This window comes from Homo sapiens, chromosome 7 (genome assembly GCF_000001405.40).
Source record: "Homo sapiens chromosome 7, GRCh38.p14 Primary Assembly".
Lineage (NCBI taxonomy): Eukaryota > Metazoa > Chordata > Mammalia > Primates > Hominidae > Homo > Homo sapiens.
The window spans coordinates 79,721,090-79,865,268 of record NC_000007.14 but is presented as its reverse complement, the minus strand read 5'-3'; the positions used below and the strand labels follow the sequence as shown (position 1 = coordinate 79,865,268).

Sequence of the window (144,179 nt, the reverse complement as noted above, 5' to 3'; positions counted from 1 at the left end):
AAAACAATGTTTAAGAAAGAGAAGTATGCCTTTCAGTAAGATATTGCTTAAATTTTATGTCTCACTGCCTTACTAAAGAAAATCAAATTTCTAAGCTAACGCTAAAAACACCTTATGTGGACACTATAGCCCTCCATGAATGTTTACCATTATCTTTTGTGATTTTCCCTCCAAGTGAGAGGTGAAGCCAGCTGGACTTTCTGGATTGAGTGGGGACTTGGAGAACTTTTCTGTCTAGCTAGAGGATTGTAAATGCACTGGTCAGCGCTCTGTGTCTAGCTAAAGGATTGTAAATGCCCCAATCAGCACTCTGTAAAAACGCACCAATCAGCACTCTGTGTCTAGCTAGAGGATTATAAATGCACCAAGCAGCACTCTGTAAAAACACACCAATCAGTACTCTGTGTCTAGCTAAAGGATTGTAAATGCACCAATCAGCACTCTGTAAAAACACACCAATCAGCACTCTGTGTCTAGCTAAAGGATTGTAAACACACCAATCAACACTCTGTAAAATGTGCCAATCAGCATTCTATAAAATGGACCAACCAGTGCTCTGTAAAATGGACCAATCAGCAGGATGTGGGTGGGGCCAAACAAGGGAATAAAAGCTGGCCACCCAAGTCAGCAGAGGAAACCTGCTTGGATCCCCTTGCACACTGTGGGAGCTTTGTTCTTTCGCGCTTCACAATAAATCTTGCTTCTGCTCACTCTTTGGGTCGTCACTACCTTTAAGAGCTGTAACACTCACTGCAAAGGTCTGCAGCTTCACTTGTGAAGTCAGCGAGACCACGAACCCACTGGAAGGAAAAAACTCCTGACACATCTGAACATCTGAAGGAACAAAGTCTGGACACACCATCTTCAAGAACTGTAACACTCACTGCGAGGGTCTGTGGCTTCATTCTTGAAGTCAGCTAGACCAATAACCCTTCGGAAGGAACCAATTCTGGACACACAAGCACCACTACTTTATTCTTAAAGTACTATCTTCTAGCCATAAATATATTCTTCCTTGTCACCAGCTGTCTTTGCCTGTATTGTTCCATATACTTGGAAACTCCTTTTTATCCACTGTGAAACTTTTTTTAATCTACTACAGCTTCTGATTTTTTTTAATCCATTAATATCCAGCTCAAAAAAAATTTTCTCCATGAAATATTTTTCATTCTCCCTTAGGATCATTGAATAGTTTTCAGGGTCCATAGACCTTAGTGAGCATTACTATTATAATATATTAGAGTCTACTTAGTGTTAAAGTTATGTGCATGTGTACATTATTTCACCTGCTACACTGTAAGCTTTTCGAAGGTTAGGAACTGTGTCTTTTTAACATTTAATCCATTATCAACAGTCTCTGGAAAGTAATAGATGCTCAATGAAAGTGAGTTAAATTTTTAAAAATTCATTCATTTAATCTTCTACCCTACGTACTAACATATACAATGTACATTGTCAAAAATTATTACAATTTTAAATAGATGGTTTCCATAATAATGTATATCTTTGATTTGTACAATGATATTATACATTACTATTTTTAACTTTCTTGTTTTATCTTGGACTATTTTGAAGAAAATAACTGGAAGTATTAAATGAAAAACTAAAACAAAACAAGCATAACTACTACAAATTCACTTATAGAGGAAATATGCTTAGAAAAAACCTACTCTTCATTTTAAAACTGTAACTATTTTAGTATGTATTTTTAAATGGTAAGGACTCTTAAAGCTGGGTAATTTTATTGCCTTTATCCATGCTTCAATAAACAATGATTCTGTTACTGACAAAGCTGGTCACCCAAAAGGTCGGATCTTTCTCTGTTTGGTGTCTTGAAGTCAATACTCAATCAAATGTGAGCCACAAGCAATGTAGGTTTTATTCAATGTCCACGGAATTGAGAAGTGGAAGCGTGGCTCACAAATCAACTTCTCATCTCAAGAGAGTTGGCAAGCCACAGATATAGGCTTATTTTATATATATATATATATATATGCATATATATATAAAATAGGGCATATTTAATGAAGGGGTTGGGCATTAAAGACAATGGGAGAAACATTCATATCTTTTCTGGGAATGTGTGGAGAACTTCCTAGATCTGTAGAGCACCCTCCTTTTTGTCCTTTTATGCTTTCTTCTGGTCGTTGTCATGGTAATTGTTAATTATCATGGTGCTGGTGGAAGTGTCATTTAGCATGGAAATTAGGTTATTATGAAGTTAGAGGTTCTTCAGAGGTCGTGAGCTGCCATCTGGGATCTCACCAGTCTCAGCCGGTCTGGTTAGGTGGAGAACTGATCATTGCAGGCATTCTGTTTCTTAAAGATTAAGCAAGGGTGGGGTAGAAATTCAACTATGTCATGTAGGCATTACACTGGGCATTATACTGGGTAACAATTCCTTAATGTTAAATAGTCAGTTGTTTTTCACATTTCAGGGATTGTTTCATAGTTTTTATTTTCTTACAGTTTGTTTGAATTAGAATCTATACATTGTGGTTAGTTGAGAGCTGTACCATCCTTCCATCTCTCTTTTTTTTTTTGTCTTTGCAATTTGTTTGTTGAGAACATCTGGTTTATTTGTCTTACAGATTTATTTTCAGTCTGAATTTTGCTGACTCAATATTTACTATCATTTAACATTTTCTTCTCTTTCCTGTGAGTTGATACATCTGGAGTATAGAGGTTTGATTAGCTGAGATCATGCCAGTGCACTCCAGCCTGGGCAACAAAGTGTGAGATTCTGTCTCAAAAAAAAAGTATACAAATAAACGTATTAATTTTTTTTCTACATTATTTTTTCTTACGCCTGTGTTACAATGTCCTACCTATTTGTAATTTAAATGTAAGAAACCAACCATATCTTTTGCCATATTATTATTTCATTATTCCAATATCATTTATTAAGAAGTCCATGTTTTCTTAGACTTAAGATGCTATCTTTATAACATTCTTTTTCCATATTCAACTTTTCTGTATCCAGAATAAAATCTAATTTTATTTTTATTGCTTTGCATTACATTTATACATTACTTTAGGAAGAAAATTTTAAGATGTTCTCCTATCCAAAAATGTCTTTTCATTTTTTCAATTACACTTTGATGTCTTTCAGTAATCTTTGTAAATTTTTCTCATAAGTTTTGGACTTTTTATTAAGCTTATGCTTAGATCTTATTATTGTTATTTTTGTTATTTTTTATCATAAATTGATTGTATTCTTTCATCACAATTTTTCTTGTTTTTATGTATACAAAAGCCACTAATTTTTTTGTATGTTGATTTATAACCTGCTGTTTTACTTTTGTTTGTGATAGTTTTCCATAAATTTTTTGTTTGTTTTCCAGTTATATATTCCCAATCATATTCTAAAAAACAGAACTAGCTTTACTTCTTTACTTTCAATTCTAACATAAAATTCATGCACTTTTCCAACCATAAAAAATGTATTAAATTACAGATAATGGTGAGATCCAGAAAAGTCAATGTTATTATATTAGTTATTTAAAGGTAGAACCATGAGTGGAAGTCAGGTCTCCTAAATGTCCAGCACTCTGTTAATTATTCAAATGTAGTCTCCAAGTAAATATTTGACTAATAAAGTTATGGAAATCAAGAAACATTTTTGTTTATGCACTTATAATATGTATAGTGTGTAACAAATTTTTATATTTTGAGGTGCAGTTGGCTATGGGGCGTGTCAATTTTACTAAGCTAAAACTATATTTTCCAGAATTTCCTTTGCTGTGTAGTCCTGGGTTTGTGTTGACCACAAGAGGAATTTGTGTGAGATTTGGGAGGCAGATGTGAGGCAAGAACCACTATGTTTTGTGGGTCGGTGTAGGGTGCCAGGCACAGTGCAGTGGCAGAGAGTATAGACAGTGTTGCTGATAAAATGGCACACCTTTTTGACATGTGTAGCACCATCAGTTTCCACCAGATGTGCTTTCAAGTTTTCTGAGGCCAGATGCTTACACAACTTGATGGCAAAGAACTTTCTTTTCTGGCAGAATATTCAAGCCATTGGGGTTGGAAACATGGGGGACAGACATGGATTCCATTTGTCATCATGTGTTTCTGTTTGTTCTCATTGTTCCAGTGTATATCTATTCTACTCTTCATATCTATCATACTTTCTTGACAGACCCATAGAGACTTCAGAGCAATACCAGACACAAAGGCAACAGACTTGTATAGACTTCACCAGCTTGCACAATTCAATAAAGCCTTACTTCTGTAATGAAGCTCTTCTTCTATATCACTCATAGTGATTCTGTCTCTCTGATTAGATACAGGAATATCAGACTCTACTAGATGAATATACTAACATGTAAATAGGTTAGTTAACTTGCAAAAGTTCTGCTTTAGTCCATTTTTTGTTGTTATAAAAGAATATCTGAGACTGGGTAATTTATTATTTTTAAAAAAGAAGAGGTTTATTTAGCTCATGGTTCAGTTCTGCAGACTCTGCAAACATGGCACCAGCACTGGCTCAGCTTCTAGTGAGGCCTATATGACAGATGTACCTGATAGTAATAACTTAAGCACACCCTGAGAATGACCCTGTGGTCTAAGAAGAATGTGTGTTCAGAGTTCCAAGCTAAGGAATCCAAGAGTGGCCAACTCAGAGATTTGCTCCTTACCTATGAAGGATATCCAAACCTGTGGCCCATCCCTTGCAAGGCAGGCTGTACAGGGGATCAAGGTCCTTTGTTTTGGGTTAAATGAAGGTTGCTAACAGAAGGTTGCTACATAGAGGTTGCTAAGTGAAAATGCTATATAACCTACATGCTTTTTGCAAATGGGAGCAGTTTTCCTGGCCAGATTGCCACTCCTGGACTGCCCTGTATGTAAGTCCCCAATAAACCCAGTGTCTCATTTGCTGGCTCCAGGTCTCTTCTTTGGCCTCTCAGACGTGGTGCCATGCTTACTGGAGTCAATAGTGTTCCAGCCTCAGATAGCTTTTCTTCATGGCAGAAGGCAAAGGGGGAGCAGGCGTGTCACATAGTGAGAGAGGGAGCAAGAGACAACCAGATCTCACATGAACTAATAGAGTGAGAACTCACTCATCAATGGGGAGGGCACCAAGACATTCATAAGAGATCCACTCCCAAGCCAAACACCTCCCACCAGGCTCCACCTTCAACATTAGGAATCATATTTCAACATGAGATTTGAAGGGGGACAAACATCCAAACTATATCAAGGCCAGACAGTTATGCAATGTTCTCACAAACAAGTCAAAAGTGATATGGGAAAAAGGAGACTCATTATTGAAATAAACAAAGCAAATAAAACTAATATAAAACAAACAAATCTCATATTTAAATGACCAAGATGATAGTTTGACTCAACTTAGCGTTTAAAAGATCATTTCCATTCGCTATTTCTAAATATTTAAAAATATACCTAATTTGTCCCAATATCTTCAGAACCCTCTTTCATGTACTTAGGATTTGAAGACTTCAGAGTAATCAAAGGTAACCTTGCTAAGGTAGCATTGGTTGAATAGATGTACGACTTCTATACACAATCACATCATTTTATAGAGGGGGAAATATAATATTTTTGCTTATATTGTTTGTTTTTGTCAATTTGTTTATTTTGTAAAATGCTGTCTTTACTCAGTTTTGAGACCCAGGCTAGAGGCTGGTCAGTTCCCTTTTTTTAAATTATACTTTAAGATCTGGGGTACATGTGCAGAATGTGCAGGTTTGTTACATAGGTATGCACATGCCATGGTGGTTTGCTGCACCCATCAACCCATCATCTACATTAGGTATTTCTCCTAATGCTCTCGCTCCCCTAGCCCCCCACCCCCGGAAAGGCACTAGTGTGTGATGTTCCCCTCCCTGTGTCCATGTGTTCTCATTGTTCAGCTCCCACTTATGAGCAAGAGCATGTGGTGTTTGGTTTTCTGTTCCTCTGTTAGTTTGCCAAGAATGATGGTTTCTAGTTTCATCCATGTCCCTGCAAAGGATATGAGCTCATCCTTTTTTATGGCTGCATAGTATACCATGGTTTATATGTGCCACATTTTCTTCATCCAGTCTATCATTGATGGGCATTTGGGTTGGTTCCAAGTCTTTGCTATTGTGAGTAGTGCTGCAATAAACATACGTGTGCATGAGTCTGTATAGCAGAATGAGTTATAATCCTTTGGGTATATACCCAGTAAGAGGATTGCTGGGTCAAATGGTATTTCTGGTTCTAGATCCTTGAGGAATTGCCACACTGTCTTCCACAATGGTTGAACTAATTTACACTCCCACCAACAATGTAAAAGCATACCTATTTCCCCAGGAGCTGGTTTTTTTGAAAAGATTAACAAAATAGATAGACTGCTAGCCAGACTAGTAAGGAAGAAAAGGGAGAAGAATCAAATAGGCACAATAAAAAATGATAAAGGGGATATCACCACTGATCCCACAGACCTACAAACTACCATCAGAGAATACTATGAACACCTCTATGCAAACAATCTAGAAAATCTAGAAGAAATGGATAAATTCCTGGACACATACACCCTCCCAAGACTAAACTAGGAAGAAGTCAAATCCCTGAATAGACCAATAACAAGTTCTGAAATTGAGGCAGTTCCCTTTCTTGAGTGGCTGATTAAGTCCACAGACCAGCTATTTCCCTTATAAGGCTCTCACCCTCAGGAATCACCATGCACCAGCCCTAATTGCTCCAGGGCCAGGTACCAGACAACAAGAGAAAGCCCCTATGCCCTGAAGCCAGAGAAATCATTTAAATTAGCCAATTCTGTAAGAGCTAGCAAAACCTAAACCTACCAACTTGCCACACTTTTACTGCTCCCTATATCTCTGGCTTGCTGTTACCCTGTCCCCAGATGCGACCCCCTGTGTGACCCTGTCTGGCAGCCTCTCTTTTGAAGCTTTAAATAACAGAGTGCTGCTCTTTATCTATCTGAGTGTCAATATGTTATGTCTTGACATCAAAAGAATGTTTAAATCTTATAAAACAAGAAAACAACCACATTTTCTGGAATCTAGGTGAATTGCACTTAGTATGTTATCATCATGCTTATTTTTTGTAGTGACTAGTGAAGTTATTTCTGTCCTCTGTTCCTGTAGAGGGGGTATATAATATGCCTATGGTCACACCATTAGTAAGTGGTCAGATTTAATCCCGATTTTATCTAACTATAAAGGCTGTGCTCATTAATTCAAGCTTAGACTTACATGAATTATATATTTTCTTTAACACTTACTATATTGACACACACAAAACTAATTGAATGAGTGATTAAAATATGTGAATTCATGAAAACATTTTAAAAATTTATGTATGACTACTGAATTAAACATCTCATTATTCATGAAGACATCACACACTCTCACAAGTAAACTAAAACATAACCTTTAGTCAAATATTTCTCAGAGAGATTGAGGTCAAAATATCATACATTAATATAACTTGTTCTTGGTAAGTAGGCATCTAAAATATTAAAAGTGTAAGTCCTAAGTATAAGAAATATTATTCTTACTTAAAATGACTATATCATTTAAATGACTTATGTCTATAAGTGTCCATTTTAGCAACTGTATTGGGGCTCAAATTAGAATAAAAAACTTTATAATTATACTCCTGGTAATCCTAAAGATTCCTGGACAATGTCCTATATGTTAAAATACCTTTTGTATCTATATATTACCTAGCAAAGAATTATGAGGAAGGGGAGAAAACAGAGCAAATATGTACAAACTTGTATTTATAGACTTTACAATCTGGTGAAATGGTGATTAATCAAATGAATATTGAATTATAAAATGACAAATTCATGAAAAACTAGGAAAAATGCCTCAAAAACATATGACAAGAGGATGTGATATTGATTTGAGGATCAGGGCAGATTTTTCTGAAGGAAGTGACATTTGGTAAAGGAGCCAAAGTATTAGAAGTACAGCCATGTGTTGTGTATGATGTTTTGGTCAATGGCAGACTGAACATATGAGAATGATCCATAGATTAGCAAACCATCTTTTTACTGCACCTTCTCTATGTTTAAATATTTTTAGATACACAACTACTTACCATTGTGTCACAATTATCTACAGCACTCAGTACAGTAAAATGCCTGTAACATGTTTGCAGCCTAGGAGCAATAGCTATACCTTATGGGCTAAGTGTATAGAAGGCTTTCCTATCTAGGTTTGCATAAGTACACTCTGTGATGTTCAGGCATCAATGAAATTGCCTAACAACACGTTTCTAAGAGTGTATCTCCATCATTAAATGACTTTTGATTGCAGTTAATTAGATGAAGATGGGATTAGAAAGTAAGAGTGAATGGGGGGAATGTTTTAGGCTGAGGGAAGATGACGTGGAAGGCTGTGTTTGGGGAGAGAGCATGGCACAATGCAGGGTGACGTGTCATGTGAAGTGAACAGAATTGCAGGGTGAAAATAACCCTCTAATGAATGGAGAGGGAAGGAGGCAACTATAAATTGGGAGAGCACTTAGAAGGCCACTGCATTTGCTCCTTCCAGAGAAGCCAGTCGCTTGAACAAGGATTGTTATGGTGAACCTGGAAAGGACTAAACGGGTTCAAGAAACATTAAAGATAACATTGACTCAAAAGACTAAAAATAGAACTACAATATGATGCAGCAATCTTACCACTGGCTGTTTATTCAGTAAAAGGAAATCAACATATTGAAGAGATATCTGCAGTCTCATCTTTATTGCAGCACTATTCTCAATAGCCAAGGTATGGAATCAAAGATATGTCCATCAGTGATGAATGGATAAAGAAAATGTGGTTTGTGGTTTGTATACACAATAGAATAGTATTCAGCTATAAAAAGAATGAAGTCCTGTCATTTGCAGCAACATAGATGGAACTGGAAGACTTTATGTTAAATGAAGAAAGCCAGGCACAGAAAAAAAGAAGTCAGATTCTCATTCATATGTGGGAGCTAAAACTATTGATCTTATGGAGGTAGTAAATAGAGTGCTGGTTATCCGAGGATGGGAAGTGTACGGGGAGGAGGGATAAAGAGGGATTCGTTAACCGGAACAAAAATCCAGTTAGATACAAAGACTAAGATCTACTATTCAGTAGCACAATAGAGCAACTGTGGTTAAAAATAATTTATTGTGTATTTCAAAATAACTGGAACAGTAGATCTGAAATATTCTCAAAGAAATAATAGATGTTAGATGTGATTGATATCTCCATTACTCAGATTTGATCATTACACACTATATGCTTGTATCAAAATATTACATGTACCCCATAAATATGTACAACTATTATGTATCCATAAAAATGAAAAAAGTTTTAAAAATTGACAGGACAAGAGAAATGGAGGATGAAGAGAGGATTGCTTCTTGGTGTCAGGACTTCATAACAAGAGGGATAGTGGGGCCAGTCAGTGAATACTTAAGTATGTTTTTCCTTAATAGTCAAATAAAATGTTTTTTATTATGTTGTGTCTCTGTTACCTAAAACTTTATTTTAAAGTCATAAATGAGTGTTGGTTTTATAATCTTTTAGGCATCTACTGAAATCCTCATTTTTTAACTTCTTGTTTTACTGAGGAAATCAATATTACCTTACATGTTAACTATTCTTACTGTGTTAGGAATTATAGTTAGTGCCCAAAATTAAAGGGAAAAGATATCCAGAAACTGCAACAAGCAATGGTTACGCAAATGGTTCATTTTTTTCAGTTGATAAGTCTTACATAATTTATTGCTGGTTTTGATTTGGGTGTTCAAAAGTAATGCCAGGGACCTAGGCTCTTTATATTTTTCAGTTGCACCATTCTTAGCATGCTCTAGTTAATTCTGAAAATTGTTCACTCATATTTACAATATGGTAGCCACATCATAAGCTCTTACTTTTGTTTATCCAGCAAGAATGGGATGAGGAAATTAAGGATGTTCAGCCAAGAGCTAAGAGCTGAGTCCTCTCAGAAACCCTCACAGTATATACTCTTTAGCAGAACTAGGTCGCACAGTCATCCCAACAGGAAAGAAAGCTGGAAGTATTGTTTTTGGAATAAATATTCACTTAACAAGAGAGAAAGATATGTTGCTATTGGCTATATCTAATAAACTTAAGTTTTTAAGATTAAAGCCATCTACTGTAATTTTTCAACTACTTTCATGGTATTTGACCAATATGGATTTTTCAGATCTTTAGTAAAATCCTCTAATTTATTTTTCAATCTATTTCATTTTGATTCCACAATTTGCTTCTCTATGTTTATATTTGTTTTTATTTTATTTGTTTCTAGGACTGATTTGTTTAACTTTTCTAATTTCTGATTGCATTACTTTTTGTTTTTCTTGATTTATTGGAATTTTGTCTAAGTCTTATTAGTCTGCTAGGGTTGCCATAACAAAGTACCGTAAGCTGACTCCCTTAAATAACAAAAATTTATTGTGTCATAGTTCTGGAGTCTGAAAGTTCAAGATTAAGGTCTTGATAGGGTTGGTGTTTTTTGAGGTCTGTGAGGAAAAATTTGTTCCATCCCTCTTTCCTAACTTCTAGTAGTTTGCTGGCAATCTTTGTCATTCCTTGGCATGTAGAAGCATTGCCCAATATCTTCTTCGTCTTCATCTTCACATAATTTTCCCCCTGCATGTTTGTCTGCAAATTCTCCCTTTTGATAAAGACTCCAATCAAATTTGATTAGGGCTCACCCTAATTTAATTGTAACTTGATTACCTCTGTAAAGACCCTGTCTTCAAGTGAGGTCACATTCTGAGGTAATAAGAGTTAGGACTTTAATGCATAAATTTTGGGAGGACACAGTTCAACCCATGGCAATGTCATCTTAGAAAATCTCCTGTGCATTTTGTTTTCAGTGCTATAGTAACTTTTAAAAAAGATTAATTGCCTTAAATTTATCTCTCTCCTATAAGAGAGAGACTATGAATCAAAAAGCTTATTTATAGTCAATGTGGTAGAGAGAATTGGGAAATGTCAACTAACTGATCACCCCAGACAGATAATTCCTTAAGTCCTCCATGGAAATTATGTCTGACTGCCTAAACTTCTCCAATAATAGGCATCTCTCTGAAACTTCTGGAACCCAGGAATAGCTTGTTGTCTCACTTTATTAGTAGAGATAATAAATTTCTGTCCCCACCACTGCATAAGTCAAAGAAGTTCTCTATTATCTCCCAAACTCTGTCTTATTCTGGGTTTCTCCCAATGCAGTCTTACAATAAAAGCATGTGTACAGACAGTTCAATAGAAAAGTGATCAAAAGTTACAAGGATGAAGAATATCAGCCTGAAAGAATAAGAGAAAGCAACTGAGCGGTAAGTCTATTAGGTATTCAGGCTGCTATGAGAAAAACCCACCATAGACTGGGTGGTTTAAGCAAAAAGCATTTATTTCTTATAGTTCTGGAGAGTGGGAAGTCCAAAATCAAGACACTGGCAGATTCAGTGTCTGGCAAGACCTAGCTTCTACTCTTCTTGCTGTGTCTTCGCATGGAGAAAGATGTTAAGGGAGTTCTCTGGGGCCTCTTTTATAGGTGCACTAATCCTGTTCAAGAGGGCTCTACCCTCATAACCTACTCACCGTCCAGAGGTCCTACTTCCAAATACCTTCACATTGGGATTAGATCTCTATATAAGAGCTTTGGAGGGGAACAAATATTCAGTCTATCACAGTTAGCACATTGGACACCACTAGGGGCAACTTGTGTTGATCCCACAGGATTTTCTAAAGGGTGCTATGAGATGTATTTCAAAGTTATCCATCCAGTAGCTCTCACTGCCCACTGATCAAAGATGGCCTCATGCATATTAACTTCACAGCACTTAAGGTTGCATATGCATGAATGGCAAATGGGTTTTCAAGGGCATTTTCTATGTCAAGGAGTCAGAGAAACTACTGTTCAGGAATAAAGATATGTTTTACAGGCCAAAAATGAGGCACTCTCAGGTTGCACCTGGTGAAGTTAGTCAAAGTCTGAATGGAAATTCGATTTATGTCTCAAGAGCAATAGGTGAATCTAGGAGCGTTTGTAGTGGCTCGCAAGCAGTGTCTGACCATCTGTCCTTCTCATATCACATTGGGTCAGCAAAATTCTTAGCATTCTCAACTTCTTCTTAGAACATTTTCTACGACTTCCAGAAAACTGGTGCTCTCTGAGGATATCACTACTCTTACAGATTATTTGAAGACTGGCTGTTTCTCCATAGTCAGTTTTCTCTTCATTTCATAGGGCTTATCCTAAACTATTACTCCCCCTTCATTTTGGAAAAGTAATTGTAAATGAGACTTTGCTGTCAGACTTTAATAATCTCCTAGACTTTAGCAATCTCCTATTCAATTATGACTCCCTGTTCCAACCTCCTAGTCACTCTTCCTTTCTCACAGAAGACTCTAACATCCAGTTCACAGATATCCTATCCATCTCAATTTCTGTGATAGTTTTCAACAAATTCACACATAACCTAGATGGCGCATTTGAGACTACAGGTTTCATTTTCATCTTTTAATGATCAATTAGGTATTCTTTTAGTATGCCTCTGCACAGATTTTGAGCATCAAAGTCAAGTTCTTGACTTAACCAAAAATAGGTCTGTCATACAAACAATGCCACAGTTAACTACAAACTTTTATTTTCTGAGTTTGCTTTTTGTTTAAGTCCCTCATGGAAACAACTTCAATCGTTTTATGATTTTCAATCATTTGACTTCACCATTTCTTGTTGAACAATTTCTTATGGTTTATGTATGCAACCAGCTGTATCTTTTTACCTCTTCACAATTTTATTTCATAGTTTATATTTACAGCCACTGACTTGTAACTCCTCTGATCTATTTTGTACCTTTCCTTTTTGTTGCATTACTTAGCAATTCCAGCAATCTTCCTTCAAGCTTTCTGTAACCATGTTGTCAAACACTGCTGGAGAAAATTATACAGTGGGATTATTTCATATTCACGATTATGACTATCAAATGAGGATTCTACTAACATTCACTAGTGTTAATATGCTTCTCTAGTAAACCTACTTTCCATAACCTGCAACATCTATTTCTCATCTTTTATTGTACTCTTCCACTTCTCTAAAAGCCACATCTTCATTTGATAATATTTCTTCACACTGTTTTGAAAAAGTAGAAATTCTCAGATTAGACATTCTCCTCTTCCCATAGGCAAGTTGTTAATACAATATCTGCTCTATTCTTCTTTTCTCATGTTGGCAGAAGATGTGATAATGTACATATTATTTTCCTTAATAAGAAAGCATAAATAATCAAGTGCATCTATGCTTTTAATACTTGTCCCAGTTTACAATTACATTTATTTCTTGATTTATTTTGTATCGATCTTTCCAGCTATAGATAGGAAACTCTGTAAGGGCAAAAATCTGTTTGCAGATTTTATTCCGTATTCACACATGTATAGCATAGCGCCTTCTATGTTATAGTCACTCTACTAAACAGTTGTTTAGTTAATGAGTATGTGAAAGAATGGAAGGAAAGATAGATGTATAAATGCATGAATTGAGTAACAAATGTGAATGAGCATGAAATCAAATACCCACATAGAAAAAAACTCAAAAAACAATGTGCTTTATTCAAAATAAAAATGAGGGCTGGGCACGGTGGCTCACGCCTGTAACCCCAGCACTTTGGGAGGCCGTGGCAGGCGGATCACAAGGTCAGGGAATCGAGACCATCCTCGCTAACACGGTGAAAACCTGTCTCCACTAAAAATACAAAAAAAAAAAAAAAAAAAAAAAAAAAAAAAAAAAATAGCCGGACATGGTAGCGGGTGCCTGTAGTCCCAGCTACTGGGGAGGCTGAAGCAGGAGAATGGCTTGAACACGGGAGGCGGAGCTTGCAGTGAGCCAATATCCCGCCACTGCACTCCAGCCTGGGCGACAGAGCGAGACTTCATCTCAAAAAAAAAAAAAAAAAAAAAAAAAAAAAAAAAAAAAATTAGGACAACTTGTTCCTCATTGCTGTTTGAGTTTTATTAATGTCTTGAATTAATTCACATGTACAATCCATTTGCCCTCAAAAAAGTATATCAGCCACTATTTTTCTTTCTATAGCCATCTTAAATTTTGGAAAATTGAATTTTACAATGGGAAATAGGTAATTAAAGGTAGAAATTGTATTAATTCAAGACATCAAATGTTTTGTTTCAAAAAATTAACATACCAATAAGAAACAACAGTGTTTGCTGGTATATTTTTATTTAAGTGAAATATTTGAAGCTACATCTAAAAGTTTTAGATATTTTCTTTATTGAAAGAAAGGTCATAGAAATGTTCTGATCAAATTGCTTTTCCATAGATTTGCTTACACTGCTGTTTATTGCTTTTTAAAGTGCACATGTACTTTTGTAATTTTGCAATAGAATTAGAAATGATAGTTTTAGAAATTTATTGTTAGAGAAAGATAATCAGTAATGGCTCAGATAATCATTAATGGCTCTCCAGTAGTATAATTTATACAGACAGATATATTTTAAACTACTATTATGTATCCATGAAATGAATGCCTCCAGTTATAAAAAGATGGAAAATTATACATTCCAATGATTTATGTATTTGTATTTGTATATATGATGATATATGTATTTATGTATACATATTTTAATGATTTTTGTATTTGGTATTTTTCAGCATTGTAATGATAAGTACCTTTAAACAAATATATTAATTTATCTTTATCTGATGAGATTATCATTAGACAGCAAGCCATCACAATTCCTGGAACACATATACTTACTGAATGAATTAAAGAGACATGATTTTCAGAGGAAGAAAAAGTGGAATTACTTGCTTTGTGATCAATACTATGCCAAAAATATAGTTTTTATGCTAATACTTGGGTAGATTAAGTACTCACAAAATATTCCATGATTATTGAACTGCAGAAGTAACTCAGCTTTACTAATCTTTGCCTTTTCTCACAACATGTCACATTGTGTAATTGTATAGTTTTATATTTTGTTATAAAATTAGGTAGAGTTAGTTCCTCATTTTTTCCTTTTCTGAAATCTCTTTAGCTATTCTTACAAATTAATTTTCCACAAGAGCGTTGGAATAAACAACTTGAGATGTAGTTTTAAACCATGTATATATATGCACACACACATATACATGTAAATCTTATTACATTTTTGAATAGAATTACATGGTTTTATAGTTTAATACAAAGATAATTGACCTCTATTTTTATATTGAGGCTTTCTATTTAAGAACATAATCTTTCAATTACTGTGTTTGATCTTCAGTAGACATTTAAAATTTCTTGATAGGATTGTGTTTTGTAGTTATTGCTATTTTCCAGTGCATTTCTAGTACATTATTGTTGATATCTATAGAAAAGACCAATTTTTAAATATTATTTTTCTCTTAACCTGTTTATTATATTTGTATAGTTGCCAAAACAATATTTCTTTGATTACAAAATATTTTCTAGAAATATTTTTACATCTGTTGCAATTTACAAGTCTTACAGTCTTTTCTCCTTAATTTTTTAAATATCACGTTGTTATTTTCCTTTTATTAGGTTCCAGAATTAGGCTGGATAAAAAGAAAGACAGTGTAGGGGAAGTTTTGAAAAACCTCAGTCTTTCTGATTTAGGAATTTGAACCACCTGCTTGTAATGGATTTATCGAATGAGCTAGATTCAGCAGAGTACAAGTCAGAAAGCAAGTTTCTACTTTCTATTTTCCATTCATTTTAAGGAATCAAAGTCTTGTAGGTTATAGTTTCTTTGTTTCTGTTTTTACTTTTGGTGATTGTTTTAGTTTTTATTACTAAAAAGAGTCAAGCCAATCTATTCTTTACAATATCTGTTTTCATATACCCCACAAAATAATGCAAATATCCCCCAAACACTGTCATTCCAGAATCACTCTACTCAATCGATTTTAAAAAGTTCATAAAACATCTTTTCAACCACAAATAAAACCAACTATTAAATATAAAGTAACTTTTAGTCTCTCTGAAGCATGCCAGATCAATGCTGATTTCATCTTAAATCAAGGTGCAACTAAAAATCAAAGGAGAAAAGGAATCATAACAATGTCAAAGAACAAAGACATTTGCTTATCCATGATATCTTATACTGTTAGCAAATAATTTTAAAAAATACTGTAGTAGAGCCACATATTTATTTTTGTATTCTGATCCTAAATCTTAGAGAATGGATCAATAGAACTTGCTGTAATAAAGTATACGTATTATAGAATTATTCTACCCTTCAGATAAACGTTTCAGCTATTATAAATTTATCTATCTTATTCTATATTTTAATAAAACAAGATAAACAAAACTCCTCATAATTTGCAAGAAATTGATATTTTTCTATAACAATTTTATTACAAAGTATTGTCATTGTTAAACCTACCACATAACTGTACATTTCATTATTTTTGTTGCATTATTTCTTTTACAATTTCTGAATATGGAAAAGGAAAATAATTGTTTAGAACTATGTTTGTTCAATGTGATAGACACTATTCCCATGTGGCCATTTAATTTAAATTAAAGTTAAATAAAATTTAAACCTAGTTATCTTATTTCAAGAGCTCAATAGCTACATGGGTCTAGTGTCTGCCATGTGGGACAGCATGGATATAAACATATCTATCATTGCAGAATGTTCAACGGACAGTGGTGGTTTCAAGTATGGCAAAACTAGCATATATTTGTAACTTGCAAAACCATGATATACTCTTAAAATTTTGTAATAGTTTATAACGAGTTTTGTAGTGACTAAATTAGTTGTTTGATATCATGAAGGAAGTAATAGCTACTTTTATTTTAGTCTCTTTTAGAAATTGCAACAGGATTTTCTTGAGTGGAGGCTGTGAAGAACTTCAACATAAGGAAAACATCAGGACTGGGGGGCAGTAGGGGGAGGAAAGAATATCAAAAACTTATAATATCAGAAACAAATTAGAAGCCACATAAAGATCTTTCACATGACATTGTTTCTTAAATTAGTTGGATTTCCTTTTGCTTATTTCTTCATTCATTTCTTCATTAATTCCACAACTATTTATTGAGCCTCTATTAAGTGTCATACATTATTGTAAATCTTGAGGAAACTAGACATAAATGTTATGGTCTGAATGTTTGTGTTCCCTCAAATTCCTGTTTAAATTCTAACACCCAAGGTGATGGTATTAGAGGGGAGCCCTTGGGAGGTAATTAGGTCAGGGAAGTAGAGCCCCTATGATTGGGATGAGTTAGTGCCCTTATAAAAGAGTTTCAAGAGCTGCTTTGCCCCTTCTGCCATGTGAGAACACAGTGAGAAGAGGACTGTATATGAACCAGGAAGTGAGCTCTCACCAGACACTGAATCTGTTGACACCTTGATCTGAGACTTACCTGACTCCAGAATTTTGAGAAATGACTTTCTGTTGTTATAAACCACCCAGTTTACGTCATTTTGTTATAGCATCCTGAACAATAAACATAGAGAAACAATATGTATAGCATATCAGATGGTAATGAATGCTAAAGCATGCCAAAAACAAAAAGCAAAATGAAACAACATAGAAAAAAAACCAAAAACACACTAAGGAAGAAGAACATACTTAGAATTGGGAGGAATTCCTATTTTATTGATCAGATTGATCAAAAAAGTCTGTTTCAGTAAGGTGATATTGAAACGGGAGAGTTCCCTGGTGCCCCCGCGCAGGGCATGCAACAGGAGTGTGGCTCTCTGTTCCTCTACCACCACTCAAACCCCTTATGGGAAAGAGAGCACGCAGATGGGCCTGCCCATGAGCCAGGGCGAGCCCTTCTGGGCTCTGGTTCTATGGCAGCATCTTGGGGTGGATGCCTGTGACTCCTGAAGCCCCAGTGTTACAGTGCTCTTTTAGCTCTGCTGTCCGCAGATGGCCTAAATGTTAACCAGCTCAGTGCCTTCTTGGTCCCTGGGTCCTTGTCTGGTGTCCAGGAAGAATCAGGTCACACATGGACATGAAGAGTGAATGTGGGGGTTTTACTGAGTGGTGAAGGTGGCTCTCAGTGGGATGGATGCAGAGCTGGAAGAGGGATGGAGGAGGAAGGTGATCTTCCCCTGGGGTCAGGCCACCCAGCAGCCCATCTCCTCTCCGATCATCCCAGCCTAACTCCTCTCTCCATTTGGATGCTCCTTCTCTTCTCTCCTTCTCAGCCACCCAATTCTGCCGTTTATCTATCTGCTCGTCTCCTGGAGCCTGGGGTTCGGGATTTAAATGGTTACAGGATAGGGGGTACTGGTGGGCCAAAAGGCAACAATTTGGGTACAAAAACAAAAATGCCTGTTCTCGCACAGGGTCATGGGTTTCCAGGTTTTAGGGTGTGGCCTTTGCTGGGGAACTGCCCTCTTCTACGCAGTATTTCCCTATCTGCTGTCCACATCAATATTTAAGTAGGGACACGAAGAAGAACTTACTATGTTCTTGGCATTGTATTGAACTCAAGACTGTTTTGTTTCGGGCATTATACTAGGCTTTGGAACTACAAAGACGAAAAGAGCTTTTGTCCTATTCTCAGCAAGGACTGAGTAAGAAGATAAGAGGAAGAATAACCCATTACATACAATGTGCTGTGTTCTATTAGAAGTATATGCATACGGTAATGTTTCCTCATTTACTAGTTAGTATTTTTCCCCCAAAAGAATGAGCCGAGATCACGCCACTGCACGCCAGCCCGGGCGACAGAGACTCCGTCTCAAAAAAAAAAAAAAAAAAAAAAAAAAAAAAGAATATTAAGCCTTATGAACTGTACTGAAAATAATAACTCTTTTTTTATTCAAAATTAGTTTTTTAACAGAAAAGAATTAATCTTAAGTGAAGAATTATAAAAAAATTAGCCAAAATTTGGAGCTTGCACTGAGCCGAGATCGCGCCACTGCACTCCAGCCTGGGCGACAGAGCGAGACTCTGTCTCAAAAAAAAAAAAAAAAAAAAAAGTCAAAATTAGTCCTATTCTGCACAGTATGAAAAACTTTTAATGACTTTTCATTTTTCAACATTATACGATCTTCCCTTTCAGATGGATGAGGTTACAGTTGATAAAGGTCATGAACATCAAATTTAAAATGAAAAATAAATGGACAAATAAAATTTGTGTGTCGTCTTTTTTTTGTCATGGATATCTTAATAAATAAATGTGATAAACATGGAGACTTTTAATAGTAAATCTTATCTTACTAACAATGCATTATTTTTATAACTTTTAGAAAAAAATTAATTACAATTTTTCTGATTTTTTTTTCAGGATTAAGTTTTTTTCACATTGATAAAAACCATGAAAAATATTTACATTTTCCCATCTTATAGCACAACATTTCAACGGAATATTTCTTGCCATAAATAATATCTTGCTGATTTGTAGAACTGAAACAACAGTTTATGTTCTTCAAGGTAAGGAAAAATAACATAGTAAATGATTGTTTAAAATTTCTAAATCCAGACATAAACATATGGCTTCATTATTAACATCCTATATAGTCCATTACTAAATTATTTCCATTATCAATTAGCACCCATTTATAAAGATGCATTCTTAATATTGTTTTGGTCAGCTGGAATACACAGACATAAGGCATCTAAAATCTATTTATGCTTTATAGAGAAGCCAGACATTAAAACGTCATGTACTACTTATTTGAAATTACTCTACCTTATCCAAATTATTTAGTTATTAGGTCTTCAAATTATTTAGTTATTAGGATCTTCAACCCAGGTAACAGGAATAATTCTGTGGTTTTATTTTTCTGTAAACAACTGAAAGAACAATTAGATCATATTCTAGTATGGTCTGAAATATCTTTAAGACTGATCATAAAAACTAATTTCTAAGGTGATTTCATCTCCTCATAGCATACATAGAGTTTACTTTGTACACATGTCTGAAGCCAACTACTGTACAAGATGAGGAATCTATTGTAATTTTTTTGCTTTATTTTCATCAGCCAGTGGACTTATTTGAAATTTTCATTTTAGTCAAATTATTTTTTGTGTTAGTTTTTCATGCAAACATGAAAATAGCAATGATTTTAAATTGTCAATATTTCCAGATTACTGGGAAAAATTATTTGAAACAAACTTATGGGTAATAAAGGCTAGTCAGAACCCTATACATAAAGTGTAGTTACCATACAGATTAATATATAGCAATAATGTATGCTTGATATTTCTGCTATTTTTTCTAATCATTTTTTGATAACTCCAAAAATAAAGTATAATATTAGGAAATTCATTTTTTTTGAGTTTGAGTTTTCTAAACTGAAAATCAACAATCTTGAAATCAAAACAGATGCAATTTTTCATGTACTTCATGATGGATGCATGGAAAGATTTACACGGGGAGGAATAAACACATCTATTAGTTATCTCCAATTAACCATGAAAGAAATAAAAGGCAGATAAGTGATTGATTACTAAAGAGCTCCAAGTAATTGGGTAATAAGGCAAAAGTAGTGTTATATGTTCCTACAGTGTAATCTAAGAACATGATTTTGTTTGTATAAATTAATTACAAAGTAGGTGAAATTAACTGACTTAGAGGTAAGGACAAAAATATAAGGAGTTTTGCAGATAGCAACCATTTGAAAATAAAACACTTCAATCACATTATAGGACACCATAAGAGAATGTCTCATTCTACAGTATATAGAGTCCATTCCTTGTTCTGAATGAGACTTATAAACAAAATGTATTTATTTAAAACTTATGTTTTAAGGAAAGCTTTCACTGCAGATTAATTTAGCCAACATTTCAGTTATCTGTAACATTATACAATTTTACTATTATTTCTATAATCCATTAGTTTAAAATGAATTCAATTTATGCTACAGTTGAGTGATTATATAATTTCTGAGGAAATTTTAATTATCATTATGACAGTTTTCTAGATTTGAAATAAAAAGATCTTACACACAAGTTGAAATAAAAAAATAGTTATAAAAACTCTACTTATTGGAAAAGCCAGAATCCCCAATGGAGACAAAATATATTTCTGTTCTAAATATTTTTACCTTCAGATCTCCTGATTCCTAAGTCCCATTTCGATGTTGGAGCAAGAAAGGGGACTTGATGTGTCATCTATCTTACATCTATCATTTTGAACCTTGCCTGCCACAGGGCCTTTGCACAGTGTTGTCTCAGCCTCTTGTACTTTCTCCCTGAATATTCGTGTTTTGCTCACTCATTTGATTTGAGTCCTTGTTAAAATGCTACCTTTTAAGAGAGGACTTTCTTGGCCACCTCTTCGTCTTGCTATTTTTCTTTTTTAAAAATTTAGAAAATATGTAGCATAAATGTAGTATATACATATAATACCTATGGTGTATATATGTGTGTATACATATTATATACTATGTATCTAGTATATATATATATTTATTTATTGAGACAGGATCTCACTCTGTCACCCAGGCGGGAATGCAATGGCATGATCACAGCTCAGTGCATCCCCTCGTCCTCCCCAGGTTCAGGTGATCCTTCCACTTCTGCCTCCTGAGTAGCTGGGGCTACAGGCATGCTGCACCACTCCCGGTTAATTTTTGTATTTTTTTGTAGAGATAGGGTTTCTTCATGTTGCCCAGACTGGTTTCGAACTCGTGGGCTCAAGTGATCCACCCACTTCAGCCCTCCAAAGTGCTGGGATTACAGGTGTGAGCCACTGTGCCTGGCCACTGCTTTGTTTTCCTTTAGAATTACACTTATCAACAACATAATGTTCCATATTTATTTTTGTAATATTCTGTCTCCCTATAACTTCGCCTCCATTAGCATGTGATAGCCACCTGAGTGGGGCATTTATTTTGTTTAAAGTACGTACCCAGTACATGGAAGAGGGTCAGGCAATATAGAAGATGCCTGTGAAATACCTAGGAATGCAGACACAGTCAGATGTTTTTCTATAGACACAACTGATTGAATTTCACTTCAAAACAAATAATAATCACAACCAAAAGCAACTGCCTAGTAAACCAAGTCTCTGTGGTTTCAGTAATCAAATATTGAATTTAGTTGCATTTTGCTTATGGTAAACAATTGATTTGGGATTGTCCACAATCTTAGATAATCATCATGTTATCTGATATCTAGATTATCAAAAAATGTCTTTTGTTTTCCCTTTCAATTTTTTTTAATCTAAGTGTCCAGATTTGTCCAGGCCTTTGAAGATAAACTTCAATATGTTGGTAATTTCTAAATTTGATTATAAGTTAGGATTTTTGTTTGCTAGAGAAATAATTCTTCCTTGCAAGTTAGGATTTGAGTTTAAAGAGTTGCTTCCTAGTGAGTTCTGCAAATATTCACCTACCAGAAAAAGAGTATGCTTTACAAGACAACTTTTGTAATGATGTACACTACATTTACTTTTTTGATAGGAAAGTGCTGCCTTTAGAGTTATGATGATGTCATATTCAAAACGTTGACACTCTCATAGCTGAGTGAAAAAGAAGATATTTAATTAAAATAACTGGACTAAAATCTCAGGTCTTCTATGTTGTAACTTCTGAGTCTCAGTGTCCACATTTATATGAAGTGAGTGAAAGAATACTAAGCACATTCCAGCCTGTGATGAGACAAGGAAAAAAGTCTATGAAAGTTTCTGAAAACATATTCTGCTGCAAAGAAACAGTGATACTTTTAAATTGCTTCTTTTTCTTATCTCCTCCCTTTCTTTAAAAGTGCAACAGAAAAGGAATTTTCTTGTTGTGGTCTTACTGTCTCCTAATTCAAAATCATTCTGGATTTCAAATGAATTAACGACAGGCAATAATTTTATAGTTGATTGCCTTTTAGATCTCTTAGCCTTAGAATAAAACTATTATATTAAATAAATTTACTTATCAAAAACATTTCTTTCCTAACATGAAAAAATATACTAGAAACTGTCACTATAAAACTACATACAAGGTATAGTACTAGTCCTTCAGAAATGATCCTAGTCCACAGAATATGGAAGAGGAGAAAGGAGAGGCCGAGGAGAGAAAATTGACACCAATATCAGATGAATTTTCTATAGATTAATAAGGTAGAGAATATGTAAATGACTTGACTTTTTACAAAGTGTCCTCTTGATTGTCTTTTAAAAAGACATTTTAAACTAACTGTGACTAGCGAGACACATAGCTAATTTTGGGGAAATATACAAACTTCTCCAACATAAGGTTATCATTTTGATATTTGTCAGTGCTAAATAAATAGTCATAAATGTGGAACTTATCTTCCCCTATCAAAATTCTAAGGATAAGTTTTCTCAGTTTTCAATTTAAAGATATGGTCATTGAGCCTTTTTTCTTAAAGGTTCTATTACTAGCCTACAAATTGTTATGAAAGAGAAAGTCAATTAAATATGTGAGCTCAAACATGTTATGTTTAAGGACTAGCCCATTTTTCCCCCCAAAACTGAATTAAGTTGAACATTATGGAGAATATGTTAATATTTATAATATCACATTGTAAAAGTAAGGGTACTTTTACAGGTAAGTAATTTCCCTAAGGTGGAAGAAATTCATTTTTAATGTCAATTTTAAGATAAATGATATATTTCCTTACTTTAGTTTTAGAACTTCTAACATAGCCGAGGAGAGGTATACCACAGCTGTTAAGAGCATTGATGTTGATGTTGTACTATTTCAAAACGACACTTGTGTTTAGCAGGTTACCTGCCTCTGAAGGTACAAGGAATCCTTTAAACTAAGAAAGGTCACATGGAGAATAGACTCCCTCTGATGAGTGCCTCAAACATCAAACCTGTTTATTTAAAGAGACCATGTAAAGTTACATACTCAAATCTGGGTTTTTTTCCTCTTGGAAATCTCCACTTTGTGGATAAAATACTGCTTATGGGTTTATGCAGCCAGACACCTAGTGCATAAAAGAAGGGAACTAGTGTCAGATCTTTTTATATTGGTTGTTTTTTTAATAATGACAATTTCTAGGGCCCCAATCACCAGGAAGAGGAGGATTCAGGATCTCTGAGACAGATTGAGAGAGGCCAAATTCAGAGTCCCCATTAGCTGATTTGCTGAAGGAGAATTTAAGATTTTGAGGCAGTGTTTCTTACACCTGACTACAGAGATAATTAAACAAAAGGCCAGTTTTATCTCCAGACAATTGCAGAGGCTTTGGTAGTGTTGGTTATTGGCTAGTTTCTCAGTCCCTATTATGAGAAGCACCCTGAGCCTTTAATTTAGAATGTCTTTATTTTACACATCTTGCCTACATTAGACCTCTGATCATCTTCACATTTATCATTATTACATGATTTTGGATCTCTTTTGTCTTTTCTCTAGGTATTACCTTACAACTGGACACTATTTATTGGGATTACCTAGGGTGTAAGAGGGTATTTGGATAATTCCTTCCATAAAATTTCAGGCCATGAATCTAAAATGATTCATTAGCTAACATTTTACTAACATCATTCTAAACATTTTTACATATAAAACATCTATATAATTCCAAGACATTAAAAGTCAATACAGTATTTATAAAGCAGTTATATGCATTCATGCGGGTGACTCTATCTTCTATCTAATATCTTTGATCTTATAAAGAAACCAAAATGTGATCATATATTGGATCTACCACTTACTGTTCTTCTTCGGATGAGTTTCTTAAACCTTTATACCTCAACTTCCTCTCTATAGAACATTACAGAGAATATGTTAATATTTATCATACCACATTGTAAAAGTAAGGGAACTTTTACATGTACCCATACTTTTAATGCCAACCTAAGAGATTTTTGTGTTAGGGCTAAATGAAAAACAATATAGAATACTTATCACAGATTCTGGTATTTGATATGTAGTCTATAAACCACTGTTAACAAAGAAAACAAATCCTCAAACTTTCTTTATGTGTATATATAAATATTCATATGTGTGTATATATGTATGTATAAATATGTGTGTGCATAAAACTTCAAAAATGCACTTGGTTTGTCTTACCTTCTGAGTTACTTTCATTGAATGTCTTTGTGTGGGTGTTTCTGTGGGTGAATTCTCTTATAGACTTGTTAAGTATACACATAGAAGAAACCAAACACATCACAGTGACTAAGAGACTTTCCTTTTGAGGACTGGCTCTAAGAAAATCACATGTATATGAGATCCACAAATTATATGCAATATATACACGTGTGTGTCATGCACATTTATGGTTTCTAGAAGTGATATAGAAGTTCTACAATAATAAAGCTCAGCAAAAATTCTTGTAGGAATTTAGAAATGAGATTTCACTTCAAATAAGTGTATCTAACTTATAGAGTGTGAAGTTGATTTTAGGTTGGTTTTTGGTGTAATATTCTTTCAGAAGTACCATCTCATAAAAAATTTCAGAGAACTTGGATGAAAATAATTATACAAAAATTCCCTATGAAATATTCATTTTTAATATGCATTCTGTGTGGATTCAATTTTTAAGAGTTTCTTTAAATATATTCAGCTTTCATATTGCTTTGCTTTATACTGTCAAAACAATAGCAACATTTGCTTTACTGTCAAAGAGATCAATTTCAACAATTCAGTATAAAACACAAATTATACCATTTGCTGACATTAAAAAAAGGATTCATTGAATTTTCCACTTTTTTAGCCAGTTATATAATTGACAATTGTACGTAATTTAAGTTTTTTAAGCACACACATACACAATAAAGAAAAATAACACATTTGCAGGTAAAATGAAATAAACATCAAGAAGAAAAATTACTTGCTGAGAAGTTAAGGTACACATGGGATGTTGCTATAAAACTTTTTTTTTTCATTTATCTATCAGATAAATGTTGGATATGATTCTGTAAGTCATCAATAAATGAACAATACAACTGTGTATTAAACTGGTGAGTCTGATATGATAATCTGTTCTGATCCTGGAATTATAATATCATTGGCATTAGTTGGAGTTAGGCAACATAGGAAAATTACAAGAGATGTTAATATCCTGATGTTGACACATTGCTGCTAAGTTGCCTCTTGAAACAACAAGAAGCAGACAAGGAAATTCACAAGGTAAAGTTACGTCAAGACTTGGTCACACGGTAAGTACCTGGTGGAGCTGGGATTCCTATCTGTGGCTGTATTGGTTAAGAGTTCTTTCAGGACAGGAGAAGGCCTGTCAGTGTGCACATTTAACCTGAAAACATGAATAAAGTTAAATTTCCCATATGAGTGGTTATTTTTATTGGACATTTAATAAGTAAGCTCTATAGATAAACTTCATAATGAAACATTTGACAATTTCAGATCTACAGAAAGGAATATAAATATAGTTACTGATCAAATAGTATGCAATCTGAAAATAAAACTGACGGTAAAACCTTTCAGCAACAAGTGTTTTGGAAACATTTTGACCCTTCCACATATTACCTTGATCCAAATATCTGTGGGGCAGCTGGTAAGGAGGCTGAGTTCATAAGATACTAGGCATTGACTTAGACATACTTCCAAGCAGTGACTTTGGTTTCTTCATTGCCATTTAAAAAAAGTTCAAAACCACAAGATATCATCTTCTACTTATTAGAATGTCTATTACCAAAAAGACAAAAGGTAACAAGAGTTGGGGAGGATGTAGAGAAAAAAGAACACTTGCACCCTATTGGTGGGTGTATAAATTAGTTCAGCTATTACGGAAAAGAGTATGAGGGCCCCTCAAAACAGAACTACCATATGATCTAGCAATCTCACTACTGGGAATATATCAAAGGAAATAAAATCAGTATGTCAAAGAGATATCTGCACTCCAATGTTTATTGAAGCATTATTTACAATAGACAAGATATGGAATTAATCTGTGTCCGTCAACAGATAAATGGATAAAGCTAATGGGGTATATATATACAATAGAATACTATTTGACCTTAAAAAAGAAAAAAATTTTAATGTGGGAATATCCTAACAAGAATTTTCATCAATTGTACACATGCTTAAGGACAAATTTTAAAAATTGAGTTTCTAGCTGTTCATAGTGACTGTATAAATACAAAATCAATTTTATATATTAACATATCCAGCAAACTTGCTGAATGAACTTACATGTTCTAGGAGATTTTTGTTAAGTTTTTTGGGATTTTTCTAGTTACACAATTATGTCATCTGCAAATGAGATAATTTTATTTCTTTCTAATCTAAATCAGAGTGTCTTTCTTTTTCCTTATTGCACAATGGATAGGTCTTCTGGAATGATGTTGAGTAAGAGTTGTAAGACAATAGCCAAGCCTTTTTTTAACACCACAATGTTGCGGGAAAGCATGTGGTGTCTTACAATTAAGTATGATGTTATCTTTATATTTGACACCCTTTATCAGTCAAAGGAGTGTTCTTCTATCCTTAGTTTTCTAATAGTTTTTTAAAATAAAAATCATAAATAAATGTTGATTTATCAATATTTTTGCGTTTGTTAAGATGGTAATGTGGTTTTTCTTTTTTAGTCTGATAATATTGTGAATTATATTGATTTATTATCAAATGTTAAACCACCCTTGCATTCCTGAGATAACCTTCACTTAGTTTTTATATGTTGTTGAATTTAGCTTGCTAATATTTAGCTGAGAATTTTTTTGCATATGATCATGAGAGATATGGTTCTATAGTTTTCGTTCCTTTTAATGTCTTTGATTATTCACAGTATTACCTGATTATTCCTTTCATATCTGTAAGTTCCATGGTGATATCCTTCTTTTATTCCCAACATTAGTAACCTATATGTTCTCTTTTTTATTCTAGATCAAAATGCCTAAAGTTCCTATCAATTTCATTGTATTTCTTAAAGAATCAATTTTGTTTCATTAATTTTCTCTATTGTTTTCTGTTTTCAATTTCATTTCTTTCTGTTCTTCTTTTAAACTTTTTCATACTGACTGAGGTATAAATGACAAATAAAAATTGTGTATATTCAAGGTGTACAATGTGATGTTTTCATATACGTATGCATTGTGAAATGATTGTCACTATTAACCTAATTAACACCTCCATCACCTTACATAGTTACCTTTTTAAACATTATTTTAATTGACAAATCATAATTGTATTGCATTATGTATTACATGTATAGAGTAGAAGCTGCTGCTCTAAAAAACTGACAATGAAAGAAGAGCTGAATCTAGAGCAAGCAGAAGAAAGCAATTATAAAAAGAACACAGTGCAATGTGATGTTTTGATACTTTGTTCTTTTTATAATTCCTTTCTTCTACTTGCTCTAGATTTAATTTTATTTTATTGGTACTTCTTTAAAGTAGCAGCTTAGATAACTGATTTAATACTTTTCTTCTTTACTACTATAAACATTTCATGTTTTTTGACGTTCTCTAAGCACTTCTGTAGCTATATACCGCTAAAGTATTATGTGGTATTTATTTTCATTTGGTTAAAGTATTATTTAATTTACCTTGAGTCATCTTCATTGACCAATGGGCTATTGAATGTGAGTTGTTGATTTTCCAAATATTTGGGGAGAATATTACAGATATCTTTCCATTGCAGATTTCTAATTTAATTTTGTTATGTTATAGATCATGAATATACTTTATATTATTTCTGTTCTCTTAAATTTGTTGAGGTTTATATTATGGCCCAGAATATGGACTGCCATGGTGAATGTTCCATATACACTTTGAAAAAAACGTGTATTCAGCTGTTGTTGGGTAGGATGTTATAAAAATGTCAATTACGTCAAGTTGGTTGATAATGTTTTCAGGTATTCTATATTTTCACTAGTTGTTATGTCAATTACTGCTTGAGGAATGTTGAAGGCTTCAACTGTATTTGGGGATTTAACTATTTCTGTTCTAAGAGTTTTCCCTTCTTGTATGTTGAAGCTCGATTGCTAGATGCACACGTTTGAGACTTATCTCTTGGAAAATTGAGCAATTTTATATTTAAGTAATGTTCCACTTTATTATAATATTCTTTGGTTTAGGTATATTTTGTCTAATAACAGTATTTTGGTTAGTGTGTGCTCCATGGTATAACTTTTGTGCATGGCATATATTTTTATGTCTTTTTATTATTAACCTGTGCCTTTATGTTTAAAATGAATTTCTTTCAGACAGCATATGACTGGGTTGTACCATTATTATTCAATCTTACAGTATCTGTCTCTCAACTGGTATATTTGGATTGTTCAAATTCAGTATGATTGGATTTAAATTTTATTTAATATGGTTGAATTAAAATCTCTTTACCTGTTTTCTATTTGTTCCACCTATTGTTTTATACTTTTTTCTGACTTCTCATGTTGAGCACTTTTATGATTTCATTTTATTTATATTGATTTATTATCTTTTTTAAAAATCAGAATCGGCATTGAAATAATATCCACACTTTACATGTATTGCAAGGAACTTTCAGCAGTCTCCTCCCAATTCCTCTTTTCCATTTTTTGTCCTATTGTTACATACATTTATTTCACATATGCACGATACTTTGATAGTTTTGTATTTTGAGTTATTTAAAGAAATTAAAATAATAAATCAATTTTATTATATTTTCATTTATTTCACTTCTGGGGCTCTTCAATTTTTTTACATAGATTGATGTTTCTCTCTGATATAAAATTATTTTGCCTAAAGAACTTTGTTTAATATTTTGTGTAGACTAGTTTTGCTGCCAATAAATGCCCTCGGATTTTGTTTATCTAAGATAGTCTTTATACTTCTTTCTTTTTTGAAGTATATTTCCCCGTTTATCTGGCTAAAACTAGGGGTTTACACAGCAGGGAGGAAATGTAATAATATGTAAGAAAACAAGAACTAGGGAGGAGCAAGGAAGCAATCGTGATGAATGAGGGGTGGCATCTGCTGTGGTGATCTGGTGAGTTTCAGTTCTTTGATACTTTTTTGAGAGGCCTGTAGGTCCTGTCCTGAGGAAGGAACTCTGATAAAACAAATATAAGTTTCAAGCTCTAAGACTGAAAGAGTCAATTTCTGTGTTTATCAAAAAGAATAGTCTATGGGACTACTGGGTTGGTTTCACTCTTAAATATTTTTTGATCTATAACAGCATAGCAGTTCCCACACACATACAGAGACATTTTTTGTTCAAGCCATAGTTTATTTAAGGAATTGGGCTAACCATCCTGTAGCATATTCCCACAATCTATATTTGGCAGATTGCATTTTATTGCTGTTATTCAATATGTTTCTCTTGTCTTTATATTTCTTGTAATTGAGTCTAAAACTTGCATAGTCACATTCAAATTTTAGCAAGAATGATTTGTAGGTGGCATGGTAGATTTCTTTAATATTGAATCAAGAGCCCATATAGTCTGGTTTTCCTAAGAGAGATCAGTGTTTTCAGTTGTCAGTCCATCTACCCATTATAAGGCTTAGTAGCAACATTTCATGTATTTTTAAAACATCTAGTATGAATTGTTCTCCAGATCCATTGTTAAATTAGGGCTTATAAAATAATGATTTTACATGCTGCTATAAAGACACATGCACACGTATGTTTATTGCAGCATTATTCACAATAGCAAAGACTTGGAACCAAGCCAAATGTCCAACAATGATAGACTGGATTAAGAAAATGTGGCGCATATACACCACGGAATACTATGCAGCCATAAAAAAGGATGAGTTCATGTCCTTTGTCATGGATGAACCTGGAAACCATCATTTTCAGCAAACTATCTCAAGGACAGAAAATCAAGCACCGCATGTTCTCACTCATAGATGGGAATTGAACAATGAGAACACATGGACACAGGAAGGGGAACATCACACACCAGAGCCTGTTGTGGGGTGGGGGGAGGGGGGAGTGATAGCATTAGGAGATATACCTAATGTTAAATGACGAGTTAATGGGTGCAGCACACCAACATAGCACATGTATACATATGTAACTACCCTGCACGTTGTGCACATGTACCCTAAAACTTAGAGTATAATAAAAAACTAAATAAATAAAAAATAAAATAAAATAATAATTTTATAGCTCTATGATTATTTTTGCTTTATGAGTTGAACTACTTCTATAGAAGAAATTACCCTTATCAAATACTTGGCTACCTTGAAACAGTTTTATAAGGTATTATAATTTCTTTTTTATTTTATTTGCCAATTTGCAGAATGAGTTATCACACCAGCACTCTACAATGGTAGGGTAATCATATAACTTAATCTCCAAACTGTGACACTTACGAGTAAAATGAAGTTATATTAATAATTATCCTAAGACAACAATTGTAACCTGGGATTATTCCAGAAAAAGTTATCTAAAGGTGATCTATGCGTATTTTTAAAAGCTGATTATGAACTTATGGATTTTTTTGTATTTTATGTTTCATTTCATTGCAATCATAATTCTCATTAATATCCTAATTGTTTTATATTTGGCTGTTGAGAGCTGCTTCAAGTTGGTTTCTATGTCCTTTTGAGATAATCTCAGTAGTCTTTGATACCTCATGCTCATTTTATATATTTCCTTCCTCCAGATCTGGAAACAGTTATTTCTCAAAGGAACCTGTTTATTTTAGTAAGGAATGGTATGCAGATACCAAAATATTGGTTTTAGAGCTGATTGCTTCTGTGTTACGTTGCTTTTAGACCTTTTCAATGAAGAGAACTAAGAAATGTGATTTTTTTAAAGAAAAATTAATCATGAGTATCTACTGATATTTCTAAATTAAAATAAAGATTACTGGGATTTAATCTTTTATATTTTATGTTTGTGTTTATTTTCTTTTACTCTTCAAATATTGATTACATGATTTTTAATGTTACCAGTATTTTCTACTTTAATATATATATTCACTCAAAACCAGTATTTTTACTAACAATGACTAATTCAATTTCAAATTTCTGTGATGCTAGTTTTATCCTTTAGGCATAAACCACTAACAAGTCCAGTTAAAATCCTGTATTTTAAAATCATTTTAAAAATTTTTGTTTAAATGGTATGCCACCAAATTGATGAATGATTTTGTTTTTAAAAAAATTGTTTTTATAGTTTATGTAAAAAAATCAAAACTATAAAACAAGGTAAAAAGATCTGTAGCTTCTTTGTTACTTAACTCTTCCTACTTTTGTCACTCTCCGAAAGATAGCATTAATGAAACCACATTAAAGTCTCTATATTGAAACTAGTTTGACTATATTTACTGATATATCATCATATTATATTTACTGACATATCGACATACTGAGGTAAGTCTTAATCAAGCCTCTATTATGAAATGGCTGTTTCGGTATCTCTGATTTTATTTTAATCATAAGGATCTTTTTTCCCACTGTCTCTGTTACATATTTATGTATCTTATGCTAGTTCACATAAACTGGTCATTTGCAGTGTCTGTTTTGGTATACTAACTGTACTGAAATCTCAATAGTTGTTCAGAGATCAGCCCTTACATTTAGATTGTTTCATCACATTTCTTGTTGCAACGACTGAATTAAGCAAGCGCATTTTTATTTATTTTGTTGTGTCCTACTCTGACTCTATTACTATTGTGCAGATTTGTAGAAGGCAGCAACTACTAGATATATGACTCTCCTGTGAGATTGGATGAATACTAGGGATGCTGGAAATGCCATTTTTAGAGATGTTTCATGAGAAGGGTCATATACTCTTAAACTAATGTCTCCCAAGAAACCCTTATCTTGAAAGGTTCTGCTGCATACTTCAAAACACCCATCCTTGTCTTCTATGTTTATGGCTACAAATGCCTTCAATGAAACTCCAGAAGTATAAGAAAGTGCCTGTCCCTATGGCATAGCTTAACTTAGCTGTTGAACCTTCATTTTGTAATGTAGTTATTCTAGTTAATTTTAGGTATTAACAGGGGAAATAATGTGACTTTAAAAGTGTTAATACAATACTCATTCATATAGAAACATACAATATCCTGGAAAAGATAGCAAATTTAAGTTCAATACTGCAGTGAAGAAAACTATTAAGCTTTATTTAAACCATAACCCATTAACACTCAGACTTACTTGACCACAGAATTGTTGCTTCCTACATAATGTATTAGAAAGCAGAAGAATTAGTGTTCTATAGAACACACCTGAATTTTGTAAACGCTGCGTTAAATAAAGTTTAACAAATGCATTTACTGTACAATATTTGAGAGTTTTTTATTTGCTACTGTGAATGATGAATACTCAAGGTGGAGGATAGTATATGGAATATTTCTCAAATTTATTTATGTCAGAACTACTTTACTGCATGACACGAACTGAGAATTATTGTTTAGGACCTATAAACTTCCTTATTTTTTACAATATATTTCTCCCTTTCTTACTCAGAGAAGGTCATATAATCTCTATGTCATAAAATGCTAAGAAATGCGATTTCATTACTACTCTTATTACTATTAGTATGTTTACCTTTAATTGATGCATTATATAATAAAGAATCCTGAATGTCATAAATCTAAAGCTCAATGAATTTCAACAAACTGAGCCCAATTGTGTAACCAACATCTAGCTCAAGAAACAGAATATTTTACCTACCTGTAAAGAAAAGGGGAACAAAAATTTCCCCAGACCTTCCAGGACCACCTTATTTTCTTTAAAAGAAAAGGAAGCAGTAAGGTCAGAAGAACAGTCTATAAAAATACTGTCCAAGTACACTAGATGAACTTACTATAGGATGCAGACGTTGTAGTATAGGTTTTGAACACCAGTTATACTGACACACAAACTGAAGATCTATCCCCCTCCTCACAGCTTTAGAGCTTAGCAATTGACCAATAAAAATGTAGAGGGAATTATTTAAGGCAAGTCTGTTTAACTTGTCTTTCAGCAAACATTGCATTGACTAAATCCTCTGTTCTTTGATCTTTTGAACATTGGTGGTAGAGTTAAACATTTAATAAAAAAGCGAATGAGTTTGTCCATAGAAGAGTTAATTGATAAGAGAAAGAGGAATACTGATTGACAGTTACAGACAATATTCATGGACAGTGGTGGAAGCCACAGGCTGGGACAGTTTTCTTTCTGGAATAAAATCTACATCACTGGAAGATGCTGCTACTTAGTTTCTTTTATTTTTTTTTAAGTTAATTTAGCTTAATTTTTAAAAATTGACAGGCCAGGCACTGTGGCTCACACCTGTAATCCCAGCACTTTGGGAGGCCCAGGCGGGCAGATCACCTGAGGTTAGGAGTTCGAGACCAGCCTGACCAACGTGGAGAAACACCCCCTCTCCACTAAAAATACAAAATTAGACGGGCATGGTGGTGCATGCCTGTAATCCCAGGTACTCGGGAGGCTGAGGCAGGAGAATTGCTTGAACCTGGGAGGCAGAGGTTGCAGTAAGCTGAGATCGCACCATTGCATTCCAGCCTGGGCAACAAGAGCAAAACTCCGTCTCAAAAAAAAAAAAAAAAAAGTTGACAGATGAAATTGTATATATTTATTGTGTACAACATGATGTTTTGTTTTATATATATATATCTGTGTGTGTATATACACACACACATACATATATACATATATTTTGGAATGGCTAAATCAAGCTAATTAACACATATATTATCTTAGTTGTTATTTTTGTGGTGAAAACTTGAGATCTACTCTTAGCATTTTTCAAAAATATAATATATTGCTATTAACTATAGTAACCAAGTTGTACAATAGATTTCTTGAACATATTCCTCTTATCTAATTGATATTTTATATCCTTTGACCAATGTCTCCCTAGCCACCTCCTGCCCCGACCATCACCCCAACCCCTGGTAACCACCGTGCTACTCTTTACTTTTATGAGATAAACTTTTTAAAATTCCACATGTGAGTGCGATCATGAGGTATTTGTCTTTCTGTGCCTATTTTACTTAATGTAATATCTGTTGCAAATAACAGGATTTTCTTCTTTTTTATGGCTAAGGAAAAACCAGATTTATATACCAGATTTTCTTTATCCATTCATGTTGATATACACTTAGGTTAATTCATTTTCTTGTCTATTGGGAATAATGCTTTAATAAACATGGGAGTGCAGATATCCCTTTAACATACTGATTTAATTTCGTTTGGATATATACCCAGCAGTGGGATTGCTGGATCATATGGTGGTTCTATTTTTGATTATTTTTAGGATCTCCATACTGTTTTCCATAGTGGCTATCCTAATTTGTATTTGCACCAACAGTGTGTAAGTGTTCCCTTTTCTGCACACCCTGGCCGACGCTTATCTTTTGACTTTCTGATTATAGCCTTACTGCTCCTCAGTTTCTTGTGTTATTTGTAATTGTCTTTTATGGCTGTCTGCTTGGCCATTTAATATTTATTTGGGAAAAGATACTATCTTAACTCACAGCTTCTAATAGATATAAATATGATGCTTATGGCCAGGCACGGTGGCTCATGCCTGTAATCCCAGCACTTTGGGAGGCCGAGGTGGGTGGATCACCCAAGGTCGGGTGTTCAAGACCAGCCTGACCAACAGGGAGAAACCCTGTCTCTACTAAAAATACAAAAAATTAGCCAGGTGTGGTGGCACATGCCTGTAGTCCCAGCTACTCGGGAGGCTGAGGCAGGAGAATAGCGTGAACCTGGGAGGTGGAGGTTACTGTGAGATGAGATCACGCCATTGCACCCCAGCCTGGGCCACAGAGTGAGACTCCATCTCAAAAACATAAATAAATAAAATAAAGATGCTTATGTTTCTACTGCTATACTTATGTTTCAAACTATTAATATATCATCCCTAATTTTCACCTTAACATTGTGAAGTAGCTATTATTAATCATATTTTACTAATAAGTAAAATTAACAGAGAGACTAAGTACTTGCCCTAGGTCACACCAATGTTAAGCAGAGAAAACAAGTTTTAACCTTAGACATCCAGCTCAAAAGCAAAGCGCTTCAGCATACATCCTATCATTTCCTTTAGGTTCTCTGTTCCTGAAAATAACCCTGGGAGATAGATAATGTGTTCTTTTCTCAGAGTGGCAATCACTGAGGGCTGGGGTATGAACCCAGATCAGAAAACTGTGGGTGCATTATTCTTTCCTCTAACCCAATAGAGTATATATATATACATTTTTTTTTTAAACTCAACTTTATAACACTTCTTTCTACTGAGAAGTTCAAAGACTTACTATATCAGAGAAAAGGAAATACACTACTGATTTTTAATAAGAAATGAAAATTTACAGTTTGAAACAGGGAAAGAACACTAACATGTTTCTGATTTTTAAGGTGCAATCCAAAAAATGGCTTCACATTCAAGGATACAGGAGAATTAGGCTGGATTTCCATCACTCATCTTTGTTTATATGACTGAGAACATTGGTATTTCTATGCTGCAGTTGGGTAATGTTTCTTTTTTATATATGAATATTTATTTAGGTTAATATCAAATATAAATACATTAAAATAAACTGATAGAAATCATTACATAACTTGCATCAGTGGGCATTAGGTATTCAAAGATAGATATATTTACAAACAATTGAAACACTTTTAGTGCAATGAGAGGGAGACATTATAAATTATACCACTTTGTGATGGATATGTTCCTTTGCTTGGCTACAGTAATCATTTCACAATGTATATGTAAATCAAAACATTACATTGTATACCTTAAATATACACAATGAAAATAAAATACATCACTTTTGGTTTGTTTTACACTTAATTTTCTCAGACTTCTCTGGAGAATTGGTCCTGTATTTACTTAATTGACTTTACACTTAATAAAATACAACAGAAAAGAAAAACCGTCAAAATGTTACTGATTTTAGACATGAGAAAGTAATGCATAATTGAAGTACATATACAAATAACAATTATCATCTTTCTATGAGGTTACTATTACAGTATGTATTGGTGGACATCTCTTTTTAATAAAACACAGCTTAATTAAAAATTCTACAGACAGAATTGTTAGTCAGTGGTGTTAAATGTTTCACAATTTTATCAACTTTACTCAGGTGTATTTACATTCAAGTAATTGTATAGAGCTAATGTGTGTGATTTGATTCATTGTGATAGATGGGTACAGTGCCAAACCACTGCTCAAATCAACACACAACATTTTTCTCACCTCTCAGGGTTTCTTTAAGCCTCTATGGAGCACATTCCTGCCTCTGCACCCTGCCCCAGATAGTCATTGATATCTTTTTGTTCTCTGTAGATTAGTTAGCATTTTCTAGATTTTAACATAATTAGAATCAACCAAACAATATAAACCCTTTTGCAAAAGGCTCCTCTTAGCACAATGGCTTAAAGAGTCACATATGTTATTGTGTGGATTCATTTTCATTGCTCAGCAGTGTTCAGTTGTAAAGATACCCATATTTTGTTTACCCATGCATTTGTTGATGAATATTTGGGTTATTTGAATTTTGGAGCTACTTTGAAAAAAAGCTTCTATGAATATATGCATATAAATCCTCTGTGTGGATATATATTATCAATTATCTCAGGTAAATACCTGTGGTGGAATAACTAGGTTACTTCTTGGATATATATTGAATTTTTAAAGAAATATCTGTAGAGTTTTCCAAAGTAATTGTAGCATTTCATGTTCCCACAGGCAGTGCATGACAGTTTCAGTTGCTCCACATCTGGACACTTAACATTTTCAGCCGTTACTCTTAGGTCTTCTGATGGGTACACAACAGTAACTTTTATTTCTTTTAATAGTACTTTCTCAGATAAATAACAATGTTGACATCTTTTCATGTGCTTATCTGCCACAAAAATGTTTTTTGTGAGGTATGTGTTGAAATATTTTGCTCAGTTTTTTTACTGGATTTAATTTGAAGGGCAAGACCACCCTGCATAATTCAGGACCAACAGTTCCCCTAAGGCTAAAATCCCCTATGGGAGCAAGTCAACCCTAGGGAAATGGCCAACCCTGGCTGTGCTCCACTACAGACACTGCCACACCAAACCCTCTGGTTCCAGGTTGTTCCTTGCCACCTTAACTCCCCCATTCCTGGGGGCCAGGAACGAGTCCAGGTGCACAGTAGCACTGTGTGAGGTTCCCAGGTATCTCCTGATGTTTCAGTTGTTTTTATATACTGGCTTTCTAACTATAACTGTTTGCATTTTAATGGTTTCTTTAAAGTTATGTCATGTATCCTTAACTTTTCACATTACTTAAGGTTAATATTGTACACATTAATGAAAAGACCTTATAACCATCTAAGTCCATTTACCTCTTGAGATCTGTTATGCTAGAATTTTCATATGTATTATATCAATATACATTATACACTCCAAAAGAAAGCATCATAGTCTTTGATTGAAACAGCCATGTATATTTTAATGAAATGAAGAATAAAAAATAGACTATCTCCAACTACGTATCATTTTGTATTCCCTTCTTGAATGTCTGTTTCCCTCTACTACCACTCACCTTCACCCGGAAGAATTTCCATTAGCATTTCTTGCAATATATGTCTTTTCAAGACAAATTCTCTTAGTTTTCTGTTATCTGAAAACATCTCCACTTTGCTTTTTTATTGAAGAATATTGTCACTGTACATGGAACTCTGGGTTGTTAGTTTTATTTCCATCATTACTTTAATGATGTCATTCCACTTCTTCTGATTCACAGTTTCTGATGGAAGACTACAATCATTTGGAACATTGTTTGACTGTATATAATGTGCCATTATTCTCTGGTTTCTTTCAATATTTTCTTCTTTTCTTTGGGTTTCTGTAATTTGTCTATGATGTGCCCAAGTAAGGTGTACTCATTGTATGTGTTGTTTTGGTTTTACTGAATATATCGCATTTTGAATCAATGTATTTCGCAAAATTTGAAAAGCATTTGAACACTAATTCTTAAAATATTTTTACTGCCGCATTCTCTCCTCTGCTTCTGGGACACTAATTACATGTATGTTTGACCATTTGATGTAATCTAACACTCTCTGAAGTTCTGTTTGCTTTTTCTTTAGTTTGTTTTTTCCTCTGCCTCTTAGGTTGTATAATTTCTATTATATGATTTTCAAGTTCATTTTTTTGTCAGCTCCTTTCTACTATTAATCTGATCAGTTTACATTTTATTTCAAATATTTTGTTTTTAATTTCTTTAATTTCTATTTTCTATTTAAGATTTTTAATTAGTATATCTAGCATTTTCTATTTTTCTGCTGAGATTTTCAATTTTTGTCCTTTCATTCCAAGTGTATTTTCCTTTACCTCATTATAAAAGCTGTTTTATAGTCTTGTCTGACATGATAAAAAACTCTCAACACATTAGGTATCAAAGGAATGTGCCTCAGCATAATAAAGACTATATGTGTCAAGACCACAGCTAACATATTAAATAGTAAACAACTAAAACATATCCTCTAAGACTAGGAATAAGACAAAGGTGCCCACTGTCACTGCTTTTATTCCTCACAGTCCTGAAAGTCGTAGTAAGAGCAATTAGACTACAAAAAGAAATTAAAGCCATTCTAATCAGAAAGGAAAACGTTAGATTGTCTTCTTTGCAGGGGACATGATCTTATATGTAAAAAATCCTATAGACTCCACCAAAACCTCTTAGAGCTAATAGATTCAGCAAAGTTGCAGCATTAAAATCATACAAAAATCAGTTGTGTTTCTATGCATTAATGATGAACTATCTGAAAAAGAAATTCAGGAAACAATTTCATTTAAAATGGCATACAAAGATGATACTGAGGAATAAATGTAACTAAAGAGGTGAAAGATGAGAAAAAGTTGAAAACACAAATAAATAGAAAAATATCTCATGTTCACATATTAGAAGAATTAATATTGTTTAAAATACCTATATTACTCAAAGTGACCTACAGATTCAATGTAATACAAATAAAAACTTCAATAAAGTTTTTCACACACACACACAAATACAATCCTAAAATTAATATGGAACAACAAAAGACCCCAAATAGCCAAAGCAATCTTGAGAAGAATCGAGCTGGAAACATCACACTTAATGATTTCAAACAATATGATAAAGTTATAGTAATCAAAATAGGATAAAACTGGTATAAACACAGATACATAGACCAACGAAATAGAATAGAAAACCCAGAAATAAACTCACACATCAACCAATCTTTGAAAAGGCTGCCAAACATACAAAATGGGGAAATTATAGTCTCTTATAAATAGTGTTGAGATAACTGGATATCCACATGTGAAAGACTGAAATGGAGTCCTTATCTTACACCATACATCAAAATTAATTCACAGTGGATTAAAGACTTTAATGTAAGATGGAAAATTTGAAACTCCAAGAAGAAAACATGGGAAAACTCCTTGACATTGGTCTTGGCAATGACTTTTTAAATATGACACCAAAAGCACAGGCAGCAAAAGCAAAAGTAAACAAATGGGATTACCTAAAACTAAAAATATTCTACACAGCAAAGGAAACAATGAACGAAATGAAAGGACAGCATATGGAATGGGACAGAAAAATTACAAATCAAATATCTGACAGAGGATTAATATCTAAAATATATAAAGAACTCTTTCAAGTCAATAGCAAAAAACTAAATAATCAAATTAAAGAATGGCAGGAGATCTAAACAGACATTTTTCAGAAGAGGGTATACAGATGGCGAACAGGTATACTAAAGCTGCTCAATATCACTAATCATCAAGGAAATGTATATCAAAACCACAATGAGATATCAGTCTACATCTGTTAGAATGGCTATTATCAAAAAGAAAAGAGAATACAAGTATTGGCAAGGGTGTGGAGAAAAGGAAACCCTTGTACACTTTTGGTGAAATATAAATTGGTATGACTATTATGGAAACAAATCTCAGAAAATTAAAAATAGAGCTGCCGTATGATTCAGCAACCCCACTACTGAGTAGTTATCCAAAGGATATAGAATCAACATGTCTAAAAGATATAGATATCTTTAGACTCCCAAGTCCATATGGAATTATTCACAATAGCCAAGATAGGAACTCAACCTAAGTGTTCCTTGTCGGGAGAATGAATAAAAAATTATGGAGTGTGTGTGTGTGTGTGTGTGTGTGTGTGTGTAAAATGAAATGCAACACATCCATAAAAAAGAAGAAAATCTTGATGTTTGCAACAACATGGATTAACTTGGGAGGCATTATGCTAAGTGAAATAAGCCAGATACAGAAAAACAAATACTCTATGACTTCACTTCTATGTGAAATCTAAAAATGTCAAACTCACAGAATCAAGGAGGAGAATAGTGGTTACCAGGGGCTGGAAGGTGGGGGAAATTGGAATATGTTGGTCAAGGGGTACAAGCTTTCAATTATAAGATGAATAAATTCTGGTGATCTAATGTTGAGCGTTATGACATTAATTAATACTGTACTGTATATTTGAAATTTTCTAAGAGTAGATCTTGCGTGCTCTCACCACACAAACACACACACACACACACACACACAGTGGTAACTATATAAGGTGATGAATGAATTAACTTGATTGTGGTAATCAGTTTAACAAAGTACGCATATTAAAATTTTTCACATTTTATACCTTAAGTATTTACAGTATTTATTGGTCAATTATACCTCAATAAATCTGGAAACAAGAGGTTTGTGTTTGACAACCTAACATCTGGATCATCTTGAGTCTAGCCTCTGCTTATTTTATTTTCCTTTAAGAAAGTCGTATATTCTTGGTTCTGTTTATGTGAGTAATTTTCCAATGTATCCGGAACATTGTTACAGTTATATTATTGAGGCTGTACATTTTGTTATATTCCTATAAAGGATGTTTAAATTCTTTTAGAAAACCAAAAACTACCTTGCTTATCCTCAAGCCTCAACATTTTTATTGTGTGTTTAAGGCAGCAACTCAACTCTCAGTTTTTTCCATGTAGCTTTAACTGATAGCTGCTTTGAGTTTTCCCCATGCTTGCATAATTCAGTGGTTAGCCATGGATTTGGACAGAGTTTATATACATAACTTGATGATTTCTTCCATGCTTTCTTTTCCCAGAATTCCCTCATTTTTAGAGCATGATTGGCCCAGGCTCTGTGTTCTGATTCTCTAGGTTAGAAAGAATGTGGGTTTCTACCAGAGTTTAAACTTCCCTGGGCCACAGTGGGACTGTGGTCGGTCTTCAAACTAAATTCATAAAAATGAGAAACACTCCTTGCTATAACCATCTTCAGAGTTTTAACCAACTCCCCCAACCCCACAAAAAATAGTACAGCTTTTTTAAACTTTCAAGTTTTTAAAAATTGTATCCAGATTTTATGGTTGTTTTGAGATGATTCAATTGTTAGGAGATTATTTTGCCATACTTGAAGAGAAACTCCTTAGGGTAGAACAGTGTAATCCTTCTCTCAGAAGACAGAAATATCTCTCCTGGATAGATTCCAAAACATATGTTACTGTGTAAAAAGATTATCTGAGAAATTAGACCCATATCAAACACAAGATTTCCAAAATTCGGCATCCAGAAATACAAAAAATTATGTCAATGAATGAAAAGAGCAGAGGTAGGTAAAATCTCAAAAAAATCCCAAGGAGGCATTGATTTTTTTTCCAATCGAATATACAGTTTTGAACTGGATTTTGTTTTGGTTTTTCCTGTCTTCCTTCCAGATGGCACAATATAAATTGTCTTAGAGATAAGCAAAGAGAGACAGACTGAACACATGGCTCTCAAGAATCAAATTTCACATCACTGATAACATGTACAAACAGAAATTCTCTTCAGTTAACATTGATGTTTATAAATTATTTTTTAAACATTAATTTGTTATTGTTAATACATGCACATCTAGTCCTAAAAATTAAGAACTGAATCAATAAAATATCTTCTTTCAATTACAAAATATTTTCTGTGCTTGTGAACAAATTATTTTATTCTTGCAAAAGAAAAAACTTCATAGGATATATGTTCAGAACTTTAACCCAGTCTTTATTTTCAGAATCAAGAATGGGTAAGTTACAGGGTAAACTCCTTAATGCTTTCTATTGACTAATTTATGTATCTTTTAGTCTATTATTTTTAAAACTAAGAGTATCAACATATTTATTAGCTTACATTTTTAACATTGAAGGTCTACTTGTTGGATAACACTGGCATCTGAGTGTTTCAGGCAATTAATTTTGAATTAGGACTGGTGAGAATGCTAATACTATGAAGCCGCATAGAATGGCTGATGACCAAGACATCCATAGTTAAGCAGCATGCATACTATACATTTGGTTTCCATGTGAAATATTGTAACTTTGAAAAGTTATCTTGTATTTCTGTTCTTTCATTTACTTAATTTACTAAAAATGATATATCTATTAATTAATATCAAGGTTAACTTTTTTGAAATTTAGTGCTTGAATGAAATTCTAACCACATAGTTGTGAGTCCTTTAGCTAATAAATACAAATTTCTAGTCAGTCTTTTATTTAACAGGAGATAAGCAGTTCAAATACTTCTGGTAATAAAATATACTTCAAAGACTGGCTTTCAAAATTATGGATATTATCTACAATATTTTGTCTACTTTGGAAAATTAAAGTGGTATTAAATTTTTTTATGTATAGTAAACGTATTGCTTAATCTTTGTTGATGAATCCTGAGCATCATGAGTATGATATACCAAAGCATAAAGTTACATTTTCCTATTCATGTTTGTATTGTGTAGTAAAGGAAGAAATATTGTTGTATATTGGACTCATAGTTCATTTCATTTCTGACAACAGTTTGAAAAGATGATGTTTTTTGGGAGATTACAATGAAGACATTTATACTGAAATCTTTTGAGCTAATTATTGCTTCAAACACTACCAATTGTTATTCTGTTTTTTCTCTTTATGTTAAGGTTCTAGATGTAATGTAATACTTTAGAAGAAAAATATTTAAAATGATTTGTGAAAAATAATTTTTCCATGACATTATATCCAAAATAATTTGTTTAAAATCTCTCTAATACCTGTAAATGTTTTTTACTTCTATAGAGGATTTTGATTTTCATCAGCAGTCATGACAGCATTAACAGCCAGACAAAGAGAAGGGGGCTTAGATATCGTGGGATAAACAGAACATTTATTTTAATTAAATGTCTAACATTTCAAGCTTATTAATCCAGAAATTTCAGGCAACGCTTCAACAGATTTATGTATCTCTTTATTAATTAAAATGTTTTCCTTGGCCAAGCACGATGGCTCACGCCTGTAATTCCAACACTTTGGGAGGCCAAGGTGGGCGGATCACCTGAGGTCAGGAGTTCAAGACCAGCCTGGCCAACATGGTGAAATCCTGTCTTAAAAATACAAGAATTAGCCAGGCGAGGTGGTGGGCCCCTGTAATCCCAGCTATTCGGGAGGCTGAGGGAAGAGAATCGCTTGAACCTGAGAAGTGGAGGTTGCAGTGAGTCGAGATCGCACCATTGCACTCCAGCCTGGGCAACAGAGAGAGACTCTTAGGCAAAAAACAAAAAAACAAAAAAAACAAAAAAAGTTTTCCTTATAAATTTTTTAATTTATTGTTTATATTTATAAACCTTCAGTTTAAAAGCTTATATTCTTATATATATATATCATTTGCATTGTAGCCTGTTGCGTGTGTTTTGCTGAACATATATGTTTTTCTTCCAACTTTTAGTTTAAAAAATAGTGTGTATTTTTTTTTTATGCTAGAACAGCATTCACTTGAATGGAGTTTTGCAGTCTAATATGCTTTTGAGGTTGCAGTGCTCAGTACTCCCTGCGCAAATCAGAAATGTGAGGAGCATGCTAGAGACAAGCGCCTGGCCAAAGGCCAGGACACTGCCTTTGTCAGCCAGCTCTGCAGAAGGCGGGGCAAGTACTCCTCTCTGAGGCTGGGAAAATGCTTGGAAACCGCCAGAACCAGCTGAATTGTAAAATATTTCAGACGTGTTCGAAGAAAACAATAAATCATCAACATAAACAAGACATCATTAGGGTGCTTGATGGGCATTTCTTGAATGAGAAGATTCTGAGCTATGATTACTGTGTGTTTACCTTTGCCCACAGGACATAAATGAATTCTGTAATTTGGTAAAAAAGAAGAACATTTCTTTACTGTCCGGCTGGTTTCCTGGGGAAAAAATAATAATATTTCAAAGGGGAAATACTTTGTTAAGCATATTCCTTTACAGCAACCTAGCATATTATTCAACACTTAAACTCACACATTGCATTTTATTCTAATACCTTGAGGCTAGTATTTGTGAAAAGGTATTAATAAAAACAGGCTTTCCCTTACATCCTTCTCAATAATAATCTGTCAGTTGGAGCACTTTCCCCATAAGCTTAGTATACTATAACAAAAAAAGTGTTTGGAGGCACATTAAAATTAAACACGCTAATTCAGTTTTCCTAATATATTCTGCTTTTGTTTCCTAGCAAATTAATGACGATCATGGTGTATATTAGAAATAGTAAGTAAATATTTTAAAAATATTTTTAGAATAAAATTACTAACCATATCACCAAAGAAAGAGATAGTTAAAAAGAAACATTGTACAAATTGTGCATTGACACAAAATAGACCGTATTAGCATCCCAGAGACAAGAAACAACTATGAGGAATTAAATTGAAAATCCATGTGAAGGGAATGTATGCATCTGGTTCTTCATGTCTTGCAACTTTTAAAATAGCACTTGAAAGCTAACCAGAAAAAAAGACTTTAAAGACATTATTTCCAAAATTATGCAGAGTTCACAATGAGTGGATCTTAGAGCTTCTGTCTGTGTACCAATTTTTCATGTTTCATACTCATATGGAAAAATACATCAGAAGTTAAGGAGTAATAACACAAATATATATTTGATAGGAAAATTATCATAATCTCAGTGTTCTGGTTTTTTTACATTCCACACTTCATAATGAGGAGAATTTGGGTTTTCTTTCTTTCCATTTTTGAGATTTACATATGAATTCTGTATAATAATTTGAAAAAAATGAAAGAAACTTTTGTGAAAAATATTAAAACTGGAAAAATATATAAAAAGAGTGCAGAGTTTTCCTTTAGTCTTTCTTAAAAACAGTTATTTAAATAAGATTGAAAACAAAAATACAATAATATGTATTGAAATACATTTGAAAAATTTTGAACTTGCATGGATTATTTACATTTATTTGTCGCATTTCTCTTGAAGAATAATATAAACTTGAAAAAAGTAAAACAAATTTTTCACTTTACTCATCTTTGGATCTTTAAATGCTTATCACATGATGGAGAAATCTTATTTAAAAAATAATGTTACTGGTATTAATTTCCATATGTTTTAAGTACTCTAATCAAAATAATATCTTATAGATTCATATAATACAGATGACATCATAAAAAAGATTTTCTTTGCACCTTTGCCACCACTTCATATCTAGCCCAATGTAAGAAACATAATCTAGTAATTATTTCTTTTTTTTTACATTATCTTCATACATATTCTCCATTTCTTGATTTACAGACTGTGTTACCTATTAACTGTCCACTGCGGAAGCTGCAAATTTTGATCACGCAGGGAGTTCTCCACTTCTCATCATTGTCTTCATCAAATATTTTTGATCATTATTTAAATTATTGCTTAGCTGTATATCTCTGTTTAATGTACTTATATATTTATTTTTTCAATTATAATCACCAAATTCCCTTCTATATCATATCTTACTCCTAATCTTTTTTTTTCTTTTCCTTATTATAATTTTTCTATCCTCAGCACATCAGTTTGACATGGACAAAATTAATAAAATTTACAATTGCTCCGTGATCATAAGTAAGTCTGCATTGCAAGATGAGCTAAAAGTGGAAAACCAATGAACCTTATTTTTATTGTTATTATTTTGCAGAGACATTAACTGCAAGTCCAAGTTGTATTTCACAATAATATTTTCTTTTTTAGTGTTTCAATACCATGACCTCTGAATCACTCAAAGTATAACACAGTACACATTAATACATAATTAAATATTATTTTTCATCAGTCTATCAGTTGGTTTAAAATTGTGCCCACATTTTAGTTTGCTTCATATTTGGAAAATAAAATATTTGTGTAGTTTTCAATTTTCCTGGAGTTTCTCATTTCTCCCTCTCCCACTTTTTAAAATGACAGAATAATGTACTTTTAATGTAGCAGTTATGTGATGAATCTTTTCTAAGTCCATGAATTCAAAAAAAGTCATTATTCTACCTTCACACTTAATTTAAGATTTGTCTAGAGACGGCATCCATTCAAAGTCATTTTCCCTAATAACTTTGGAACCACTGTTTGATACTTTTCTGACATCCAAAGCTATTAATGAAAAATCTGATGTTTATATGAATCTTACACAGTTGTAATTATCTGTTTTTGTCTCAAGAAGTTTGTATTTATTTTGTGATTTTTTTTAACTTACTGGTTTAAATCAACCAGAATTTCTTGGATTTTCTATGTAACAGAAATTAAATCAGTATAAATCACTGTTTAGGCTCACTCTGAGTTTCTTTGATTCCTCATGTTTTCTTTGATACTTCATGTTTTCTTTGATAATCATTTTATCTTGCACCCCGTACTTTCCTTCTGTGGTCATTTTCTTTCGCCTTCAAGTTCATATTTTGAAATTACTTCAATGATAGTCTAATGATGCTGAACTATCAGACATTTTATTGCTGTAAAATATTTTACTTCATTTTCCTTTTTATAAAGATAGTTTTGCTAGGATACATTTATTTCCTATATTTGGGTTTTTTTTATCATTTCTGAAAAATCTTTGGTTATTATCTCATTTTCTTCTCTTTATATTTTGAGATCAGGCCATTTTCTTTCAAAACCCATCCAAGGTATAACACTCCTAATTGCTATATTCTGTTGTCTCTGTCTTATTAAAGTATACTCACAATCATTCCTCTTTTCTAATGCCCAATCCACAGTTATTGGGTCAACCTTGTGCTTGGTTTTTTGGTTCTCTAACATTGTATAGAAGACAATGGGGAAAGCAATGTGGTCCAAACACACAACTCGCCGATGGTCTTGTATAATGAAAGGATTAAATTAGCCAGACATGGTGGCTCACGCCTGCAATCCCGGTACTTTGGGAGGCTAAAGGTTCATGGCTTGAGCTCAGAAGTTCAAGACCAGCCTGCGCAACATGACAAAACCCCATCTCTACAAAAAATACAAAAATTAGCCAGGCATGGTGGTGCACACCTGTAGCTCCAGCTACTTGGGATGCTGAGGTGTGAGGATGCCTTGAGCCAGGGAGGTTGATGTTGCAGTGAGCTCAGATCATGTAGCCTGGGTAATAGAATGAGACTCTAACTAAAAAAAGAGAAAAATAAAGAAGGGAAGAAAGGATTAAATTAGTAGAAGTTATGCTCTTAAAGCTCATATAATGGGAGGCAAGACTCCTTCTGGATTCCCTTTGTTATATCCAGGACATATCTATCCCTCTTTTGCAAAAACCTCTACTCCTCTACGTTTGGAACACTCCACCCCTTCTAATTTTTGCCAGTTACTATTGTACAATTTATATAATTTTAACCTTAATTTACTGAATATACTGATATCAAGTTCAAAGTTTTCCCGTTTGCTTCAACTCCTATTGTCAATGTAGCTGATTTCAAAATCCACATAGAAAACTAGCTTTGACTTCACCATCAACAGTGATCTTCAATTCTAGTCCATTTTCCTGATCCACTTTATAGTAAGGCCCTAAGAAGTTACCCTGAAATACTGTATCACTTATACTCTCTGACCACCATCTCCTGTTTCTTGCTTTCTTATTTAATTACTTATGCAATGAGTGGCTGTGAATCACATCAGGACCTCTAGTTTACTGACCTCTCTTTTTTCTCTTCCTCCCTTTTCCCTGTCCTTAGTTTATTCCCTGTTCACTTAGATTCCATGCTCTATCATTTCAATCATTCTCTTGGAAATCTCTTAAACCCCCTTATTATGATATGTTTTAAATGCACGTGTTCTGGAAAAATCTGAATAAAATCACCCATCTGCCTTCTGCATAGTCTCACACATATCACTATATGTGGCAGGAGAAGAGTCGCACGGGGCAGATGAACTGTATAGTCATTATTAACCCAAACTACTCCCTCAATGCCATGTTTCTCTATGACATTTTAAAATTTTCTTCACATTAATTTACTTTTCTTTATCTAAAGGACTTTTTCTGTTTCTAAAGGACTCTCCACATTAACTCATTCTCTAAAAATAATAAATATTTTGAAATGACATTAATTACATTGTAGAATTTAAAAATATCTTACAGTGCTGAGATTTCAGGCCAATTTTTGTTTAAAAGTTTGTAACAGAGGAAAGTACACTCTTAGAGCAAAAAATTTTGAAGATATTGGCCAAGATATTACACTCACATTTTGGTTCATCAGCTGTACTGGAGGGGATCAAAACTCAGGTTCTGCCCAATATGCAGAGTCTTAGACAGAACCTCCCTACATTAGTGGGAAGTAAGGGTTATAGCCTTAGTAAAAGATCAAACCAGATCTAAACATGCCTATTGTCCAAACCCTAGGAGACCATAGGAAAGTCTGCCTGGGACTGAGTAGTGCAGAAGAAGTAAAATAAAAGAGAAAAGAAATATGTTTCTGAGACATTATGACCATAGAACAATGATGCAATGAACTTTCACTCCAGCTATGTAATTTGGTCCATTCAAAGAACTTCAGTCAATGTGACTTCTCAATTCTGGCTCCTTCTGTGTTAAAGTTACTGCCCAAGTAATGTAGGCATGGGATTCCAGTAACTAAATTAGGATGCTGGACTCGCCATCCCTGGGAAACTTGAATATACATTTCCCTGATCGCTGCAGGCCAGATGGAGTAGCTAATGTCTCTTTGTTAGAGGCAGGCAGTCAAAAAGTTATATTTAATTTTGCTGGGAAATATATGGAATTAAAAAACAGTTAAATGTGGTTATATATTTAAAAAGACATCACATAGTCTGGCAGAAGAAATTTAAGTACTGCAACATCACAACCAGCATGCCAGAAATCCACAAAAGGTCTATGTCATGTGAGCTTGACCGTAGTTCTCTGAGGCGGACAGAAATCAAGGTTATGTGCTACTCTTATCTTTAAGTTTTTTCCCCTTCTAATCTTGTACACACACACACACACACACACACACACACACACACACACACAGTCTAAATCTGTAGGAAATAAGTCATATATATCTGAAACTATCTCACCAGAAAAGCTGGTAAGTTCAAGGTCAAGGTCTTCCCTTCTTTCAGGGCTATGTTTAGTCATGTCCAGGAAAGAACAAAGAGTTCATAGTTTTATTTTGTTTTGTTTTCAGAAATTTGTTTGAAAAAAAGAGTAGAAAGGCTAAATGTTATACTGCATGATAGTAGTACATGGAAGGAAGACTAAACCAAGGAGATGATGATGATGTTTACACTTTTTAAAATTCCTAGCAATTCCGTCTGTAACTAACTTTAAGTGAAATATAATTACATGTAAGGGAACAGTCATAAGGGTTTAAATCGATCTTTTGAAACAAACTGATCACCCAAATCAGACTGTAGTCTCTTCTCAATAGAGATTGATTACATTCTAGATTTGGGATTATTGACACAACCAGAATAATTATAAGAGCTATGTGTGATTGTGTTACATGATCAGGTAGAATTCTTTGACCTTGAAGATGTCACTCAAGGTCTTTGGAACCCAGTTTCCCCAAGTATAAAATGATTATTTTGTCAAAATGATTTATAAAATCCTTTCAAGCTCCAATATTTTAGGTTTTTTGAAACTCTGATTCAAAATGTATTTTATTATTAAAATCAAAAAGGAAAGAGCAAGTTGCAACATTATTGTGCAATTATATTTAGAATTAATTTTTATGCTTTTCATGATCTGCACCATAAACTTTAAACTCACTTGAAGTCCCCACATGCTGTAGTTCCAACTCATTTTTGCCTCCTCCAAGCCTCAGGTGGTTATATATTAGAGAATGGTCGCTCTTCATTCTGCAGATGTGGCGGTACCCTACACTGTTTCTTTCTTCAAATTTCTTATTTTCTTTCTCCTTCTTTTGAATGACTTTTATCCCATACTCACGTGAATGTTGAACATCTTTTCTTTAAAGTTTAGGTCAAATGTCAACTGCTTCATGAAACCTGCCCTGGAGACTCAGGCAGAAATGGTGTTTCTTTAATCAGTGCTGAGTGACTACTACCAATCTTCATTTAAAGTGTAACTCATCTTGTTGTCCTGCAGTATTTATATGTTACCCTCTCAACGAAAAAGGAAATTCTCTTAAGAACAATATCATGTGTTAGGCATGTGATATCCCCCCTAACGTCAGTCTTCTCACCCCCTAATGCCTAGGAACTAGAGGACATTCTCCTAGAATTTGACTGGTAGTGATCTTCAGGGAGATAAAGAAAGTTGAGAAAGCTCAATACAGTTTTACCTAATGTACACTTATGAGGTAAATTCCAGGACTAGTTATGGGATGATAGATTTAACTCAATCTTTTACTGGATTGCATGATCAACTCTCAACTGCTTCCAGGTGGTGCCTCACTGGATGACTCATAACTAGCCATTTTTCCAACCCAGAATTATGTCCATATTCCTTTGGGTATCTTCAGAAAGTCACATTTTCAGGTAAACTAATATGACATGCACTTAACCAACCTAAAATAGCTTTGGAAAGAAGAGCAAAGAGCATGCATAAAATAGAATTTGTAGTAAAGGAAATTCTGGCTTCATTAAAGACAAAAGGGAATTCTAAGACATGAATACTCCAAAGCAAGGGCTTTTTAAACTATAAGGGATACATAGTGATATTTTATTTTGTATACTTGCTATTGTCATCCCCTTACAATACAAAATTAACACTTAACACAGGAGTGCATCGAACATAGAAAGAATCAAAAGAGACATGTTAGGATTTATAGTTATTTTCAAAATAACTAAAAAGTTATAGATTGCTTTATAATATTTGGCTAGATAATTATTTGTAACGTAAAAAATTGCAATGCAGAATCCTTTTGTGGGAAAAAATATATCAATTTTTGTTATTTCCTCTTGATGTTAAAAACGAAGATGAATTTTATTTTTTATTCATAGGAGGTTTTCGTTTCAAGTACTAATTCTGTAATTTGCTTGTGACTAATATGAATTATTGAATCATGATCAACGATATATGTCAACTAACAATATGGAGCATTAGTTATAAAGCTAATTTCTACAAAACAGCTGCTTATGTAGATATATTTCTCTGTAGAGTTATTAAATATAGCATTTTTAAATATTGCAATATATCCAAACATCAATTTTATTACACAGCATTATTTTAAATGTAGGCAATGGAAGTTAATGCTACATATAATCATATAATTAGTGTCCTGCCCATTTAAATGTTTAGGTGTTTACATCAAGTGAAATATTTTCTTATATTTGTACCAAGTATATATTTCATTTATACCGAGTGAAATATCTCCTAGCAGAAGAGGCTGAAAGAAAAGGCAGGAAATTCTGGTTTAAAATGTGTGTAACCATCATCTGTAAAATTGTGTACAATTTTGCTGTATGCATAAATGCTATAAAGTAAAATAAATCTCCTATTTAATTTTAAGGACATCTATAAAGACTTATTTTTAGAAATCATTTGGCCCCAGTGGTGTGCAAGATCTCTTCTAGATGCCAGAATACAAGCTAATAAAAGACTTGATATCTAATTAGAAATGGGCTAGCAATTTAAGAAAACCAAAAATAACACAAAATAGTTTTTTAGACACTCTTAATAAAATTATTTTTGCTGCTATTATTATAATAGGTATAAAAAAGATGTTTTAAGAAGTTGGATCTTGAATTAGTCTTTCAGAATGGATTAGATTTGTGTAAACAAACAATAAGTAGAGGGCATTTTTAGCAAGTAAACCATGTTAGCCAGACACAGGAACTAAAATGTGCATAGTGATTCAGAGGATGGGGGGAAAAAAGTATAGTATAGGTGATTAGTGCTAACTAAATTTTGAGGGGAGAGTGTAATACTTTCAAATTTAATCAATGTTACCATCTAATAATATTGAAGTAAGTGTGTTTTTGAAGCCCTTATGAATAGAGCAGTAACATGGTCATGCTGAGTAGAGCTTCTCAGACTTTAATGTGCACACTCATCACTTGGGGATCCTGCTAAAATGCACATGCTGATTCAATTCTCCAGTGAAGCCTGAGATTACACCTTACGAAAATGAATTCCCAGATAATACTATTACTGCTAATTCCCAGACTATACTTTAAATAACAATGCCCAATAGACAGATTCAGCAGCAAAATCTAGAAATAAAGAAGCTAATTTGAAGACTAACGCAGGAATCCTGAGGCAAAGCAAGAAAGGTTATCGTCAGTGAAAAGGGAGATAAAGAATATTTGTCAGAAATGTTACAAGCAATTAATAAGTATGTTTTCTGGATTTGAGAGGATCATTGAAAAAAAAGATAGATCTATTTGTTTTTCTGTTTGCGAAGTTGATAGCACAATGTTAGTTTGGAAATCAATATAAATTCTGAGGTGTGATATGTCTTGGAGGGAACAACTGGTATTCTTTTAGACATTACACTTACATTTATGGTCAGGCATCCGGGTGGAAATGTCCACAGGCCTTGCAAAATGAGGATATGAAGCGCAGAGGAAATCTGAGCGATTAAGCCATGGAAACTGTTAAAATCATCTAGGAAAAGTAGGTAAAAAAGAAATAGAAGAGAAACTAAAGATAATGCCTATTTTTAAGAGGTAGAGAAAGGAAAAGGAACAATGAAAGAGATAAGGGGAAGGTGCAAACAGTAGTATGGACTAAGAATCAACAAATAAAGCAGATAAACTCGGAGAAGAAGAAGCAGTCTGAGATGTAAATAAAAAGTCATGGAGGTTAGGAATGTTGAACTTAAGAACCAGAATGTCATCAGTGAACTGAGATCCTCAGGGCAAATATATTTTAGTAAGGATGAGTTTTAGTAAGGATGAAACTGTGGGCAACCATGAAAGGGCAAAGTTTAATTGAATTTGACTGAGCTATGTTACATAAACATTTTCATTTGCCTACATTTTGTTACTGAGTATAATAGTCCTCTATTTAGTCTTTCTTGCATGACCTACCTGGAGTACTCTCTCCACCTCCTTATATGTAATAATTAAAATCTGCGATATTATCTGTCCCATAACTTGGAACTTGTACAATTCTAGCTCATGATTAGCACATAAAGCTGGTCAAGGGTGAAGTGCTCAACACTATTTCTTTCCTTCTTCTCTTGAGTCTCAGACTTTGGGAATTCCCTCAGAGTTTTACAGCCTTCATTCTCATATAAATTTGAAGTAGTGCCAGGAATAGCTTACATATGTTTTCTCTCATTCTGTGATGATGAACTCAGCTTTTCTTTAAAAATATTAACTTCATAAACGTAGGTACTATAAATCCATTCTCAACTTCAGTTTTTAAAACAATCTTTAGAATCTTTGTGCTTCTTCTCTAACATCTTATTTTACTTTTTACTTTCTTTCTTTTTTTTGGACAGAGTCTCACTGTCGCGCAGGCTGGAGTGTAATGGCGCAATCTCAGCTCACTGCAACCTCTGCCTCCCAAGTTCAAGTGATTCTCCTTCCTCAGGCTCCTTAGTAGCTGTGATTACAGGCATGTGCCACCACACCTGGCTAATTTTTGTATTTGTAGTAGAGACAGGGTTTCGCCATGTTGGTCAGGATGGTCTTGAACTCCTGACCTCAGGTGATAAACTTGCCTCGGCCTCCCAAAGTCCTGGGATTACAGCCGTGAGCCTCCGCATCTGGCCAACATCTTATTTTTCAACTATTCTTCATCATCATATTGATTTGAATGAGTTGTGTTTTTTATTATTCTGAACACTTATATTTTAATTTTGAAGACTAATGTAGGATTAAACCTAACACAGAACAGTGTCCAGGAAGTACAATAAGGCCTTATCCAGATAGATGTAAGGGAATTAAATCACAATTGTATACATTTTTCCTATCTCTATTGTTTTTTAGGGATTATCTGTGTAACCTAAAATTTATACTTTAAGATTTAAACTTTTTTTTGTTGTTTTATTTTTCCAATGATAAAATTCACCCAGTAATGTTGAAATACTCATGGACCAGAAACATTTATGACCAAAAACATGCACATTTCTTTCGGGAAATATTCACAGACTTGTGTAACATTCATCAATATAATATTGCCTTAAAAATTACCAATTCTGCATTACCTAATTAGATATTGATGATGAAGTGATTAGAGATGTTTGGTGATGTTACAATTGCCTTTCCTTCTGAGTCACATTGGTGGTGACTAGTGGGTTTAAACCAGGTTAGTGTCTTCTGAACTGAGATATGAGAATAAAGCAGAGCTGGCTCATGTTAATGGTGCACAAAATCAAATACTATCCCATAGGCAATATTCAGAAGTAAAGAGTCAAAAAGTAAAGAGCTTGTACAAATAAATTGTCAAGAAAACTACTTTCAACCAAAGCAATAACAAGTATGGCAGCTAAGCATTCACTTATCATCTCCAAACAGTAACTTCACTGGCCCCATTTTCATTTTTAACAACTCAATGCAAGAAAGAAATACAAAAAATTCCTATTCACAAAGCAATTCAATAATTAGAAATATAGTATAGTACAATTGCCTGATCTATGAATATGCTCTATGAATCAAGGGGATTGTGACTATCTAAATAAAGAAGTGTTATTGATAAGAAGAAGTATATTATCTCATGCGTCTTAATCCCTAGTAGGGGAGTTTAAATTGGTTTGATTTCCCCCTTTTTACAGTTTTTCAAAAATACACACTTTATTTTTTAAAGACCATTTTTAGGTTCATAACAAAACTTAGCATAAAGTAGAGTTCTCTCATACTTACTGCCCCCACATACTCACACTTTCCCCTCTACTGACATCCCACATCACAGCGGAACAATTACTACACTGGATGAAGCCACACTGATACAACATTATCACCCAAGGTCCAGAGTGTATATTAAGGTTCATTATTGGTGCTGTACATTACACGTGTTTGGACAAATGTATAATGACACTTATTCACCACTATAGTATCATACACAACATTCTTCATACCCTAAAACTCCTCTATGGTCCTCTTATTCATCCCTCTCTCTGACAACCCCTGAAAAACACAGATCTTTTTGCTGTCTCCATAGTTTTGCCTTTTCTAGAATGTCATATAGTTTGAATCATACAGTATGTAGCCTTTTCAGATTGTGACTGATGTTATATTATATGAAATCCATCTATATGCTATCTTCTATGTCTTCTACTATGATGTTAAATCTTTTTAGAATTTGCACACTGTAATCAGCACTGGGATTTTTAATACTTGTAGTAAATTATGACATTATAAGAGTCACTTGCTCTTCCTTCATGATTGCAGTGCCTTTTCAAACATGTTTTATTATTCTAAAATTCTGTAATGAACTATCAAATAAAATCCATAGATATCAATAACCAGAGTATCAAATATTTTTAACAGAAGTTAAGGCAAATGTAGCAGTAACTAAAAATTATTTCTCTGCAGTCTGAGATAAATTATTTAAATTACATTTTAATCATTTACAGAAAAGTTGGCATACTAGCTGGGTATCAACTAGGTAAAACGGAACCATGGAAAATGAATGCAGTATTATCAACAATTCATGGCAAATGACATCTCATTTCATGCTCCCAAGTTAGTCAACAGATTATTCATCATTCACTGATGTTCAAGACAGAATATCCTCATTTTAAACATAGAAACACTTCAAGATGTTGTTAGGTTTTAATACTTCCCTACAAGACAGATAACAGTTTATCTCTGAATCTTTCAGTATGCTTAGAGGAATTAACTCTGTCTGCAAAGTTAAAACAAGAGAGAGAGAATAAAATATAAATGAATGCAAATTCCAGAAGAGATAGGAGAGCAAAAGGGGGCATAATGTGTATAATGGTGAAAAAATGGAAGAAAAAGAAAGGAAAGTGTCAAAGGGGGTTTACTAAAGAAGGAAGTTACAGTATATTTTGAAAGATTAATTTCGATCACACTAATTCATTCATTATTCCTTTATTCATTCCTTCAGTGTATACCGATGCCTATCATGTGCCAGTCATTCCTCCAGGCACTAGAAGTAAAGAAGGAAACAAACACAAAACCCTTGCTCTTATCAAGCTTAAATTCTAATGGAGGGAGGCAAAATAACAAACATGGAATAGGTTGGTTTTTGAGAAGAACGAAATAGCAGGGTTAGAAGACAGAATGAGAGGTGCTACTGTTCTAGAAATCTTGGTCCAGAGTGCCTTCCCCGATGATGGTATTTGAACATACTCTTAGATTCAGACACTGAGGGTAAGAACTTTCCAGGGAAAGGGAATAATGGGGCAAGAAGGGGAGTGCCTAAAATATCCCACAGTTCCAGTGGTTTTGGAGAGAAAGAAAGGGTTAGAGAGTAGAAGGGAATGAGCCAAGATTCAGATCATATTGGTCCCATGATCCAACTGCTTCTCACTCTGAGTGAGATGAGAAGCCATTGGAGGGCATTGATCAGAAAGGCGATTTGATTTGACTTGCTAATAAAAACAATCATGCTTGTTACGTATAGCATACGTATATATATGTATGTTAACATATGTAAAATACAAAATATATATTTTATATATATATATATAGCAGCAGAGAATATATATAAAAGCAGAGACACAAATGTGGGACTTTTATAATACAGGGAAAAGACTATTGTATCATTCTTATGGAAGAACATTTAATATGTCTAACATATGGAAAAAAAGAGGTTAGAAATAAAGGCTGAATGGCTCAGAGAATAAAAACTGGCTGCATTATAGTACACAAAGTAGACTAAATCCAAAGTGGGAAATTTATACAGAGAAGCTGAACCTAGGGTTTCTAACTTGTTGGGCAAGAAAAAAAATTGAGATTTTATTTTTTAATATAAGAACTCTGATATGAACATTTGAAAATGATTCAATGTTAATGTTGAAAGATATGTAGTCATAACTGCTCACCAAGTAGAGAAAAATGCAAATTTCAGGTGCATAAAATGTTCCTTTAGAATGAATGTGGAAGAGAAAGTTATTAGGAGATATAGAACACCATTAATCACTTCTTGTCTTCTGAATCCTCCAAACTGTTTCAACCTCTGCCTACTACCCAGTCCCAAAGCTGCTTCCATATTTTCAGGTATATTTATATCAATGCTCCACTTCTCTGGTACCAATTAGTTTACAGTTCCACAGGCTGTACAGGAAGCATGGCTGGGGAACTTACAATTATGTTGGAAGGTCAAGGGGAAGCCAGGACATCCTACATGACTGCAGCAGGAGGTGGGGGGGGAGGGGGGAGGGAGAGAGAGAGAGAGAGAGAGAGAGAGAGAGAGAGAGAGAGAGGATGGGCAAGTAAAGGGGGAGGTGGTACACACTTTTAAACAACTAGATTTCATGAGGACTCACTCACTATTACAGAACAGCAAGTTCACTTGCATGATCCAATCACCTTCTAAAAGGACCCTCCTCCAACCAACATTGAGGATTACAATCCGACATGAAATTTGGTTGGGGACACAAAGCCAAACAATATCACCTGCCCAATAATACCTCTGTATATTGTATAAGATTCTAAATATATCAAAGATAGCAAACATATTTTTAGATTCCTTTTATGCCATCTAGACCAATTATACAGTGTTCAATATGAATCTAAACTCAATGACTCTTTGTATTAGTTTTACGTGGTTGCTACAACAAATTGTCATTAATTTGGTAGCATAAAATAACAATAATTTATTCTGGAGGCCAGGCGTCCAAAATCAGTGTCACTAGACTGAAATGAAGATATTGGCAGATTCCAGCTCCCTCTGGAGGTTCTAGGGAAGAATGTATTTCTCATCTTTTCCACATCTTTTGAACGTGGAAGAATGTATTTCTCATCTTTTCCACATCTTTTGAACGTGGCTGCATCATCCTAATTGCTGCTTCCATGGAGGCATTGTTTTCTCCTCTTATGTATAGTGAAATCTCCCCCTGCCTCTCTCTTATAAATATGCATTTGAGGATCACATTTAGGGCCCCTCCTGATAATCCGGGATAATCTCCTCATTTCAAGACCCTTAATTTAAATAATCACATCTGTAAAGTCTTTTTTTTTCTTTTTTCTTTTTTTTGCCATGTAAGTTAACGTATTTACAGGTTCATGGATTAGCACATGGGCATCCTTTAGAGGGTGCTGCACATAAAATGTTTTCAAAGTTACAAGACAATTACAACTGCACACTAGAAAATAGAGAAATAATCACTCATTTTTATAGCTCTAAATAGGAAGTAATTTTTTTCTACTCATTAATACGTGTCTAGAAGTATTTTTAAGGCCATACACATATTTCGATAAAAGAGAATACCACACAATCTGAAATAGAAAGCAGAAGTACTTTCTTAATAGCTACTGAGATTTGCGGTATGCTTTTATAGAAACTTGAAACAAAAATTTACTGGAATGTACAAAATATTTATTTTTGTAAACCTCCATATAATTTGAAATGCTGGTTAAAAGAATCAAAATTGTTCATTTTTTTCCTTTTTATAGGTCAAAAAATAAGCAACACATTTTTCTTGCATGTATTTTGGTAGAACACTGCTGTGACAGATAGAAAAAAGAAAAGAAAACAGAATAATTTATAGATTTTTAGTGGTTTACAACCTTTAGATTAGGGAATCTAACAAACACTGGTCTCTTCAATACCTGTATTTAGGATTTAGTTACCTTTTACATCTACTTAGTGTAGAAACTAAGGAATAAATGACGGCAAAAACATCTTTATAGACTAAGGAACTTTTTTCTTCCTTCCCTTTCTAGAAACACAGGTCATACACACATATGTGTTTCTAAATCTGATTGTTAAAAACACAAATTAGAATTAATGGTTTAGTTTACCCTGATAACTTATTTTTAAATTCCCTATGTAGTTTTTCACACATCAATTTCAGACAACTCTCTTAAGCTATTTCTGGCTTCTTTAAATTTCCTAATTCACAAGAAATAAACTTTTCTATTTGTTATTTCCTCTGCTTGAGAGGTCAGAATTTAATCTCTTTTACTATGAACAAAAATTAACTAAATGATGTGTGTCCAGATCTTTGCAATTTAAGTGACAGCTACTGGAATCAGCTGATGTACCACCTTCCTTTGGCAGTACTTTCCATATGGTCAACTTGGTGTAAGGAGGACTCTAGAACGGGTGCAGTGAACTATGATTCAGGGACCAAATCTGATCCCAGCTGTCTTTGTAGATTTTGATGTAACCCAGATATACTCAAACATTTACATATAGTCCATAATTCCCTCACCTCTACAGCGACACATTTAAGAAGATGCAACAGAGGCTATATGGCCCACAGAGTTTAAAATATTTACTTTCTCACTCTCCTTGGCCATATTTGCTGATATTTGCTTTAAAATAAGGAAAATAAAACATAGTCTGTTTATTAAATATACATCAGACAAAGAAATCTGGAACCAGTTGAAACCTAGAGTCAGATTTAAAAAGACATTACTAAAAGGCTAAGGAATAATTTAAAAAGACGGAAATAAAAATTGAATCAGATTTAAAAAGATATTACTAAAAGGCTATTGAGTTTAAAATAACAAGATTAAATAAAAATAATACAAAGTCCTGAATTCAGAGTCCCAAATTTAACTGCACAGAATAAACAAGATTTTGCTTGGCCCTCAACTTCATATGGTTAACCACAGATATAACATGAGACAGTATGATGTGGCTAGCAAAACATATAGGACAATTCTCTGAATTAATGGAAGTATGCTTCTAGAATAATACTACTATTAATAATAACTAACAATTAAGTATGTTCTATGTGGATACACTTTTTGAAGACTAGTTGTACATATGTATGCATATGTATGTGAATTAAATTAATCCCATGACAATTCATTTAGATAGATATAATATCTTATTTTATATATGAGAAAATTGGAGTGCACAGAGTTTCTTGCCTAAGATCACACAGCTAATAAGGTCTGGAGGCAGAATTCATACTTGGTTGTCTGTTACCAGAGCTCCTACTCTTAAGTCCCCTAGCCCAGAGAACAAATTACTTAGAAAGTTATAACAACTACATCCAAATGTTTGAAAGGGTTTCATGTGTAAGAAAACATAAATTTATTGGGAGTTATTTTAGAAGTCAGCATTAAAACAGTAACATCAACAATAGAGTTGATGTTTCTTCAAAATATAAAGAACACTTTTGTTTATAATTAGAATTATTATTATAACTGTAATAGGTTGCATCTCTTTTCTGAACTCATAACCAGCGAATTTCTTCAGGGGTTGTGGGTGATTTTTTTTTAGAAATGGTCTGGTGGAGATTTTTGTATGAAGTGAAAGTATTCTAGACGTGCTCTAAATATTTGATGATAGAGAAGAAGGAAACCAGAGAATCGTGGATATGCTGCGGCATCTTATTCTATCACTATTGCCATATAGGAAGATGACTTGCCTGAAGCAGGATAGAGTCCAGGATTAGCTTAAGAGTAGATTGTAAGAACACTTCACATTCACACGGAGTTTTAACTAGCACCCTAGAGCACAGTTAATGAATTACATTTTTGATCCCTCTGAAATTTTTTCAATTAGGCTTAAACATGAAAGCTATGGAAAGTTAAAACATTTTATTCTATAAAGTTCAAAGTGGCAAAGATGCATTGGAAATGCAAAGTTCCCCATGATATTTTATCAATGTTACTCAACTTTCTTTGGGGGATTAAAGAATAATTCTTATTCTGTGACTAATCTTGAGTCTCATTCTTCACAGATCTAGGCTTCTCCAGGTGTTACTCTGAAATACTTTCTGTGCTTCAGCACAGAAATAGATATTTTAAAATGACTTTCCAATGTTTGGCCATTCAGTTCACTAAGCAGAATCCAAAACCATGACATGAAATCAGGAAATTTCAAGGGAGATGATCATTATAAATTTAACTAAATAAAAGTATAATATTTTGTCTTAAAATTATTAACTTTGGATCCCCCCAAAAGTATAGTAGTCACAGAGATGTGTGTTTAAAATATAGCAACAAGAATGTGTATTAAATAATGTTTATACATAGACACACAAGCAATAGTTCATTATTAAAATCTTTATACAATCTCAGTTACTATTCACTTCTAAAAGAACACATTTCTGGTTTTAACCACCTACTTTGGTTTAAAAAATATTGTGTACTTAGTGACAATACCTCTCTAATTAATTTTAATTATTACATAAAGATCTATTTTAAGAGTCTTTGGTCTCTTGGAAAATTAGTCTACATTTCTGGCACCCTAATGACAATATAGGGTGCCAAATTCCTATTGTTGAAAAAAGCACTTTCCCAACAAGGCAAATTCCTTTACCAGTAATCTTTAAATTCCATGCATGCAAAGATATGCTTTTACAGAGAAACTTTTGATAATAAACAAGGAAGGTAGATTAAAATGCAAAATTCCAGCCCAGCTAGAAACAAAACAAGTAAATACTTGAATGAAAACATTATGAGAAAGAAGACTTCATTCATCTCATTCTCTGTTGTATTATTGGTGTCTCGGAGAGGACAAGACACATAATAGGCACCCAGGGACTGCTAAAGTGAACGAATAAGTGAGTGAACAAAGGTAATGGAATATTGGGGGAACCCGCCAATATTTCAACGTAGGTTCTTTCTATTTTCCCAAAGTGTCAGCCAGCTGAGAAATAAAGAGAAAGAGTACAAAGAGAGGAATTTTACAGCTGGGTCTCCGGGGGTGACATCACATATCGGTAGGACCATGATGCCCACCTGAGCCACAAAATCAGCAGGTTTTTATTAAGGACTTCAAAAGGGGAGGGGGTGTATGAACAGGGAGTAGGTCACAAAGATCACATGCTTCAAAGGGCAAAAGGGAGAACAAAGATCACATGCTTCTGAGGACACAGGGCAAGGACAAGAGCAAAGATCACAAGGCAAAGAGCAAAATTAGAATTACTGATGAGGGTCTATGTTCAGCTGTGCACGTATTGTCTCGATAAACATATTAAACAACAGAAAACAGGGTTTGAGAGCAGAGAACTGGTTCAAATTTACCAGGGTGGGATTTCTTCCCGACCCTAATAAGCCTGAGGGTACTGCAGGAGACCAGGGCGTATTTCAGTCCTTATCTCAACCGTATAAGACAGACACTCCCAGAGCCGCCATTTGTAGATCTCCCCCCAGGAATGCATTCCTTTCCCAGGGTCTTAATTATTAATATTCCTTGCTAGGAAAAGAATTCAGTGATATCTTCCCTATTTGCACATCTGTTTAAAGGCTCTCTGCAAGAAGAAAAATATGGGTCTATTCTGCCCGACCCCGCAGGCAGTCAGATCTTATGGTTGTCTTCCCTTGTTCCCTGAAAATCACTGTTATTTTGTTCTTTTCAAGGTGCACTGATTTCATATTGTTCAAACACACAAGTTTTACAATCAATTTGTACAATAGTGGTCCTGAGGTGACATACATTCTCAGCTTAGGAAGATAACAGGATTAAGAGATTAAAGTAAAGATAGGCAGAAGAAATTATAAGAGTATTATCTGGGAACTGATAAATGTCCACGAAATCTTCACAATTTATGTTCAGAGATTGCAGTAAAGACAGGTGTAAGAAATTATAAAAGTATTAATTTTGGGAACTGATAAATGTCCATGAAATCTTCACAATTTATGTTCCTCTGCAGTGGCTCCAGCCAGTCCCTCTGTTCCGGGTCCCTGACATCCCACAACAATGGAAAATAATTGCTATGGTGTGAATGAGTCTCCCAAAGCGTATGTGTTGGAAACTTAATCCCCAGTGTAGCAGTGTTGGGAGTTGGAGTCTAAGGAGAGGTGATTAGGCAAGGAGGGCTCTGCCCTTATTGGATTAATGTCATAATTTCAGGAGTTGGTTTGTTAATTGTGAGAGTGGGTTCTTTATAAAAGAGCAAGTTTGGCTTTCTCATACTCTCTCCCTTGCTTGCTCTTCTCCCTTCTGCCATGGATGACAGCAAGAAGGCTCTCACAAGATGCTAACACCTTGATCATGGGTATTCCAGCCTTCAGAACCACAAGCCAATAAATTTCTGTTCTTTATAAATTACCCAGTCTGTGATATTCTGTTATAGCAGCATAAAATGGACTGATACAGAAAGCTGGTACCAGTAATGTGGGGTGTTGCTGTAACAAATGTCTAAAAAGGTGGAAGTAGCTTAGGAACTGAGTAATGGCAAAGGCTGAAAGAGTTTGGAGAAGCAGACTAGAAAAACATCTATTGATGGGAATTCTGGAGAGGGCTCAGATGAGAACTGCAGAGAAAGCGCACACTTTCTTCGAGATGATGTAAGTAGTCAGGAACGAAATGTTAGTAAAAATATGGCAAGTAAAGGCCATTCTCATGAGGTCCCAGATGAAAATGAGAAATATTTTACTGGAAACAGGAGTTAAAGGCCATCCATGTCATAAAGTTGTAAAGAACTTGGCAGAATTGTATTTATGTCTTAGGGCTTTATGGAAGACATATTTTAAGACCAATGAACTAGGATATCTGGCAGAATAAATTTCTTTTCTTTTTCTTTTTTCTTTTTTTTTTTTTGAGATGGAGTATAGCTTTGTCACCAGGCTGGAGTGCAGTGGCATGATCTCGGCTCACTACAACCTCCGACTCCTGGTTCAAGCGATTCTCCTGCCTCAGCCTCCCAAGTAGCTGGGATTACAGGCATGCAACACCATGACCAGCTAATTTTTGTGTGAATATATATATATATTTATTTTAAGTAGAGACGGGATTTACCATGTTGGCCAGGATAGTCTTGATCTCCTTACCTCATGATCTGCCCTCCTCAGCCTCCCAAAGTGCTGGGATTATGGGCATAAGCCACCATGCACAGCCAGAATAAATTTCTAAGCAAAATACTGAAGAAGCTGAGGAGTTTCTTGTTTTTTTTCTTTTTTTTTTTTTGAGATGGAGTCTCGCTCTGTGGTCAGGCTGGAGTGCAATGGCGTGATCTCGGCTCACTGCAACCTCCACCTCCTGGATTCAAGTGATTCTCCTGCCTCAGCTTCCCGAGTGGCTGGGACTACAGGTGTGCACCACCACACCAGGCTAACTTTTGAAGCTGAGGGGTTTCTTTTAACTGCATACAGTAAAGTAAGAGAGCAGAAAATGATTTAAAGATGGAATTTATAATTAAAAGCGAAGCAGAATGTAAAGATTTGAAGAATTCACAGCCTGGCCATGTAAAGAATGGAAAAGTGTGCAAGGATGTGGCCAAGCAACTGTTTGATAAGATTAGCATGGATAGAAGGAAGCCAGGTGAAATTCTTCAGGACAATGGAAGAATGACCCCAAAGGCATTTCAGAAATCTTCAAGGCTACCCCTCCAATCTAGGACTTTGAGGACAAGGTTTCTAGAGAGGCATCCACTAGACCTCATGATTCAGTGCTCTGTGATGTCTCAAGTTTCTTCTCCCTGCATTTTAGCACAGGACTCCTTGGCCTCTTCATTTCTAGCTACGTGGCCCTAGGTATGCTTCCAGCCACCACTACAGCTACTACTCTGGAAAGTATAGGCTATAAACTTTGATATAAATCAACATTGTAGTGCTGACTATGCAGATGTGCAGAGTGCATGACCTGTGGAGGTGTAGCTGTCTCCAGCAAGATTTTAAAGGAAGCTGTAGATACCTATTGTAGGAGTGGAGAAGAGTTCCCAGTAGGACAATACCTAATGAGACCTTGATGGTGGAGCACCCCTGAGACCCGAGTACTGTAGAGTCATTAACATGTAGCTTCAGCCCAGAAGTGCTGCAGGCACAAGACTCCAAACTGTGGGAGTTGCTGTGTGAGCTGACTTCAGCAAAACCATAGGAGTGGAGCTGCCTGAGGCTTTGGGGTTCCAAACCCTATCCCAGTATATTCTGAAGGTGACACAGGGAGTCAAATATTATTCTGGAGCATTAAGATTTAATATTGTTGATCATGTTGTCTTTTGGACTTACTTGGAAGTTGTTAACTCCTTTCTTTTTCCCTATCCCTCCCTTTTGGAATGGTACTATTTATCCTATGCATGTTTCACCACTGAATTTTGGAAGTAGGTAGCTTATTTAATTTCACAGCCTCACAGCAGGAGGGAAATTAACCTCATGATAAATCCTGCCTGAGTCTCATCCATATCTGATGATAAGACTCTGGAATTTTGAATTGGTTCTGGAATTTGTTAAGGTCCTGAAACAAATTAAGATTTTGGGGCTATTAGAATGGAATGAATATATTTTGCATATAAAAAAGACTTGAATTGTGTAGCTGTGGATAGAATGCTATGATTTAAATGTGCCCCTCCGAAGAAAGCATGTGTTGGAAAATTAATCCGCAGTTCAATAGTGTGAGGAGGTGGGGCCTAAGGAGAGATTACCAGACCATGAGGGCTCTGCTTTAATAAATAGATTAATGCTAATATTGCAGGAGTGTATTTGTTATCACGGAAGTGGATTTCTTTTAAACAGACAAATCCAGGTCTCTTCTCATATCTCTCTCCATTCTCTCAGTAGCTCTTGCATGCCCTTCCACCTTCTGTCATGGGATAACACAGCAAGAAGGCCCTGATCACATGCTGGCACATTGACCATAGACTTGCCAACCTCTAGAACTGTACACTAATAAATTCTGCTTTTTAAAAAATTACCCAGTCTGTGGTATTTTGTTATCTCTTTGATTTCTGTTCTTTCATTTCCTTCATAGAACTGCTTGCTCAGAGAAATGAAGAATTCAGGAATAATAACACTGTTCATGTTGCATGTGCCACTTTACACGACACATAATTAAAATCATAGTACAATAGGATTTTATAGGGGATTTTCTGAACTGAAACAATAAAAATTTTTATTGAAATTGAAATGGTATTAATTTATTGGTGCTGTTTCAGGTCTTATACAAGGATTTGATATTAGGAGCACATTTGTGAAAAAATAATCTGTGTCAGATTTAGAGAATAATTTTAGAGACTTTTCTATGGTGGAATTCCGTAATTCACTTGTAGCAAAACAAAGCAAAGACAAAAGAAAAATGACTTTCTCCTTTTCCTTGAATAATTTAAGTTTTGCGTTGTCATACATTCCTTTTGAAGCTAACAGTATCAACTTATAATTTATTATAGGAAAGCTGAATTTAGGGTACACCTAAATAGTACTGCTAAATTTTGGAGTTTCTGCACTTTCAGAAAGTATCCTTGATTGAAAAGTGAAACTCTTTGAAATAACACTTTATGAGATAACAGAAACCAAAGCATCGACTCCAAGGTAAACGTGGCGTCATGTGCTCAAAACTGAGTAAAGTATTTTAATAAAATTTCCACTAATTTTAGCTGAGTTTTGTTTAGTGGCTGTAGGGAGAAGAGATTCAGACCAAAGGTTAGAAATAACTCCAATTCAGATGTGAAATTATATTGCTTTTTTAGGAATCAAAATGGAGCTGAAGTAAATAGTCAATGACTGGATATTAACATTTGATTGCACAGTAACAAAAATGGGACAAGAAGCCAAAGGGTTTGGTCTAGAGTTGGCACTAGCTTAACAACAGGCAAACAAATGAGAATAATTAGAAATAAAACAATTGCTTATATCTTAAATAAGCTGAAGAAATACACGCACGTAAGACTTTGTATTTCCAGACTGTCTATCTGATATGGTTAGGCTTTGTGTCCTCACCCAAATATCATCTCGAATTGTAATCACCATAATCTCCACATGTTTAGGGAGATACCTGGTAAGAGATGGTTGGATCAAGGGGGTGGTTTCCCCCATGCTGTTCTCATGATAGTGAGTGAGTTCTCATAAGATCTGACAGTTTTATAAGGGGTTCTTATGCCTTCGCTCCTTACTCTTCTCTCTCCTGCTGCCATGTGAGGTTCAAGCTTGCTTCCCCTTTGGCTTCTACCATGATTGTGTATTTCCTGAGGCCTCCCCAGCCACACAGAATTGGTAGTCAATTAAACCTCTTTCCTTTATAAGTTACCCAGTCTTGGGTTGTATAGCAGTGTGAAAATGGACTAATACACCATCCGATTCCAATTTGCATGAGTACACCTTAGTTGAGACAATGTGAGGGATGTTGCTCTGTTCATTTATGAACTCACTTAACACATGTTTTTATTTTGAAATGAATTAAATTTTAAGAAGTTTTTAAAATAGGAAAGTTTCTCTTCCTCTTAACCCAGCTTTCCACAATGAAAATATCTTTTTTCATAATCCATAATCTATTGCCATAAATAGAAAATTGACATTAATTAATTACTTCAAATACAGGCATTATTTGGATTTTACATGCACTCTTTCTTGTGGTGTATATTTCTATAACATATCATTACATGTATTGATTAAACATCACTACAATCAGGACATGGGACTATTCCAACACTACAAAGAAACTATGTTGTGTTGCCTCTTAATAATGTGTTTCTCCAATCCTAAGCGCCCTGGGAACCACTTATTTGTTCTCTATCCCTAGTTTTGTCACTTTAAGAAGATGATATTAATGTAATCTTGTAGTATGTAACCATTTTTAAGTTTTTTTTTTCTTTTTGGGCCTGTTTTTTGTTTGTTTGCTTGTTTCAATCAACTGTATGTTTTTTGAGATCAGGTCAAGTTGCTACATGGATCAAAAGTTCATTTCCTTTTGTTGCTGAACAGTATTCTGCTCTATAGACGTATCAGAGTTTACTCACCCAGTTGAAAGACATTGTGGTTATTTTTGGACTTAAGTTATTACAAATAAAGCAGCTATGCCCATTCATTTATAATAGAGTTTTTCATTTTTAACTGAGAAACTTCCAAACTGCTTTCCAGAGTGACTGCACCATTTTACACTTGTACCAGCAATGCATGAAGAGTTCCTGTTGCTCTACATCCTCATGCATCAACATGTACTTACAAGCAGGAGACTATGCCAGTATCCAACATTTTAGACAAAGTAGACATGGTGTTGCTGTTTAGATTTTATGACTGAGTAAGGAAGACAAACTTTTTCAAATAGTTTACAAACATGCAGTTATAAATTTATAAATTCTAACAAATGCGGCAAACGGAAAGTACAGGATTCTCTAAGATCATAACATTGGTTGACTCAATCTAGTCTGCAATGTCAAGAATACTTATCTGGGGAAGTGTTAAGCCAAATTAAGGTAAAAACACCTCAAAATTCACACAATGCAGGTATAAAAAAATCTCTCATGAGGAAACATGCAAATGGAAGCTAATCAATACATTTTCTCCCTTAATTCTTGTCAACCTTAAGGTGGGATTGGTTTGTGCTCCAGGAGAAGAAACCGCTCCCTTTCCACGTTATATATGTATGAGTAATTTGGGAAGATTCAGAGAGTACAAAACTGATTGTATTTGTGTTAGGGAAGTTTCTGATTGGAGATATGGCCTTGCTGCAAAAAGGAGCATCCTGAGCTTGACATATAGTTATATTTCAATGTATATTTTAAGAAATTTTTGGTCCCCAAACAAAACACATATGCTTGCTACATTTATAAAATCAATTTAATTAAATTGAACTGCTTGTTAAATGAGAAATGTAGAAATGTCCCCTTTTTTCAAGGTTACAATAATTCCAACATGTAATATGATCCGCAACAAATTATTTGGATATGAGAAATAAACATGAAATCCCAAGCCCCCAACTGACTGAATAGACCCCATCTTGGCCAAGGGGTCCCCAGAGTAACCTTGAAAACAGTTATTGGCAATGATAGGATGAGAGTTTAGACATACCTCATAATATTTCCTTTCTCACTAACTGCCATTGGGTTTTCTTCCGTAAGGGCTAAACAGAAACCAGTCCTTTTAAAAGACTCTATCATTGATATTAACCAACCCCAGAAGCCAACCTTCTTTTTTTGCCTTAAAAGACTACTGAACAGAGAGTGGCTCTGGCCAGCCTAGTAACAGTAAAGGTTTTCATGTCCTCTGCCTCACCTTTTAATGTCAGAGGCCAAAAGCTCTACCCTCAGATCATGCTAACTCTTCCCTTTTTTGAACATGGAAACCATGAAGGGGCATGGAGCTCAACTGAGTATGCACATGTTTCTCCTTTTATGAATATTCATGACTGTTCCTACAGCTTATTAAATATATATATTCAGCCACCCTGCTCAGCATAAATTTCTGTTCACTTTGCCTCTTCAGTCTTCTGGCCAGAGGCGACATTTCCCAGCCTGTTACAATGGCCATTATTCAGGCTGCAATGCTTTATTAGAAATAAAGCTCTCCTTTCCAAGTTTATGAACCTTGTCATTCATTAGTTGACAGTTAGATACTTAAGAAAAATGCTGGGTAAATAATGATTGCAAAGCACTGATTAAATAGAATTCTATCATTTTACAGATGATAAAACTATGGATTAGGGAACTGGTGTCTTCATCACAGTTGTAAAACTAGACATGACAGATATTCGTATTAGAACCCCAGGTATTTTGTCGTTATTTTCATATTTTCTCACTATATTACAGGGCCACTAATACATATTTTTACTATTTTTAAGTGATATACATAACAATATTCCCAGGCTTTAAGAAAATCTGGCATTATACAAACATGCCAATTTACACTGCCAAACAAGGGATAGAATAGGTTAAAATAAAAATTAACACCTATTACAAAGAAAGCAATTAAGAAAATAATATGACAATTTGAATGTTTCCCTTGAAATAAAACAGTATTAAAATATTGAGTGTAAATAGCAATTAAAAAAATAAAATGTAGGCTCAACAGAAGCTTTTCTTTTCCAGGTTGTGAGAAAGTAGAAATAGGAATTAAATGTGTTCAGTTAGTTGGCACTTTATGAACACTCTCTCAAGGAGACTGGGGTCTCTGAATTCACATCTCTCTTTTACAGGTTTCAATGAGTTATTTTACCTTTTCAGTAGTATTTGATTTTAATATTTTAACAATTATTGGTAAATGTAAGAATTGCATCTGACTGAAATCAGTCCATGTTCTCAACAATTAATTCAAGTATAAATGAGACAGCAATATTTCTTAGACAAAAGTAATTGGTTATTATCCTTGAATCATTGTTGGAATATGCTCATTATATTTTTGAAATCTGACAAAATGGAAACATCATCAAATTGTTTATGTTTTGTTTTTGTTTTCCTAAATCCAGACAAATTGATACAAAATATCTTGCAGAGAATTAACTATAAAAATCAGAAATATAAATTTAATATTTGAAATTATGCAAGTAGTAGCAGGAAACATAGGTGAAATCCTTTATAACCTGGATTATAGAGGAATGCTTTCTAGGTAGAGCACAAAATCTGATGCAATTTAAAAAATGATTGATGAAATGTTGTACATAGAAATAATTTTTAGAGTTTTGTATGTAAACAAAACCAAATAAAAACAACAACAAAAACACCATAAACAAAGTCAAAAAATTGATATCAAAGTTGACGAAAATATTGACAAAATATATTCCTTGTTCAGAGTCATATCCTAAATACAAATAGAACTTTTTCAAATTTTAGAATTTCCTAAAATTTTTTGAAAAATGGGGAAAAATAAGCAAACAAGTCACAAAAATAAAGATAGCCATAAATGCATTAAGATATATTTAACTTCATGTATAAAAAGAATTACATAAATTAAAACTGTGTTTACATACCATTTCTCATATACAAATGGCAAAAACTTAGAAACTTGACAATACACTTCACTAATGAGGCTGTGGAGAAACTGTAATTTGTGGGGAGGGGACACAAAATAGCACAACCTCTTTGGAAGGGAATTTGGCAATATTTAGCAGAAATGCCTATGCATTTGTCCTTTGACACAGTCATCTTATATCTGTGAATTTACCATGAAAGTATTTTAATAATACAAAAAATACACATACACGGTTGTTCATTGTAGCGTTATTTGTAATTGCAAAATGTTGGGAACTATGTAAATAACCAACATAGCAAATTGGTGGAATTAACTATTGTATATACACACAATGAAAGACTATGCGGCTGTTTAAAATAATACAAGAATATATAAATTGATATGGAGAAATTTCTAGAATATATCGCTAAATTAAAAAAAAAAAAAGCAAATAGCCGAAGAGTGTATATAGTATGCTATTTCCATGTAAGTCACAAGGGAAAATAAGAAAACATTAAAATATTTGCTAATTTTACAGTAAGGAATACAGCAAGAATATAAAAAGAATAATGATATTAGTTTATCTACAAGTGTGAGTTGAGAAAAGGGTAAAAAAATAATACAGAAAGTAACATTTCAGTGAGTATAACATTTACTACAGTTTTAAATCATATTAATACTGTACATATTCAAAAATAAACAATGCAAAAACAAAAAAAAGAACCAATTATATATCTAATTTCAAAATAACCCATCACTAAAATAGAAAAATAAAATAAAATAAAAAACACTAATCCAATTGATGTTGAAATGCAGTTGTTTGACTACATATCCTTTGGACAAAATAAAAAAAGAACTCCAAACATATCTGAAACTTATCTTAATAGACTTGTTTTTATTTTTTAAAGATTTAACAATTATGACTATTATGTGTATAGTAATTATAGCGCAAATGATTAAATATAATGATATTATTGGGATTCAGTTTTCTCACTGTGGAAATGGAAGCATACAAATATGAATTGGGAAAGGCAAAAATGAATTTTTTTGAGTATCTATTCATCTATCTCTGCCTCCTCACTTCCCTGCCCAACTCCAGCCAGCTGTGTCCTTGAAAGGGCCTCGAAGCAATCAATATTCCATTAGCAATAAGCACATTTAGCATGCAGAAATCTGGATCTTTCTTTATAAATATCATTTCTCACTACAAGACATTAGAGATTCTTGGAGAAATAGCTAATTTTAGTGCTAGAGAAAAAATGGTTAGGATGAACCTGAATCATTTTTGGTGCCGGCAAATTGGGAAGTGAACAAACAGAAATGTTAGTATGCCAAAATATTAGCATACTAAAAATACACAGGGATGAGACTGAAGGGGGGCTCTTTTTGGCCAAATCTGGAACAACTTGTATGTCTAATTAAATACGAACAGTCATGGATTATGATCCATGGACTGAAGTAAAAATCCATGATTTCATACTAACAACACAAATATGTAAATGTGAAGAAAATAATAAAAAATCTTTTTTTTTACAATATAATTCTCACCTATGAACATAAAAGGGATGATAGGGTAAAAAATTATCATTTTGTACCATTATAGTAAAAATTTTGCAGGCAAGAAACAACAGCTGTTAACTTTAGAGGTAAAAATTTTGATGAGGAAGAGAATAATTACATTGCCTCGAATTATCTCTCTCTAAACTAAATATTTAAAGAAAAATAATAACTATATAGGCAATAAACCAGACAACATCTCAACCAAGTAATCAAAATTGCCATGGTCGCTAACAGGGAACAAACATCCTGTGTGTCTGAATATGACATCCTAAGCAGGACACAGCATTACTTACACAGATTTCCACCCCACAAAAAAAGCCTAACCTGAATCTAAACATAAGAAAACACCATCAAAACCTATTTGAAGGAAATTCAACTAAAATAACAAACCTAAGTTCTTAAAAACTAAAAAAAAGTCAATGTACTGTAAGTTAAAGAAAGGCTTAAAACATGTTCTAGATTTAATCTTTAAAGATTAAAAGACAATTTAAGAGATACGTCAAGTAAATGCATACATAATCCTAGATATGTTCAAGGAATGAGAAAAACGGCTAGAAACGTTATTAGGACAGTTGAAGAAACTGGTATGAGAAACATAAATAAAATATTATACTAATGTTAGATTACATGAATTTGATTATTTTACGATGGTTATATAAGAGCATCTTAGTCTTAGAGAACTAACACTGACTTTCAAGTGGGAAATGGGGCACAATGTATGCAATTTCATTTCAAATTGTTCTCTACATCTGTGAGATGTAGAGAAATAATGACACAAGTAGAACAAAATGTTAAAAATTGATGATTCCAGGTAAAGGATATTTGGGAATTATTTACTTTTTTTCTAGGTTTAATTTTTTGGAGGAATAAAATGTATAAGAAATGACATTTTCCAACATTTGAGGAGTTTTATAATTATCCTTCTGAAACTTATTTATTTTATTTATTGTTTACTTTTGTAGAGACAGGGTCTCACAAAAGAGAGATCAGGCTGATCTCAAACTCCTGGGCTCAAGTGATCCTCCCACCCTGGCCTCTCGAAATCCTGGGATTACAAGTGTGAGCCACCAAGCCCGGCCTGCGAAACCGATTTTTATTTAAATTCCATTGTGTTTAGATAACGTACTTTGACTATTTTTAGTTTTTAAAATTTGTTTAGACTTGCTTCAATGTCAATTACACAGTTTACTTTGGCAAAAGATCCAAGGGTATATGAAAATAATGTGTATTTTGCTACTTAATTCTGAATTGAGTCTCCATCTCTGTGTGTGTGTGTAATTTCATGTGTCTGTTAAAATCCAACATTCTTTTCTTTACTTTCTTGAAAATATTAATCACACAGTTTACTTTGGCAAAAGATCCGAGGGTATATGAAAATAATGTGTATTTTGCTACTTAATTCTGAATTGAGTCTCTATCTCTTTGTGTGTGTGTGTAATTTCATGTTTCTGTTAAAATCCAACATTCTTTTCTTTACTTTCTTGAATATATTAATCACACAGTTATATTTAAGCCCTTGTATGACAATTCTAATACCAACTCTAGGTCTTCTATTACCTGCCTTTTTTTTGTTTGTTTTCATTTTTGGTCATTTTGTCCTATGTTTTGATATATTTGGTAATTTTTGACTGAATTCTCAACACATTGGATGAAAAATTATAATAACTCTGGAACACGTTATTTTTCTCCAGGGAGGGTTAGATTTTCTTTGACAGCAAATACTGTATTAGTACTTCCCTTGAGTTTGTTGTGTGCTGATTTCACACATATAGAACTATTCTATATCACTTTCACTGTTACTTTCAGATGGTAGTCCTTGCTCTTAAGCATGTTCCTTATACCTAGGAGGTGGCCTTAGTCCTAGGTTGTGGTTTTTCTGGGGCCTTAACAAAAGACTTGGAGTATTTGAGAAAATATTTGCATCATTCCAGGGTTTGATCTTCAACATCTGCCTCCCTGGTATTATATAACTGATAAAATTTCTGTTTAGTTGTTTCCTTTCAGCTAATATTCATTTCTAGTCTTTTTCTTTTCTTCCTTCCTTCCTTCCCTGCTTCCTTTTTTCCTTCTTTCCTTTTCTTCCTCCCCTCCTTTCCTTCCTCTCTCCCTCCCTCCTTCCCTCCCTCCTTCCCTCCCTCCTTCCGTCCCTCCCTCCTTCCCTCCCTTCCTTCCTTCCTTCCTTCTTCTTCCTTTGTTCATCATTCTTTTTTCAGTTTCATTTTTCATGTGCAAGGATGGGTAATTAATCAAAAACTAGAAGGGGATTTGCCTGTAGATTTTTTTTACTCATTATAGTAGTTTCCTCATTTCAAAGATTTTTGCTTCTTGAGTCTTATCCAATTTGGCAGCTTTAAATTCCAGTCACTGACTTTCAGCCAAGTGAGACGCTGGGTTCTGCTTGGGCTCTGCTCTATGATGCAGTGAATTGAAAAATGTTTTCAAGGAAAAAGATGGATGAATGTGGAAATCATCTTATGCTCTTCCATTCTCTCAAGGATTACAGATCCTTAAATCCTGCCTCAGTTGGTTTATCTCTAATGCTTTCAAATAGTTGTTTCATAGATTTTGTCGTTCATAATTTTTTTTGTAAGAGGATTTGCTCAAAACAAATTACTTTGTTGTAGTCAGAAAAAAAATTTTGGAAGTTATTATTTGAGCTCACATTTACTATCTCTATTTTAGAGACTCTCCCATAATACAAAGCTAATACTGGAAGAAGTATAAGTTAAATTCAGATCCTTTAATGACAAGTCCATTGATCTTTCAGTAATACATTAAGAAGTATACATATTTATTATAAAAATACTTTCAATATGTAGAATCTTCTGTGTACAATTTGTATTAAAACCTATGTTATTTGTGACAGGCTTCCTAATATTCGTATATGCTACATATATGTATGTCAATATGTGTATATATATATTTTTAATTTAAAGCAAAGTAGATATCAGCATATGTAAAACATATTTCCAAGCCTCTTATCCTAAGGTGCTACTATTTTTGTAGGTATGTGTTTAATAGATGTGACTAATACTCTCACTCAGCAGAAGATCTAGGGCAGAAGAGATCTTAAATAGTTAACTCAATAACAAAATTGCTAAGATGAGTCATTAACTTTAATGAAGATCATTTTTCCTTCCTTTTTATATTTTATCCACTCATGTAATAAATAATAGTCATAATAAAACTATAAAAGTGATAATGATGATTTTGCTGGTTGTATAATTTTATACTTCCAAAAGGGCTAAAGCATATCCCATCCATAATCAGTTGTTTAAATTATATGCCTTGAAATGACACTCAATGTTTTAAAAAAGAAAATGTATTTTGGGAGAATTTCATCCTAAAAATAAATCTGCCTCAATTAGAAAGCTTGAGTCCTCATTCTCCTGCTCATTTAGCTTAATGAATGTCATTAGCATGGGCTGTTAATCATAATGGATAAGATATGAGTTGCTTTCTTTCTCCCTTATATTTTCCACCCTAGGAAAAAAAATTCTCCATGCAGGTGGGGTTTTTACAAGCTTAGTCTTTCTTCATCATAAGATAAGGATGCTGAGACAAAAAATGCATTTTGAGGCAATTTTGATAAAACATGGCTAGACTGATGTTCTTGCTTTTCAATGCAATAGCTGTAGAAATTCACGTATATTGAAGAATGTAATGTTAATGTTTTAGGGAGAAGTTTGAAAGATAAAATGATATTTATATAACATATTAAATAATATTTATAATATATAAAATATATGAATTATTATATACCTGCCAAACATATTTATGCATATATACACATATATATATGTGTGTGTGTGTGAGGGTCAGTGTGTGTTTTTAATGCATTTATATATAGATACGAAGATACTATAAACTCAAAGCTTAATCCTTCTTAATCTTTAGAAGGATAAATTTACTTTCGGGAATAAAATAATTTATTTGTGTGAAAGCCCTCTGATTCATCAATAGGGAATATTAAGGAAAATTCATTAATCCATAGCAGCATGTCAATAGAAAAGGGATGCAGAATACCTTCTGGACAATCAAATTAAAAATATATGCACTTTTAGATGGTTTTCTTGTAATATCAGTCTGCTTTTATCATCTAGACCAGAGGAACTAACTTACTGGCAGAAAATTTCAGTTCTGAAAGTTGGTACTGTAGTAACACAGGAATGGTACGTTTTTGTCTCAGAAAAAGACAATCAAAGCAAAGTGCATGTTTCATGTAAACTGTCGCTCAGCATTTTGATATTCTGTTTTTCTGGTACAGAGAACTACTTTAAAAGATGATTCAGAAACCTCACAGAGAAAGAAATGGGAAAATTGTCAGCCTGTTGGCAATGTTAAGAAACCACAAATGGCTGATAAATAATCGCTGTCTATCATGCAGAGCCAAGAAAAAACAGAAAAACAAATGAAGAAAATCACAAAAACAACTGCAAGAAGCCAAAAAGAATGTGAGTCTTAACAGTAAAGAATGAAGTCTTATTGTGGAAGAAAAAAGTGCATGAACAGAAAGGATAGCGTGTAAGAAGATGAAATAAGAAACATAGCAGAATATAGTACAAAACATAGAGGTTACAAAGATCAGGTGAAATAAGGTGTATGACAGAAAGAAATAAACATGCAAGAGTAAAATGTAGCACAGATGCAAAATAATTAAAACAAGGAATATTATACCAACTTCTACTTAGACCCAAAGCTTTGTGAGACTGGCAATAGCAGGATGCTGAGATATTTGCTATCTTCTGAATCTCAGCTGCAACCAGCACAGCTATTTTTCTCAAGTTATGAAACGAATATTCCAGCTGGAGAGATCATTAAAGGCTTGCTGTCATTTTGAATTTACTTGATCCTTCAGTGAACATATCAATTAAGACACTCTGCCTAAATAAAAAAGAGACCCTTTACTTGGGAACTGTCATTACAGCCATGTCTGTGGACCCTAGAGCCAACTCTGTAGTGTCATCGATAATAGCATGAAACTCTAGAGCCATAGTGTCTGGGTTCATATACTACTTTTGCCATTTATTTCCTATGTGACCTTTGACAAGCAGTGATACCTCTTATCACCTCAGAGTTCTCATTTGTGAAAAGGAAGCAATTAGGCTATCTCATGAAGTTATGACAGGGATTAAATGTATTGAGTTATATAAAGTATTGGAATAATGTATGTCACATACTAAGCACTATCTGCTTATTAAAGGAATAACTACAACTGTATATGCCTATTAGTGGTACTCTCTTATTCATTCAATGAATACTTATTGAGCACCTGCTATTTGCATTATTCCAGGAACTTTGGATTCGGTTGTTAATAAAATGGACATAAATCCTTATCTTTTTGGAAATGACATTCATAGGTATATTTTAGTAGAAATATTCTAGGTATAAAGATGATAATAATATCTCATTAGGCTCTGTTCCAATTTCTTTAGATATATTATTGTTATGGACTGAATCTATGTATTCCCCCAAAATTCATATATCGAATATGGCCACCCCTAACCTCCACAGTGGCCATATTGGAGTAAGGAAATAATTAAGGTTAAATGAGTGAAGTGGGGACCTGATCTGATAGAATTCGTTTACTTACAAAACAATACACAAGAGCTTTCTCTATCTCTCTCTCTTTCTGTCTCTCTCATCTCACTCTGTGTGCATGCAAGGCCATGTGAGGATGCAGTGAGAAGGCACCATCTGCAAGCCAGGAAGAGGGTTCTCACCAGAAACTGAACCCTGCCTGAACCGTGATCTTCAACATTCCAGCCTCCAGAACCAAGAGAAAATAAATCTCTGTTGTTTACGACAGCCAGTCTGTGGCGTTTTGTTACGACAGTATGAGCAGACTAAGACAATTATCAACCATGACAAGTAGTTTCTATTCCATATCCCATTCCATAGATAAAGAAAGTGAGTTGCAGAAATATTAGCTAAGATATCAAATACCTGTATGTTTCTAAGTACTTGTCTTTCTTCCCATTTTTAATCTGTTTTTTATTTGGTATTTATTTATTCATCTATTCATTCATTTATTCAACAAACAGCTATGAATATTTTCTGGCAGACCATGAGTTCAAAGCCAGAAATTCTGGCTTCAGAATTCCTCCTCTTAATCAGTTCATTTTGCTGCCTCAATTAACAATTTGCCAAAGCTGGAAAAAATTTCAGCCGTGTTGAGCTTATTACAGACTTCTAATTCCCATTTGTTTTCCAATTCAAGGATAATATCTAGTGTTGGATTACAAAATACTTGAATAAATTAGTATCGTCTGAGTAGTATTCCTCATTCTCTAATACAGTGCACTGAAACAGTCATAATGGCACGAAACTCTACCTTCTAAATATCTCTTGAACACATCATTCCCACCCAGTTTCCATTCCTGTGGCCTTGGTTCGTGTTCTCATTACTGTCAAGTCCAGAGATGTATGTTTCAGTCACATCAATTTCTTAGCCAGCCTTTCTTTCTTTATGCTTGTTTCATAATGTAACTCAAAAGCATGTGTCTGAATGTTTATCTCATACCTATAACCTTTAACTGTTCAGAAGATATTGAATCCCTGACTCATTATAATGGCAAGCAAACCCTTTCATTATTTTCCTCTCACTTAGTTCTCTAACACAGTGCCTGGCTTGGAATGATATCAGTTCTTCAAAATATTACTTAGATGTTAGTTCAGAAAACATTTCCTGCTCAATCCCTCTGAATGTATTACATTTCCCACACCTTGTATATTTTCCCATCCTGTCATTATTACTCAGTATTAAAAATTTACTTGTTTATCTGATACTTCTAATAGATTGAACTTCCTTTGGGCAGGTTTTGTGCCTCATTCATTTTTATATGCCTAGGTTTAGCATAATATTTGGCACAGACTAGTTCAATAAATGATTGTTCAATTAAATAGTATCAGGACAACCCCTGAGGAAATAGACACCCAATAATATAATTGTTCCATTAGCTATTACTAATTTTTACTCATCTGATCATTATTTACAATAAGGAATAAGTTGGTGTCAAAGACAAAAACATTACTATTTCTCTCAAAGGATTTAATTGTTTTGTTTTTTTCAGACTGACATAAAAATGGGTATTTGGTAGATCTTCCTACCTAGCAGTTTTCAGATAAACAATTTGGAAGAATAACCAGCAATCAAAGTCTCATCATCTCTGCCTATCTCATATTCATTTGAAAAATTTAAAAGCCAGTGCCAATGTATGGAATAAATAGTTATTAGGCAAGCACATAAATACAAATATTGTCACCTCTAGGACTTCACATCGGTGAAGAACACAACTGTAAAAATCACTCTTAGATTGTAAACAGCAGGGATTTAATACAAGGAACTGGTTTTGGAGGTAAGGAATGAAAAAGCTGAAATACTAAACAGGAAATCTGTAAGGTTACCCAGAGATTAAGAAGCAATACTACTACAACCCTTAGGACTGAGTGCCAAAGGGAACAAGTAGTGTCACCAGAATTCAGAGATCATAATAATCTAGGGGAAGCTGGAATCAGGGTGGGCTTTTCTAGAGGGAGATAGAGGCTGGGAAGAAGCACAGCTTTTGCCAAAGACACCATTTTAGACAGAAAATAGAGAGAGGAATATATCCTTGACTGACCCTTTCTCTCACTCTCTCACCTCCTGACAATGTCTGTCATTGACTGAACCCAGGTGGAGACCCACTAGCATGGATCCCAGAGAATGCAGAGTTCAGTGACTGTCTTTCCTTTTCCTGTGATACACAACAAAGCATAGAAATTTTGACATTTCTACAAGGAGAACTACAAAACACTGCTGAAAGGAATCAGAGATGACAAAAATAAATGGAAAAACATTCTATGCTCATGGTTTGGAATAATCAATATCATTAAAATGACCATACTGCCCAAGACAATTTACAGATTCAATGCTATTCTTTTCAAACTAACGAGGTCATTCTTCACAGAATTAGAAAAAAAACTATACCAGAATTCATATGAAACCAAAAAAGAGCCCAAATAGCTAAAGCAATGCTAAGTAAAAAGAACAAAGCAAGAGGCATCACACTACCCAACTTTAAACTGCATTATAAAGCTATGGTAACCAAAACAGCACGGCACTGGTACAGAAAAGAGAAATATAGACCAATGGAACAGATTAGAGAGCCCAGAAATAAAGTCGCACACTTAAACAACTATCTGATCTTTGACAAGGCTGACAAAAACAAGCAATGGGGAATGACTCTCTACTGAGTAAATAGTGCTGGGATTGTTTCCTAGCCATATGCAGGAGAATAAAACTGGACCCTTACCTTTTACCACATAAAAAATTAACCAAGATGGATTATAGATTTATACGTAAGACCTTACACTGGAAAAATTCTAGAAGAAAACCTAGGAAATACTCTTCTCTACATCAGCCTTGGAAAAGAATTTTTGAAAAATCCCCAAAGCAACTGCAAAATAACCAAAAATTGGCAAGTGAGACCTAATTAAACTAAAGAGCTTTTGCATAGTGAAATAAACCATTAATAGAGTAAACAGACAACCTACAAAATGGGAGAAAATATTTGCAAACTTTGCATCCAACAATGGTCTAATATCGAGCATCTATAAAGTATTTAAACAAATCAACAAGCAAAAAACAAAAAACTCTATTTAAAAATAGATAAAGGATATGAACAGACACTTCTCAGAAGAAATACAAGCAGCCAGCCAATCAATATTATATATGAAAAATGCTCATCATCACTAATCTTCAGAGAAATGCAAATTAAAACTACAATGAGATACCATCTCACACCAGTGAGATGGTGGTGAGAATGTAAATTAGTTCAGCCACTGTGGAAAGCAGTTTGGAGATTTCTCAAAGAACTTAAAAGACAGCTACCATTTGACTCAGCAATTCCATTACTGGAATACACAAAGCAAAATAGATGATTGTAACAAAAAGACACATTCATTTGTATGTTCATCACTGCACTGTTCACAATAGCAAAGACATTTAATTAATGGAGGTGCCTATCAGTGGTGGACTGGATAAAGAAAATGTGGTATATATACACCATGAAATACTACACAGCCATAGAAAATAACAAAATCATATATTTTGCAGCATCATGGATGCAGCTGGAGGCCATTATCTTAAATGCATTAATGCAGGAACAGAAAACCAAACACCATGTGTTCTCATTTATAAGTGGGAGCTAAACATTGAGCACACATGAACATAAACATGGAAACAATAGATACTGTGGACTATGGTGGAGAGCGTGGGTTGAAAAACTACCTACTGGGGACTATATTTACTACCTGAGTGCAATATACCCATGTAACAAACCTGCACATGTACTCCCTGTATCTAAAATAAAAGTTGGAAGAAAAAACCTTTTGTTGAGAGAGAAATAGATCTGATGGCAAAGCTTTTTAATATAATTGTCTAAGATATATGATACCATCTGTATCTTAGACTTTAAAACTCAGACAATAGGTTATTTGGGGGATGGTAAGTATTGGTTTTTACAGCACCATCATCACTAATCAGAGAAATGCAAATCAAAATATCTTCTACCAGTCAGAGTGGCTATTATTAAAAAGTCAAAAGACAACAGATGTCGGAGAGTCTGCTGAGAAAAGGGAACACTTACACCCTGTTGGTGGGAGTAAATTAGCTCAGCCACTGTGGAAAACAGCTTGGACATTTCTCAAATAACTTAAAACCGAGCTACCATTTGACCCAACATATAAACAGAATATAAAGCCTGAAAATTCTGTTTGAATTAAGGCTTATCAAAATCCCTTATAATAGAGTCACCTACGGTTCTGACCATACAGATGAAGATTTTTTTTTTTCAGTACACTATGATCATCTAAGAGAGTATTAGCTTGTATTCATTTATCTGGCCAATTAATTCACACTTTAGGAACTGATTCTACATAGCAGAGTTTACTTCATTAGGATAAAGTTTGGCAACCACATGTCTAAGTGCGGGGGAAAAGGGTGAAGAAGGAAAGATTATAACAACAATAACAAGAAGGAACGATTAGGATGACATTTTGGTCAGAAACCTGGGAGGCAGCAATACCAGGATAGGAAGACTAGGACAAAAAGGGAAATGAGGACTATTGAAAGCCACCTTATCTACTTCAAAGTGTGGATCAGAGCTGTTCCTGATGTTTCCCAGACATGGTTTCTGTCTGGGCTTAGTAGCTGATTTATCTTTAGGAAGAAAAATATAGCAACAAGAGGTCAAGTGAAAACTAGGGCTTATACTGAACCTATGTTTGCTTAACAAAACGCAGATTCTGTTTATTTTGGCTAGGGGCAAGGAATATGATAGAGACTACACAAGATCAAGAGTTTTCTCCAAGCAAACGCTGGACCCTGCTGTAATCTCTGCTGTTTATTTCTTTGTATGTATAGTGTCAAGTCAACGTCGACATATTTTTCCTCATTTGAATCAAACAGGCTTCTGTTTCTACTCTGTTTCTATTTCTCATATTATCTTGCATATGTTACTCTTTTTCTAAAATAAAAAATAAATTCAACATTGGTTGTCAAATGTCTTCATTAATCATGAATGCCCCAATGCAGTGTAATATAGAAAGCATGGTTTTCTTTTTTTAAGAATGAAATGTAATCTTTAGGGGTGACATTTAAAATATGTTTCTTAGCAAAAGTCTTATGATCTTTCTTTGACATATTCTCACCTGGATAAATTTAATTTTAAATTAGGAATGGTAAAAATTTAAAATCTTTTTATTTAATATGTAATATCTTAATCATGAAGATAAAGTTTAATAGGACTGCATGTTTATGTTTGTATTAATGGTAGGACATGGAGATGTATCAATCAAACCAATAAAACTCCAGTACACATAATATAAATGTCATCTTGCTTTGGTGGGTGAGTAGCATTGTGAACAGGATTTCTTGTCAAGTTGGTGCTGTTATTGAGGATATGAGAAGCAAAGTTCTTGAGTAGGTAATATTCATGCAAAATTTTCTGTTTCTAAATATCTTCTAAATACTCTTTCAATTATAAACATCTTGGAATTAATAAAATGCAAATACCATAGGGGAATATGGAGTTTGGAGTTTAAAAATCATATAATGATTCTTTTACTATAAGTTAGTTGGGTTGAAAGATTTTAACTTTATTTGGAAGCCCCAAGGAATACGAAATTTAGTATAGAAGGCTCCCCTAAATGAAAATCAGAAAATTAGTAACAATCAGCACACAGGAAGAGGCACTCTAAGAAGGAACCCAGGAGGGGCCCCTGGAGATTTATTCTAGCATGTGTCCTCAGTGTGACTTTTTCTTCTAACTCTCCTTTACTACTACATGTTTGTCTTACATTGGACTTCCCATTTTTATCCCTATCTCATAGGGCTATCTATTAAAGTTACTGCTTTCTAATCTTATTCTTATTTAAGGTTTCTTAAAAAATTTGGCCCAGTCACCTCATGTCCTCCTCTCACATTGTTTCAACTTCAGCAATTTCAAACTGTTCCATGCTCTTCTATATTTCTAGACAAAAATAAATCCATATAATTTATCCTTTCTATCCAGGCAATTTGGGCCATGCTTTGGCTTGCCTGCTTTTAGATTAGATAGCCATCTATGGTCCAATCAGTTGTGATCAGAAACCAAATGTTCCAAAGTGAGATGGAAATCACTCTTACAAGCAAGGTTTTATAGCAGTTTTGGGCTGGGCACAATGGCTCACACCTGTAATCCCAGCACTTTGGGAGGCTGAGGTGGGAGGATGGCTTGAGCCCAGGAATTTGAGACCAGCCTGAGTACTGTGGCGAAACCCTGCCTCTACAAAAAACTGGATTAAGAAAATGTGGCACATATACACCATGGAATACTATGCAGCCATAAAAATGGATGAGTTCATATCATTTGCAGGGACATGGATGAAGCTGGAAACCATCATTCTCAGCAAACTATCGCAAGGACAAAAAACCAAACACTGCATGTTCTCACTCATAAGTGAGAATTGAACGATGAGAACACTTGGACACAGGAAGGGGAACATCACACACTGGGGCCTGTCGTGGAGTAGGGGAAGGGGGAAGGGAAAGCATTAGGAGATATACCTAATGTAAATGACGAGTTAATGGGTGCAGCACACCAACATGGCACATGTATACATATGTAACAAACCTAAACGTTGTGCACATGTACCCTATAACTTAAAGTATAACAATAAAAAAGTAGAAAAAAAAAACAAAAAAACCCATAAACACATAACATGTGAACATAAATATTTGTGATTTAAAAACAATCTATATTTTCCAAAATAAAAATACTTAATGAGAAAAAAATAGAAAAAACATTTAAAAATAATTAGCCACAGGTAGTGGCACATGCCTGTAGTCTCAGCTACTCAGGAGGCTGAGGTGAGACAATCACTTGAGCCTGGGAGGTCGGATTCGCAGTCAGCCACGATTGTGCCACTGCACTCTAGCCTGGGCAACACAGCAAAACCCCATCTCCATAAATACATACATAAATAAGTAAATCAGTTTTGGTGGTGGTTGGTTGGAGGGGTGAGGTGGTGGTGGTGGTAGTTAAGTAACAGCGTGATTTCTTAACACAGACAAAATTTTCTATCAGCCCCAGCTCATTTCAGATTCAGTCATGGAAGAAAGAGAAATGGCTTTCGTTTGCTAAAACTTTAATGCCATATATTTTTTGGTCAAGAACAACCTCCAAAATGAGAAAAGTGAGGGCCAGAGAGGATTAGCAACACATGCCCTCTTATACCACTAATTACGGACATTGCTGGGACTAATTTTAACCCAGGAGTTCTGTTTCGTGTAGCACAGGAAGCTGTTTCCAATTCCTTATTCATGTAAGACTGCGCAAGAACAGAAAGGAAATTTTTTTGCCTGTGAATGAGCAATACTTGCACAATGCCTATTTAGCATACTTCTGCAGATTGTGGTTGACCATGGCTTTGGGGAAGACATTAACTGATATGCTTAAAGCCTCTGAACAACTTGTACCCATCCTGGCTTTCAAGGTACTGACACCCACATAGCAGGTTTCTTGCTCAGGGCTTTGTTTTCTTTCTGTATGTAGACTATGAAAACAGAAATAGGAAATTTGGTTAGTGCCAAAAAATATTTGCCACTTTCTCTACCTAAGCCATGTTGCATAACTCGGATGCTGTTTATGAGTTACAATCATAGCAAAGATGCCACTACTTAGAAATGATTCAGAATCATCAGAGGATGAAAAATATTATAGAGAGAGATGATAAGAAAAAACCACTTTTCTGCAAACAAAGTATTTGGATTTTAGAAAATAATTAAATTTGGTGCTAAAAGAGAACAGCTTGATCAGAGTTGTTGATGGTGATCTGGTCAAAATGAGGAACAATGCAAAGGCCAGATAAAGTGTCTGCTGTCTTTCCCACTCCTTCATACACCACTCAAGCGACTATTAAAATGTGTAAATTTGAAACATTTGCCATGTGTGGATTCAGGAGACTCCTGAAAGATGAGATCAAGTAAGAAAAGGAGAACAGGACTTTTAAATGATCAATTAAATACAGAAAGAAGAGAGATGAAAGGAAAATGTCAAATGCAAGAGGTAAGAGAGAGGCAAAGAGGATGGGAAGAAGGCAGGCAAAATTTTGTCTCAGAAAGCTTCAAAAATAGTGAACAAAGATGATGCTGGCCAACTGCAACATGGACATCATGTGCTGCAGTAGCTTTCAACCCATTTTTGGTATGCAGGGTACATTTCTGAGACAATTATAATTGAAGAAAATTAACACAAAAGTTACACATTTCTTGGTACCTAACAGTATAGCTCCTTTATAAATTTATATTGTTATATTTAGAAGTAGTTATGTTCCTGATTCTCTTTGAAAAAGAGGGAAAGAAAATACAAGAGGGGAGAATGTTATTGATCATCTATTTCAAAAGAAAACAGTAACTGCCTGGCTCAGCTAAAGTCTGTACTGATTATTCTTTACAATGTCATGTTTAAACACCATGGGGTAGACATTTCCCACGGAGAAAAAGGAAGAAAAATCATGTTACGATCCTGAGTACCAGCTCTGTAAGACAATGCCCAGTTTCTCTTGAAAATGATACAAGTTAAATACTACAAAGGTTGTAGAGTTATGCTTCTTGTGTTAGAATTGGGATGAAGGCTCTGCAGCTAAAGAATACACATTATAACTAATTGATTTAAGAATTCAGAAAGTAAATCTTTAGAAATCTCCTACCCACAGACTGAAAATTGAGCCCCCTACTAGAGAGTATTACATCTCTGAGCTAAGTTTAGAACATGACCCAAATATCCAAGACACCTATTAAAAAAAAAAAAAAAAGTAAAAGGATCTCCTCACTCTGACTCCTGGCTGGTTTTGTTTTACAGCATTATTTTCTGCAACTCCTTTTCTATACTTCATGGAAAGGAGCCAAAGCCCTAAAATCCATTGTTCATCATTGAAAATGGATGCACTATTCCATCAGGACTGATAGTACGACAGTTCAAAAGGACTTAGATCATCCAACCAAATGTTGATGAAAAATAACTTACTATTGTTTCAAGTAATGTTTTCAAACCCATTTAACTTTGCCGTTTTGCTTCTGTAAGTTACTAATAAGAGAAAAATTAATTTTCTTTGTCATTTATTTTAATATAAAAGTAAAGAAAATTTAAACAATTGGTTAATTTAATAATAATTTAAATCCTTATTTATACAAATTTGGATTAATTTAATAATAATTATGAAATAATATATTCTACATTAGTTTAATTCTTGACAATAAACATACTTCATACTTATTTTATAAATGAATGTATTAATGTCATAGGAATTCGAAATGTTATTCCCCCTCCTTCTTTTCCTATCATACCACCTTCTCTTTCTTTTGCTTTTCCTCCCCTTCCTTTAACTTTACTTTATATTCTGAAGTTCTGCAAATATAAGTTTCTCCATTGCAAACATGCATTATTGACTCATTATTATCCTACCTGATAGTAGATCGTAACACTTTTAGCAGAATGACAAGAAAAAATGTTATTATGAAACTTTTTTTTAATTGTTTTTATTTTAAGACAGGTTCTTGCTCTGTCACTCAGGCTGGAGTGCAGTGGCATGATCACAGCTCACTGCAGCCTGGAACCCCTGGACTCCAGCAATTCTCCCACCTCAGCTTCTCAAGTAGCTGGGACTACAGGCATGAGGCACCACTAGTGCACCTGGCTAATTTATTTTATTTTTTGTAAAGATGGGATCTCACTATGTTGCCCAGACTGATCTCAAACTTCTGGCCTCAAGCAATCCTCCCATTTCTGCCTCCCAAAGCCCTGAGATTACAAGTGTAAGCCACCATGCCCAGCAATATCGTTAACTGATAAATTTCCTTGTTTTTTTGTAGTATTATGATATACACTGGTTTTCATCCATGGTTCCTGGCTTATAACTCCCATAGGCATTGTTACAGCTTTTTGTTACAGTGTTGGTTGTGTTAGGCCTCAGGGCAGGCCTCTGACCTTCTCCTCCCTTCCTTTCACTGTAATGTTTCTCCACCTTTCTTACTGTGGGTCTTAGGACCCTCCCATGAGAGAGTACCACCCTATAAACTGGAGGAAGGAATGTGAATGTCATGAAGCTTCCATAAAAACCCAAGAGGACAGGGTTCAGGGAGCTTCAGGAGCTGATCACGTGGAGGTTCCTAGAGGGTGGCACAGCCAGGGAGGGCATGAAAGCTCCGTGCCCCTTTCCCAATACCTTGCCCTATGCATCTCTTCATCTGTATCAATTGCAGTAACCTTTTTAATAAACTGGTAAATGTGTTTCCCTGAGTTCTTTGAGCCTCTCCAGCAAATTAATCAAACCAAACTTTGATTTGGTTCATGGGAACCCCAGCTTGAAGCTGATTGATCAGAACTTCTGTAGGCCCAGACTTGCGACTGGGTGGGTGTGAGGGAGCAGTCTTGGAGACCGAGCCCTCAGCCTGTGGGATCTGAGACTATCTCTGGGTAGACAGTGTTGGAACTGAGCTAGACGACAACCAGCTGGTGTCTGCTGCTTGGTATGTGGGGGAAAAAACCCTCACACATTTGGTCACAAAAGTTTTCTGTGTTGATGATTGCTGTGGTGTGAGGGTAGAGGAAAAACATGGTGAAAGCAAGTTTTCCCTACACAATTTTATGGATTTTGTTTGTTTTGTTTTGTTTTGAGACAGAGTCTTGCCCTGTCACCCAGGCTGGATTGCAGTGGTGTGATCTCGGCTCACTGCAATCTCTGCCTACTGGGTTCAAGCGATTCTCCCGCCTCAGCCTCCCAAGTAGCTGGGATTACAGACATGCACCACCATGCCTGGCTAAATTTTGTATTTTTAGTAGAGATGGGGTTTCGCCACGTTGGCCAGGCTGGTCTCATACACCTGATCTCAGGGGATCCGCCAGCCTCGGCCTCCCAAAGTGTTGGGATTACAGACATGAGCCACCGTGCCCTACCTGATTTTATTGATTTCGACGCAGGCTACAATTCAAAATCCAACTTTTGGAAGCATTTCTGAAAGAGGACATAAAATGTTGCTAAAGAGTGAACAGCTCATGTATAGATTATTTAAAAACCCATCAAGGGTTAATATTGCAAAAGTAGAGCATCTCAGTCATGTATAATTACTTATCAGTGTTTTAAAAATAAAACTGCATGGCTCTCAAATTTTTGAAAGCCTAGATGAAAATGACTTAAAATTCTGTTTTCATTGTCTCTGGCTGAGGGAATGAACGAGATGCTTTTGTGATTAAAAGCGTTAAGAATTCTGTATAAGTCTTGTATAGACTTCAAGTTTTTTTTTTCCTGTAAATTATCAAAGTCTTTTTCAAATGGAACATTGTGTTTGCCCTTTTAAATTTATGATGGATGTTATACACTTAACATTATCATGACAACTGAAATGTGAAAGCAATGGACCTACAAAATGTAATTTTTATAAAATAATCCTGGCATTTGTCAACCACAAAAGTGGAAAGTATTCTATCTCAGCATCTAAACTTTTTTTTTACCTAACTTAACACATAAATTTATTTTTACTATTAAACAGACTTCTTGTTTCTTATTCAAGGTCTATATAATTACATTATTCTGGATACATTTTTGTTTTCCTTTATGAGAATAAGTTAGAATAACCTCACAAAAACAAATTCAGCAAATATTAGTTATTTACTCTACTTTATATTATTCACCTTAATTTGTGATTATTATTTCCTCCAAAAGTCAATGTTTTATTGAATTACCAATAACCATAGTATTGGGATCAACACTACATGTTAGCATTAGAGTTATTTACATTAACTCTGTATGTTTGTGGAGAAGCTCATAAATAGATTTTATTAAATGCTCTTCTGTATTTGTAAGTGCATATTTGCTTTTGTTTGTTTGTTTAGTACCTTTATATTTTGGAGCATACTGGAATTTTGCTTTTCACCTTTATTTTTCCAAAGTGTTAGAATTTAACTTATTTCCCTTAAAAGTCTAAAAGTTATTTGTGTTGTCAATTAGAATTTGAAATAACGAATCGAGTAATCTTAAATAACAACAATAAAAATTATGTTCAAAGTTTTAGCAGTTTATGGATATTTATGTTTCTGGACAAAAACTTTTTACAGAGATTCTCTCTAATTTCATCCATATTTTGATCATGTAGAGTCTCTGATCACTTTTGATGATATACTTTCTAATTTATATTCAGTAAAATTATGAGATACTTACATAAGTGAATAGAAAAGGTATATGAAGCATGCTTTGGAAGCCACTCATGGTGAGTCAACCTGGAAGAATCTCTAAGCTTGGAGTTAGGCTTTCAGAGTTCCAACTCCAGCTCTTTCTTACCTATTATCTAGCTAACAAATTTGATCCATTTATGGGGCTAATTTTAATATACATTCCTATTCTATATATTTTATACAATTTATGTGATTATAATTTTAAATTATGTCTGCAAGAAAACTTTGCTAATTTAAAAGAGCTATGCCAATATGTAGTCATATTATTATTATTATCTATATTATCAAATAGTGTTTTAAAAAAAGCAAGATAAGCTAGAAATAAGAAGAGCATAATATGTCCAATAAAGTAAATTTCCATGGGGAACACTAAGGAGAAAAACCATGAGTAATCTCTTTATAAGGGCTAAGAGGTATTCTTGACATTATCGGGATACAAATCAAAACATGATGAAGAATTTGGGCCATTTTAAAATTAAGTATAGTCTTACATTAGGAATATCTTTTTCTCTTGTTAAATAAATAATAGTTCTGGTAAGCTGATCTTTTAAAAATATCAGATTTTGCTTTGTAGATGGGAAAGTCTTTCAATGACGGAAGTAAAGGCATATTTCTAAAAGTTTAAGTGATTCCAGCAAATTAACAACATGGATTTCACCTTTCCACATCTGTCAATTTCAACTGTGATTTTACTGTGTTGTTATTTACCTTATGGTAAAGTTTAGCCATCCTTTCAAACTTTTGTGGAAAAGTACCAAATATTAGTTGCCATCTCTCCCATTAATTTAATAGGTTTGAAAACAGAATTAACAAGATTTTCTTGTTTGTATAGACAGATACGCAGATTTTAGGCAAAGGTGAAAAAAAAGTGTTTATTACTCTGTAACCATTCTCAAGCTCATAAACAGTTCCTAGACCATAAGGCTTTCGATGTACTGTTTTAGAAGGCTCTAATCAAACCATGTTACATTATACCTTTTAAATTTTAACAAAGAGAGCACCCATATGTAAAACAAATAAACATACAAAAAAAACCCCACAAAAGGATTAGCAGACAAAACAGAAGTTTTGAAAGTATCCAATTGACAGCACCAGGGTAATAGCACTGGCAGGCTATTTTAAGTCAATTTTTCTATGCTATTGAGTAGCTAGTATTTCATGGTTGGAATATCTATGATAAGCTGTGGGACCTATGGGTAGGTAGTAATACTGATTAATTCACCTGTTTTCATTCTCTGCATGTTGCTAGAAACTGCTTTCTTGTTCTCCTTTCCAGTAAACACTTAATATTAAGACTTACAGTGCTTCATTGTAGAAATAAAGGAAAACTGGCCTTGGGCCACATTTGTAAATCTACGTTCAAGTACGCCATCAATCAAATCTTACCCAAATGCCAATGTGCAGCTGGGTATCACAGATGTTCAGTAGAGCCACTCCTTTCCTTTCCACAAAACAGATCTAGGGAACAAATTTAAAACAAAACAAAAGAAAAAGAAACAGAAGAAATTAATTTTATATTAGGACTCCTTTTTCTATCAACCAAAGCTTCTTGTTGTTGACTGATATATGAGTTTGTGTTATTTACAGATTGACTGTTATTGGTACACATTTAAGCATATTCAGAGTTCTCTTTCTCTACATGTTTCCATTTCATTACTTTTTCCTTTATTCTAAATATTCATGTGACTAACATAGGATAGTTGTTACTTTGAAACACTCTATAGTACCTTTTACATTGCATTTTACTTTGGTGAATGTTTTTTGCTTGAATGGGTTAGAATATTTGGAACACTGGTTTTAATGTATTGGTTTGACATGAAGTGACACTAAAATGATATCCCCGGGGCCTTATGTTCATTCAACCAAGTTAAATAAGATTCTTGTTCTTAAAATGAAGAAAATGTAGATATCTGCAATACTGCAATATTCTTGGAAGCTTATTGAAAATTTGACTATTTTCAATAACGCCTGCATTCTTCAAGCTTTATTCTATACTTTCCTAATAGTTAACATATACAAGTATTTTATAACATTACATTTCAGTTCATGAAAGAATAGTAAATATTTTTATTTGAAAAATATTTTTTAGCCAAGTATTACATTTTGTACATTAGGTGAGCTACATTATAGATTACATTTGCCAATAAGTCTTTCATAAATATATTGTAGGAAATAGCAGAATTGGCTGAGAATATGCACATTTGTAATCTTACATGCATGAATTTTGGAAAGGAACACATGATAAAAATTTATAAATAGTTGAATTATAGTATTAAATTACATGCAGCCACACTTGTTTTAAAAGAAATGATCAATTTCCATACTAAAAGAAGTGAAGAAAAAAAACTGTGGTACTCAAAGAAAATATTTAATGATGAAATATTTCAAAAACTTATTATTCTAACCTTCTTCCATTTTTGGTCAACTCTCTATCTCTCCAGAGATATAATTCATAACACAGTCTAAGGATACATCACTTCTTATAAATAACCTAATTGTACCGAGACATTTTAGAAGCTGGCAACATGAATTGAGAAAAAAAAAGCAAACATTATTCCTAGTCATGTTTTTAAAGTTAATGCTCTTCACTAGGAGTATTTTTCAAATGTAGAGAGTAGAGAATACAAATATAATAAATGCATCCCTATCTGATGAAAAGCAGTGACTATTCAGACAATGTCTTCTACTCAATTGGGTCTACCCAAGTTTCTCATATACACATTTATTTTCATATTTTGTTTTAAATGAAGCAACACTGCTGGCAAGCCCTCAGTTTGATTTCCTAATTAGTATAAAAGCTGGTAGCTGAATGGCAGATTTACCAGCCAGTTTTCCCTTATTTCTACAATGAAACATTGTAGGTCTTAATAATCACGTAGTTTGGCTCTTTTCATTACAGATTTTGATTTTAGAATATTCTAACAAATGTTTTAATTTTAAAAGGTACTTTAAGTTGGGAGCACTCAAATTACATCAAAGAGTTAAAATGTAAGTTCAGACCCCCAAGAGAGTTTATAATTTTACTTGTGTATTAATACCTGAAGGGTTTTATATTTCATCATATCAGATGATTTTTGAAGTCTTCATTGTAAACGGCAAAAACCACAACTACCTTTGCACCAACCTAATATTAAGGCTGTATTAGAAATTCATCATAACAACAATGTAGAGAAGTCAATTGTATGGGACAACTTCAGAAACTGAAACTGTCTTCAGATGAAAGCCTTTTCTTTCATGTTAGTAACCAAATGTACTTGAAAAGGATTTAAGTTAAACTGATGACCCCTCAAATGTTGTTCTTAGGCTATGATTTGTATAAGTATTCAACTTCTTATCATGAAATATTTTTACCAAGAATTCAGTGTTTAATCCAAACTTTCTTTAATCTAAACTTTTTGTATCATTCTTTATTGCGGTGGTTAAATGGCTCTGCGCAAATAGAATAACATCACCTACATAAAACATATTTGTGTCTTTAAAAAATGAGCTCTAAGTCATTTTAAACCAAGGTAAGTTGTAAGTGAAAAATCTAAAATCAAAAATGATTGGTGAGAAAGCTGGCTTCATCTTATAGAAAACAAGTGTATTTAGAAAGTTACTTATTTTCTTTCTTATACATCCTATTTTCATAATAAAATGTAAATATGTGTTTCTCAGTACAAATGTGTAAAATTATATTTAAGTGTATGTTATGATTTTCAAATAAAATAGTATAAATTTATTTCTAATAATATCCAAGTAAAATTAACAGCACTCAATAGCTATAAAAGATATCTGGGTTTATTTGAACATTTGCTTCAAAAGTTGTCAAAGGGAAAATAAATACTGTTTATATGACAGAAAACAAGTATCAAAAATCCTGTCTACAACAGGCTACAATTCAATTTTCTTTTATATTCTGATTATTCCCTAGCACTTTTTTAAAAAACTACCAATAATCTTTTTTGAATAAAAGTAAAAAGGAGATTTAAACACACAAGCCGAAATTGAGGAAGGAGATTCAAAATGTATTCATAGCGAACAAACTGGAACAAGGAAGAAAATACATATAAAATTGTACACATTTTTTTTTCCTGGTGCTCTGCCAAGCATTTTTTAGTTTTTGACCTCTTTTAATCTTCACAGCAGTCTTACACAATAGGCATCATTATCCTCTTTTTATTGGTGAATTCAGACTTGGTCAGAGTGCTAGTAACAGAAAACACACACACACACACACACACTCAATTTAAAGCATAATTTAATCATAAACTCAGTTGCCTTCAAAGATGTGGCTTTTTAATTTTTCTTTTAACCTCAAAATGTTCTGAAATAGCAAATTTTAGCATATCAAGTTTGATCAGCCAACAGTATTTATTAATGCCTCTAGTTTCCTACTGGGTGACTTCAGTCACTTCCTATCACAGCTCCAACCTGCTATATGTGCAATTCCTGATCTGGCTCTTCACAGATACTAATGGCCTAAAAGTGGCAAAGAGATCTGTCTGGGAAAGTGCTCACTCAATTAAGATTACTGGCATACTGCACCAGTTCTAACATGCCAATCAGAAGCCAATGATTGCTATTAAAATTTTGGCCATTTCACATCCCTCTAAGTCTCTCTGATCAAATTAACAGTGAACCAAGGGGAAAAGGTGTGATGGTCTCCCTTTTTTGCTTATGAATTATAGGTGCGCTTAACCTTCAGATTTATATTAACTGCGAAGGTCCTGTTGAAGAACAAAAGTCTACTATGAAATTTAAGAAACTACTGGGCCATGAAACAATACACTATTTAACTTACTTCATTTGCCCAACTCTTTATCACTCTTACGAAGTATCCATAAGGTTCCCTAAGTTTTGCCTGTGGGCCAACTTCACAATGAGCTGCAGGTACAAATTAAAATGCGGATTCCTAGGGCCTCTACAGACGTAATGTATTAGAATCTCTAAGTGTGGTTCCTAGAAATCTGCTTTTTTAAACATGCTTCCTGAATTAGTTTTAAATACACTGGCATTTAAAAGTTGCAAACAAAGCAACCACACTGGTCAGTAAACCCCAGGACCTAAAATTAAGACAAAAGACATTTATGCAGAACAAAGATGATTGGTATCAGTAATTATTTTGTACCTTTAATTAGCTAAGAAACCCTGGGTGAAGGGTTTTCAAGGAATACAACAGGCAGAAAGGACCCAAGGTAATCATTTTCAGGAAGATTGCATACCCAGCAAGAATTTAGTAGATAATTTAATCTCCTTTTTCTTCTGAGCTTTCATATTTTTCTTATTTGTAAAAATAGTACATATATATTCCTATATATGCACAAATTTATTGAAATATCTTACAAATATCATAAACACGAGACAATAAAACAAGTGTCTAACTGGCTTTTTTTGCAACACTCCTTTTATACAATCAGAGTAAAAATGTTAAATGGCTATGTTTACCAAAATATTATAATTTAATCAAAACTCTTTTATTGGCTATATTAGGAAAACTTCTCAAATAGGAGCTCAACTTTGACTCAGGTTAAAACTAGTTTGTTCTAAATAAATGTATTGATGCACACTACGTTTATTTAAACTTTAATTTGTACTCTAGAACAAAATTATAAAATTGTTCATTTAATTGCCAGCATTTGCTTGGGGTCTTTAACACAGACATTTGAGGCTATTCCTTTACAAGAATGGTATCAATTTTAACCACCATTGTGTAGCAGGACAATTTGCTCCAGAGAAAAACCCATTGTGCTTTTTGTTCTCCAATTTGCTATCTATAAAAATGCCTATCAACCGGTCATCTATGTTTTAAGCCCTGCATGCATTAGGTATTTCTCCTAATGCTATCCCTCCCCCTGTCCCCCACCCCACGACAGGCCTTGAGAGGTGACAGTGTGCTGGCAGTCCTCACAGCCCTCACTCGCTCTACGCGCCCCCTCTGCCTGGGCTCCCACTATGGCGGCACTTGAGGCGCCCTTCAACCCACCGCTGCACTGTGGGATCCCCTTTCTGGCCTGGCCAAGGCCAGAGCCGGCTCCCTCAGCTTGCAGGGAGGTGTGGAGGGAGAGGCGGGAGCGGGAACCGGGGCTGCGCGTGGCGCTTGCGGGCCAGCTGGAGTTCTGGGTGGGCGTGGGCTTGGCGGGCCCCGCACTCGGAGCAGCCGGCCGGCCCTGCCGGCCCCAGGCAATGAGGGGCTTAGCACCCGGGCCAGCGGCTGAGGAGGGTGTACTGGGTCCCCCAGAAGTGCCAGCCCACCGGCGCTGCGCTCGATTTCTCACCTGGCCTTAGCTGCCTTCCCGCGGGCAGGTCTCGGGACCTGCAGTCCGCCATGCCTGAGCCTCTCACTCCCTCCATGGGCACCTGTGCGGCCCGAGCCTCCCCAATGAGCGCCGCCCCCTGCTCCACGGCGCCCAGTCCCGTCAACCACCCAAGGGCTGAGGAGTGCGGGCGCACGGCGCGGGACTGACAGGCAGCTCCACCTGCAGCCCCGATGCGGGATTCCACTGGGTGAAGCCAGCTGGGCTCCTGAGTCTGGTGGGGTCGTGGAGAACCTTTATGTCTAGCCCAGGGATTGTAAATATACCAATCAGCACTCTCTATCTAGCTTAAGGTTTGTAAACACACCAATCAGCACTCTGTGTCTAGCTCAGGGTTTGTGAATGCACCAATGGACACTCTGTATCTAGCTAATCTAGTGGGGACATGGAGAACCTTTATGTCTAGCTCAGGGATTATAAACGCACCAATCAGCGCCCTGTCAAAACAGACCACTGGGCTCTACCAATCAGCAGGATGTGGGTGGGGCCAGATAAGAGAATAAAAGCAGGCTGCCCCAGCCAGCAGCGGCAACGTGCTCAGGTCCCCTTACACGTTGTGGAAACTTTGTTCTTTCGCTCTTTGCAATAAATCTTGCTACTGCTCACTCTTTGGGTCTACACTGCTTTTATGAGCTGTAACACTCACCACAAAGGTCTGCAGCTTCAATCCTAAAGCCGGTGAAACCACGAGCCCACTGGGAGGAATGAACAACTCCAGACACCGTGTCTTTAGAGCTGTAACAGTCACCTCGAAGGTCTGCAGCTTCACTCCTGAGCCAGCGAGACCACGAACCCACCAGAAGGAAGAAACTCCGAACACATCTGAACATCAGAAAGAACAAACTCCAGATGTGCCACCTTAAGAGCTGTAACACTCACCGCGAGGGTCCGTGGCTTCATACTTGAAGTCAGTGAGACCAAGAACCCACCAATTCCGGACACAGCCTCAGTGTGTGACGTTCCGCTCCCTGTGTCCACATGTTTTTATTGTTCAACTCCCACTTATGAGTATGAACATACAGTATTTGGTTTTCTGTTCTTGTGTTAGTTTGCTGAGAATGATGGCTTCTAGCTTCATCCATGTCCCTGCAACGGTCCTGCACTTATTCTTTTTCTATGGCTGCATGGTATTCCATGGTGTAGATGAAGTTACAACAGAAGGATGAATCCCTTTATGTAAGGAAAAATGTGATAGTTCTCAATTGGTCACCCTTATTTCTCCTGACCTCAGAGAAATTTTGTTTAGTTTTTGTCTCAAAAAACACAGGTGTGCCTCTTCTCTCTCTGGTTTGATGACCTAGCAAGATAGAACTGAAGGCACAAAGCGCTCATTAGATAAAAGGTGTCACTCTTACTGTTTACTTTTTTTATTAATACGTTCCTAACAGTTGCATCTTAGTATGTCTGCAGTACATATAAGAATTTGAGATGCAGAGAGAAAAGTTATCCTGAGTGGGAACATAATTTTAAAAATATGCCTACTTCAGTAGTATGTTTCTCTTTTACATTTACTGTAGTTAATGAGCCCACTACATTCTCTGTGTAGTATTATTTAAAAGCGTGGATTGAGAATATAAAACCACAGTATTTAAAATCAACTAGAAAGTGTCTTATGCCTCTGGCATATTGTTATACCATGTTTACTGTCACAGGAATATCTAAATAAGTTTTCTCTATTTCACAAGAACTGATTCTATTTAACTTTTATTTCATTAAAAAATTATTGACTGCTGCTTATTTTGTATTTTCCCATTTTTACTGTATATTAGTAAACAATGAAGGTGTCTTCTTTAAATGGTTTAATAATTATAAATCCTATAGGATATGTTATTTCTGATATAGTCTAATTGAGTGCATTCCCTAGAGAAGCTACCGTTTTAGTAGACTTTTCACTGTCGGCATTCCGTGTACACATCTTACGGGGCTTCATTTACTGATGCCTAAATCTTTAACCTGAGAGATAATCATAAAGATAAATACTAATTCAGAACCCTTCACAATGTAAAAATCATTTAAGTCCTTTCATTTACAATGTATTATTTAATTAATCAAGAATGGGTTGCCCATTTAATTTATGAAGAAAAAAAGTGAATGCCTTTGAAATCTTTGCTACAAACTTAGGTGGACTCAAAAACAAAATCTGTGCTACAAGTATATTTCACAGCTTTCTATTAGACGACTTTCATTCCTGTAACCGTTTCAATTTTCTTCACAGTTTAAAGAAAAATATTGGATTTGCCTCTACATAAGACTATATCTGTTCATAAAGTCCACCTAGATTAGCTGAACCAGTAAAATTAATCAAGGATTAAAATTAATACCTACATATAGGCACAATCTAAGTTGGTTGATTACTACTGACATATAAATCTGCATTTGTTCTTGTGACTCGAGTCTTGAGAAAATTTGAGAGCTCTTGGGAGGTTGAAGAAAACTTGTTAAGATTGGTGAAGTTGTGGAGAACACGAAAAAAACAAAAACAAGAGTTCAAATAGCCAAACACTTTATTGGCAACCATTTTTTTGATCTACAGCAGTGAGTGATTTGAAGTGAAGTCTGGTGATGAACTGTTTGGGAACAAACATCTCATCCACCAGAAGTCAGCATGACAAACCAAATTGATGGAAGCAGAAAGGGTCTGAGAGGAATTCAAAATGGTACCACGACTCCCAGCAAATTGGACTGAAGTCCTCTGCTTGGCCTGGAAGTAATGAGAAATGAGACCTGACTGAAAAGACTATTTGAGCACAGTGGCTACAAATATTGAGTGGTAAAATAAGGTCTGAAGGCCAGTTTCCTCATTGTGTGCCCTAAAGACTACAGTTACATAGAAACATTAGGAACAAAGAAACGTCATGTTTGAAAATAGCAAAATTTTAACAGACCTGAATAAGAAGTGAAGAAGAAACTTCCAGGGGAGCCTCCAGTGGCTCAGGATCAGCTCTTCATAAAACACCAGAGTAGTGGGGATTGAAAACTGTTTGTGCTTTTCCAAGATTTTGCAGCATTGAAAGGGTAATGCTTTCCTGGAATAGACGTTCACTTTCTTAAAATTCAAAGCTCGTATAGGGTTCTTCGCTTTGCCGTCTCTTTCAAATCATGCAGAATCACCCAATCCTAGTTATATTATAATGTGTTGGCCAGAAAATTGCTATTGTCCACTAATTTTGTTCAAGTGTCCAGTTGGTTCATCTAGCACTTCTTAAATATTTGATAAGTTTTTTCCAGGAAACTGGCATTTTTTTTTCTGTCTGGATCTGTATCTCCCTCTGTCATTGCACGTAGGTCTAAATATACATGGCCAAATATGTGTATGTTTGTATATATTAATCCCACTACCCAAAGACCATCAGAAACATACCTATTATAGTCAAACACATTTATGTGTATTAATTTGCTACAGTAAGGAAAATCATGCACCATGGAAATTGTGGAGAGGGAATTAAGAGGGACTTATGATAGGATTATTATAAATTCAATCTTATTCGGGATAATTTGAGGGAAAGTTTAAGGAACTATTGGTTTGTTTGGAATTAGGTACTGTCAGGTAGTAGAACCAATTTGTATTAATTTGAATAGGAGGTGGGAGATGCTAAGTTGGGCTGGAATTGTCACTGGAGAAGAAGCAGTAGTCATTCATATTTGCCAGGAGAGAAGGATATTTGTCATTGTGATGTTTGCACTTGTGGTGTGTTGTCTTGTTCCAGTTTGGTGACAGAGTGATCTCATCTGATGCTAACATTCTCTGAAATTGTTAATGCCCAGCAGGGCACACCACAGCATGGTCATGAGCTGCCAAGCTGGCTACAAGCTATCAGCAGCTATACAATTTTTTCTCAGCAGCTATATTTTTTACCGGAAGCACTAGCTAATTAAACTTTAATTTCATAGTAGCTTAATTAAAACCTTCTTAATGTAGAATGGATAAATCTGAGATGAGTCTTATAAGCAAGTAAGAAGAGACTTCATAATCATCTAACAGATCGGTACCTCTATGCTTAGTCAAATAGATAGATATGAACGTACAGTAAGGGATGCTGCAATAATGTTTTGCCACACATTTTGTGAAACATTGAAGTATAATTTTTTAAAGACACAATTTTAAAAGAAAAGAAAAGAAAATTAAAAACACAATATTAGGCTTTGAGGAATTTAGGATCTATTAAAAATTGTAAGTAGCCACTAATTTAAGGTGCAAGATTTTTGAGTAGATCAAGATAATGTGTGAAGAGTGCTTTAAACATTTGATGTGCAAATAGAAGGCATTTTTTCTTTATTAATATTAAATGCAGTCTAGTCTTTAGACTGGGGTTGGGGGAAGACTAATATTATGTAAAGTTGAACTTTTTTTAAGTTTAGAATTCAGTTCTATTTCGATGATTTGGATGAAACTTTAAAAATTTTGTAATTTAAAAGCAAGTCAGTCTGGTAAATTAAAACTATCAGCAACAGGAAAATGTAGATTCCCCACCAAAACTTATACATTTATCTTCTGGGTGAGTTTTATCCATTTCTCCTTACAGAGTTTCATGAAAGCTTTATGTTATAACCATGAAATGGACTTATTAAACCCTAGGATTAGAGTGTATCATATGTCATGCAGATAGCTGCCAAGAAGTACCCAGAGAAAAAAATAATTTGTAGGGCACCTTGTGGTACTATAACTTCAAATATTTCCTTATACTGCCTCCAAAGGTAAAAGTGAAGAGAAATTACTGGAAATTATTGGCAAAAAAAGTAACTTGTTATACTTACAGGATATGCTTGAAAGTTCTGTCTAAAAAGGACAACCATAAAAGTTAGTTTTACAATTTCTTTGGTAATGTCTTAGAACCTCTACTGCAATATGGGTTTTATATGTATGGTAGTTATTTACATTATACTTAAACTACGAGATATATACGTTTGCTGAAACTGGTTTTGAGAAACAATATCTGGCAGAAAAAAAGGAAATCTTTTATGATATTTTTTTTGGTCATGGTTGCTTCCTTGCCATCCTAATTTTGATGAATTTTTGTAAAATTAATTATCCTTATATACTCACATATATGTACATATTGTCAATATGGCATGATACTACGATACCATCTGTTTTAACCTTCTGGCTATGCCAGTAAAATACATATTATGGTCTTATAAGTTCAATGCCCCTGTGAACCTATAACCTTCTAATTTGATCTGCTTCCACTGAAGGTTCATTCAGTCTCTTTTCAAACTCTTAGATTAATGACATTTCTAAACAGAGGGAGTTTAAGGAACCCTAGGTAAAAAGTCAGCAACTTGGCTTCAAACAGAATTTGCAGTGCACCTATCTGATATTCATTTAATCAGAACTTCAACCACCAATTTATGTCTTTTGCTGTGCGATTTCAGCTAGCTGACGGTACCTGGTTCTTCTCAACCATGAAAATTCTCTTGAAGACATCAAGATTGGAAAGAAAAAAATTATCTTTATTTGCAAATGACATGACCTTATGAAAAATTCTAAGGATCCACTAAAATACTATTAGAACTAATGTAGATTTAGCAAAGTTGTGGGGTACAAGATCAATATACAAAAATTAATTATATTTTTATATACAAGTGATCCAAAGTGAAATTTAGAAAACAATTCCATTTAAAAGAGCATCAACAAGAATAAAATGCTTCTGAATATACTAAATGGCTATCCCTGACCCGACCTGGTGGTCTTTCTCTACCCACCCTGGTAGCCAAAGGAAAAGGTCATAATCTTTTGGGAGCTCTATGGCCCTGCCCACCACCTGAGAAAACTGAATACACTTGTCCCTAGGGCAAGTTTGCAACCTCCTTATAAGTCTGCAGCTGATGCACTCTTGAAACCTCCACTTCCTGGCTGGAGGCCAACAAACACAAAACCAGTGCACTAAACAAAAACACAACCAAGGACCCTCACAGAGTCCAATTCACTCCCCTACTACCTCCACCGGAGCAAATGCTGGTATCCATGGCTGCAAGAACTGAAGACAGATAACATCACAGGACTCTGTGCAGATACTCCCCAGCACCAGCCTGGAGCCCAGTAGCTAGATCCAGAAGAGCAAAAACAATTATTAGAGTTTGGCTCTCAGGAAGCCCCATTCCTAGGGGAAGGGGAAGAACACCACACCAAGTGAGCACCCCATGACAAAATAATCTGATTGTGGTGGATAAGCTTTTTGAAATGCTGCTGGATTCAGTTTGCCAGTATTTTACTGAGGTTTTTTGCATCGATGTTCATCAGGGATATTGGCCTGAAGTTTTCTTTTTTTGTTGTGTCTCTGCTAGGTTTTGGTTTCCGGATGATGCTGGTCTCGTAAGATGAGTTAGGGAGGAGACAGTTCTTTTCAATTGTTTGCAATAGTTTCAAAAGGAATGGTACCAGCTCCTTTTTGTGTCTCTGGTAGAATTCAACTGTGAATCCGTCTGGTTCTGGGATTTTTTTCATAGATAGTCTATTAATTGCTGCCTCAATTTCAGAACTTGTTGTTGGTCCATTCAGGGATTTGACTTCTTCCTGGTTTAGCCTTGGGATGGTGTATGTGTCCAGGAATTAATACATTTCTTCTAGATTTTCTAGTTTATTTGTATAGAGGTGTTTATAGTATTCTGTCATGGTAGTTTGTATTTCTGTGGAGTCAGTGGTGATAACCGCTTTATCCCTTTTTATTGTGTCTATTTGATGTTTCTCTCTTTTCTTCTTTATTATTCTAGCTAGCGGTCTATCTATTCTGTTGATTTTTTCAAAAAAAAAAAAAAACAGATCCTGGATTCATTGATTTTCTTGAAGGGTTTTTCGTGTCTCTATCTCCTTCAGTTTTGCTCTGATCTTAGTTATTTCTTGTCTTTTGCTAGCTTTTGGATTTGTCTGCTCTTGCTTCTCTAGCTCTTTTAATTGTGATGTTAGGGCATTGATTTTATATCTTTCTAGCTTTCCGATGTGGGCATTTAGTGCTATAAATTTCCCTCTAAACACTGTTTTAACTGTGTCCCAGAGATTCTGGTATGTTGTGTCTTTGTTCTCATTGATTTCAAAACTTTATTTCTGCCTTAATTTCATTATTTACCCAGGAGTCACTCAGGAACAGGTTGTTCAATTTCCATGTAGTTGTGTGGTTTTGAGTGAGTTTCTTAAGCCCGAGTTATAATTTGATTGCACTGTGGTCTGAGAGACTGTTATGATTTCAGTTCTTTTGCATTTGCTGAGGAGTGTTTGACTTCCAATTATGTGGTAGATTTTAGAATAAGTGCCATGTGGAACTGAGAAGAATGTATATTCTGTCGGTTTGGGGTGGAGAGTTCTGTCCATATCTGTTAAGTCCACTTGATCCAGAGATGAGCTTAAGTCCTGAATAGCCTTGTTAATTTTCTCTCTCATTGATCTGTCTAATATTGACAGTGTGGTATTAAAGTCTCCCACTATTATTGGGTGGCAGTCTAAGTCTCTTTGTAGGTCTCCAAGAAGTTGTTTTATAAATCTGCCTACTCCTGTATTTGGTATATATATATTTAGAATAGTTAGCTCTTCTGGTTGAACTGATCTCTTTACCCTTATGTAATGCCTTTCTTTGTCTTTTTTCATCTTTGCTGGTTTAAAGTCTGTTTTTTCAGAGGCTAGGATTGCAACCTCTGCATTTTTTTTCTTTTGCTTTCCAGTTGCTTGGTAAATTTTCCTCCATCCTTTTATTTTGAGCTTATATGTGTCTTTGCACATGAGATGGGTCTCCTAATACAGCACACCAACGGGTCTCGACCCTTTATCACATTTGCCAGTCTGTGTCTTTTAATGGGGGCTTATAGCCCATTTAAAATTAAGGTTCATATTGTTATGTGTGAATCTGATCCTGTCATCATAATGCAATCTGGTTATTTTGCACACTAGTTGATGCAGTTTCTTCATAGTGTCATTGTTCTTTATATTTTGGTGTGTTTTTGCAGGGCCTGGTACTGGTTTTTCCTTCTCATATTTAGTGCTTCCTTCAACAGCTCTTTCAAGGCAGGCCTGGTAGTAATGAAATCCCTCACTATTTGCTTGTCTGGAAAGGATTTTATTTCTCCTTCATTTATGAAGCTTAGTTTGGCTGGATATGAAATTCTGTGTTGAAAATTCTTTTTTTGAGAATGTTGAATATTGACCTCCACTCTTTCCTGGTTGTAGGGTTTCTGCTGAGAGGTCCACTACTAGTCTGATAGGCTTCCCTGTGTAGGTGACCTGGCCTTTCTTTCTGGCTGCCCTTAACATTTTTTCTTTCATTTCGACCTTTGAGAATCTGATGATTACGTGTCTTGGGGTTAATCCTCTTGTGGAATATCTTAGTGGTGTTCTTTGTAGTTCCTGAGTTTGAATGTTGGCCTGTCTTGCTAGGTTGGGGAAGTACTCCCGCATCATATCCTGAAGTGTGTTTTCCAACTTGGTTCCATTCTCCCCATCTGGTTCAAAATACACAAATCAATAAACATAATACATCACATAAACATAACCAATGACAATAACCACATGATCATCTCAATAGATGCAGAAAAGGCATTTGATAAAATTCAACATCCCTTCATGTTAAGAATTCTCAGTAAACTAGGTATTGATGGAACATATCTCAATAAGAGCTATTTATTACAAACCCACAGCCAATATCATACTGAATGGACAAAAGCTGGAAGCATTCCCTTTGAAAACTGGTGCAAGACAAGGATGCTCTCTCTCACACTCCTATCCAACATAGCATTGGAAGCTATGGCCAGGGCAATTAGGCCAAGAAAAAAAAAGGGTATTCTAATAGGAAGAGAGGAAGTCAGATTGTCTCTATTGGCAGACGACATGCTTCTGTATTTAGAAAACCCCATTATCTCAGCCCCAAAACTCCTTAACCTGATAAGCAACTTCAGCAAAGTCTCAGGATACAAAGTCAATCTGCAAAAATCACAAGCATTTCTATACACCAACAATAGACAAGGAGAGGGCCAAATCATGAGTGAACTCCAATTCACAATTGCTACAAAAAGAATAAAATACCTAGGAATACAGCTAACAAGGGGTGTGAAGGGTCTCTTCAAGAAAAACTACAAACCACTGCTCAAGGAAGTAACAGAGGACACAAACAAATGGAAAAACACTCATTCCTCAAGGATAGGAAGAATCAACATCATGAAAATGGCCATACCCTCCAAAGTAATCTATAGATTGAATTCTATTTCCATCAAACTACCATTGACATTCTTCACAGAATTAGAAAACTACTTTAAATTTCATATGAAACAAAAAATGAGCCCATATAGCCAAGACTATCCTAAGCAAAAGAACAAGGCTGGAAGCATCACACTACTTGACTTCAAACTGTACTACAAGGCTACAGTAACCAAAATAGCATAGTACTGGTACCAAAACTGACATATAGACCAATGGAACGGAACAGAGACCTTAGAAATAACACCACACATCTACAACCATCTGATCTTTGAACAAACCAGACAAAAACAAGCAATGAGGAAAGAATTTCCTATTTAATAAATGGTGCTGGGAAAACTGGCCAGCCATATGAAGAAAACTGAAACTGGACTCCTTACACCTCAACTAAAATTATATCTTATACAAAAATCACACCTTATACAAAAATTAACTAAAGATGAATTAAAGACTTAAATGTGAAACCCAAAACCATAAAAAGCCTTGAAGAAAACCTAGGCAATATCATTTAGGACATAGACACAGGTAAAGAGTTTATGACAAAAATGCCAAAAGCAATTACAACAAGAACCAAAATTGACAAATGGGATCTAATAAAACTAAAGAGCTTCTGCACATCAACAGAAACTATCATCAGAGTGAACAGGCAACCTGCAGAATGGGAGAAAATTTTTGCAGTCTAACCACCTGACAAAGGTCTAATATTCAGAATTTACAAGGAGCTTAATCAAATGTACAAGAAAAAAACAAACAATTCCAATCAAAACGTGGGCAAAGGACAAGAACAGACACTTCTTAAAAGAAGACATTTATGCAGCCAACAAACATGAAAAAAAAGCCTAACATCACTAATCATTAGAGAAATGCAAATCAAAATCACAATGAGATACCATCTCATGCCAGTCAGAATGGTGATTATTAAAAAATCAAGAAACAATAGTTGCTAGCAAGGCTGTGGAGAAATAGAAACACTTTTACATTGTTGGTGGGAATGTAAATTAGTTCAACCATTGTGGAAGATAGCGTGGCAATTCCTCGAGGATCTAGAACTAGAAATACAATTTGACCCAGAAATCCCATTACCAAATACCATTTGACTGAGAAATCCCAAAGGAATATAAATCACTTTACTATAAAAATGCATGCACATGTATGTTTATTGCAGCACTATTTACAACAGTAAAGACATGGAACCAACCCAAATGGCCATCAGTGATAGACTGGATAAAGAAAATGTGGTACATATACACCATGGAAACTATGCAGCCATGAAAAGGAATGAGATCATGTCCTTTGCAGGGACATGGATGAAGCTGGAAATCATCATCCTTAGCAAACTAACACAGGAACAGAAAAAAAAAAAAAAACACCACATATTCTCACTCAAAAGTGGGAGTTGAACAATGAGAACACATGGACACAAGGAGGGGAACAATATGCACCAGAGCCAGTCGAGGGGTGGGGGAAAAAGAGAGGGAGAGCATTAGGACAAAAAGCTAATACATGTGAGGCTTAAAACCTAGATGATGGGTTGATAGGTGCACCAAACCACCATGGCACACATATATCTATTTAACAAACCTACATGTTCCGCACTTGTATCCCAGAACTTAAAGTAAACAACAATAACAACAAACCAAGAATCTGATCAACAGCCCTTGAATTCCAGATCTTCCCTCTGACATAGTCTACTCAAATGAGAAGGAACCAGAAAAACAATTCTGGTAATATGACAAAACAAGGCTCTTTAACACCCCCAAAAGATCATACCAGCTCAACAGCAATGGATCTAAACCAAGACGAAATCTCTGAATTGCCAGAAAACAGAATTCAGAATGTTGATTATTAAGCTAATTAAGGAGGCACCAGAGAAACGTAAAGTCAAAAACATAATACAGGATATGGAAAGAAAATTCTTCAGTGAAATAGGTAGCATAAACACAAAATGATCACAACTCCTGGAAATCAAGGACACACTTAGAGAAATGCAAAATGCCCTGGAAAGTTTCAGCAATAGAATTGAACAAGCAGAAGAACAAAAATCAGAGCTTAAAAACAAGGCTTTTGAATTAACTCAATCCATTAAAGATAAATAAAAAAGAATTTTTAAAAATGAATAAAGCCTCCAAGAAATTTAGGACTATGTTAAACATCCAAACCTAAGAATAATTGGTGTTCCCATGGAAGAAGAAAAATCTAAGTTTGGAAAACGTATTTGAGGGAATAATCAAGGAAAACTTCCCCAACCTTGCCAGAAATCTAGACATCCAAATACAAGAAGCTCAAACAACACCTGGGAAATTCATCACAAAAAGGTCATCGCCTAGGCACATAGTCATCAGGTTATCAAAGTTAAGACAAAGGAAAGAATCTTAAGAGCTCTGAGGCAAAAGCATCAGGTAACCTATAAAGAAAAGCCTATCAGATTTATAGCAGATTTGTCAGCAGAAACCCTTCAAGCTAGAAGGGATTGGGGTTCTACTTTTAGCCTCCTTAAACAAAGCAATTATCAGCCAAGAATTCTGTAACCAGTGAAACTAAGTTTTATAAATGAAGGAAAGATATAGTCTTTTTCCAGACAAACAAATGCTGAGAGAATTTGCCACTACCAAGCCAGCAGTACAAAAACTTCTAAAAGTAGCTCTAAATCTTGAAACAAATTATCAAAATACACAAAATAGAACCTCCTTAAAGCATAAATCTCACAGGACTTACATAACAACAACACAATAAAAAATAGGTATTCAGGCAACAAACAGCATGATGAGTAAAATAGTACCTCACATCTCAATACTAACATAGAATGTAAATGGTCTAAAAGTGCCACTTAAAAGATACAGAATGACAGAATGGATCAGAATACACCAACCAAGTTTCTGTTGTCTTCAGGAGACTCACCTAACAATAACGACTCACATAAACTTAAGGTGAAGGGGTGGAAAAAGATATTTCATGCAAATGGACACCAAAAACAAGCAGGAGTAGCTGTTGTCATATCAGACAAAACAAATTTTAAAGCAACAGCAGTTAAAAAGGACAAAAAGGAACATTATATAATTATAGAAGGACTAGTCCAACAGGAATATATCACAATTCTAAATATATATGCTCCTAACATTGGCGTTCCCAAATTAATAAAACAATTACTACTAGACCTAAGAAATGATATAGATGACAACACAATAATAGTGGGGGACTTCAGTACGCCACCGACAGCACTAGACAGGTCATCAAGACAGAAAGTCAACCAATAAATAATTGACTTACACTATACACTACAACAAATGGATTTAGCAAATATTTACAGAACATTCTGCTCAACAACTGCAGAATATACATTCTATTCATGAGCACATGGACCATTTTCCAAGCTAGGCCATATGATAAGTCTCAGTAAATTTAAGAAAATTGAAATTATATCAACTACTCTCTCAGACCACAGTGGAACAAAATTGGAAATTAACTCAAAAAGGAACCCACAAAACCATGTAAATACATGGAAATTAAATAACCTGCTCCCGAATAATCAATGGGTCAACAATGAAATCAAGATGAAATTGAAAAATTGTTTGCACTTAATGATAATAGTGAAGCAACCTATCAAAACCTTTAGGATACAGTAAAAATGGTGCTAAGAGGAAAGTTTACAGCTTTAAATGCCTACATCAAAAAGTCTAAAAGAACAAAAATAGACAATCTAAGGTCACACCTTATGGAACTGGAGAAACAAGAACAATCTAAACCCAACCCAGCAGAAGAAAAGAAATAAAAAGATCAGAGCAGAACTAAATGAAATTGTAACAAAAAATATGAAAGATAAATGAAACAAAAAACTGATTCTTTGAAAAGATACATAAAATTGATAGACCATTAACGAAATTAACCAAGAAAAGAAGAGAGAATATCCAAATAAACTCACTTAGAAATGAAATGGAAGATATTACAACCAATACCACAGAAATACAGAAGATTTTCCAAGGCTACTATGACCACCTTTATGCACATAAACTGAGAAACCTAGATGAGATGGATAAATTCTCGGAAATATACAACCCTCCTAGGTTAAGCCAGGAAGATGTTGAATCTCTGAACAGACCATTAAAAAGCAGCAAGATTAAAATGATAATAAAAAAATTACCAACAACAACAAAAAGTAGCCCAGGACCAGAAAGATTCACAGCTGAATTCTATCAGACATTCAAAGAAGAATTGGTACCAATCCTATTGATACTATTCCAAAAGATAGAGAAAGAGGGAATTCTCCCTAAAAATCATTCTATGAAGCTAGTATTACCCTAATACTAAAGCCAGGAAAGAACATAACAAAAAAAGAAAACTACAGACCCAATAACCCTGATACACATAGATGCAAAAATTCTCAACAAAATACAGAAAATTTTCTGTATTTCTGTGGTATCGGTTGTAATATCTTCCATTTCATTTCTAAGTGAGCTTATTTGGATATTCTCTCTTCTTTTCTTGGTTAATCTCATTAACTGAATCCACCGCATATCCAAAAGATAATCCACCATGATCAATGGGTTTTATACCAAGCATGCAGGGATGGTTTAACATATATAAGTCAATAAAGGTGATACACCACATAAACAGAATTAAAAACAAAAATCACATGATAATTTCAATGGATGCAGAAAAGGCATCTGTCAAAATTCAGCATCGCTTTATCATTAAAATGCTTAGCAAAATCGGCATAGAAGGAACATACCTTAAGGTAATAAAGGCCATTGATGACAAACACACAGCCAACTTTATATTGAATGGGGAAAAGCTGAAAACATTCCTCCTGAGTACTGGAACAAGACAAGGATGCCCACTTTCACCACTTCTATTCAACATAATCCTGGAAGTTCTAGCCAGAGCAATTAGACAAGAGAAAGAAACAAAGGACGTCAAAATCAGTAAAGAGGAAGTCAACCTGTTGCTGTTTGCTGATGATATGTTTGTATAACTAGAAAACCCTAAAGACTCATCTAAAAACATCCTAGAACCTGTAAAATAATTCAGGAAAGTCTCAGAATACAAAATTAATGTACACAAATCAGTAGCTGTGCTATACACCAACAGCGCCCAAGCTGAGAATCAAATCAAGAACTCAACCCCTTTCACAATAGTTGCAGAAAAAATAAAATACTTAGGCATATATGTAACCAAGGATGTGAAAGAACGCTACAAGGAAACCTACAAGACACTGCTGAAGGAAGTCATAGACAATGCAAACAAATGGAAACACATCCCATGCTCATTGATGGGTAGAATCAATATTGTGAAAATGACCATTCTGCCAAAAAACAATCTACAAATTCAATGCAATTCCCATCAAAATACCATGATTATTCTTCACAGAACTAGTAAAAAGAATCCTAAAATTCATATGGAACCAAAAAAGAGCCCATATAGCCAAAGCAAGACTAAGCAAATAAAAACACATCTGGAGGCATGGCATTTCCCAACTTCAAACTATACTATAAGGCCATAGTCACCAAACCAGTATGGTACTGGTGTAAAACCAGGCACATACACCAATGGAACAGAAGAGAGAACCCAGAAATAAAGCCAAATGCTTACAGCCAACTAATTTTTGACAAAGCAAACAAAAATGTAAAGTGGGGAAACTATACCCTATTCAGCAAATGTTTCTGGGATAATTGCCAAGCTTCATATAGAACAACAAAACTTGATCCTCATCTCTCACCCTATACAAAAATCAACTCAAGATAAATAAAAGACTTAAATCTAAGACCTGAAACCATAAAGAGTCTAGAAAATAACATTGAAAAAACCCTTCCAGACGTTGGCTTTGACAAAGACTCCATGACCAAGAACACAAAAACAAATGCAACAAAAACAAAGATAAATAGATGGGACTTAATTAAACCTAAAAGCTTCTGCACAGCCAAAGAAATAATAAGTAGAGTTAACAGACAACCCACAGAGTGGGATAAAATCTTCACAATCTATACATCCAACAAAGGACTAATATCCATAATCTGCAAAGAACTGAAATCAGCAAGAAAAAAACAACCCCATCAAAAAAGTGGGCTAAGGAAAGGAATAAACAATTCTCAAAAGAAGATATACAAAGGGTCAACAAGTGTATGGAAAAATGCTTACCATCACTAATGACTAGGGAAATGCAAATCAAAATCACAATGTGATACTACCTCACTCTTGCAAGACTGGACATGATCAAAAAATAAAAAAATAATAGATGCTTGTGGGGATGCGGTGAAAAGGGAACACTTTTACACTGTTGGTGGAAAGTAAACTCGTACAACCACTATGAAAAACGGTGTGGAAAACTAAAAGTAGATCTACTGTTTGATCCAGCAATCCCTCTACTGGGTATCTACCCAGGGGAAAAGAAGTTATTTTACAAAATAGATACTTGCACATGTATGTTTATAGTAGCACAATTTGTAATTGCAAGAATATGGAACCAGCCCAAATGCCGATCAATCAATGATTGGATAAAGAAAATGTTATATATCTATATACACACCATGGAATACTACTCAGCTATAAACAGGAATGATATAATGGCATTCGCAGCAACCTGGATGGAATTGGAGACTATTATTCTAACTGAGGAATGGAAAATCAAACGTTTTATGTCCTCACTCATATGTGGGAGCTCAACTGTGAGGACACAAAAGCGTAAGAATGATACATTGGACTTTGGGAACTGGGAAAAAGCGTGGCAGATGGCAAGGGATTAAAAAAACTACACACTGGGTACAGTGTATACTGCTTAGGTGACGGGCACACCAAAATCACAGAAATCACCACTAAAAAATTTATTTGTGTAACCAAACTCCACCTGTTCCCCCAAAACCTGTTGAAATAAAAAAAATTTAATGAAATAAATATATGATAATTTAAGAAAAAGAAAAAAATACTCTTAAAACTACAAGACATTAAATAATTAATGACCTTAAGAAAAAGACATTCCATGTTCATGCATTGAAAGACTGATTGTCATTAAGATAGTAGTATTCCTCCAAATTGTAATCCCTATCAAAATTCCAGCTTGCCTTTTTGCAGAACTTGACAAGTTAGTATTAAAATTGATATGTGTAGGGAAAAGAAAAAGAGATCAGACTGTTACTGTGTCTATGTAGAAAAGGAAGATATAAGAAACTCCATTTTGATCTGTACCTTGAACAATTGTTTTGCCTTGAGATGCTGTTAATCTGTAACTTTAGCCCCAACCTTGAGCTCACAGAAACATGTGCTGTATGGAATCAAGGTTTAAGGGATCTAGGGCTGTGCAGGTTGTGCCTTGCTAACAATATGTTTACAGGCAGTATGCTGGGTAAAAGTCATTGCCATTCTCCATTCTCGAGTAACCACGGGCACAATGCACTGAAGAAAGCCGCAGGGACCTCTGCCTAGGAAAGCTGGGTATTGTCCATGGTTTCTCCCCACTAAGATAGCCTAAGATGTGGCCTCGTGGGATGAGAAAGACCTGACCATCCCCAAGCCCAACACCCCTGAAGGATCTGTGCTGAGGAGGATTAGTAAAAGAGGAAGGCCTCTTGCAGTTGAGATAAGAGGAAGGCTTCTGTCTCCTGCCTGCCCCTGGGAATGAAATGTCTCGGTATAAAACCCGATTGTACATTTGTTCTATTCTGAGATAGGAGAAAAACCGCCCTGTGGCAGGAGGCAAGACATGCTGGTGGCAATGCTGCTCTGTTACTCTTTACTCCACTGAGATGTTTGGGTGGAGAAAAGCGTGAATCTGGCCTACGTGCACATCCAGGCATAGTACCTTCCCTTGAACTTGAGACACACATTCCTTTGCTCATATGTTTTCTTGCTGACCTTCTCCCCACTGTCACCCTGTTCTCCCGCTGCATTCCCCTTGCTGAGATAGTGAAAATAGTAATCAACAAATACTGAGAGAACTCAGAGGCTGGTGCCAGTGTGGGTCCTTCGCATGCTGAGCGCCAGTCCCCTGGGCCCATTTTTCTTTCTCAATACTTTGTCTCTGTGTCTTATTTCTTTTCTCAGTTTCTCGTCCTGCCTGACGAGAAATACCCACCGGTGTGGAGGTGCTGGCCCCCTTAAATATGGAAATGCATTTGGCTTCAGAAATCTGAAAACAAAACTTACTACAAAGCTACAGTAATCAAGCCAGTGTGGTACTGTCATAAGAACAGACATACAGATAATGAAATAGATTGACAGTCCAGAAATAAACTCTTGCACTTAAAGTAAATTGATTTTTAAGGAAGGTATCATGATAATTCAGTCAAGGAAGAACAGCCTTTTCATAAAACGTTCTTGTTCAACTGAAAAAAGTCACATGCAACAGAAAAAAGTTAGACCCTATCCTCATACCATATACAAAAATTAACTCAAAATGGATCATAGACCTAAACGAAAGAACTTAAAATAAAACTCTTAGATGAAAATATCAGAATAAATTCTTGCAGCATGGAATCAGTCATAGACTTCTTAGTTAAGACCCACAAAGCACAAGTGACAACTGACAAAAATCCGTAAGTTATAAATTAGACTTCATAATTAAAAGTATGTGTGCTTCAATGGACACCATCAAAAAAGTGAAAAGACAACATACGGAATAGAAAAATATATGCAAATCATACATTTGATAAGGGACTTGAATCTAAAATCTATGTATACAACTTTTATAATCCAATGATAAAAATAGAACTTAATTTTTAAATGTGCAAAGAATATGCATAAAAATTTCTCCAAAGAAGATACATAAATGGCCACTAAAAACATAAAAAGATGGGCAATGTCATTAGCCATTAAGTAAATGCAAACCCAAACCACAATGAGATGCTACTGCTTCACACCTTCTAAGATAGCTGTACAGTAGCCTTTCCTTATCTGTGGTTTCACTTTCCTGCAGTCAACCACAGTCCAAAAGTATTACATATAATAAGATATTTTAAGAGAGACCACATTCACATAACTTTTGTTACAGTATTTTGTTATAATTATTCTATTTTACTGTTTGTTAATCTCTTACTGTGCCTAATTTATAAACTATTCTTGATGATGTATGTATGCATGTATATACATTTATGCATGTATGCAAACAGGGAAAAATAGTATTTATAGTGTCCATACTCTCTGTGCTTTCAGGCTTCCACTGGAGGTTTTAGAATATATCCCCTGCAGATAAGAGAGGACTACTGTAATAATAATTTAAAAAAAACCCAGAAAACAATAAGTATAGGTGACTATGTAGAGAAACTGAAACCTCATATATTCGTGGTGAGAATGTAAAATATTGCAGCCTTTTTGAAAAACAGTTTGCCAGTTCGTCAATAACTTAAAAGCATACAGTTAACATGTGATTGAAAAATTCCAGGTATACATTAAAGAGAAATAAAAACATACGTTCACACCAAACCTTGTACACAAACGTTTATAACAGAATTATCGTAGTCAAAAAGTGGAAACAATACAAATGTCCATCAGCTGATAAATGTATATGAAAATATCCTATTGATGAGGAGAGACAGAGAGAGAGACTTTTCTTACAAGTCCAGTATTTGTAATTCTTTAGATATAAATTTATTTCTGTTGTTTCTTTGAATTATCATATAGGATGGCATAATTCTTTATTTTTGATGATGTTTGATTGAGAGCCTATTGCTGATTTTAATCTTTGGGAATTCCATGAGGGAAGCTGAGCCTTGTATTCACTGTTTGAACTGGAAACTTTGAGAGTGGCTGAAATATTGCCAGGTTGTTGTTCCCATATATCCTCTCTGGAGAAAAGCATCTCTGACATACATGTACATATTTATCTCTCTCTCTCTATCATCTATCAGCTCTATCCATCCATCCATCTATCCATCCATACATCCATCCATCCCTCCATAGAAATAAAATAGGTATATATGTAATGTATAAACAAATAGGGGTTGGCAAACTATAGCCCATATTCCAGCCACATGTTTTTATAAATAAAATTTTATTGAAACACAGCCACTCCATTTGTTTCTGCATTACTATGCTGCTTTTATACTATAATAGCAGAGTTGAATGATTACAACAGAGACTGTATGGTCCATGGCCCAAAAATATTTAATATCTGGATACTTAAGAAAAAGTTTGCCAAGTCCTGAAGTCCTGAAATAAGAGGATGGAAACAAAACACTAAGCTGTCAATAACAGCCTATCAGGGATGTTCAACAAAATATGAAAAAAAAAAAAATTAAATTGTGTCTGGAATTGGTTCCTTCCAGTGGGTTCTTGTTCTCTCTGACTTCAAGAATGAAGCCGTGGACCCTCACCGTGGACCCTCGCGGTGAGTGTTACAGTTCTTAAAGATGGTGTGTCTGGAGTTTGTTCCTTCAGATGTTCAGATGCATCCGGAGTTTCTTCCTTCTGGTGGGTTAGTGGTCTTGCTGACTTCAAGAGTGAAGCTGCAGATCTTCGAAGTGAATGTTACAGCTCTTAAAGGTGGCGCGTCCAGAGTTGTTTGTTCCTCCTGGTGGGTTCGTACTCTCACTGACTTCAGGGGTGAAGCTGCAAATCTTCACAGTGAGTGTTACAGCTCATAAAGGTAGTGAGGATCCAAAGACTGAGCAGCAGCAAGATTTATCGGGAAGAGTGAAAGAACAAACCTCCCACAATGTGGAAAGGAACCCAAGCACGTTGCTGCTGCTAGCTTGGGCGGCCAGCTTTTATTCCCTTATTTGACCCCGCCCATGTCCTGCTCATTGGTCCATTTTACAGAGCACTGATTGGTCCATTTTACAGAGTGCTGATTGATCTGTTTTTACAGAGTGCTGATTGGTGCGTTTACAAAGCGTTAGCTAGACACAGAGCACTGATTGGTGAGTTTTTACAATCCTTTAGCTGACACAAAAGTTCTCCAAGTCCCCACCTGATTAGCTAGACACAGAGCACTGATTGGTGCATTTACAAACATTTAGCTAGACACAGAGTGCTGATTGGTGCATTTACAATCCTTTAGATAGACAGAAAAGTTCTCCAAGTCCCCACCCGACCTAGAAGCCCAGCGGGCTTCACCTCTCAAAATTACTAAGAAAATAATAATTTTAGTTTAAAATATTTCATGGGTGGATTAAAAAAAACCCTAAAACATTCAAAATCCTGAAGGCTGAGGTGGGTGGATCAATTGAGGTCAGGAGTATGAGACCAGCCTGGCCAACATGATGAAACCACATCTCTACTAAAACTACAAAAATTAGCCTGGCGTGGAGGCAGGTGCCTGTAGTTCTAGCTAGTCTGGAGGCTGAGGTACAAGAATCTCTTGAACCCAGCAGGCAGAGGCTGCATTGAGCCAAGATTGCACCATGGCACTCAAGCCTGGGTGACAGAGCAAGGCTCTGTCTCAAACAAACAAACAAACAAACAAAAAACACTATGAACAGATATTAGAAAATTGGAAGAAATATGCAGTATAGATAAGCCAGAAGACAAATATAAATGAGAAGTTTAAAAATATTGAAGATAAAATAATGCGAGTGGAGTTTAGTGGAAAAAACCGTAGAAATAGAGAGGAGGAAATATTTAAAGAAATATGACTGACAACATTTCAGGAGTAATGTCAAACCTGAATCTACAGATATAAGAAGCTAATAAGCACAATAAATATTACATACTTAGTCACATGATATAGCAGTTGCAGTGCACCAAAATTAAAAAAAAAATTAAGGAAAAGAAAAAAAAATCTGGAGAGTAAAGACCAGTCATTGCAAAGAAACATAAATTACACCAAGGGAAGACTTCTCACAGCAATAAATGAAACCAAAAGACTAAAATAATATCTCTACAGTATTATAAGAAAACAATTAGAAATCAAAACTTTTTTACCCAGCAAAAATATGTCTTTTAAGAGGGAATAAATTTTAAGACAAAAAGAATCCTTAGGATTAGATAATTTCGCTGCAAAATGCTCATGAGGAAAACAGGCATACATTAATAAACTAGCCTCAAAATATATTAATAGAAATATTGATAAAACAATAGGGAGAAACTTTACACATCTATTCCTATAGTAGAAGATTTCAATTCATGTTTTTAACTATTGATAGATAAAACAGTTAAAAAATTGGTAAAGATAGAAAATATATGAACAACACAGTTAACAAGCATGGCCTAGTGGGTGAGATCTGGAATTCTGTACCCAAACAAGAGAATACAATTTGTTCTCTACCAAATATAGAACAGTTTTTAAATAAGCACATTATAGGCAGTGAATCAATTATCAATAAATGTCAATGAATTTCTATTATATAGAAAACATAACGCACAAGATTTGAAAAGAAAAAAACACACCAAGGTAAATTTTTTTCTGAGGTGCTAAGACAACATCACAAATAATAAGCATAATATAATGGCAAGATGAAGATTTCTGCCCCACAATTAAACAATACAAGTCACTCTCAGGAAAAGATGCATTTACAAAAACAATGATCACAATTTAAGCTCGTAAATCAATTATCAATAAGTTCAAACAATTATTGTTATAAGGCTGCATAAAAACGTAAGGTTTTAAAATGATAGAACACTTAAATTAGTACAGCCACTATGGAAACTGCATAAAGATTTCTCAAATAATTAAAAATAGAACTGCCATACGATACAGCAATCCCACTACTGGTTAGATATTTAAAGAAATTATATCAGTGTATCAAAGAAATATCTGCACTCTCGTGTTCATTTCAACACTGTTTACAATATACAAGATACGAAAGAAAATCAAGTATCCAACAACACATAAATGGATAAAGAAAATGTGGAATATATACAAACAACGAAATAATATTCAGCTATAACAAGAAAGAAATCCTGCCATTTGTGACAACATGAATGGACCTGGAGGACATTATGTAAAGTGAAATAAGCCAGGCACAAAAAGAGTGGCACCATATAATTTCACTTATATGTGGAAATGAAAAGAATTGGACTCATAGAGAGAAGGGTGGTTACTAGGGACTTGTGATGGTGGGGGAGGCAGGCAGATGTTAGTCAAAGGATACGAAATATGACTTAAAAGGAATAAATTCAAGAGATCTACTTTTCAATATGGTGAATCAAGTTAATAAAAATGTAATATATTCTTTAAAATTCCTAAGAGTAGATTTTAAGTGTTCTCACCAAAAAAAAGGTAAGTAAATGAGGTAATGAATATGTTGATTAGCTCAATTTAGCCATTCCATAATATATACATATTTCAAAGCAATGTATTGTACATAATAAATATATACAATTTTTATTTTTTAATAAAAATACAGGAAATAAGTTATTTTTTTCTCACATGGTATGATTCATTGTATATATGGGAAATTCAGTTAAATTTATGGATAAATTATTAGAAATAACAGAATTTAGCAGGGTGACAGGCAATAAGACCAAATTAAAATACCTTTCTATATATGAACATCAGTTTCATAGCTATGTAAACTTTGTCAAGTTAGTATCTCTGGAATTATAAATTCCTCATATATAAAATAAGAAAAATAATAGTAACTACTTCATATGGCTGTTAGAATATCAAATAAACTAACATGTATAAACTCTTAGAATAGTGCGTGATACATTGTAATTTCTAAATAAGACCTAAATAATAGATACATTCGTATTTATAATATTTTAGGTAAAAAGAAATATGTAAGCTATTGGAAACAGCCTTTTATGATCTTCCACTGTAATTAGGAACTGAAAAGTTTCTACAACATTTGTAAGGCTTTTGAATTACAAATTAGTTCCAGTAAATGCCACTCTCAAGAAAAATGTCCTCAGCTGATATTTTTTGAAAAATACCCATGGTAGTAATCAGATAAAAACTGTTGTAATGGTCTGCTAAAATTCTGAAACAAAATAATATAATATAGTGCTGGAAATAACTTTTTCATCAAAGTATTAAGTTCTTATGAATGCTTCCCGCAATATTTTCTGTTTGGAAAAATTAAAGAATTTTGCTGAGGATTTTACAGCAATTATAGAAAGTGGAACAATTTTGCACTTATTCTAAAACCCATAACTGTACTTTGACCACTAACCATATTTTGTAACACAAATCTCCTTTTATTTGCAAATTTCCTTAAGAGGAAATTAGTATTTTCTCACAAGTACTAAATAAATCAGAATAAACATTTATATAATATTTATTTGTAGACGTGACAAAGGTTAGTTTAATCTGTATGTTTCCCTTTGGCCCTTTTAATATCAAATCGGTTTTGTATAAATAAAAAAGTTACAATATCTTTTGTCCACATTCTCATTGTGCATCAAGAGGATAGTAAACTGGATGAAATCAAGCTATTAGGAACAACGTGAAATATACATATATTTACATGGCTTTCAAATGGAAGAAACAATCATAAAATGAATAATAATATCTTCAATGTATGTGCAGTGAATAGAGCATCGGATACTTAGTAAAGTGTAATAAATAAAGTAGGAGACAAACTAAAGCAATTTTTAAGAAATAGGAGGAAAGGGATAAATAGAAAAAATATTAAACAATTAAAGGATGAGTGACAAGATCAAGTGAACCAATGAACTTAACAATTGTAGAAGAAGCAAACAGAGAAAATGGAGATGAAGCAATAATGAAAGAAATAAAGGGATATTTAGGAAGCCCACAGATAAAAAGATCGACATAAGCAAAAATATTAAATTAGAATAACATTAAGACAGCCTAGTGTCTAAGTCTGATATTTTCTTAACATTAAGAATAAAAAATAGAACTTCAAATTATATCTGAGATCAATATTTGCCTGCAAAGTAATTAAACTAAGGATAATCTATGACTTTTTTTTAGGATAGATTCTAGAAAACCATGATCAATCTACACAGTGGTTTCTTGAAAAGTGACTTGGGTCAACCTGAATATCACTGCTTTGCCAAATGGAAAGAAACATAATGTTAGCTACATAAGAGCTTAGAAATGAATACTAAAGTCAGTGTATATAAAAACTTGAAAGATACGGGTGAAAAGAGAAACACATAATAAAAATGCTTTTAAAAATAATGAATATAAATGAACAATTTAATCACTTAATGAATGTAGAATAGAAACAAAATAAATCCCAAGAAAGCAGACACTCTCCCACCAAAAAGATAAAGCAGAAATTAAAACAGTCCAGGCCTCGTGGCTCACACCTGTAATCCCAGCACTTTGGGAGGCCGAGGTGGGTGAATCACTTGAGCCCTGGAGTTTGAGATCAGCCTGGGCAATATGGGGAAATTCCATATAAACAGAAAAAATAAGAAATTATTAGGTTAGCATGGTGGCATGTACCTGTAGTCCTTGTTACTTGTGAGGCTGAGGCAGAAGGACTGCTTGAGCCCATGAGGTCAAGGCTGCAGTGAACCATGATCTTGTCACTATACGCGAGCCTGGGCGACAGAGCAAGACTCTGTATTAAAGAAAAATAATAATAAGTAATAATAAAAAATATAGTAATACAAAACTAAAAACAATTGATATTATCAATAAATACTTGCCTAAAATATAGATGAATCTTTAGACAGGAAAAAAGTTTCATAGGTAAAAAAAGAACAAAAATAATTTACTCACATTTAGTATAAGGAAATATGAAATCAACAATCAAATAATCATACAGAAAGAGAACAAATGTAGTAACAATATAGGCAAATGGAGAAATTTACAGATGCTAACCTACAAAGATAGTTTAAAAAGTGAAAAACTGTTCAATTTCCTTAGTGAAATTTGAGACACCCTGCTAAGTGGTGTCAATCAAATTAACAAAAATAAGAAAATGCCAATACACAAAAGTAGAAATAGTGTATACTAAACAGTAGAGAAACAATTTTAACAAAACCCAAAGGATATTATTCAAAATCATACAAATTTGAATAAAACATCAAACATGAAATAATTTCTGGGAAAATGAAATAATTCAAAGCGACTCAAGGTAAAATAGAATAATTTTTAAAAAGTAAGTAAAAAATGAAATGCTTTGAAAGTACTACCTTGAAAAAAAGTCATTTTATAGAATTTTAAAGATACCATGGGAACAATTACATCTCAAATAAAATAAAAATTTCTACTATTAAGAAAAAGAGGAAAATTGTGCTAATTTGTTCCACACAGCTATGAGATCTCTAATGCCGTTTTGATTATGATGGATTTTCTAGTATCAAATGTGCCAGCTGACATAAATAAATAAAAATGGCAAAATATATTAAACCACACTTTAGACATTGGAGAAGGGCAATCCAGGACTCTAGTCCTTGAGAGAAAAAACCTAATGAAATTAATCTTCCCTTTGCCTTAGTTTTTTGAGAAACTTTTTGGACAGTAGAATGGGCTGGGGTTTGGGAGAAACCCAAGTAGAGCATACGTCTCTTGCTGGGTTGAGGCATAAACGATTAGAGTGCAGGGAGACTGCAGGAGATGAAATTTCTGGTGCATAATATCAGCAAAGGAGGAGCCACATGAAAAAAGAGCTCCAGAAACCTGCATGGGATTCCCCTTGACAAAAAATAAAGGACACATGTATAATGATTCTCTGCTATGCTGAGTAAAGAACTACCAGGAGGCTATACACTGAACAAGTTCCTGATCATGCACAGGGCTAAGAGAACTTGAGATTCTGAACAGCCAGAATAAAGAGGCCACATTGGACATCATGGAAATTCAGTAAAGACCACAGAAGGTCTGTCTTTCTAGTCAGGCGAAACTAGTCCTAAATTAAAAGCAACCCTAAACTCACCCTAAAATCATGGAGAAATGAGGCTCCTGCCAACAGCTATGTGAGTGAGCCAACTTGGGAGTGGATTCTCTATCTCCAAACAAATCTTTAGGTGATTGGAGTAATGGCCAACATTTGATGGCAACTCCATTAGAGACCCTGAGACAGAATTTCTGAACCATGAAAATGGAAAGAGATACAAAATGTTTATTATTGTTGTAGCCACTAAACTTCGGGGTAACTTGTTACACAGCAATTGATAAATAAAACAATTATTTATCCAGCTACCTTTACTGCTGTGTCCAAAATGTAACACCAGAGGCCAGTGGTCATCTCCCGAACTGTATCATCTCCTAGGTGAACCAACCTAGGGGTCCACTGATTTCACTGTACCCCTTCCATAGATTGAAGAATCTTTTTGTCCTATCAAGAAAATACAGGAGCATAGGTATAGATTTGTCTTTCCTACAAAAAAAGATTACGTAAGAACCACTGTTAATTAGTCACTTGACAAAATGCTTATCCTGGATATTTTACACAATATTGTATTCCACCTGGAGACGCAGTTCATGGCAAAGAAAGTGTGTTAGTAATCTCACATCTACAGAAACTTGTCTTTCATCATTACTCATCATGTAGAAGCAGCCATCTTGATAGAGCAATGAAATAGTCTACTCACGTATGATCTCAGCTAGGAGACAATACACCATGAGGCTGGGCATAAATTTGCCAGATCTGGTACATCTTTTGAAGCTGCAACCAATATATATTGCCACTCTCTCCATGAGTAGGGTACAGAAGTCAAGATGGTGATGTGAGTACTGTTATTACTGAAGTTTATATATAATTGAAAAAAAAGTTCTTCATCTTCTCACAATTGGTAGACTTGGACCAGTCTTAGTGGAAGAATAATATTCCAAATAAACAAAATCAGGTTTCTAATGGAGAGGGAGATGAGTCTGCCCCCTGATCAATTTGCTCTCAGAATGTCTATGAAATAACAGTTTGAGAAGGAGAGTTGTTAAGGTAACATGGAAGAAACAATGTTAACTTAAAATATAAAACATTTCTTATTTCATCCTTATTTTATGAATATTTTATTGTACCTCGTGAACAGAAAAGCATGTGGAGACTGCAGCAGCTATGTTTAATGTTTTCAAAGCACTTCTTTTTTCCCTCCCCACCTTACAAAAAGTACCAGTGAAACTTAAAGTTTCAAGTGGGAATATGACTGGAGTTATTCCAGGACTCCACAATTACAGTGAGGCTGATGAGACGATGATTTTTTGTGCATCTGCTATGATAGGGAAGTGTTCTCAAGCAGGCAAAAGATATGAGTAGATGGTAAGGGGCAAAATGGGTGAGCTGTACTCTCTGCTTTGTACCCTTCTCCATTCTGCTTTCTACACCAAGAGGCTGAAAAATAAGAAATCTGCTTTCCATTGGTTTCAGCCAAACCACACAGAAGATCCAAGGTAGAGGGGAGAAAGAGATGACAACATATATTTCCCTGATTTCTGCTGCTGACGGTCACACTGAGCTGGCCATGTCCCTTAGTCAAATGCCACTACCTCTTTCAAAATGGCCAGCTTTACACAACTCTCCCTCTGTAAGTTCTTCAGACACCTTCCTTCCTTATTCTTTCTGGCCTAGAGAACAGTTGTGTGTCCGGAATTGGTGGGTTCTTGGTCTCACTGACTTCAAGAATTAAGCCGCAGACCCTCGCGGTGAGTGCTACAGCTTTTAAGGTGGCTTGTCTGGAATTTGTTCCTTCTGATGTTCGGACGTGTTAGGAGTTTCATCCTTCTGGTGGGTTTGTGGTCTCGCTGGCTCAGGAGTGAAGCTGCGGACCTCCACGGTGACTGTTACAGCTCTTAAGGTGGCGCGTCTGGAGTTGTTCGGTCCTCCCGGTGAGCTTGTGGTCTCGCTGGCTTCAGGAGTGAAGCGGCAGACCTTCGCGGTGAGAGTTACAGCTTGTAAAAGCAGCGTGGACCCAAAGAGCGAGCAGTAGCAACATTTATTGCAAAGAGCAAAACGACAAAGCCTCCACAATCTGAAAAGCGACCCGAGCGGGTTGCCACTGTTGGCTCGGGCAGCCTGCTTTTATTATCTTATCTGGCCCCACCCACGTCCTGCGGATTGGTAGAGCCCAGTGGTCTGTTTTGACAGGGCGCTGATTGGTGCGTTTACAATCCCTGAACTAGACACAAAGGTTCTCCACCTCCCCACCAAATTAGTTAGGTACAGAGTGCTGACACAAAGGTTCTCCAAGGCCCCACCAGAGTAGCTAGATACAGAGTGTCGATTGGTGCATTCACAAACCCTGAGCAAGACACAGGGTGCTGATTGGTGTGTTTACAAACCTTGAGCTAGATACAGAGTGCCGATTGGTGTATTTACAATCCCTGAGCTAGACATAAAGGTTCTCCAAGGCCCCACCAGACTCAGCAGCCCAACTGGCTTCACCCAGTGGATCCCGCACCGGGGCTGCAGGTGGAGCTGCCTGCCGGTCCCGCGCCGTGCGCCCGCACTCCTCAGCCCTTGGGTGGTCGATGGGACCGGGCGCCATGGGGCAGAGGGCAGCGCTCATCGGGGAGGCTTGGGCCGCACAGGAGCCCATGGAGGCGGTGGGAGGCTCAGGCATGGTGGGCTGCAGGTCCCGAGCCCTGCCCCGCGGGAAAGCAGCTAAGGCCCCGGTGAGAAATCGAGCACAGCGCCGGTGGGCTGGCACTTCTTGGGGACCCAGTACACCCTCCGCCGCCACTTGCCCGGGTGCTAAGCCCCTCATTGCCTGGGGCCGGCAAGGCCGGCCGGCTGCTCCGAGTGCGGGGCCCGCCAAGCCCACGCCCACCCGGAACTCCAGCTGGCCAGCAAGCGCTGCGCGCAGCCCCGGTTCCCACTAGCGCCTCTCCCTCCACACCTCCCTGCAAGCTGAGGGAGCCGGCTCTGGCCTTGGCCAGCCTAGAAAGGGGCTCCCACAGTGCAGCGGTGGGCTGAAGGGCTTCTCAAGTGCCGCCAAAGTAGGAGCTCAGGCAGAGGAGGCCGCGAGACGGAGCGAGGGCTGTGAGGACTGCCAGCACTCTGTCACCTCTCAGTCGTAAGGACTGTTATGCTGCAGGTAACTGCTGATTCCCTTACTCTTTTACTTTTGTAGTTAGTTCTTTTAAATAAGCCTTCTCTGAGTTCTGTTTGAATGTACCATCTTATTGGGATCCAGACTGATACACTAGGTTAACTGTTAATAGCCAGAAATATTTAAGTTAAAGATAACTCTATCAAGAATCATGAAAAAATAAGTTGATCAAAGTCAGGTACCATTACTTGGAACTCTTGGTTACACAGGATTAAGTATCCAGCAGACATTCAGATGGTAGTGCTGATTAATTAAATGATATTTTTTAAAAGATAAGATTATTCTTAATTCTGAGATGTGATTTTCAACTTTATAAATAACACTTCTAAGAAACACTAAAATATTCTTTGCATAGAAACATAAAAACTGCCAGGTGATAGATGAAGAAACAGTACAACAATTTATCTCTGAAATTGGCATCAAGGACCTTTACAATTACATTGTTCTATTTTTATATAATACATGTTAGGAAGATTTTCTCATCTAGGAATTTACATGATAATAATTGTTAATTCATTTTAAATCTGTTTACATTATTAACTTATATACCCATTGTCAGTAATATCACCATTTTCCATTTAAAATTTATGTTCTTGTTCTACATCTACCTCTTCTGGGCTTTCAGGGATAGTCTCTCATTCTGCCTCTGGTTCTCTTAAAATTCACATTTTTCCACTCACCAGGGCCATTTTCCTGTAAACCATTAGGCTCCAATCTTATTTCTCTATATGAGCAATTTATTTTTGTCCTTTCTTCATTAAAATTTTGATTTCTTCATGGCAGACAATATTCATGAGGAAATGTCAACTTAGCTACCACATTCAGTCACCTTTAATTTTAAGCTGAGGAATTATTCTGGATAATGAATTACACCTTTTAAATTGAGATAGTTGACCACAGTGATATATCTGGGTATGTTAATTCAACATGTATAAAGCATCTACAGTAATTAATAATATTTTTTCTAATTTGTTATAATTAATATAAAAATTATGCTGAGAATAAGCTTATGAATAAGACATAGTTTCTGTCTTGAAGGTGCTCACAGGCAAGTTGAATTATGATGAGAGGTAAAAATCCCAGAGGTGTCTGACACAGGATTCATTACATTTAGAAATCTCCCCAGTAAGTCCTCTGCATTTTATTATATGGTTCTCTCCCCAGTTAAAAATAATTTCACACTGTCCATCAGAAATTAAAGATTGTATTTTATTGAAAATGGTTTAGATCATATTCTATTTTATTTTTTACTTTTGGATATTTGTGGTATGACTTTGTTCATCTCTTATTATATTGAAACAAATAGGTCAACACGAAATAAACCAACATAAACGACTAATAAATCATTTTTGTTTTTACCAACATTAGTATTATAGCTGCAAAGTGTTTGAATCCCTTGGAGTTTGGATGAATTATTTATTATAATTCAGTAAAGGTCTATATTAATTTATCATAACTACTGCCTAAAAACAATGCACTGATCATGCATTCAGATCCTATGTAAAAATAGAGAAAAAAATATAAAAAGACAAAGAGGGGAGAGAAAAGGAGAAAATTAAAAGAAGAAAATTTAAAAAGTAAATTAATAGAGCTGAACTATCTTTTGTCTTAAATTCTTAACCTTATTTTTTTAAACGTAGTGTAGAATTTATTAGAATTACTTTTGGTGGGTGATGCATATTTATTTTAAAATTGGATTTCTTAATTTAATAATTTGAGTCGTGTAGGTAAGGAGAAGAGATATTAAAATAATATGTTTAAGGGTAAGATAAATCTATCAGGTCAAAAAGGCTGTCTATACGTTTGATGCTTTTTGATAATTCAGATAAATTTTAGCAAAATCTCGCTTACTTGAAGTTAGTATATGGAACTTCAAATATTCATAATCCAGTCAAGAAGTCTGAAGAAAACACCCTGCTCCACCAAAAAAAAAAAAAAAAGGAGAGGACACTCTAAGAAGCAAAGACTTATAATGACACAAAGTACTGAAAGTCTATGCTTAACAGACGGTAAGATTCAGTTGTTTGAAAATTTCCTTATATGGATTTATCTATGCCCAACAGTGCTGAATGAATAAAATATCACCATATTTATACAGCAAATAAATTGGAATTTTTAAGATTCTTTAGGTTGCATGTGAGATAAATGTCTATATTAAAATAAACTTGATGATATGCAAAAATGTTATTTTAATTAAATAATGCATAAATGGTAGGAGAATTAAATATGCACTTCAGATAATTTCAGATGCTTCCATTATATTACTATTCTTGACTTTATGAAGGAATTATAGAGAGCAACATATTCATAAATTATATCAGAAGTGAGTAAAGCAATTCAAGAAGTAATTGGCCTTACTAGTGTACCCACAGGGACACATTCCTCTAGAATAGTTAGACATAGTGGGAGATAGGAGCAAGGATAATTTGATCATGACAGTTGTTCGATACATAGAAATGCACATTCAGCAAATTGTGGAAGAATGAAAAAATAAGTCAGAAGAGAAAAACAGATTCTACAGTTTTACATTATAATATACGCTGAATATAGAAATGAATTTGAATCACACGCTTGAAATCTTTCTAGGCACCAGTGCCCTTGTGCCTACAGTTCTGCAAGATGCTCCTCAAAGACTTGCAGTTTGATTTTTTATGTATTTTTGAAATGTAGGAGAAAAAAGATCTTTTACCCATCACAAATTCATGCTCAAGACTCGTCTATCAAAAAACAGATTAACAAGTGAAAAGAATACAGATGTATTTAACACAAGTTTTACGTGACATGAGAGACTTCACAAATCAACATGGTAAGAAAGAGGGAAACCTGAATATTTTTATGGACTGTAATGCAGACGTGTGATTGGAAAAGAAGAGGGTATGGTAATAAACTGAGGGGAATTTGGCTAGCCTGTTTCTTCATACGTTCCTTATGTGTGGGTAGAGGGTGGACACCTCTGGAATAAAGGTTCTATGACCTACTTCAGATTCAGATAATTCTCTTATAGCCTGCTTTACGGGAGAGTAGCGAGAAGAAAGTGAGAATAAACTTCTGCTGCTGCTTCCTTGAATGCCAAAATGCCATATTTTAGAGTAATATGTCCTGAACTCGATCAGAGAATGGAAAGAAATATACAAACTAAAATATCTTTTCAGGCCACACAGAGATTATAATTCTTTTAGTGTTAAACTGAAATTTAAATTATTTCTTATTTCATCTTTATTCCATAAATTTTTTTAAATCCTATAAAAATATCTCATTGGTATGTTTTCTGTCTTCCTTTTTAGTATGTATGAAATTGATGAATATATTTCTGAATATATAAATTCCTGTAATTTTCTTCACATTGTTCAAAAGTACATCAGAAAAAAGCCATGGGTCATTTAATCTATGGAACATATTAAGAGGAATTAAAGACTGAAGATTTTGCGAACCTAAACTTTTAAGATAATTTTTTTCAAAATACTTATTTTTCCTTCAAATTTCTTTTGTCTTAACTTTTATTTTAGGTTCAGGGGTACATATGCAGGGTTTTTGTGTAGGTAAATTGTACATCACGAGGGGTTGGGGTACAGATTGTTTCATCACTCGGGTAATAAGCATAATACCTGATTGGTAGTTTTGTGATCCTCTCCCCTCTGCCACTCTCCACCCTCAAGTAGGCCTGTTATCTGTTGTTCCCTTCTTTGTATTCATTTGTACTCAGTGTTTTGCTTCCACTTATAAGTGAGAACATGTGGTATTTGGTTTTCTGTTCTTGTGTTAATTTGCTTAGGATAATGGCCTCCGGCTCCATCCATCTTGCTGCAAAGACATGATCTCATTCTTTTTATAGCTGCATAATATTCCATGATGTATATGTACCACAGTTTCTTTAACCAGTCTACTGTTGATGGGCATTTAGATTGATTCCATGTCTTTGATACAGTGAATAGTGATTATCATATATGTGCATGTGTCTTTATGGTAGAATGATTTATATTCCTTTGAGTTTACCCAATAATGAGATTGCTGGGTTGAATGGTAATTCTATTTTAAGTTCTTTGACAAATCACCACACTGCTTTCTACAATGGCTGAACTAATTTACATTCCCACTAGCAGTGTCTAAGTGTTCCCTTTTCTTAGCAACCTCACCAACATATTTTTTTTTAACTTTTTAATAATAGCCATTCTAACTGGTGGTATGGTATGTGCAGGTAGATAGTGTATATCTCTGGAATAAAGATTCTTATTGGTATCTCACTCATATTTTATGGTATTTCTTTGATGGCATCTCATTGTGGTTTTGATTTGCATATCTCTAATGATTAGTAATATTGAGCATTTTTTTCATATTTTTTTTGGCTGCATGTATGTTTTCTTTTGAGAAGTGTCTCTTCATGTCCTTTGCCTGCTTTGTAATGTTTGTTTTTTGCTTGTCAATTTGTTTAAGTTTCTTTTAAAATCTGGATATTAGACCTTTGTCAAATGCATAGTTTGCAAATATTTTCTCCCATTCTGTAGGTTGCCTGTTTACTTTGTTGATTGCTTTATTATTTAAATTGTCAGATAAAATTGCATGTATTTATCATGAACAACAGGATGTTTTGAAGAGTACATACATTATGAAATGGTTAAATCTACCTAATTATATATGCATTACCTCACATAGTTACCATTTTTGTGGTGAGAACACTTACTCACTGTGTTAGCATCTTTTAACAATAAAAAATATCATCACTAACTACAGTAACCATGCTGTACAATAGATCTCTTTATTCCTTCCATCTCACTGTAATTTGTGTCCTTTGACCAACATCCTCCCAAGTCCCTACTTGCAAAATGCCCCAGCCTCTACCAACAACCATTTTACTCTTTATTTCTATGGGATCAACTTTTTTACATTCTGCTCTGACCCTATATTATTTTTTTCCTTCTATTAATTTTTGACTTAGTTTGTTCTTGTTTTTTTTTTTCTTTTAGTTCCTTCAGGTGAAATGTTAAATTGCTTCTTTGAGAGCTTTTTTCTTTTTTGATATAGATATTTATTGCTATAAGCTTTCCTCTTGGAGCTGATTTTGCTGTATTACATAGGTTTTGGTATGTTGTGTTTCTAGGTTCATTTGCCTCCATTTATTTTTAAATTTCCCCTTTAATTTATTCTTTGACTCATTTGTGTTTTAAGAGCAATTCATTAATTTCCATGTGTTTCATGTGTTTCTAAATTTTCCAGAATTCCTTCTGTATAGATTTCTGCTTTCAAATTCTTGTGGTGAGAAATGATACTTTATTTATATATATATACAGACACACACATATATGTATTTACATGTATTTATATATATATGTATTTACCACTGTTATATTCTCTTGCTGTATTAACTCTTTTATTACATAAAAAACTTATTTGTTTCTTTTTACAGTTTTGACATAAAGTTTTGTTTATCTGATATAAAAATTGGTACTTCTGTTCCCTTTTGGTTTCTACTGACATGGAGTATTTTTTTTTTCAGCACCTTCACTTTCAATCTATATATGTCATTACGGATAAAATGAGTCTCTTGTAGGCAACGTATAGTTGGTTCTTGTTTTCAATTTATTCAGTCATGCTATATTTTTGGTTTGAAGAATTTAATCCCTTGATATTCAATGTTATTATTGATAGGTAGGGACTTACTACTGCCATTTTGTTAATTGCTTACTAGCTGCTTAGTAGCGCCTTTGTTCCTTTCCTCTTCCTTTATGGTAAAGTGATTTTTCATTAGCATTTCTTATAAGACAGGTGAGATGATGAACTCCCTCAGATTTTGTTTGTCTGGGAAAGTCTTTGTCTCTGCTTCATTTCTGAAGGAAAGCTTTCCTGGATACCACAGTCTTGATTGGCACCTTATTTTTCAGTATGTTATATATATCATTCCATTATCTCCTGGCTTGTAGGATTTCTATAAAGAAGTTGGCTTGTAGTTGTACTAAAACTGCCTTATATGCTATTTGCTTCTCTCTGCTTTCATGATTCTTTGTTTTGATTTTTGACAGTTTTATTATAATATGTCTTGGGGTAGTCTTATTTAGATTGAATTTGATTGAAGACTTCAAACTTTCCTGTGCCTGGATATTTATATCTTTCTTCAGTTTTGAAAAGTTCCCTATTATTTCTTTAAATAAGGTTTCTACACCTTTATCTTTCTTCTCTCTCTTGAATTTCAATAACTCATAAAAATTGCTCTTTTGATTCTGTCACATAAATCCTGCATGTCTGCTTTATTCTTTCTCATTACGTTTTTCTTTTAAAAAATATCTAACTGTATATTTTCAAATAACCTGTCTGAGTTTTCAGATTCCTTCTTCCGTTTAATCAAGTGCTGTTGATGTTCTCTACTGCATTTTTTCATTTGTTCATTGTATTTTTCAGCTCTAAGATTTTTGCTTTTAAAAAATTATTTCAATCTTCCCTTATATTTCTAATTATAATCACTTATTGTTTTCCTTATTTGTTTGAATTGTTTCTCTGCATTTTATGGAAATTTCCTTAGCTTCTATAAAACAGTATTTTTGTCAGGCTTTCATGCATCTCCATTTCTATAGGCTTAGTCACTGGCATTTTATTTTGTCTCTGGTGCTGTCACCTTTCCCTGTTTGATCTTGATCCTTGTGGCCATGCGTAGATGTCTGTGCACTTGAAAAATTAGGTACTTATACTTGTTTTTGTAGACTGGCTTTGTCTGGCAGCACCCTTTAATAGTAAGCTTGTCCAGAGATCCTTGGCAGGCCATCTCGTATGGTCCCTATGCCAAGGACAGCTTAGCCATTGCAGCACTGGGGGAACCCTAAGCCTGGGACCACTATGTCTGCTGGGGGTAGGATTGGAAACCTTGTGGCTGCTGAGGCTGGCATAGTGCTTGAGCAAGCCCAAAGACTCCTGGCTTCTGAAGCCTATCGTCCATTGAGATTTGTCCAGAGCTGAACACTGCTGTAGTCAGTAAGTAGTGATGTCAGCTGCAGATTGTGTCTGCCTTTCAGGAGCTATGGGTAGCCCCTGGCACTGGGGCAGGTCTGGAGGTCATTCCACAGGTACTTGCCTGGAATCAGGGGTCATGGGAGTCTGCCTGATGATGGGCTTTTCTGTGGCAGGCCTGGTTTTAGGGTCCAAGAAAAAGTCCTCTGCTTACTTGCCTCTCCTTCCCCCAAGCAGACAGCATATCTCTAAGTGTGGTGCTACCTGTGGTTGGGAGAAGGATGATGTGTGTAATCTAACACTGTTCTCCTATCCTCTTCCATGCATCTTTTTTGTTATTATGCATATCTAGGTACTGTAGTCTTGCACCTGTTTCACTTTACCTTTTTGAAGATTTTTGTGAGTGTATAGTTGTTCAAATTGATGTTTCTATGATGGGATGATCACTAAAGATTTCTTTTTTGCAATCTTGCAACATTACCCTCTTCCCAAAATACTCTTTACTGCACAGAAAATCCTGGCCTTCAAAGACAATAAACTTGAGTCAGTAAGAGATGCTTCCTATGTTCTAAGGAAACTTCCTTTAACACAACTACTCTTTGGAATTGTTATCATGTAGATCTGCGGAAATACAGAGATCTTTTAAGTGAATCTTGTTGGCATTTGATTTTTATAATTTTATTTTTCAAGGCAGTAATATTTAGACACTAAATAGGACAATAAAAATTTCAGAGACTTATCTGAATAATAAAGAGTATCTAGCCTATTCCATATTATTTATCAGACTTTGTCCTTCTAATTATGACAATGTTAATAAACACATATATTCTCTCATTTCCCTCAAAGTTTCTTCATGTGTGTGTGTACATAAATGACTCATATGTATGTTATGATAAAACAAGGATGAATAAAAGGAAATTTAGATTTTTTTTGTTTTGAGAAGGTCATGCTCCGTTGCCCAGGCTGAAGTGCAGTAGCATGACCATAGCTCACGGAAACCTCAAATTTCTTGGCTCAAGTGATCCTTCCATCTCAGCTTCTCGGGTAGCTAGGCTTTAAAAAAAAATTGTAGAGATGCAGTGTCACTGTGTTGCTCGGGCTAATCTCAAACTCCTGGCCTCAAGCAGTCCTCCTGCCTTGGCCTCCTGAAGTGCTGGGATTACAGATATAAGTCACCATGACCAGCCTGGATTAAAATTTTTACTGAATACCTTTTCCATGAATCTACCTGTTAAAATGATTACATATCAAAATATGAAACTTATTTATACATTATTTATTCCAATTTTCCTAGTGTGTATGAAAATGACTTTTTTGTCTAAATTAATTTAAATTTTTACAGATATATTTTTGCAATATATTCCCTACAAACATCTCATTTATGATATTTACATGTTTCTTTATTGGGAACATAAGAATCACAAGTACATAATTTTTACCACTGGTATCATTACTTATAAAAAACACACCCACACACACAAAAACACAAAAACCCAGAAGGCAAGCATCAAAGAAAAGCAATCAATATTTTAAATATTTAAACATTTTTATTAAATATTTAAACATTTTTATTAAATATTTAAATATTTTGTTAAATATTTAAACATTTTTATTAAATATTTAAATATTTTGTTAAATATTTAAACATTTTTATTAAATATTTAAATATTTTGTTAAATATTTAAACATTTTTATTAAACATTTAAATATTTAAACATTTATATTAAATATTTAAATATTTAAATATTTTATTAAATATTTAAATATTTAAGTATTTTATTAAATATTTAAATATTTAAGTATTTTCTTAAATATTTAAATATTTAAGTATTTTCTTAAATATTTAAGTATTTTCTTAAATATTTAAATATTTTCTTAAATATTTAAATATTTTCTTAAATATTTAAATCAATATTTTAAATATTTTAAATATTAAATCAATATTTTAAATATTTTAAATATTAAATCAATATTTTAAATATTTAAAAAGAAGAGAAAGCAATATTTTCTAAGCAACAAGGACTGTACCTGATTATTATTATCTCATTTAAATATAATACAGTGTTATGAAATGAGTTCTTCTTTTTTTATACTTTAACTTTTAGGGTACATGTGCACAACGTGCAGGTTTGTTACATATGTATACATGTGCCATGTTGGTGTGCTGCACCCATTAACTCATCATTTACATTAGGTATATCTCCTAATGCTATCCCTCCCCACTCCCCCCACCCCACAGCAGGCCCCAGTGTGTGATGTTCCCCTTCCTGTGTCCATGTGTTCTCATTGTTCAATTCCCACCTGTGAGTGAGAACATGCGGTGTTTGGTTTTTTGTCCTTGCGATAGTTTGCTGAGAATGATGGTTTCCAGCTTCATCCATGTCCCTACAAAGAACATGAACTCATCCTTTTTTATGGCTGCATAGTATTCCATGGTGTATATGTGCCACATTTTCTTAATCTAGTCTATCATTGTTGGACATTTGGCTTGGTTCCAAGTCTTTGCTATTGTGAATAGTGCCACAATAAACATATGTGTGCATGTGTCTTTATAGCAGCATGATTTATAATCCTTTGGGTATATACCCAGTAATGGGATGGCTGGGTCAACTGGTATTTCTAGTTCTAGATCCCTGAGGAATCGCCACACTGACTTCCACAATGGTTGAACTAGTTTACAGTCCCACCAACAGGGTAAAAGTGTTCCTATTTCTCCACATCCTCTCCATCACCTGTTGTTTCCTGACTTTTTAATGATTGCCATTCTAACTGGTGTGTGATGTTATCTCATTGGGTTTTGATTTGCGTTTCTCTGATGGCCAGTGATGATGAGCACTTTTTCATGTGTCTTTTGGCTGCATAAATGTCTTCTTTAGAGAAGTGTCTGTTCATATCCTTCACCCACTTGTTGATGGGGTTGTTTTTTACTTGTAAATTTGTTTGAGTTCATTGTAGATTCTGGATATTAGCCCTTTGTCAGATGAGTAGATTGGAAACATTTTCTCCCATTTTGTAGGTTGCCTGTTCACTCTGATGGTAGTTTCTTTTGCTGTGCAGAAGCTCTTTAGTTTAATTAGATCCCATTTGTCAATTTTGTCTTTTGTTGCCATTGCTTTTGGTGTTTTAGACATGAAGTCCTTGCCCATGCCTGTGTCCTGAATGGTATTGCCTAGGTTTTCTTCTAGGGATTTTATGGTTTTAGGTCTAACATTTAAGTCTTTAATCCATCTTGAATTAATTTTTGTATAAGGTGTAAGGAAGGGATCCAGTTTCAGCTTTCTACATATGGCTAGCCAGTTTTCCCAGCACCATTTATTAAATAGGGAATCCTTTCCCCATTGCTTGTTTTTCTCAGGTTAGTCAAAGATCAGACAGTTGTGGATGTGTGGTATTATTTCTGAGGGCTCTGTTCTGTTCCACTGGTCTATATCTCTGTTTTGGTACCAGTACCATGCTGTTTTGGTTACTGTAGCCTTGTAGTATAGTTTGAAATCAGGTAGCGTGATGCCTCCAGCTTTGTTCTTTTGACTTAGGATTGACTTGGCAATGTGGGCTGTCTTTTGGTTCCATATGAACTTAAAGTAGTTTTTTCCAATTCTGTGAAGAAAGTCATTGGTAGCTTGATGGGGATGGCATTGAATCTATAAATTACCTTGGGCAGTATGGGCATTTTCACGATATTGATTCTTCCTACCCATGAGCATGGAATGTTCTTCCATTTGTTTGTATCATCTTTTATTTTGTTGAGCAGTGGTTTGTAGTTCTCCTTGAACAGGTCCTTCACATCCCTTGTAAGTTGGATTCCTAGGTATTTTATTCTCTTTGAAGCAATTGTGAATGGGAGTTCACTCATGATTTGGCTCTCTGTTTGTCTGTTATTGGTGTATAAGAATGCTTGTGATTTTTGCACATTGATTTTGTATCCTGAGACTTTGCTGAAGTTGCTTATCAGCTTAAGGAGATTTTGGGCTGAGATGATGGGGTTTTCTAGATATACCATCATGTCATCTGCAAACAGGGACAATTTGACCTCCTCTTTTCCTAATTGAGTACCCTTTATTTCCTTCTCCTGCTTGATTGCCCTGGCCAGAACTACCAACACCATGTTGAATAGGAGTGGTGAGAGAGGGCATCCCTGTCTTGTACCAGTTTTCAAAGGGAATCCTTCCAGTTTTTGCCCATTCAGTATGATATTGACCCTGAACGCGCCTGATCTCGTCTGAAATTAGTTCTTATTGTCTTTCACAGATTCAGAAATCTAGGCTTAGAGGAAATATGCAATATTCTCCAATGTTAAACTACTAGTAACTAAATATAATTGTTATTAAAATCTAAGTCTGCTTGTACCCAAAGATCTCATTTGTTAGCTAATATATCATCTTACACATTCACCCAGTACATTTTAAAGCCCTTACTATGTCCTGAGTACAATACTAGACAATTTTTATAATTAGAAACTTATCTTTTTGACAAGGCCTCATTCTTATTACACTTAATTTTTAAGAAAAAGACTCTGATTATCATTAGGAGTTTGCTGAGTTAAGAAAAAAAAACCTCAAAACACTCAGAAAAAAACTTGTTACAATGAATATAAATAAGATTTGAAGTTTTGTCGTATTCACCTATGTGAAAAATAAAACAGATTAATAATAATGTTAGAATTAAGAGAGTACTCATAGCTGTACTACAGTCAGTTGGGTTATGTGAAATATTCTGTATTCAGAGGACAATTTGTGAAGTATGCTTCTTCAAGGGATGTAATACCTGGAGAGAATAATATTTACCTGAGCTATTAAAGGATTCTGCTTTAAAATAATGACTTAGTTTAGCTCTGGATGTGAAACTTGTAATAAATTCTAAATATAGACATGCAGAATTTATAGATATAAAAAAACCATAGAACTAATTAGTTTTGTTGGAACATTTGAGCTGAAAAATTTGCTCTGACCAGTCACTGGGAACAATTGAGATATCCATAGATGTCAAGGCAAACAAGTTATTTCCTTGCAGGTTCTGGGAGAAAAAAGTCCTTTTTAAAATTTTCATAAATCCTTCCATTATCTCAGAGGTTCTGTACTTACTATTAGACCTTGATTTCACCAAGATTATGTTCACCTACAAAATATTTAGAAAATTTAAATTATCAGCTGCTGAAAGATAACACAGAATGGTCATATGAGATTTGCAAATAGGCGCTAGTAAGAATACCATTGAGTTCTCACTGAATAAAGTGTTGCGATTGCTCTTTTGTCTTCCCACTGGAGAAAACTGTTATCACTGTGCCTTTGGTTTACTATCTAAGTAGTAGAAATAAAAATCCTCAAAGGAACCATTTATTATTAAGTAAGTGAAGTAAATTAGTCACAGTTCAGCACTTGGAAGTGGTAGTTACTTAGGAAACGTCTGTCTCTAACAAAAATTTAGTTTGTGAAAAAAATAAAGAAACCCTTACCAAGCATATTTATTTTCATATTAAAATTTCAGCTAATGCCAGGGAGGTCATCTTTCTCTTAAGACTGACATTTATTTTCCTCGCAAAGAGTAATATCTTTTATAACTTTATATGCAAAAGAACAATATTTGTGACAGAGCACAATGACTTGTAGCTTACATTGTATTTGGGTTGATTTTATGGCCTTTTCTTGTCTTTCAGAGTCAGCCATACTGTTTAAACAGAGGAAGACATTACTGCATTTGAATTAATTTTCTTCTTTTTCACAATATTAAAATATATATACTAATTATCACATTCATAAATTTAAAACGTTCCAAGTATTTACTTTAACCAGTTAAACTCATAAACTGCTACAAGCACTAAGTACCATAATATACAATAAAATGTAATTTTTTATTTTCCTTTTTTAATGTGATATATTCTATATTTTAAAAGTAATATTTGCAGTTCCATTTTTGGTAATGAATGCATATACTCCCACAGATAATAATTATACATTTTATTCAAAATATCTATAAACAACTATTTGAAGCACTGGTGAGTGACTAAAAACAGGCAGAAACTGCAGCATAAAATAGATAAAAACTCCATTTAGTGACATTTGTGCTTATGTAAATTTTTTTCCTGAAGACACTTACCAGTTCACAAGATGAAGATAGCTGAAATTCAAACAGACATCCGTCATTTTACTGATTTGAGGCATTAGAGGATAAAGTTATAGGATGCCAAACAGCTGAAAAGTGAATGAAGAAATTTTGGAAAGGAGAAAGAGATAGAGAAAGGAGCCCTAATGTTTGTCTTTAAACTCCACCTAAAGTCTGGAGTTTAAAACAAGCATGCTTATTACTACTGTTTGTATTCAAATTTGTGGCAGAGATACTAACTACTGCAATAAGGTAATAAAAAGGAACAAAATGCATACTATTTTACAGACACTAAAAAGATGATAAAGATGATAATGAAATCTTTTTAAAATGTTATACCAACAAATTTGATGACTTATATTATACAAAAAAAGTCCCTGAAAGAGTCCAACTAGTAAAGCTCACTCAAGAAGAAATAGATACTCTGAATGGTACTGTCTACTAATGAACATAAATTTGTAATTAAAAGCCCTTGTGGCTTCACTAGTTAATTCGACCAAACGTTTATAGAAGAAATAGTATCAATTTCACACAAAATCATATAGATAACAGAAGAGGAAGGAATATTTTCCAGCTATCTTTAGGAAGCCAAAAGCAGAGAAAATCATTACAAGAAAATAAACTATGGACTAATATTACTCATAAAGTTATATGTGGAAATCAGTAAATCATATCCTAAAATATGTAAAAATCTATGACTCCCTAATAACACAAATAAATCAATGTATAATTAAAATATGAGGACAAAGGAAAAGCTCTTATTTGGAATAGAATGTCAACCAGTATACATATAGACACAATGAAGGCATAAGAAAATCACAAGACTCTAAAGTCAGTAGGTAAAGATTTTTAGAGAATAGGATATTTTCATTGTCTTAAGGTATTCTCCACAAATTGGTTATCAATTGATAAGGAAAGAGTCACATCATAATGGAGAAACCTGGGGGACCCATTTTACCAAGTGATCAAGGTTGAAATCATTAATATTGGGTCGGTACTGAAAGGAATTAACATAATGGCCTGAGACTGCTGTCCTTACAAAGGCTTCTTGCAAGGTTAGTCACCAGCATCTGGGAACTTGGCTCTCCAAATGTTCCCTGGGCAACAGTTAACTGATAATAATGGTGGGGTTCACTGTGCATAGACTGCACGTGCAAACAATATGGTTATGTTAAATGCCTGCTTTTCTCTTCAGAGTCTAGAATTTGTGTACATGTAAGGTAGAGGGCGCCTACAAATAAATAAATAAAATCTTAAATAAAAAATAAGATTTTTTTCTTTTTTACAATATTAAAATATATCTACTAATTATCATATTCACAAATTAAACGTTTATGAATAAAAAATAAAAATCTTAACTACTTAAATTAAAAAACAAAAATCTTAGCTGCTTAGTCTCTAATGAGCTCCCCTAGGCAGAAATATTGCACATACGTTGCTGCAGATGGGGTTCAGGACATGCTACACCAAAATATGGCAGCTTGGCCTTTAAGAAAACAGCAGAAGCAGGATGTCCACTTACCTTCTCCTTTCCCTTCTTCTTTGAAGTAGGCCATAAAACCTAGGTCATTCTTTAACCTTCCACCCTCCCTTCTCTTCTGAAGACCTTCACTTGACAGGTATCCTCCCCTGCCCAGATGGAAGGAATGTTACACAGGGATGCCAAGAAGCATTTGAACAAGCCGGCCTTGCTAAGTTCCTCCCAGTTTATTACCAGAGATCATACCCTTTTGTCCTCCAATAATACTTCTCTACGACTGTCCATAAAAATACACAGATTCTTCTGTTTCTAGGGGGTCTTCATTTCTGGAGACTGCAATATCATGTAAAACTTATATTAAGTAAATTTGTATGCTTTTCTTTTGTTAATTCATCTTCTGTTATGGGGCCTCAGCTATGCACTTGCAAAAGGTGAGGAAAAAATATTAATGTAATTTTTTTTCTCCCCTACACTATATTTTTTTGCTGAGGAAAAGTGCACTCTGGGTGACCCCACGTGGGAGGCAGAGAGTATAAGGAAGACAGGCTTCATGTGAATTCCTCCCCATTCTGACTTTTTCCCTTCTGATTCGACCATTTGTCTGTACTACATTGCTGTAATAAATTTTAGCTGTAAGTACTACCGTATGCTTTGTCTCTTGAAATTTTTAAGGGAATATCTGAGATTCTCTTGGGTGCTTCTGTCACAGGGGCAAACTGACCTGCTGTGCATCCTAACATGAAGCAATGAGAAGAATAAAACACCGTTTTTAATGTTTCTGTCAAAACTGTATAAGCTAAATGTAATAATGAGAAGACATCAGACAGATTAAAATTGAGGGACATTTTACAAAATAACTTGTCAAAAATGTCAATGGGAATACAGGCAAAGAAGCGCTAGGGACTTTTTTAGAATAAAAGAGACTGAAAGAGACATAACTCCATACGATGACCCTGGAGTGAATCCTGAACCTCACAAAATTAAAATAGTTTTAAAAGACTGTTGAATAATTTAAAATTTTTGATTTGGGACAATGAAATAAATAATAGTGTAACATTGTGGTTAAATTGTTCACACTTTAATAATTTTACCATGGTATATAAGAAAATATTACTTTTTAAAGAAAAAATATGAAGTTATTTAGGAAATAGAGGCATGATGACTCCAACTTACTCCCTAATGATTCAGAAAAAGAATAATAGCACTATGTGTGTGTGTGTTTGTGCATGCGTGTGTGCATGTGTGTGTATGTCTGGAGAGAGGGGAAAAGAGCAAGAAGAGCATGAGAACAAGAGCCAGAAAGAAAAAACAAATGAGGCTAAATATAAATAAGTGACAAATCTGGGTAAATAATACATGAGAGTTCTTTGTATCATTCTTGCAAATTTTCTTCTAGTTTGAATTTATTTCAAAATTAAAAGATAAAAATTAAAAAAATTAAAAATAAAACAATGTATGCATTAAATTTAACAATTCAATGTTGTATAAAGAGAAAGGTCAACAGCCTCCCGCCAATCCCACTTGTGAAGAATAACCATGATAATAAACTCATGGGTGTCATTGTGCAACTTTCTCTTCACTTATACAAAAAACCCCAAAGAATGGTATGTTATATAATGTATTAAAATGTTATATTTTATATATATATATATTGCATTTAAGTATATATATAAAGCTTTAAGCCTTGTGTGTGTGTTTACTAAATGGAATCATAATATAAATACTACCCAACAACTTATTTTTTTCACTGAATAATATGTCAAGAACAACCCTGTAGGTCAGTACATAAAATTCTAATTAACCGTTTTTTTAAAAATGCACACACAAATATATAATTTTGTATGAAAGAGTATTTTTTTGTTGTTGTTTTTAGAGCAATCTTTTTCTGTTGATTTTTTTTTTCTTTTGCCTCTCGCTTACCTTTTCTTCCGCCACTTACTTATTTCTCCACACATCCTCTCTAACCAGGTAACCCATGTTAAAAATCTGGAGTATTTTGTTCTATTCCTTACTTCCTGTCTGTTTAAATTATTTTTATAGCTTTTAAAATTACTGCTATAAATGAACCATTTTCACAATTCTATTTATATGTTTATTATTAGATTTATAAGGTTAAAAGTGTAACTATTTTTGTCTCTGATTTTGCTTAGTTTGCAAAACAACAGCTTTCACATTGCAAAATGAATTGTGAGACTAACATCATCTATTTACATAAGGAGATGAAAATCCATTTTTCAATATTTTTAACAGCTACTTACAGCCCATAAAAGTCATTGGGTTGTGGCAGGTTAAAGTGATTTCTTAGGGGAAAGCAGTGCTGTCTCCAAGGGAGAGGGTGTATGGCTCCCACAGTCACCTCCAGTCATGGAAAGGGGCTTCAGTGGGATCATTAGGGTAGCTTCCTTTGTCTTCTATTTATGTCTGATAAATATAAAGGAGGTGAGGGGCACTGGCTTCAAATATGCTCTCAACATAGAGAAAAACAGAAGTGGTGCTTTGGATGGTTTTTGTATCCTAAGTTTGAGCGCAAAGGATTCGTTAAGTATTTTCTATGGATTAGAGCTGAACCAGATGCAAGAAGGTCAGAAAGCATTAGAGCTTAAACAGCTTCCAAACCTGGGGGTGGCTTTGCCACCTGACAATAGCACTAGTCAAGTAAAATCTTTACTGTTTCCTACTCTCCCTCCAACTCCTCTCGTCCAGTAAAAAAAGAAACTGTTAATTCTGCTGTCCTTTATTTGGGCAATGGAAAAAGTAAATGATGGGGAAATGAGAAGCAGCCATGCACTCACAGTTCTTTCAATACCACTTGACCATCTTGCAGTGGTCCAGAAATGGGAAAGAAGAGAGATGAGGGGGCTGTCTCAAAAAAAAAAAAAAAAAAGAAAAGAAAAGAAAGAAGATAGATGAGGATGAAAAAGTTGATGACATTTAAACTTTTTATTACTTCATTGAACTGGACTTAAGGATACTGAATATTAATTACCTACAATGACCTGAAAAGTCATGAGAATGTCTATAAATTTCATCTAGGAGAATGAGAAGACTCAGCATCATAGAATAAACATAAACAGCTTTGAGAAACTATTTGTATTATTCTAAGGTAGACATATTTATTTTTTCAATGTTTTATTGACCAGTTTTCTGATACAAAATAACAGACTTTTGTTGTAGTATACTAACTTTGTAATCCAGTGCTGAATTTTATTTATCCAATTTACTAATATTCATTCAATCTTTATAATTATTTAAAATTTTTATATTAAGAAATATAATTTGTCTTATGCTTTTCTATTCATGTCTTTTTAGATTTTGTTATTATTGTTATAAAGGCTTTAAAATACGCATCATAGATAGCGTCATTTCTTTTGGACTGAAGTAGTTTAAATATTATTGGAAATCTTTTATGATTCATTTATCCAATTTTTCCCTGTGATTATTTGTCATTCCAAATCTTATATGGTTTTATTCTTTTTAA

General features: G+C 34.6%; 1 long non-coding RNA gene across 1 annotated transcript; it reads right to left on the bottom strand.

Moving 5' to 3' along the window:
- Window positions 1-26,022: 26,022 nt before the first annotated feature.
- LOC105375371 (uncharacterized) lies at window positions 26,023-97,244 on the bottom strand. The gene is made up of 3 exons (XR_927707.3): window positions 97,140-97,244; window positions 92,269-92,340; window positions 26,023-26,117 (listed from the first exon to the last, which is right to left on the bottom strand). It is a non-coding gene; the product is annotated as an uncharacterized LOC105375371 (long non-coding RNA).
- Window positions 97,245-144,179: the final 46,935 nt, after the last annotated feature.